General features: G+C 41.1%; 1 protein-coding gene and 1 non-coding gene across 2 annotated transcripts; both read left to right on the top strand.

Moving 5' to 3' along the window:
- Positions 1-11,968: 11,968 nt before the first annotated feature.
- Positions 11,969-12,132, top strand: LOC142441972 (U1 spliceosomal RNA). Its single transcript, XR_012783245.1, has one exon. It is a non-coding gene; the product is annotated as a U1 spliceosomal RNA (small nuclear RNA).
- Positions 12,133-66,916: 54,784 nt separating this feature from the next.
- Positions 66,917-135,192, top strand: RANBP3L (RAN binding protein 3 like). The gene is made up of 13 exons (XM_075543008.1): positions 66,917-67,421; positions 93,285-93,343; positions 96,013-96,052; positions 96,560-96,637; positions 99,901-100,055; positions 104,396-104,499; positions 110,148-110,232; positions 114,565-114,667; positions 126,424-126,554; positions 128,656-128,776; positions 130,503-130,645; positions 133,740-133,926; positions 134,542-135,192. The coding sequence occupies exons 1-13, from the start codon at positions 67,337-67,339 to the stop codon at positions 134,583-134,585; spliced, it is 1,335 nt and encodes a 444-aa protein (XP_075399123.1). The 5' UTR covers positions 66,917-67,336; the 3' UTR covers positions 134,586-135,192.
- The last annotated feature ends 8,987 nt before the right edge of the window (positions 135,193-144,179 follow it).

Genomic DNA, 144,179 nt, shown 5'->3' with positions numbered 1-144,179 from the left:
TGATACATTCGGAAGCTGAGAGCGCTGAGCCAACCATCATCCACGTGACAATGAAGAGATCTTTTGAAAAGGCTCAGAAGATGTTTTGTAATAATTTGTGTAATAATTGCAGAAAATCTTCCCCAAGAGTCAAGTAGGCATCTTTCCGCCTCTTTCTTTAGCCAAACTTCCACTCCACACTTCTGCCTCAATTGATCCTTGGATTAAACCCTAAACAGACTAGCCCCTTGAGACTCCATTGAGGCACTTTTTCATTCTTGGCCATGTCCACACTCCTGCCACTTGGTTGTGCTCTCCCCGGGTCTGCATGCACCTACAAGGACCTCTGCTGAGTCTTGTCGTACACACTTAGTTAGATATCTAAGTTCAGCAATATTAATTATATTGGTGTTGCTCCACAAACACAATTTAAACATGCCACATTGGCATTTCTGTCTCCCAACCTTCCTAGTGGGGATGAATCGTTCTGTTTCTTCATGTGGTTTGGGTTCTTCTTCTTCTTTTTATTTGGAGTTCACCAGAAGTTGTTGATTCTAAAGCCAGACTTCCTAGCGGTGCGAGTTTAGGCATGTTGCTTCTTTCTCTGTGCCTCACTTTCATCAACTGGAGTAGAAATAGAGTTGGTTCAAGTGCTATTGTAGGGCCCTTTCATGTGCAAGGGTTGGAACTATGATTCATCAGAAACTTTCAAAAGACCTGGATTGAAATGTCTTCTATTTATATGTCACAAAATATTATTACATTTTCCTAAATGGTAATACCTCAACCAGCATTACTAATAATATATTTGCAATGGGACTGTTAATAGGTCAGGTAGTGAAAATGAGGCCTTGTACAGCAGGAAAATGAAAGGGATAGGGTCCCCTGATAATTCCAGAGGACACTAGAAGACAAAGAAAACTGGGGAGAGACCAGAGCATGACACAGCACTCCAACGGGTTTATGAGGAGACAGCACACACATCCATCACAACTTGCCCAACACAGCTCTTCAATGTATAAGCCTTCCACAGCCAACAGAGCTAGAAGTGGAAATTTCCAGCACATCTGACGATTCATTTCCTGTTGCTGACTCTCTACTTCCTTAACATTTTCGTGACTTTGTGGTATTTGCCATCAACCGATATACTCTGCACGAGAAGTGGTAAACTTTCCAAGTCCCTTTGCGAGCTGACTGCTCTTTCTATTTGCTTCATGAAAACCTGCCCTTCCTGATATCAACACTTAGTTGTCTATCCGTGATTGAGGTGATAAGGAGATAATTAGGCAGATTTTGTAAAATGACTCTTTAAGAGCAGTGATGTACCAAATAGAAAAATGTAAAATGTGCCCTGTGGTTCTCAGAGTTGCTGTCAGTTTTGAACTAAGAATGTTTATTGTTAAACCAATAAACCGATTTGAACAAAACATTCGCCGTTATCAGTTAGCTGGCTTCCCCAGAGGGAAAGAAAAGCAGAGTGAGGTTCATTAATGACCCCCCACCCCCACTCTTTCCAAACAATTAGCAGGTTGGGGCTAAATGTGGTCTAAATCTTAGATCAAAACCCTCCTGGCTTTACCTGCTATAATTGTTAAAGCTTTCTGACCACATATGCATGAATTGACTGACACAAACAGTAACTATGACACAAAGTAATAAAGATCAGTATAAACCCTAAGGAATGTTTCAACCCAGCAAAGCCCAGGATGGAGAATAGCCAACAGTTTGGAGGTCTGTCTTTTGGTTTGCAGTTTGCTTTACTGGTCTCCATCCATCTTATCCCACCCTGTGGATGGCAACACATTTGCACAAGACACACTTCTCTGAGCCTCAGTTTCCATATTCATCAGAGGCCTTTCTTTCTAGTTTGTCTTGGTTTAGAAGCTCCACTGAAACCTGTTTTGGTAATTACATAATCTGGTGTCAATCGGGGACTTGAGAGGATTAAGAGTCAACTCTGTCAACTGGGTCATAGCCAAAGGGGACCTCTGTATGGGCATGACCTTCTCATGAGAATTCTGGGAATTCCTGTATGCCCTCTTTGGAAGCGGGAGACACTTCTCTCTCTCTCTGCTCACTCCCTGATCGATGCTTTACTGACAAGATACATGGTGCTATACTCTGGCAGCTGAAGAAGCCACATCGACCTACCCTGATGCAACCAGATCTCTGGAGCTAGAGGAGCCACATAGAGACCCCTGCCAGTGCTGAGATGCTTACATGCCACTGGACCCTCAAGACTTCCTAGTCAGGAGTCATTTTATGTGTTTTCTCTGTCTGAAGAGGACTTTATAGATTGGTATTGGACTTATGGGCTAATATCAGACTTGTGGACTTGATCTGGGTTTGGCTGGGATGTTTGCTCAATATTCAACTGCTCCTGTCTATAAAGCTCTTTCTTATACACATGAGTGTCTATGAATTTGCTTTCCATGGTCTACCCAGACTAACATACCTGTTCAACATCAGCACCACACAGCCTTCATGGACAGATAGGTAGTAGCTGCATAGAAGGGGCTTTGGCCAGGAATGAAACTTGGCTCTCCTGCATGGAAGGTGAGAATTCTACCAGTGAACCTTCAATGCCTCACTCTATTTCTTCTAGTGGCTCTAAATTCTAAAGCCCAATGCTACCCCAGAGCAATTAGCTCCATTTGCTGTGGAGCTGGCCCCTAGATGTGGTCAGGTCACGTGAAAAGGGAGAATAAAGAGGAACATCATCCACACACAACTCTCACATTCCTTCCAGGGAAAGAATCCCTGCACCTCCATGCTAAGGAAATCTTTTCCATTCAGCTCCAAATATCGCACATCTGACAGCAATAGGAGCCAGATGCAAGGCATTCCAGAATGGTGTTACCACGGAAAAGGAGATTCCCTCCCCTTCCCACCCAACTCCTTGAGTATGGAAACTGACTTTGCTGTTAGAATGGGCTCTGGATCAGATCCTAAAAAAATTTCAGCTATGCATTGAGCAATCACAAGTTGAAAAACATGCAGCCCAGTAGCCAGGAAACTGCAGATAAAGATGACACCATTGACTAAAATCCGATGCTAAGACCAGTCCTGGAGATCTAGATCATAGACAGAAGGTCCCACTAGGGGTAAGAGGGAAAAACAAAGGCGCAATAGTGAAGATTAGTAATAGGGAAGCCAGAGAGAGATTTCAAGGAGCTGGCCTCAATCTAAAGGAGGCCTGAGTTAGTCTGGGTAGACTAGAGAAACAAAATTCATAGACACTCATATTTTATAAGAGATAAAGGGTAAGTGTACATTAAGAACGCATCCCAACCCAGTGCTGTCCAAGCCCATAAGTCCAACATTAGCCCATAGTCCAACAAAGTCCTCCTCAATCTCACAAAACACACGCAATGATGCCAACTGCAGGAGAAAAGCCAGATTAATGAGCCTGTAACCATCTCAGTGCTGGCAGGGGTCTCCATGTGGCTGCTCCAGCACCCCAGGCTGCAACAGGGCAGGTCTTTGTGGCTTCTCAGGGATTTCTCACAGGAAGTGAGCCTTGCCTGCTGAGGCAGAGAACTCGCTAAGGCAAGCCGCACACTGCTCAGACCATCAGAGAACAAGAGACCAGAAAAGCAAGGCTTGCTGAGCCATTTATCTCTCTGCCCTTCAACTCAACTGCCCTTCAATGAATCCCACATGTGTTCATCGGCCTGGTTGGCACAATAAACCTTAACTATCACAAGGTCCTAAGCTAAAGTATCTATGTGATCTGTCCAGACCCAACCCACTAATGCAGTTCAGGGCTGGGCTCCATCCACAAAGGAAACTGGGGTCTGAGGGAAAGTAAGTGACAAAGAACAACAGAAGCCCAGTGCTATGGACTTGGGCACCCAGCGTCACCATCTCAACTCTAAAGTCAATGGATCCCCTGGGTACTAAATGTCATCACGCCGTGTCAAGACACAATTAATTGCTTGCCTCCTCTCTTCTTCCCTCTTCACACAGTTTTGACCTTCATCTCTAGCCTTGCTTGCCTGCCTGGAATTCAGATAGGACTCAGATAGACCAACAGTCACTGTGTAAGCATGAAACCCAAAGCCATAAGCTAAGGGTTGAGAAGTTCAATGCCGAAAGAAGGTCGAGGACCTGCTGCAGCTCCCTGTTACATGAGAAAAGTAAACCTGGATGTGGTTAATCTACTGTCCTCAGCTTCTGGAAGCTGACAAGCTAGCAGCACACAGACTCGTACCTACGACACCGACTTGTTGGTAGAGTAAGTGCGTTGAGAGACTCCGAGGGGTGGAGGTGGGCCCTGTGGGCATTGCTGACTACCCAGAATCTTTCCTTGGGGCCTCATCCTAATCTTAATCCCTCTGGAGGGTGATACTTAAGTCATCGATATGCTTCCTGTCTCCATCACCATTAGCTCAAGACTCAGTGGGGATAAAGGTAATCAACAGGAGGGATGTGTCAGTAAACCCATCTGCCTGGAAGCAGTTTGGAAAAACCAGGAGGAGCAAGGCAGAGGCTGAAATCATGATCTAAACAAAGTCTATCTTCACTTTCAGCAAATGTTTCTTTGTTTATGTTCTATCAGGGGTCATTCAGTGTCATTGTCTTGGCATTTAGAGAACACATTCAATATGTTCACTCACCAAACATGGCACGATTGCCAACAAGGTGCCAGGCAGTGTACCAGGTGCTGAAGGTAATAAGATGAATAAAATACAATTGTTGGCCTTAAACATCTTCTCCAGATCACAGATTATCTAGAAAACAGAGTCAAATTCATGGGCATGTTTGGGTTAAATATGAGAGAGAAAGAGAGAGAGAGAGACAGAGAGAGAGAGAGAGAGAGAGAGAGCAAAGGCTTTCCACACTGCAATGACTGTCATTTTGCATCATTTTATGGAAGCATCTAGAATAATATATATTGGATTTGGGAAGGTGGGAGCATAGTTCCAATGTAGCCTCAAATGGAAAATTACTGGTATGCTCAGAAGTCAGCTTACATAATTAGGGGTGGAGGTCAGACAAACTATAGAGAGTTTTTTTAATTTCTAGGATTTCCTTGGGCTACGAGTAAACCGACACTTGACCCACATAAATATGCTGTCTCCTAATGGAAAAATACTCAGATGGTGGAAATTTTCTGCTGCTTACCAATAGGAAGATGCCGGGTCTCCTGGAGTAGCCACTCTGCATACGACATTCGGACTGGCCAACTAAAAGGCTGCACTTGCCCACTATTTTTCAAACAGCAACTGCAGGCTGAAAGACAGGAAAGAGTGCTGTCTAAATCAGGTTTCAGAGCTCAGGTTCTGGGGCAAGACCACCTGGCTTTGAATCCCAACGCTGCTGCTCACCAATTTATGAGAAGACAGGCAAGTACTTTCCATGATGGAGTTACATGGTTTTCAACAATCAAGGGAATATAATCATTCCAATCACAAGAAATGTTTATGAGAATCTAAAATTATATACTAAACAAAGAATGTGCGATGCTTGTAGGAGTTCGAAGTCTGAGCTCAAAAAGTACTGCCTGCAGGAAAAATGAGGTGAGAAGAGTGAAAAGAGGGAATGGGAAATCTTTTTTCCGAGATTATCTGGTCTGGAATCAATTTAAATCAAACCAGATTTCCTGATCCCACCTCTCTCCAGCCAACATCACAACAACAAGCCCCCGAGTCAGTTGATGCTCCATTCCCCTTCATGCCACCCCAGCCTCCTTCACGCTCTCCAGTGACTGAACGTGAAGCTGCAGTTGTGATGCTGGACTCCCCCTGGCAGAGCACAGGTGTGTGGGCAGTTTGGGAGGATCTGCTAGATGGGCAGGTGCAGTGCCCTTTGCAAGACTGGTTCGTCAGGCTACTTGAGGGGTTTCACGTAAGGCCTCCCGATCGGAAGGTGTCAACGTTCAGAATGGTGGTGCCCCTAAAATAAAGCCAAGTAAGTATGTAATAAATTAACTATTTAATTTTGCCTTCTTTCAGCAGACCATCGTTTGGCACTTAACCTAGAGGACATGGGCACTTGAAAGAGCAATTGTCTCTAAAATAAATTGCTCTCTCTGCAGGTTGTCACATGTGGAGACTTCTGTCCCCAAAGCTCTCACATGAAAGTTCGCTGGGGAGCAATCAGATGTTGTCCTTTCTAGAGACTGCACCACGGTTTATTAAAGTTCCTTGCGTGGTGTAAGGCACCCTGATAGTGTCGCGGCTTACTGCAAGGTCAGCAGTTCAAACCCACCGGATGCACCAAGGGAGCAAGATGAGGTGGTTTGTTCTCGTAAAGATGTAAAGTCCCTACAGCTGGAACACATGATTGCCATCCCAGCATCATGGTCTCGGAAACAATTGGACTTTGGCGCAAGTCTCCTGATTTCGAGGTTGTCCAATAATTGACAATTTAAGACAAGCATAACTTTGCAATTTTCATATTTTCCTTGCTTTTTGAGACATGGCTTAGTTCTGCCAGCATCATTCTGGGATAGTGAGTGAGCATTGTGAAAAGGCTTGCCTTATTTCGAGCCTTCTTTGTTTGCTCAAGGCCTGTTCAGTCAATTGTGGAAGCTTTTAAAATTGTTTAGGTGAACGTTTCATGTATTTTAGGCTAGTAACCTTTCCTATATGTGCACGTTTTCCTTTCTCACTAGTATTTTAAGTTCTATGCCATTGCTTAGATTGACAATACTATTAGAAACAGCAAGTGTTCCCTGCAGGTTAGCTATTCTATTTCTCAAGAAGATGATAACGCTGCCAGTAAAGTGTATATATGTATGTATACATACGTATATATATCAGATATAAGAATGGATTTTAGTTTGCCCTTAATCTTAAACTCTAATTTTAAAAATTCATTCTTATGATTTGACCCTGCTCAATACATTGAAGATCGCTAAAAAAGTGTGGTGGGGGAAAAAAAGCAGATGGTGCCTTGCTATCAGAAAGAATAGGGAGAGAATGAGATGAGATGTTATATTGTGAGTATTGCAGTTAATGACATGTCGCAAATTAAAGGTTGTTTCTTCAAAGAAGCCCTCTGTGACCATCTTAATAATGGACGTCCTTTCTCTTTTTTGAGTCCTCTACATTTCCAGCATCTCAACTTCAAAAAAGAATAGCTGATATCATGGGCTCAAGTAGAAAGAAAACGTGTTGAAAATGATGATGGCAGCATATGTAAAAATGCGCTTGACACACTGATGTATGGATTGTTGTAAGAGCTGTAAGAACCCCCAATAAAAGGATTTTTTTTAAGTTCCATTAGACAGTGTAGAGTGTGTACATTATAAGCATTTGAACATAAAAACAACCTCACAGGTGCTAAAGGGTTATGTTAATACAAACACAGGTTTGAAAAGCGCAACTGGCCTGGCTTCGATGTCACCCAAATTCAATGGTCTTGATTCCTCACAGAGAAAAGACCCTGATATGCTTCAGTGGGAGGTCGCGAGGGGATATGTGCTCTTAAAATTCCATAACGGCAGGTGTTGATAACTTGAGTTTTCTATTTAAGATGTTTTGCAGAGCAACATGAAAAGATTAGGCAAAATCCCCACAGTACATCATTTTTGGAGGACACTCAAAGGACCATACCTTCCTCTGGGTAATCTTCAAAAACGATAAATTCTTCCTTTCTCTAATTTTTCCAAAACACCAAGAACCAAACTTACTGCCATCAAGTTGACACCAACTCATAGCAGCCCTATACAATTGTGTAGAACTGCCCCTGTGGGTTTCTAAGCTTGTCACTCTTTATGAGAGTAGAGTAGAAAGCCCCGTCTTATCTCCGAAGATGGTTGGTTCTTTCAAACTGCCACCCTGCAGCTAGCAGCTCAATGGGTAACCACTCTGGCACCAAGGCTCATAGGCTCATTTAAAAGTTTTGGGAGTCTGTTCTTGGAAGACTCAGGTGAGGGCGTAAAACATATATGGATTCTACAATTTCTACTTGTACCATTTGGTGGCATTAATTACATTCTTCAAGTTGTGCAACCATTCTCATCCCTGTCTTGTGAGTTATTCATCCTATTATTAACATAAACTCACTGTATTTCCTACCTAATCTTGCAAGTTGCAGCTGTCAGTTTGATTCCAATAGATAGACCTTGAAAGAAGACAATGCTCAAGACCGACAGTCTTTACTTGGTAAGCCCAACTATTCTTTGGGTTTAATGAGCTATCAGACGATATTTTGGTTTGGGGGTTTAACGATTACCCCAGGGCAATAGTTCCAGATGTACATTGAGTGACTTCCTTTTGGTAAGCTGTAGGAACACCAATGCTAAAGCAAATTTACTATGAATAAAGTTTCAGGAGGTCATTCTCAGCAACAGGGCCAACCCTCTTCTTAAAGGGCTAATTTTGACAGATACAAATTAAAATGTAGTGGGTGGATTTGCTCTGTAATTAGAAAAATTGTTCTGATATCAAAATGAATCCTGTTGTACACACTTTTAATGGTCTAACTAAGTGTCAGATTAACCAAGCCATCATGAGTAAGGGGGCATACATTAAGTGGAAGCATAAACATATACTAATTTGTAGATTTTTTTAACAAGTCTTAAGAGAACACCTATCACATGACCATCTGCTTGTCATACTATGGTGGTTTGAGTATTGTGTTTTCTGCTATGATGCTGAAAGGTATGTCAGCAATATTTCAAATAACACTAGGATCACATAAGGTGAACAGATTTCTATGGAGTTTCCAGAGTAAGAACTGGCTACGAAGAAAGCTGTCCACTTCTGAGGAATTAGTCAAAGAAAACTATAAATGGCAGTATAACACTGTCAGGTAAACTGAAACCCTTATGAATAGAAACTGAGTATTGTCAACTAGAGTGCCAGAAGATGTATCCATCCCTCTAGTTGGAAGAGAGGGATTCAAAACAGGACTGTAGAAGAGCTGCCTTCTCAAAGTAGAATAGACCATAATTATGTGGATAAAGAAATACCTTTGGCATTTTAATTTTCTGATGGAGCACAATTAAAATGTGAAAAATAACTGGCTGAAAATGTATTAACAATTAGGACCTGGAATGTATGAAATATGAATGTAGGAAAATGGGAAATTTTCCAAAATTAAATACATAAAGTTCTACACCCTACACATTAGTGAGTAGAAATGGACTGGTATAGACATTTTGAATTGGACCATTTTATGGTTTACTTTGCTAGCTATGGAATATTTCAGGGGAATGGTGTCACATTCATCATAACAAAGAATATTTCCAGATCTATCTGGAAGTACCATGTTACCTATGACAGATAATACCTGTATATGGAAATTCAGAAACAAGAGCTATCAATCAAATTCACCCATCAACCACTAAAGATAAATATGAAGAAATTGAGTAATTTTTCCAAGTATTTAATTCTGAAATTGATCAAACATGCCATCAAGCTGCTTTGATAATTCATCAACTAAATCCTTGTGGAAGAAGCACCCCAGCTTGTGTGATCCTTGGATTGTAAATGATGTAATCCAAATCTAAGCGAGGGAATGGTACAAGAGCTTAAGTTGTGAACACCTGGTTTGCAGAAGGCTATGGAGTGTGGAAGCCCAAAATTTATTTTCAGGGTCCCAAACATGGATGAAACCTCTAGTGAATCCCATCTGCTCATAGCTGAGGAGTGTGAATGGCCCTGCTATCAGAACGAAAGCATTACAAAGTCGATTGTGACTGACATAGTTAGGTCAAAATGTAATATCTTACCATTTGATCTCCTTTTTGACTCTTCTTAAAGCTGTTTCCATTAAAAAAAGTGCAGGAGAATACATATGGATCAATCCCCTGTTGAATCTCCTCTGACCAAGAACCAGGCATGTGAATGGCCTTGCTACCATGCAGAATGCATTAGAAAGTGGATTGTTGCAGACGCAGTTAGGTTAAAATTTAGCACATTAAAAAAATTTTTTCCAAACCATTTTAGTAGCAACTTATCCAGACATCATACTGTTCCATAATTCAATCAAATCAAGCAGTATTGTATAATTGCTAACAATCAGTTTCATAACATTTTCTTCCTTCTTGAACTCATTGATATCAGCTCCCCTCTACCACCCCCACCTCCCCAGCATCTCCCCAGGAACCTTTATTCTAATTGCTGTCTGAGTAGGTGTATCAAGTGTGGGTTTCATATAGCAAAAACCAGATAAACACAACAAAGATTCAGGAAGGCTACCCACAATGACAAAGTACACCAGAGATAAACTCCAAACTGAAGAAAAGCACGGAAAATATTAAAAACCTGATCAACCCCAAAGTGTATCAGAGGGGAGATCAAGTGACAAAGTTTTAACCATTCAAGTGAGCTTTGATGTTTTAATCTACTATAGTCATCTCTCCAACGCTCTCTGTTTGGCAATCCATCCCTCAGTTACGGTGAGAGGGAAATCACTGGAGGCTTATTTCTCGTGTGGATCCTGCAAATACATTTTGGGCTTCCACTGTCATCCGTAGCCTTCTGCAAACCAGAATCTCACATTTTAAACTCAAATAGTGTTCCCTCTTTTGGCTTTGGATCATAATTTACAATTCCTGGGTCATAGATGTTGGTCTCCGTCTTCCACGTAGACGTAGTTGGCATCTTACTTAGATGGCTACTTGTTTGGAAACAAGCCTTTAAGACCCCAGGCATTATTCTGTCTGATAGCTAGGCACCATCTAATATCTTCCCCACACTTTTATAATGCACCCATATCTTCTGTGTTTCCTTCAGGGCCATGTTGTAAGAACTAACTGGTTTTAGATTGGCCTTATGATCCATTTAAATTGGTCTAGTTTTAATATTTTCTGCTTTCTTTTTTATTAAGGTTTTATCTGTTTTTACTTTATTGTTGTTGTTAGTTTTTTATTGTTTATCTGTATATGATATCGATGATAAGTAAATCAATAGAGACAATAACTGGATTAATGGCTCTTTGAGGGCATGGCAGGAGAGGTTGGGGGAGAATATAAATATAAAATATATAGCATCTGGGGTCTTAAAGGTTTGAAGATAAACAAGTGGCCATCTTGCTGAGAAGCAACCAAGACCACACGGAAGATTCACACCAGCCTGTGCAATCACAATCACGAGGTGTTGAAGGGATCAGGTTTCAGGCATCAAAGAAGGAAAATCACATCATTGTATGCTCACCCTCCCAATACAATCACTGAGGACAAATGGTGGCATAAACAAGTGTGGTGAAGAAAGCTGATGTTGCCTGGCTATCAAAAGATATAGTGTCTGAGGTCTTAAAGGCTTGAGGGTAAACAAGTAGCCATCTAGGACAGAAGCATCAAAGCTCACATGGAAGAAGCACACCAGCCTGTGTGATCACGAGGGGTCAAAGGGATCAGGTATCAAGTATCAAGGAACAAAAATCACATAATTGTGAATGAGGTGTGCAGAGTGGACCCAATGAACATTTGTGGGCAACTGGACATCCCCTTACAGAAGGGTCTTGGGGAGGAGACCAGCCAGTCAGGGTGCAGTGTAGCAACAATGAAATATACAACTTTCCTCTAGTTCTTAAATGCTTCCTCCCCCCAACTATCATGATCCCAATTCTACCTTACAAATACAGCTGGACCAGTGGATGTACATTGGTACAGATTGTAACAGGAAACACAGGGAATACAGGACATATGAACCCTTCAGGTCCAGTGGTGAGAGGGGTGATACCAGGAGGGTGGAGGGAAGGTGGAGTAGAAAGGGGACCTGATTACAAAGATCTGCATATAGCCCCCTCTCTGGAGGTAAGTGGGTGAAGGAAGACTTTGGACAGTGTAAGATATGACAAAATAATAATGACTTGCAAATTATTAAGGGTTCATGAGGAAGGGGGAAAAGGGACGGAGGGGGGAAATGAGGAGCTGATGTCAGGGGCTCAAGTGGAAAGCAGATGTTTTGAGAATGATGATGGCAACAAATGTGCAAATGTGCTTGCTACAATGATGGATGTATAGATTGTGATAAGCATTGTACGAGCCCCCAATAAAATGATTTTTTTAAGTCCACAGAATATTAACTTGATACTTACCTGGCAGGGGAGATATCATGATCACGAAGGTGGTTTTCCCAGGGCGAGGCTTATCCATTGCACTCTGGATGTGCTGACCCCTGTGATTTCCCCAAATGTGGGGAACTCGACTGCATAATTTGTGATAGTGGGGGACTGCGTTCGCGCTCTCCCCTATAAAAAAAAAGAATATGAACTTGAGCATATCCCATCTGAATTTCAAGAACACATCAAGAATAGTTTTGGTTCACTGAACATTAATGAAAGAAGACCTGATGAGCTGTGGGATGACAGCAAGAACATCACACACATAAAGAACATAAAGTATCATTATATAGGCAGGACAGAAAGGGAAAAAATTAAAGTGGATGCCAGGACAGACTCAGAAACTTGCTTCTGTTTGCACGGAAGTGAAATCAAATGGAAGAAATGGTGTAATAAAGAGAAGAACAGAAAATTTCAAAGGGAAACTTGAGAAGACAAAATATAGTATGCAATGTGCAAAGACATACAGTTCAAAAATCCAAATGGAAGAATACACTCAACATACATCAAGCTCAGAGAACCATGGAAAAAAATCCTCAAGTTTCAACCTTGAAGATTCTATGGGAAGAATATTGAATGATATAGGAACCATCAAAAGAAAATGGATTGATATACACTGATTTCCAGAAGGAGCATATGATCAAGAACTGAATGAATGAATGAGTCTAAGCTGCACTGATGGAATTATCAAAAATGAACTCCAGAAATTGACACAATAACAATGGAGAAGTTTCAACAAGCTGATAAAGCATTGGAATCAATTATTGTCTATGCCAATAAATCTGTGTGTTAGTCTGGGTAGACTAGAGAAACAAATTCATAGACACTCATATGTACATAAGAAAGTATATATATATATATATATATATGCAATTGAATATTGAGAAAACATCCCAGCCCAGTCCAGATCAAGTCCATAAGTCCAATATTAGCCCATATTTCCAATACCAATCTATAAAGTCCTCTTTGGACTCATGAAATACATGTAATAATGCCAAATGCTGGAGGATTACAGGCCAGTGAGTTGGAAATCTTGTGGATCAAGTGGTATTGTAAGCATCTCAGCAGTGGCAGGGTCTCTACATGATTTCTCTGGTTCCAGAGGTCTGGTAGCATCAGGGTAGGTCCATGAGGCTTCTCCAGCTCCCAGGGCATAGCAACATCTCTCTGGGAGTGAGAAGAGAGAGAGGTGTCTCTTGCCTCCAAGGAAGAAATTCTGGACTTCCCAGAATCCTCTGGAGAAGGGCATGACCACACGGAGGCCTCATCAGCTATGACCTGATTGACAGACTAGACTCCACCCCTTCACTCTTAAACCTCTCAAATCCCAAAATTGACATCAGGTTATAAGGACCACAATCACGAAGCTTCTAACCTGGCTAACAGGCTGGAAGAGATCCATATCTATACCCATTCTAAAGAAAGGTGGCCCAACAAAATACAGAAATTATTGAACAATATCATTAAGATAACATTCAAATAAAGTTGCTGAAAATCATCTGACATAGATTACATCAGTACATCAACAGAGTTGCCAGAAATTCGAGCCTGATTCAGAAGAAGATGTGAACAAAGAATAATATTGCTGATTTCAGGTAGATCTTGGCTGAAAGCAGAGAATACTTAAAAGATGTTTAATTATGTTTTATTGACTATACAATGATATTTAACTATGTGGGTCATAAAAAGTTTGGATAGCATTGAGAAGAATAGAAATTCTAGAGGGGAGCAGGCCAAGATGGCGACCAGATAGGTAGCTCACACCCGGAGCTCCATGGATATCGGTGAGTGGGGAAAGCTGAGGGATGAATAGGGGTATTAAGGCTGTCGATCCATCCCTGATACAGCTTAGAGCATTTCTCTGAACCAGAAGCTGACAGCAACCCCCATCACCTGCACTCCCTGCGGACTCCCGTGGTCTCAGGCCTACCAGCTACCTCTTTTGCGGCACTCAGGGCGCCCGCTCTGCCTCCACCCAGCACCTCATGCCAGCCAGGCCTTATTACTAAAATCTACAATACTCTGCTAACTTACAACAAGAAAAAAACAATTGTCGACTGAGGAGGTGGGCAAAGGCCTGAACAGAAAGTTTCTCAAGGGTAGAAATCCCAATGGCCAATAAATATATGAGAAAATGTTCCAGATCCCTAGCCATAAGAGAAATGCAAATTAAAATAACTATGAGATACCACCTAACCCCCTCAAAGATAGCCCTATTCAAAAAATCAGAAAGCAACAATTGTTACTTATGCACCCATTTGTCTTCAGCGATCCTGTCAGGAAGGTGAGTATCTCCGTGTTTGCCTCTAGGACTGAAAATAAAGGTCTATTAATGCAGCAGAACATGAATGGCCCAAGGGAATCGGTGGATTGTGTTGTCAGAAAAGCCAACAAAATAAAGAATTTAGAAAAGAGATCCCTGCCTAAACGCAGCTCATTAGTGCAACCAGCTGAAAGGCCTGGCAACCAGCTGAAAGGCCTGGCAACCAGCTGAAAGGCCTGGCAACCAGCTGAAAGGCCTGGGTCGACAACCTTTGCCAGAAAGTGTAGGCAAAGTGATGAGAACATAACCGGATTTCAAGGGATTGAGGAGCAACGCGGTGGGGGGTGGGGGGGTGGTGAAGAAATGTGGGCAAGACCAATGATTGCTTTATCCAAAAACAAAACAAGACCTAAATTCACTGCTATCAAATAACTTCTAACACAAATCAACCCTGTAGGACAGAGTAGCATGGCCCTTTGGGGTTCTAAGACTTTACCCCATTATGGAAACAGATGGCTTCATCTTTTTTCTGCAGAACTGTTAGGCAGATAGGCAGGGATGGGATGTCCATTGACGCATGCCCAGGAGAGCCAGCATAGGACAAAGGCCTGGGTTGTCCCGCCGGTGGGCACGGATGGGCATTAAACCTGGATCAGCCCACCTGGGCCAGGTGATTGCAATTCAGCCAGTGGGACCGACTTGGGATCGTTCACCACGCCTCCCCTGGGAATCCTTGAAAAGGCAGGAGCCAGGGGGAGAGAGGCAGAGATAAACGAGAGGAACTGGGGAGAGAACTTGAGACGGGTCTTTTTCAGAGGAAAACTTGGGAGAGAGATTTTTGCGTGACCCCGAGCAGTCTCTGCCAGGCTGCATGGTCGAAAGGAATCCTATGGGTGCCGTGTAAAACCTGAAGCTTCTTTTAACTCTCATTAAATTCATTTGGATCATGAGCCAGGTTTCGGCGTGAATTCTTTCTCGTGCGGCGACAAGGACCGAGGTGTAACTCTAGTCCGGAGAGAGAGACCTTACAGAACCACTGGTGGGTTCAAACCACTGACCTTGTGGTTAATAGATCATTGCATACCCCATTACACTCCCAGGCTTCCTTCTGGGAGCCTAAAATGAAGGCTTATGTGGACCTTGTTAATAAGGTTTTATTCCTAAAGATAGCGCTTGTTGAAATTATCATCAGAACTGACTTACCTGGACAACAAACATGGGACATATGTTGATCTGAGAAGGTAAACAAATCACAAAGCATTCTAGCCTAGTAACCTTCTGATTACAGAAAGCACTGGCCTTACTGAGAAATTGTTTTTCAAGCTTTTCTCCCTAACTCATCTTGCCCCTTTCTGTGATCTAAAAGTTCCCTGCAAGGATTAGCTCTGCAGAATTCAAAGAAAATACGTGATATCTCTTCCTTTGAAAACAAGTCTGGAAACTCCGCAGACACTGAGCCTACGAAGCACCCACCAATCAGACAAGGAAAGGGTCTCTCGATCTGCCGTGCATGGAAAAGGAAACCAGTGAGCTGGAGGCCACGGCGTGGTCAGAGGAGGCTTTGAGCGCAGAGGTAAAACAGAGGGATTCAAAGGACAGCCTCTTCCTTTTATTAAACACTCACACACTCAGGCTTGTCCGTGTAAGCCAGCCATAGAAACGCCAAGACAAAGATGTCAATTATTTATCCTGTTTCACAAAGGCAAGAAGTGTAAGCTATCATAACACCCTAGTGCTTTTTGCACTTTTACCTTAGTTAGTTAGTACCAAATCTTTTCTGCAAACTCAATTTTTCACAACCCGCTCCCCTACGAACTTACATCAGATACAAACTGAAATGGGATGAGGTAGGGCCTAAGGTCCCTCCACAGACTGTCAGACGCGGCTTAGGAGCTTCCGCCCTAGAACAGTGGTTCACAAACTGGGCTGCACGTTAGAATCATCTAATGGCCACTTTCTAGGGATTCCGACTTATTTAGATGGAAAGGATCTGGAATGAGTTAAAAGAAAAAACACTCGAAGATTCCAAATGCAATGAGGATTAAGAAGTGCCGCCCTAGAAGATTCCATTTATCAATATCTTCATGTTAATAAAGAAGATTTCCTGCCCGCTGCTTCCATGAGCATTAATGGTGGATCCAAATAAAAGGAAATTCTGGACAATTTTAACCTTTTCTGTTTATTGCGATGCTATTTGCCCAGTTGTGAGGATTTCGGTTCTCTTCACATGAGTTGTAATTGTAATTCATACAGGAGGCTGCAGTCTCTGATTTTCAGCAGCAAAAGCTTCAAGGTCTTCTTACTTCCAATAAGCAAGATTGTGTCATCTGCATATTACAGTTTATTAAGAAGCATTCTTCCCATCCTGATACTGCATTCTTCTTCATAAAATCTGGCTTCTCTGATGATCTGCTCATCATACAGAATTAATAAATATGTTAAGAAGATACAACCCAGACACATACTTTTCCTGATTTTAAACCATGCAGTATGGCCTGGTTCTGTTCACACAACGGCTTGCTTATTCATGGACAAGTTGAACATGAGAACAATGAAGCGTTCTGGGATTCTCATTTTTTTCAAGAGTGTCCATAGTTTTTATAAGGATCCACTCAGTCGAACGCCTTGGCATAGTCAATAAAACACCAGTAAACACCTTTCTGGTATTCTCTGTTTTAAGCCAAGATCCATTCGACATCAGCAATGATATCCCTTGTTCCATGTCCTCTTCTGAATCCAGCCTGGACCGCTGGCAGTTCCCTGTCAATGTACTGCTGCGACTATTGTTGATGATCTTCAGAAAAGTTTTACTTGCATGTGATATCAATTACATTGTTCTATAGTATAAGCATTCTTTTGGGTCACCTTTCTTTGGAATGGGTACAAATACGAATCTCTTCCAGTCAGCTGGCCAAGTAGATGCCTTCTTCTATATTTGCAGACATAGATGAATGAGTGCTTTCGGTGCTTTGTCAGTTTATTAAAACATTCAAATTGGTATTCCATCAATTCCTAGAGCCTTGTGTTTGGCTAATAAATACCTTTAGTGCAGCTTGTACTTTGTCCTTTGGTATCATTGGTTCTTGTTTGCTTCTATGCTAACCTCGAACAGGTGAAGCATACACTGGTTCATTTTCGTACAGTAACTGTATTTTTCCAACTTCTTTTGATGCTTCCTGCATCATTCAGTGCTTTGCCCATAGACCCTTTCAATATTGCTGCTCATGGGACAGTTGAGATTATGTTAGGTCACATTGTGGTTGAGGCCTCCATGGCTAAACTTCTGAGAATCATGGCCTAGCCAAGTTGACCAACAACATTTAAAAACCGCAAAAAAAAGGATGTCTCATCACAATCGGGTAGATGTGAAAATAGAAAATTCTTATGTCATATCCCTGACACCAAGATTGGGTGGGGAGATTTGTTACTGCCCAATGGGGATGAAATGACTAACTCCCTAGTCAGCCTCTTCTGATACCACCCTGTGGTTTGCAGAGAGGCCCTCAGTATGGCCTGATGAGCGTGGGAATCTAAACTCTCCACTCAGTCATCTTCGTTGCCTCCAACTAATGCTCTCTACCATTACAGATTTTCAGCTACTCTGTAGCTATCTCTTGCCCCGTTGCTTCTGTCTAACTTTCTTTGTCTCACAGTTAATACTATTAGTTCCTTCTCTCTTTTTTTTCTAACCGTGCCAGGTACTCATTTTCTTGGCTTCTCTTGCAATAAGGGAAGGGATGGGTAACCCAATCTTGGAAAAGTTTCCTAGAGGACTTTCAAGAAGTTTATGCCTCATATTAATATATTTATTACATGAAAAAAACCCTTCTCTCTGGACCTAGTTGCACTAAGATTGTTCCAACATGTGGCGAACACAAGTGTGTGGGAGAGAGGGGTGGATTTGCACGGATGGCAAAGTGGAAAAATGGAAAACACTTGGGTCCGTAATGGCATCTTTAAGCCTCTGAAGTAATCCGGCTTTACTCAGCCTCTGTTGTTGTTGTTGTTGTTGTTAGACACCATGGAGCTGGTTCCAACTCATAAGGACCCTGTGTACACCAAAGTAAAACGCAGCCCAGTCCTGCACCATCCTCACAATTGTTCTTATGTTTGAGCCCATGGCTGTAGCCACTGTGTTCATCCATCTTACCAAGGGCCTTCCTGTTTTCACTGCCCTTCCACTTTACCAAGCATAATGTCCTTCTCCAGAGACTGGCCTCTCCTGATAACATGTCCAAAGTACATGAGACAAAGTCTTGCCATCCTTGTCTTGTCTCTAGGAAATATTCTGGCTGTACTTCTTCCAACACAGATCCATTTGTTTGTTTGTTTTTCTTTTTTTTTCTTTGAGCAGCCCATGGCATTTCAATATTCTTCACCAACAACATAGTTCAAATGCATCAATTTTTCTTCAGTCTTCCTTATTTAATGTCTAACTTTCATACGAGGCAATAGAAAATACCATGGCTTGGGTCAGGCATGTCCTCAAAGTGCCTCTGTATAGCTTGTTATAGGAAAGAATAAAGTCTTCATGGTTTAAGGCAGTTTTAGCTGATTATTCTTTCATTTGTAGTCAAAATATCCTAACAGATAGAGTTGGCTTCTCACAATCCAATGTAGAGTTATCTTGATAAGCCAGTCCATGAACAAATCATCTGTGGCCAAGATAGCAGGATCATCTATGAAAAAGCCTGGAGAACAAATGGTTAAGAACATCTATGGTTGCTTTATTGAAAGGAAGGAGCAAACATGACCACACTCAGAGCACTGTCGTCTGTTAATTTCAGAAGATTTCAATTCTATCAATAGATTCTTAGCCTTCATTGAGGCTTTTTATTCTATGGGAAAGATACTGCTTTGTTTTGTCATGTATGTTTGTGTTATTCTAAATGCATCAGGTAGGATTATGTAACAGTTGAATGTTTCCATAACATAGTTCATGCTTCTTTCATATCATGCAATGACATCTCAGTACAATTAAAATAGTAATAAAACTCAAAACACGTGTTGATTTTTAAAAGAATAAATCAATCAGAACTAGCTGACACATATCCCAAATGTCATTAGGAAAGCCAGTCAAGATGGCTTATACTAGTAACAAGATCAGATCATTGGTAATTTTTCCTGTTGCTCCAAAATTTTCCCCTAAGCAGTATCCTAGCAGTGGAAAATCCCCAGCATGAAAGATCTAGAGGAAGTGTGGTAAATATATGCCAGTCACTAGGTTTATCTTTCAGTGTTGTGTTTCCAATAATAAATGGCTCATGGAACAAGAAATAAGGTGTGTCTTAAATGGCTCAGCTTAGCAACACAGCTGTGTGAAGAACAAAGCATGCTTCAAAAGGAGTATTGTCACATTTCTGCTCATGTTTGTATTGGTGTTCATTTAAAATTACTTGGCATATTTTTAATGGGAAAATAAATCATCAGACTGAACGTTAAAATTTTAAACTCATTGTAGAGATGTACAGGCTCCATGAAGAAACAGAGACCCAGACTAATGCATGATTTGCCCAAAGTCACTTAGCCAGGTCCCAGCAGAGCCCAAGCTTATATGGCCCAGATCTGTCCCACCATTTAGTCAACACATATTTGTAGAATGAAAACAGTTATGTTGGAACTTCATCCAGATGCTAGGATACAAAGCAGACAAAAACACTTGAGCCTGGAATGGCAGAAAGAGGACCATAATAAACCATGAATGCATGAACAAGGTTAATTGCTTAAGCTGTTAGGTGATATAACAGTAAGTGCTATAGGTTTTGTTAAATAAAAATAAGGTGGAACCAAGTAAAAGGTGTTAGATGGGCTGTTAAAGTTGAGAAAAGGGTCCATTTCTGAACAGGTTGGTCTAGGAGGGGCACTAGGAAAAGACTTGAAGGAAATGAAGAAGTTCACTATGGAGGTGATTGTGTGGCGGAGAGCATTTCAGCAAGAACAAATGCAAAGATCTTAAGGCGAGAGGAGATCTAGAATGATGTTGGAGGGACATCTGAGAATCAGGAACATCTATTAAACTATTTATAACACATCCTTAAAAATCATGAAATTATAGATTTTTAGAGCTCAGAAAGCCTAAAAAAAATGTGCCGTTCAACATTCCATCCAAAGTAGGAATAGTTAGCCCAATGTTCCCCATCCACAATTCTCCAATGCCGTTCACTTTCCAGTGCCAGAAACTCACTGGCTCTCAAGGTAGTTCATCCTATGAGTTAGTCTGGGTACTTTAGAGAAACAAACCCACAGAAACTCATGTTGAGAGAGTTTTATATGTGAAGGCTAAGTGCACATCAAGGAAACATCCCAACCCAGTGCTGCCCAAGCCCACAAGTCCAACATTAACCCATATGTCCAACGCCAATCCACAAAGTCCTCCTCCATCTCACAGAACACTCACAATGACACCGACTTCAGGAGAAAAGCCAAATCCGTGAACGTGTAAACATCTCAGCACTGGCAGGGGTCTCCACACGGCTGCTCCAGCACCCAGTGCTGCATGGGGGTAGGTCCATGTGGCTTCTCCTTGGGGATGTCTTGCAGGAAGTGAGTCTTGCCAGCTGAAGCAGGCTAAGGCAGCTGCACCCTGGTCCCCCATCACAAAGCAAGAGACCCCAGAACTCAAAAGGCGAGTCTCACTGGGCCATTTATCCCTCTGCCCTGCAATTAACCCCACATGTGTTTATAGGCCAGGTTAGCACAATAAACTTTAACTGTCTCATCCTATATATTTTCCCACTTTCCATTGTTAGAAAGTCTCTTCTTACCTTGAACTGAAATCTACTTCCTTTTGGCTTCACCCACTGATTCTACTTCTATTCTTTGAAGCAATACAAAAGGCATCTCCACCACCTATGCCCTAAACTGTCTTCTTCTCTTCAACCATCTTCTGTTCCTAGACAGATTTGATATTCCACTTCCAACCACTGATGTCTAAACATCTTTTAACTCCCCTTCATCAGGAAAAATAAAAATTTCAAACTCGACTCCCAGTACCAAACCAAACTCACTGCCATTGAGTCAATAGTTACTTACAGAAACTCCTGGTGGGTTTTCAAGACTGTAACTGTTTATAGGAGTAACCTTTCCTGAGGGGCTGCTGGTGGCTTTGAATTGCCAACCAAGTAGATCACATAACCAAGTAGAATGCATAACAACTACACCAGCAAGGTTTCTTGCTACATGTATGTAGAAAGCTTTGTTTTTGTTAGGTGCCCTCACATCAGTTCCAGCTCATAGTTACCCCTATAGACAACATAATGAAACACTGCTTGGTCCTGCTCCGTCTTCACAATTGCTGTCATTGAGCCCTTTGCTTCAATCACTTCATCAATCCATCTCATTGAGGGTTGTGATAACTAAATTTATGTCAACTTGGCTAGGCCAGAATTCTCAATAGTTTGGCAGATTCCCCATAATGTGACTTAATGCATAATCAACTCCACGATGGAACCTGCTTTGAGCAGCCATGCAGTTGTGGGGAGACTGGGGTGAAGTACAACCCCTAACTCAGGTCACAGCCCCGGAGCAATTGGATGGAAGTTTCCTCGGGGTGTAGTCGGTTTCCTACAGAAATGGATGTTCTTGTTGGTCTGGATTCTTCATCTGGCTCCTCAACTTTCTAAAAATATTCTGGTGGTACCTTCTCTACAAATGATTTATTTGTTCTACTACTATTCCATGGTGCTTTCAATATCCTGCAACATCATTCAAATGCGTCTACTCTTCTGCAGTTTTCCTTATCCATTATCCAGCTTTCACATACCGATTTTCTTTGACCCTTTAAGATGTCTTGTGCAGAAGACTACCCAAAGAAATGTATCCTTTGATTTCCTGAATGCTACTTCCATATAAGCTCATTTCATTTTTTTAACCATGGAACGTTTACTTTCAGCAAAAGGAGTATTTGGAGAAAAGACATGAAATTCTACCTTTGCTTTATGCTTTATCTCTCCTTTCCCCCCCACCCCCCAACAAACCATGTTGTACAATCAATATCTCAGTCATTTTCAACACATTTTCTTCCTTCTTGTACTCCTTGATGTTGGCTCTCCGTTACCCCCTCCATCCCTACTGCACCCTGCAGGAACCCTTATTCTAGTTATTGACTCTATAGATTTACCCAACCTGAGTTTCATGTACTGAAAAACATAGAAAGATACATAACAGAGAGTCAAGAATGCTGCCAAAGTAACAGACTACAGCATACGTAAGTCCCAATCTGACCTGAATGGCTACAACTTTGTCATTTGATCTCCCTTTAGATACACTTCAAATTGGGTCTGGTTTTTAATATTTTATGGGGTTTTTGTTTGTTTCCATATAAGCTATTTTCACATAACTTTGCTTATTTGAAGAATAATGTGGCATCAGATGGAGGAAGACTTATTAACCTGTAATATACAGATGATACCTTGCTTGCTGAAAGTGAGGAGGAATTGAAGCACTTGCCAATGGAAATCAAGGATTGTAACCTTCAGTATGGATAAGATTCAATGTAAAGAAGGCCAAAATCCTCACAACTGGACCAATAGATAAATGATAAATGAAGAGAAAATTGAAACTATCAGGGATTTTGTCTAACTTGGATCCATAATCAATGCTCATGGAAGCAGCAGTCAAGATATCAAAAGACAAGTTGCATTAGGTAAATCTGCTGCACAAGACTTCTTTAGGATATTGAATAGAGGATGTGTTAGTCTGGGTAGGTGAGAGAAACAAATCCGAGGAGACTCATATGTGTATAAGAAAGACCTTTACCGTCTTGTTTTTGTGCATATTATTATCTCTGCAGGTCTACCTAGATAAAATAGGCCGGATAAGCAATCTGGAGGAGAAAATAACGGGATCAACAGTTTCTGGGAAACATGAGAGAGGGGAAGGTGGGGGGAAGGGAGCAGTGTTAACAAACCCAAAGACAAGGGAACAACAAGTGATCCAAAATTAGTGGCAAGGAGGGTATAAGAGGACTGGTGGGGATTGTTCAAGGGAAATGTAACTGAGAGGAATTACTGAAACCCAAATGAAGGCTGAGCATGAAAGTGGGACTAGAGGAAAGAACTAGGAGGCAAAGAGTATTTATAGAGGTCTAAATACAGGCATGTACATATGTAAGTATATTTATATATGATGATGGGGGAAAAGATTTATGTGCATATATTTATAGGTTTAGTATTAAGGTAGCAGATGGACACTGGGCCTTCACTCAAGTACTCCCTCAATGCAAGACCACTTTGCTCTATTAAATTGGCATTCCATGATGCTCACCTTCCTGACATGATTCCTGAAGATAAATGTGTGCATAAGCAAATGGGGTGAAGAAAGCTGATGGTGCGGCTATCAAAAGATATAGTGTCTGGGGTCTTAAAGACTTGACGATAAACAAGTAGTCATCTAGCTCAGAAGCAACAAAGCCCACATGGAAGAAATATACCAGCCTGTGTGATCACGAGGCGTCGAAGGGATCAGGTATCAGGCATCAAAGAACAATAAATCATATCATTGTTAATGAGGGGCAGTGAAGATTGGGGACCCAAAACCCATCTGTAGGCAACTGGGCATCCCCTTACAGAGGGTCACGGGCAGGAGATGAGCCAATCAGGGTACAGTGTAGCACCGATGAAACATACAACTTTCCTCTAGTTCTTAAATGCTTCCTCCCCCCTCCACTATCATGATCCCAATTCTACCTTACAAATCCGGCTAGACCAGAGGATGTACACTGGTACAGATAGGAACTGGAAACACAGGAAATCCAGGACAGATGATCTCTTCGGGACCAGTGGCGAGAATAGCAATACCGGTAGGGTGGAGGGAAGGTAAATGAGAGAGGGGGAACAGATTACAAGGATCTACATATAACCTCCTCCCAGGGGGACAGACAACAGAAAAGTGGGTGAAGGGAGACGTTATACAGTGTAAGACATAAAAAAATAATAATAATTTATAAATTATCCAGGGTTCATGATGGAGAGGGTGGTGGGGAGGGAGTGGGAAAAATGAGGAGCTGATACCAAGGGCTCAAGTAGAAAACAGATGTTTTGAGAATGATGATGGCAACAAATGTCCAAATGTGCTTGACCCAATGGATGTATGTATGGATTGTGGTAAGAGCTGTACAGCCCCCAATAAAATGATTTTTAAAGAACTTTATATATAAGAGCAACTGTACATTAAGAAAACTTCCCAGTCCATTTGAGATCAAGTCCAAAAATCCAATATTAGCCCAGATGTCCAATATCAATCTATATAGATTCATAACAGTTCAGATTCATGAAACACATGCAATGACACTGAATACAGGAAGATCACAGGCCAGTGGGTAGGAAGTCTGGTGGGTTCAGTGGTGTTGTAAGCATGTCAGTGCTGGCAGGGGTCTCCACGTGACTTCTTCAGCTTGAGAGGTCTGGCTCCATCAACTTCTCTCCTCTTCCCACAGGGATGTTGTCTCCCACCTCCAAGGATAAATACAGGAATTCCAGAATCCTCAAGAGAAGGTCATGCCCACAAAGAGGCATTATTGGCTCAAATAGAAAGAAAATGTTTTGAAAATGATGATGGAAACATATGTACAAATGTGTTTGACACCATGGATGTATGTACAGATTATGATAAGAGCTGTAAGAGTCCCCAATAAAATGATTTTTTAAAGAGGAAGATTCTCAAGGATATAGATTCACACAGTGGCTGCAAAAACTGGCTCAGGCATAGGACAATTGTCAGGATGGCACAAAACCGGGCAGTGTTTTGTTCTGTTGTGCATAAGGTCGGTATGCGTCAGAACGGGCTGGATGGAATCTATCAACAAGAAATTAGGGAAGGTAATAGGTTACCACAGCCTGAATCAATAGGCAGTAAGGATATATTATTGCTCCACAGCCAACACCTCTCCTCAGCAGCAGCCATGTCTCTCCAGTCCTCAGCCTTTCAGCCACGTCATTCCTTGGCCTTTTGCTATATAAGCCAGGAAGCCAGCCTGCTCTTCTGGCTCACAGTCTCACTGTTTCAGTGGCTCCTTTACTTGGTCGCACTGTGTCCTGGTCTCAGCCTCCAGGACCTCTGGTCCTGGCCTCTGCCACTTCTTCATCCAATGTTCTCGAAGTGCTCTTCTTCCAATGGTGCTGGGATTTCTCTCTGTATCTCAGATGGTTCTTACACACAGAGGGATGACTTTGCTGGAGATGTGATTTTCGTCTTTCAGTAGACCATACCCCAAGGAAACAAAAGATGTAGCAGGGCAAGACTCAATTCCACCTTCATCCTGCCCATTAGGATAGAAAGACCTCCCTCAAAAATGGCATGATAGCCAGAGTCTAGAAGTACAAGGCATCACAGGAGGAATTGTGGCTAGAAGGGCCATATTAATGGACTGCATCTCAATGCTTATTGGAAACATTTGTGACTACACATGTGTTTAACCAATGGCAGTTGCTAGTATACTTACTATCTGTAGGGCGAGTTATCTTCAAGTTATATGCCACTGCCACTGGTGCAAAGGTTATATGCCTGAATATATGCCTCGGTGAACAAAGCTCTTTAAAATTGTTTAACTTCCTGAATGTCCAGCTGGCCTATTAATACACTGGCAGACTGTGCAGGAAGAAACTCAAGTGACCCGCCGGAGGCAAGTCATCTTTAATGGGGTGTACGTAAAATCAGCCAGTAACTAGTCAGGACTAGTCACAGCAGAGTTCGAATGCGGAGTCAAAAGCCAGTGAAGTCAAACAGCATTCTGGAGTGAAAATGTCAGAGAATAAACCACAGACTTGAAGTGTCCTAAGAGAAGTAATACAGGCAGCACGGTGGACTCCCTCAAACACTGGCAGTTGGTCAGAAGCATGTGGTATGCTAGCCAGCTGCACCAAGAAGTGCTCTGCACTTTGGAAGGTCTGGGAGATCACCCCTACTGACCATCTGCTTCTAGAAATGTCTGTAGGAAACCCACTGAGCCACTTTCAGAGATGGACTCTCAGTAGTAGGAGACAATGAAAGACTGCAAACTACAAACTCCTCACTGCCATTGGGTCTACGCTGACTCATAGGACCCTATCAATAGGGCGGAATGGTGCCTGTGGGTTTCCCAGACTCTCGCTCTTCATTAAAGTAGAAGATAGCAGCTTCCTCTCACAGATTGGCTCACGGTTTCACACTGCGGGGCTTGCAGCTGGCAGCCCGACATGCAACCACTAGGCCACCAGGGCTCCTTACAAGGACATCTGCAAATAACTGAGGTAATTACTGGTCCTGGACACCCTCTGGATGCAGACACACGGCATACATAAGCATTGTCTCTCCTGGAAAAACAACAACATACATTGATCCCATTATTCCTTGCATTATCCCATTATTCCCATTATTCCCACAGCATTGATCCCATTATTCCTTGAGGACGTGCAACCAGCAGTGTGGAGAACGACTAATGACGGACCATTACATTCCCCCACTTTTTATGCCCAGACCTTCCCAATCAGCTCAGTTCTCCACACCATTGGGGGCCTTATCAAAGTTAGTAGAGAAAGGTAGGTTTAAATCAATCCATATAAAACCATTTGGTACAAACAGAATAGGAAAAATTTTCCATTTTAAATATTTTCTTGGAAAGATAATACTGGGTATCAAGGAATCATTCTAGAGCAGTGGTTCTCAACCTTCCTCATGCCATGACCCTTTAATACAGTTCCTCATGTTGTGGTGACCCCCACCCCAACCATAAAATGATTTTCATTGCTACTTTATCATCGTCATTTTGCTACTGTTATGAATCGGGAGACCCCTGTGAAAGGGTCACTCGACCCCCAAAGGGGTGGTGACCTACAAGTTGAGAACCACTGTTCTAGAATTTTCATTGCAACAGTTACTAATTAGAAAGTCATCAGGTTAAAAAAAAAAAGGACCGGCAGTGATGCACAAATATGAAACATTCTTTGTTTATATTTGTATCTATTCCTATCAATAGTCCTCATATCTGTTCGGCAATCGTCTGGCTCCATGGAGGACAATGTTGACATGTTAGGCCAACTCTAATTTTTAGTCCCATTTTACTGAAAACTCAGACTCGCTCCAGAATATATGCAATTACATCGGTCAGTTGTAGTAGCACCATTCTCATTTCCCTTCCATTTCAATATTCTCCTCAACCTTACGCTCACCCCATCCCTCCTCTCTAGCCCTTCTACTCCCCAAAGCGCTCCTTCTGATCGCTCCTGTCAGTCTCAGCCTCAGGAAGAGAGCGAGGCTTGACGTGTCTGGCTGTAAGTTCGTGCTGCTGCTAGAGGCCATCAGGTGCATGCCAATTCATATTGAGCCTATGTGCAATGGACCAAAACACTGCCCTCTCGTGCCAGCCTCAGTTGTTCCTATCTCTGAGCCTATGCTTACAGCCCCTGTGCCAATGCACTGCTCTGAGAGTCTTCCTCTTCTTCCCCACCCCTCTACTCTACCAAGCACGATGTCCTTCTCCAAAGTACGGAAGAAGAAGTCTCGCCATCCCTGCCTCCAAGGAGTCCTCTGCCCATGCTTCTTGTTGAGGGGTGACAGGAGACTTTTGCCTCCAGGCTGTGGGTGGTCCTTCTTGGTAGCTCCAGCCACTTGTGACTTTGTGCACCGTGAGCTCTAAGATGGGGCACACTTAATAGAGAGCCCTGGAGCAACTTTCGGGAATGGACACTCCTGCGGGACGTATAATGATTTCTTTCACTGCTTGTCTTGAGTGGTCCCAGGGTCTGGACAGAAAACATCGTTCTCTGCAAACTTCTGCTCAACCCTTCCTGCTGTTAGCCTTCGTGTTCCTCGAGTTGGCTTCCGTCATTCCTACCAACTTACTAGCTCACACTCAGGGCATAGAAAGCTAACCCCTCCATTTGGGGCCCACCAACTGTGGGGCTGCTTAGGCTCTTTTCATGCGTAGGCTCTCCTCTGTACTGGCTGACAGAGGTGCTTGTGGGAAACACTAGCTCTCCGGAAGACTCCAGGTGAGAAACGCATGCCATCTCTGTCTTGCCTGAAAAGGAATTCAGGAATAATTTGGTCCAACCCCTTAACTTGCAGATAAGGATATCAAAACTATTATGCATACAAATATGAAACCACATTTCCCTACAGCATGTCCTTCCGTGCCAGAACTTCTGCAGCACCTCAAGCAGAAAGAAATATGTGCTAGTTATTTTAGGACAACACATAAACAAAAACTGATTAGGTTTGCCAAATGAAATATTTTAAGCTGGGCTTAGAAATTGGTCACCATGAGTCAGAAAACTCGATGGTAGTGTGTTTGGTTTATAGTCTTTATAAATTGGTTATGCCCAAGTTCCTGAGAGGGAGCTGTAAAGCCAAAGAACTTTCTGGACTGCTACATTTCCTTTTGAGGAAAATTTTAATTTGGTTGACAAAAGTAGGGGGGGAAAAGTACTTGGAAAGTTATACAGCTCCTTAGACACCCCTATTTCTTCGTGATTTCAGTGGTCTGGTTTATTAATAAAGAACCACAGAAGCTCAATCAATGGTAGTCATTCATGCTGGGCCTGACAATGGTTCAAAGAAAAATGCAGCCCAGCCTGCCCCCTTCTCAAGGAGAGACTGTCCTCCCCCCCCCCCCCCCCCCCCCCCGCGAGCAAAGATGAGAATTACCGTATATACTCGTGTATAAGCCAAGTTTCTCAGAGCATTGTTTATGCTGAAAAAGCCCCCCTTGGCTTATACTCCAGTGAGGGTCCCACTTACCTGTTCTCCGGTGCAGTGCGGGTGTTCTCCGGTCTCTCACCGCTCATCCGGGGGCGCCTGTAGCCTCTGTGGGGGGGTCTGATGGCTGATGATATCACCGCCCTTCTATTCTCTTGCACGCCGCCGCAGCCTCTGTGTTGTCCGCGCTGTACTGGGCCAGAACCTGCCCGCTTTTGTGTGCTGGTACCTGGGGCGCACCGCATCCTTGTCAGATGAATGTCGGATGCGGCTGCTCTTCTTCTCCAGGGCTGTGACCAATGACATAGCCTTTACAGTCTTACCCGTCACGCCCCCTTGCTCTGTCCAAGCATTGCTGAATACAAATATCAGCATGGCTCTGGTCTTGGATATACAGTATGTTTACAGTACTTAATCTGCTATGTTTTATTTGTTATTTTCTTATTAACCCCTATCTGGACCCAGTATTGGTCATGCTTGCATAGAGCAGCCTATGTTAGGGCTCGTACTATACACGCCGCTTTGTGTACGCACTGCGTGACTGCATGTGTTGCATTATTAACACTTCCCATCATATGCGGTAATGCTGCACAGGCAGTAGCACAACACATGCAGTCACGCAGTGCGTACACAACACAGCGTGTGCAGTCTGAGCCCTGACACAGGCTGCTCTGTGCAAATAGTCATGTCAGCACACTCTGCAATATCATCAGCCTACGCTAGTCCTCAGACTATACAAGCTGTTATGAATACATGAGGTAAGGCAGCGTACACAGTGTGTATAATTATTGTTGATACCATGTTGTTTTTATTGACCCTCTTTTCCACTTACAGAGCTAGTTTACTGCTTTTCTTTTAAATAAATATTCAAAATCATTTAACCTACTGAGGCCACAATTATTGCAATTTTATTGGTATCTATTTTTATTTTGAAATTTACCAGCAGCTGCTACATTTCCCGCCCTAGGCTTATACTCAAGTCATTACGTTTTCCCAGTTTTGTAGTAAAAATAGGTGCCCCGGCTTATATTCAGGTCAGCTACTACTTGAGTATATATAGTTCTAAGACTGAGACTCACTACTCTGGCTAGAGTAATCTAGACAGTGCAGAATTCCCTGGAGGACCAGGACATCGGGGCTCACCTGCCTCTCTGTGCCAATGGGACCCGCAGGACAGCACAGGTCCTTTTACCCTGCCACCAAGTCACCAACTCCAAGAAGGAAAGAGTGGAAGTCATACTTACAGGCCTGGGTCCTCTGTTCAAGGCTGGTTTAGCCTCTCAGTCTTAAAATAAGCTAGCGCGCTGTAGTGGAGATCTTCCGTTCTCACCATATAAACAAGTATGAGCTGAATAGTCCCCAGAGCCCTCTCAGGAGCCCTGCTGGCATAGCGGCCATCTGCTGGCTGCAAGGTCAGCACTTTGAAAACACTCCATACAGTCTTAGAGTCTCTGAAACACACAGGGGCAGGTCTACACCATCCTACAGGTCACTATGAGTTAGCATCCACTCAATGGCAGTAAGTTGAAAGCAAAATAAAATGCTTTTGTGCTCATCCCATTGGTATATCTAGTTTTTGAGGTGCGATGTTTGAAATATTCTGGTACTTCATATTTTGCGCAAGTTGATTCATAGCTGGCTGGAACCCCCCGGGTCTTATAAAGAGGTTAAGAGGGTGAACTAAAGGGACTGGCATAAAGTTGCTCTTGGACTGTGGATGCCAACATCACTTTGTTCCATAGCTTACTCTAGTTATGCAGAAAACGTCTCAGAGATACAACGTGACTAGACAGCTCACAGCTGACATTCTCCTTCCTCTTCATTGGAGCCTATGGTTTTAGTAAGGAAAGATATAGGCCCCCCTTGTTCAAGCAGTGTGGGCATCTGATGTTGGTTTAGCAAGGACTGCTAGTAACAGAAGAGCTAACCTCAAGTGACTTAACCAGGGGTCCTGCACCCTACTGCACATCAGAGCCACCTGAAAACTTGAAAAGAAACACCGCAGCCCAGATCCCTGTCCAGAACAAATGGATCAGAATCTCTCAGGGCGGGGCTGGCATCAGAGGTATGATAACGCCAGGACCAGTGTTCCAGGATTCTTTTGACCTTTGTTCTAGGGTCACAGCCTATTTGGTTCTGTTCCATACACGAGATTCACATCCAAAACCAGAAAAGAAAGCAGAGTTACACCAGCCAGGAAATCAGTATTTTCCAGACACTCCAGCCAAAGGTCACTTACATCTCATTGATCAGCACTTGGACACCTGGACACCTGGCCACCTGGCCACCTGGCCACCCCCACTCCACAGCAGCAAGTGAGACCAGGAAAGTGTTGAGTTCATTCCGTCCTTTTATTAAAAGAAAGAAGAACGAGGACCTGATGCAAAGGGCTTAAGTGGAGAGCAAATGCTTTGAAAATGATTAGGGCAAAGAATGTACGGGTGTGCTTTATACAATTGATGTATGTACATGTATGGATTGTGATAAGCGTTGTATGAGCCCCTAATAAAATGTAAAAAATAAATAAATAAATAGATTTATTAATTAAAAAAAGAAGAACATTTGTGTGTGAGTGTATTTAATATGAATCTGAATCACACATATTTTAGGCAGACGGATACAATATTTTACAAAGCATGCAATTTTAAAAATAAACTGTAACTTTCTCTCCCCCAAATAAATATTGCTCAAAGGGCCACCATGCAGCACAGAGATTTCCAAATTGTAGGTTGTGCAATTCACTTAGTTGGAATACACCAAGATTGAAGAAGATGGGGAGGAGGGAGAAGAAGGGGTTTAGGGAAAGCAGTAAAGAAGTTGGGAGAAGCCGGCAGGGGTAGAGGGGGACGAAGAGGAAAAGAAACAGTAATGGCATAGAAAATATCTAGGCAGAACTCTTGTTTTTGGCTAGATATATTTTCCTCACTCTTGGTTTCCAACATTGGTTATGTTTCCTTTGTTAGCATATGCTGATTTAATTTTTGAGCAGGGTTTCTATTGCTTCCAATTTTTTAAAAGCAAGATGAGAAGTAGAAGTATTTATTTTTTCTTCTGTTTAGAGCAAACCTCTATGGATTAGAGATATTTTATTGGTCTTACTTATGGGGATGTTGAGTAGAGCATTTCAGAAAGCTGTAATTAACAGAAAACCACAGACCATGCCCATGGTTGGGCAGCTCACCAGCTGCAGAGGTCAAGGGGTTTGTGTTTTTGTTGGAAAACCACTCATGTACATAGTTCATTTCATTTGGGCGTGTATATTCCACCATGGCCCTAGGATATTATAATTTCCTAGTTATTTATGTGACTCCAATATACCCTTCTTTTAATTTGTAATTTCCATAAAGTCATTCCTTATCCTGTCCAGCGGAACATCAACAACGTGGACCTGAAAGAGGGACTGGGAATGAAAATGGGCAAGGGTGCGAGAAATGAAGGCAAGTCAGGAATCTGATCAAGCCTCATTTTATTGAGTTGAGGGCAGAGGTTTAAATAGCCAGCGAGGGGCTGGCACCATTACGTCACATGTAAAATAAGGTACAGCTGAGGTAGCCAGTAGTCGTGCATCTCCAAACAAGGAAGGAATGGCGGGCAACTGATCAAACAGGTAAGTATGCTAATGAAGCATTCCTGGTGAGCCTGGGGGGAGATGCCATCAGTCATGTATTGACCAATGAGCATAGCAGCCGCTAGTGAAAGATCACCAATCCTAGCAAGGGTCAAGGCAGCTGCCCTCTGGCGGGAAAGGAACAAAGGGCAGAAAAACCTCAGGGCAGTTTGTATGGCGAGAGTAAATTCATGGCTAAAATCCAGGGTAGAGAGACACGCAGTTCCCTACAATTCTTTATCCCAGCACGGTGCCTGGCCCCTAGAGGTCCAGTAATTGTTTATTAAATAGAGTAATGAATAATTGTCCAATAAAAAAAGGTAGCAAGGAAAGAACATTAACTAAATGGAGACAGTGTTACAAAGAATGAGCTACATTCATAATGTAAATGCAGGGCAGAGGGAATCACTAACAAAAGTTCATATAAACCATAAGTCTCACAATGCTAACATCCTTTAGATAATAAAGGTTTGTTTTCTTTTTCTTTGAGGTAGTTTATTGTGCGAACCTGACCGATAAACACATGTGGGGTTAATTGAAGGGTGGAGGGATAAATGGTTCAGTGAGCTTCGCCTTTCTAGTTCTTGGGTCTCTTGCTTTCTGATAGTTAGGCCAGGGTGCAGCTGCCTTAGCCAGTTCCCTGCTTTAGCTGGCAAGGCTCACTTCCTGCAAGACATCCCTGAGGAAAAGCCACATGGACCTACCCTGATGCAGCCCTGGGTGCTGGAGAAGCCATGTGGAGACCCCTGCCAGTGCTGAGATGCTTACACATTCACTGATTCGGCTTCCCTCCTGCAGTCGGCATCATTGCGGGTGTTTGGTGAGATGGAGGAGAACTTTGTGGATTGGTGTTGGACATCTGGGTTAATGGGTTAATGTTGGACTTGGGGCTTGGGCAGCACTGGGTTGGGATGTTTTCTTTATGCACACTTAACCTTTATATAAAACTCTCTCTCGTACATGAGTTGCTGTGGATTTGTTTATCTAAAGTACCCAGACTAACACATTCTTTTTCTTTTTGGTATAGGTTTCCTTCTATTCCAGCTCCTCAAGTTCCATGTACTCAGTGTATTAGTCCAAGTTGACTAGAGAAGCAAATCCATAGACATTCATAGGTGTATATGTATAAGAAGGAGCTTTATATCAAAGAGTAATTGTAAATTAAGAAAACATCCCAGCCCAGTCCAGATCAAGTTCATAAGTCCAATATTAGATGATATGTCCTATACCAATTCCTCTTTAGACTCATGCAGCACATGCAATGATGCCAAACAGAGGAAGATCATATGCCAGTGGGTGGAAACTCTTGTGGATCCATTGGCAGTGGAAGCATCTCAACACTGGTGTGGGTCTCCACATGTCTTCTCCAGCACTCTGAGTGGAGGAAACAGCAGGAAAGGGGAAAGCCAAGAGTGTGTACTACTTCCAGGGAGGAAGACAGGAGTTCCCAGAATCCTCAGAAGGCCATGCCCACACAGAGTATCATTGGCTATGACCTGATTGACAAGCTAGACTCCACCACTTTGCTCAGGTTGACAGGAGATTATGTAACTGCCACACTCAGAAAAACATAAACAGCAATTCTGAAGTCTCCATATGTAAACAGGTATGTATTTTTGACATGTGAGAATCGCAGAACCAGAGAGCGTTTTATTCTATTGTATATCATGCACTACCATAAAGTCGATTCTGACTGATAGCCACCTTAACTGTCTGTGTGGGTTTCTGAGACTGTAAACCCATACAGGAGTAAAATGTCTCACCACCCTGCTGAGTGCCTGGTAAGCTTCAAACTTTGGCCTTTAAGCTCAGCAGCCAACATATAACGCACTATATCACCAGGGCCCCTCCTGTTGTTCATAGGATCACTACAAATTGCAACGGACTCAACCAGAATTAACAACAACAGAGTCTCAAACTTGAACGAGTATCAGTGTATGAGTCTGGGTAGACTAGAGAAACAAATTCATAGGCACTCACATGTGTATAAGAAAGATCTTTATGTAAAGAGTAATTGTATAATATGAAAACATCCCAGCCCAGTCAAGATCAAGTCCATACGTCTGACATTAGCCCATATATCCTATGTCAGTCTATAAATTCCTCTTCAGACTCACACACACATGCAATGATGCTGAATGTAGGAAGATCACAGGCCAGTGGGTAGAAAGTTCCATGGATCCAGTGGTGGTGGAAGCATCTCAGCGCTGGCAGGGATCTCCACATGGCTCCTCCAGCTCCAGGGCTCTAGCTCCATCAGCATAGCTCTATATGGCTTGTCAGCAGAAAGACGAAGTAGAGAGTGTGGGTCTGGCCTCCAGTGAGCTATTTATCCCAGTATCACTCCCAAATGAGGTCATCAAGCTGTGACCTCATTGACAGGCTAAACTCCCTCACTTCACTCTTAATAGGCTTATATTGTCACCAGATTATGTAACTACCACATTCAGAAACTCAGGTGTTGTTTAGGTGCCATTGAGTCAGTTCCAGTCCATAGCAATTCTATGCACAATAGAACAAAGCACCACCCATTCCTGAGCCTTCCTCAGGATTGTTCCTATGCTTTATCACATTGTTGCAGCCAATTCTGGGTCAATTCATCTCATTAGGGGTCTTCCTCTTTCTCACGGCCCCTCTTTTTACCAAGCATAAGTGAGTGACTTCTTCCAGTGCTTCATCAGCTGGTTGAAACAATTCAGTTGGTCTTCTCACAATTTCTGGAACCTTGTTCTTGCTTAGTGCTTTCAGTGCAGCTTAGACCTCTTCCTTCAGCAACATTTGTTCTTGCACATATTCTACCTCGGTTGAATGTATATGCATTGTTTTTGGTTCAGTGACTCTGTGTATCTTCTCCATCTTCTTTCAATACTTCCTGAAACATTTACTATCTTGCCCATAGAATTTTTCAGTATTGCAATTTGAGGCTGAATTTTTTCCTGGGATATTCCAGTTTAAGATGAGATGAGCATGTCCTTCCTTTTGGGTTTTCTAACTCTTACGTTTTTGCACATTTCATGTTAAGATTTTACTTTTTCCTCTCAGGCCACCCTTTGAAATTTTCTATTCAGCTCTTTGACATCATCATTTCTTCCATTTGTTTAGCTACTCTACAATTAAGAACAAGTTTCAGACTCTCTTCTGACATTTATTTGTATTTTTTTTAATTTCCTGTCTTTTTAATGACGTTTTGCTTTCTTCGTGTCTGGTGTTCTTGAAGTCCTTCCACATCCCATCAAGTCTTCTGGGATGAGTGTTCAATGAGTCAAATCTGTTCTTGAGATGTTCTCAAATTCACGTGGGATGGACCCACGGTTGTATTTAGGCTCGGTGGACTTCTTTTCATTCTCCTCAGCTTCAACCTGAACTTGCATATGAGCAACTGATGGTCTGTCCCACACTCACCCTGAGGCCTCATTCTAGCAGCTCATAGAGAACATCTCCACCATCTCGTCCCACAAATGCAGTCTATTTGATTTCTGTGTTTTCCATCTAGAGGAGTCCACATGTAGAGTCATCAATTGTGTTGTTGAAAAAAAATCAATTCCTATGAAAAAGTTGTTGGTCCTGCAAAATTCTCTCATGGGACCTCCAACTTGGTTTCTACCACCATGACTGATAGAATGTCTTAAATCCTGTCCACCTATGGCTTGAATTAGTCATGTTCTTAGTGGGAGAGAGGCTAAGTTCACAAAGGGGGAGCTACAAAGAAGTAGAATTAATTAAAATAGGATGGAGAAGCAGATGAAATCTTCTTGAAGGAAAATTCTAATTGTCACCAGGCTTTTCAAAGAAATTACTTTTATAAGCAGAAAACAAATACCAAGATACAGACTGTGGAACGCAAAGCTGGTGATCTGAAAAACCCATATATGTTTACACTTTAATGCTGCCTGCAACATTTAGATGACCAGTTTTATTTACATAAGGCCAACTATAATCTGCATAGCATAACAGTTTCAGGGTTTGTCAAATTGTCAGCAAAATGCAGGGAATTGGAATAAAAATAATAAGAAAGATTTTAAGAAAAAAACTTAAATTGTATTCAGTTTAAAGTACCCACTGCCTTCTGCTTAAGATGAGGCTACACCTTCTTTCTTTACTACCATTCTCTGATTGACTAGGGAGGAAGTTAGTTACACAGATATCTTAGAATTTAAACTTTTCTTATTTGGTCAAATAAATTATTATTCTAGAAGAGATAACATCAACATGCTTATATTAGAAAAATAAAATAAAATTACCTTCCGAAGATGAAATGTTTGGTTGAATCATCACTTTCAGCCTTTTTTGTGTGTAGTGTACTTTTCAAAAAATATCACTTTGATGTTTATCTTGTGCAAGTTCAAACACATTTTAACAAAGCTCTTTTCCTATAGTTCTCTGCCCTTGATATATTTGTAACAACATTTGTCCCTTCGTATAACTTACCTATGAGAACAGGGAGTCTAGATTTCACTCAAATTAAATGTCTTTCATAAGAAATATGAAATATAAAACTTACCAGAGGGTCCTGATCTTTTAAATATTTTTCCAGCTGTCTCTTAGCAGTTACTGCCTGTTGCTTGAAACAACATCTTCCTTCCTGACTGCGGAATCCTAAGATGTTGGATTTGGTGTTCTTTTTTATATAATCTATTATTCCAAACACCAATAAATAGTTCTTGGGAGAATTTTAAAAACTGGGGACACAGCAATGAGCAGAACAAAGTCTTTTCTTTTGGAAGCTTAAATGATAAATAAATTATAAAACAAATGTACAAATAATGGTGTTGTAGGTTAGAAAATGGTCCTTGTGTGTGCATTTCCCATTATGGAAATGCTTATAAAGCAGAAGAATCCAGTTCTCTCAGGAGGCTGCACATTCCTGATGGGCTGAACTATGGCTGGTGTGCCACTTGTGAGTACCTCATGGCACAGGGACAGCTCGTGGACAACCTGGGCGCTTTTAAAGGAACGCTGACAGTCTCTCCTTTCATGTTGTTTCAGCTTCCTTTGGCGTCTACCAGCCCTTGCTCATTATTGGAGAAGACTTGCTTTCTCATTCTTTATGTCGCTTCACTAAGCCTACTGAAGAATTTTCAACATATTCTGAGTAATATGAATAAACCATTGTATGAAGCCCAAATAAAACTGTATTTTAAATAAAATGAACAATAATTAATAAACATGAACAGCAACTTAAAATGTTCTTGTTGTGAATATGGTAAAGCTTACATAGCAGACCAGTTCTCTGTTCATTAATTCATCTACATTCAGCTTGTTCTTTTTATTGCAACTTAGGTGGATATTTTTACATAAGCCTCTGTCCAAACTTCTTTGTCAGGTAGTCCAGATTCTTTGATGATTTGTTCAATATAAAGAGTGCATGAGTATGATGGAGGACATAACCCTGACACAAAATGTTTTATTTTAAGCCATGCTGTAATTCCCTTGTTTAGTGTGCACAACTACCTCTGGATCCATGTACAGATTTCACATGAGCACAATTAAGTGTCTGCAATACCCATTCTTCTCAAGACCATCTGTGTTAGTCTGGGTAGACTAGAGAAACAGATCCACAAAAACTGATATGTATAAGAGAGAGTTTTATATAAAGGGTAAGTGTGCCATTAATAAAGCACCCCAACCCAGCCCAGTCCAAGCCCCATAAGTCCAACATTAACCCATATGTCTAACACCAATCTACAAAGTCCTCCTCCATCTCACAAAACACACGCAATGACACCGACTGCAGGAAGAAAGCCGAGTCAGTGACTGTGTAAACATCTCAGCGCTGGCAGGGGTCTCCATGCAGCTGTTCCAGCACCCAAGGCTGCATCAGAGCAGGTCCATGTGGCTTCTCCTCAGGGATGTCTCGCAGGAAGTGAGCCTTGCAAGCTGAAGCAGGGAACTGGTTAAGGCAGCTGCACCCTGGTTCGACCATCAGAAAGCAAGAAACCCAAGAAGTAGAAAGGCGAGGCTTACGGAGCCATTTATCTCTCCACCCTTCAATTAACCCCACATGTGTTTATCAGCCAGGTTGGCACAATAAACCTTAACTATCTCACTATGCATAGTTTGTTATTATCAGCATGGTTGAATGTATTTGCGTAGTCAATGAAACATAAGTAAACATCTCTCCAATATTCTCTGCTTTCAGCCATGATCCATCTCACATCAGAAATTATATCCCTTGTTCCATGTTCTTTTCTGAAGCCCGCCTGCATTTCTGACAGCTCCCTGTGAATGTTTGACTGCCACATTGTTGAATGTTCTTCAGCTAAACTTTTTTTGTGGTATTAATATGTGATATTAATGATATTATTCTATAATTTGTGCATTCTGTTGGGTCAACTTTCTTTAGAATGGGCACAAAAGTGGATCTCTTCCAGTCAGTTGACTAGGTAGCTGCCTTCCAAATTTCCTGGCATAGATGAGTGAGTGGTTTTAGTTCTTCATTAGCTGTTGAAACATTTTGGTTGGTGTTCTGCCAATTACGGGGGCCTTGTTTTGTCTAATACCTTCAGTGCAGCTTGCTCTTCAGTACTACTAGTTCTTGCTCATCTGTTACCTCTTGAAACGGTTGAATGGTTCTTTTGTCTACAGTGACTCTGTGTATTCTTTCCACCTTCTGTTGATGCTTTCTGCATCATTCAATATTTTGTCCACAGAATCTCTCAGTATTGCAACTGGAAGTTTGTCATTCTTCTATAGTTCTTTAAGTTTAAAATGTGCTGAGCTTGTTTTTTTTTCATTTTCTAACTCTAGGTCTTTGCATATTTCATGCTATTTGTCTCCTCAAGTTACCTTTGAAATTTTCTGTTCTGCTCTTTGACTTCATCATGTCTTGCATTTGCCTTAGCTCCCCTGAGATTAAAAGCAGGCTTCAGAGTCTCTTGTGACATCCACTTTGGTCTTTGATTACTTTCCTGTCTTTTTAATGACTTTTTGCTTCATTCATGTATGGTGTTATTGACGTCATCATACAGCACATCGGATCTTCTGGAATTAGTGTTCAATAAGCCGGATCTGTTCATGAGAAGTTCTCAAAATTTAGGTGGGATAGACTCAAGGTGGTATTTTGGCTCCCATTGACTAGTTTATTTTCTTCAGCTTCAACCTGAATGTATATATGAGCAATTGGTGTGTTCCACGGTCACCCAAGGGCCTCATTTGAGCTGCTTGTCCGCTTCTCCATCATCTCTTCTCATAACTGTAGTCAATTTGATTTCTGTATATTTGATCAGAAGTTCACATGAATAGTTCTTGTTTATGTTGTTGAAAAAAGGAAATTTCAATGAAGTCATTGGTCTTGCAAATTTCTATCATGCAATCTCCAGCTTTGTTTCTACCACCAAGACTGTGTTTTCCAACTAAACTGTGAATATGGAAAACCAAAGGCAAATACATGCCTCTGAATTGTGGTGTTGTCAAGATTCTGTGTAAATACTCCTTATGGGGATCAACGAAGGAACTGGATGTTCAACGGGTGATGGTCATGATGAGTGTGCAACCCTTAATGTGACTGAGTTACTGAATTGTATGGTACATTAATTATAGCTCAATACAATGAATTAAAATAATGATATTGACAACAAGAATTGTCAAAATTGACCAAAAAACTCAACACGAAAAGGTTTCCAATTATAATATCCTAAGATATCTGCAAGAAGACAGCTCAGTCTTCCTCCCACATCACTTTGTAGGCCATCCACTAACAGATGGAGAAAACAAATCTCTTCTGATTAGCTCTGATGTTTCTGGCTTACCCTTGGCCTGGCCCTCAGTGGTCCAGAAAAGGGTTTGAGGCAAAGAGTGTTCGATATCTCAAGTTCTTGTCACAATGAATAGCTCACCAGCTTCTCTTGTGCATAGCTTTCATGAGAAGATGGGGTAAACATCAATATGTCTGGCTTTCTAATATTGCTTAGAAATCACTAAGCAGTGAAAACACTATGTAGTGAAATCGCTAAAGCTGGCTGGATAACTGGTCTGAATTAAAAAGTGATATCCCTGCTCTTATAAAATAAGCTCCTCCCCCTTCCACAAAACCTCTGTAAAAAAGCTTTAAGGTGTGGTGATTCATCACCTCTATGAAAAACGAAAACAAAATGTACTGCCATGGAGTCAATTATGATGCACAGCGACTCTATAGACAGGGACAGGGACCCTATGGACCCTATGGACAGGGGATAACTGCCCCTTTGGGCTTCCGAGGTTTCTTTATGGAAGTAGATAATGTCACCTTTCTCTTGTTCAGTTGAAAGGGTCACTTAAAAAAGTACTGGGGAAAAATCTGTTTCCTATTTTTTCAGATGTCCCTCTGGAGTAGCTTCCCTAGACTAACCACAAGCGGACACATGCAGACACTAAAAAGATCACACGGGAAGCTGTCATATGAAACCATTCCTTACTGAAGTAGAAATTCTGCTTAAGAAAGGCAGCCATGGAGAATCTGTGCTTTTCCCAGGTCTCTACTTAGCAAGACTGAGAATAAAAATAACTGTAGTTTTTTTTGTTTGTTTTTGTTATTTTTAAAAAACATTTTATTAGGGGCTCATACAACTCTTATCACAATCCATACATATACATACATCAATTGTATAAAGCACATCCGCACATTCCCTGCCCCAATCATTCTCAAAGCATTTGCTCTCCACTTAAGCCCTTTGCATCAGGTCCTCGTTTTTTTTTCCCTCCCTCCCCGCTCCCCCCTCCCTCATGTGCCCTTGGTAATTTATGCATTGTTATTTTGTCATATCTTGCCCTATCCGGCGTCTCCTTTCCCCCCCTTCTCTGCCGTCCCTCTCCCAGGGAGGAGGTCACATGTGGATCCTTTTAATCAGTTCCCTCTTTCCAACCCACTCACCCTCCTCTCTCCCAGCATCGCCCCTCACACCCTTGGTCCTGAAGGTATCATCCACCCTGGATTCCCTGTGCCTCCAGCCCCCATATGCACCAGTGTACAACCTCTGCCCTATCCAGTTCTGCAAGGCAGAATTCGGATCATGGTAGTTGGGGGCAGGAAGCATCCAGGATCTGGGGGAAAGCTGTAGTTTTTAATTGTAACGTGAAGTTAGAGTCTGTTTAAAATAGAAGATTGGGTACAAAGATTTTGCTTAGGAGAAGACAAAGTTTTGGAAATAGGGATGATGGTTACATACCGCTGTGAATGTCACTAAATTGTACACTTGAAAGGGTTAACATGGCACATTTTATTTATATTTATTTTTTTCATACATTATTCATTTAAACAGTAACCTGTGGTTCAATCTTTGCAGGGACATCAAAATGATAGAATTGCTATTCAGCCCTAACTTTATCCTTTAATGTCTGTTTTGATGTCAGGGGTTATCTGATCAAAGCCAAACCTCAAGGATCATTTTTTGATTGCTCTCCCCTCTCTTAAACTACTCAGTCACTCAGAAGAAATCAGTCATTCACGTCCCAAGTCTGGAACGATGTTTAAGCAAATGGCAGAGAGAACAAGGACACAGTAGTGAACTCGGTGTCAGATATTTTATGACTTAGAAACATTCCACATGTTTGAGTCAGACGTCACTAGAAGGCAGTGAGAGGGTTTGTTTTTTTTTTTAATGATTCAAAGCATCTCCAGACATCTTGTCTGGATGATGCAGAATTCAATGCCTCAATCCCTCCCTATAATATTCCTGTGTGTATTTCTATACAACCCGTACGTCTTTCTTTCATATGCATGTGACTAGTAAATATAACCATGTTTCCTTGGAATTCTGAGATTACAACTCTGATAGGTTGATTTTGAACAATGCCCCCACCACCACCACCACCACCCAACGGCAATTCAGCTCAGAGTTTTGTGGCTTCTCTTAGACAGTAGCTCCAAGCCAGACTATGGGAACGATTAGATTCAAAGCGGAGAGACTCAAATTTCAGGCCAAGGTGGGGTCCGTTTGGTTGCATGATCAGGCCTCTGGGGATATTCTTCCTCGTCTTCTTTCTGTTTAATGGAGCAAATCGACCACTGTCATCTCAGCCTTGGATCCAGCAACTTGTGTAGGCCCTATTCCAAAGCTTCTTTGTTGGTGAGATCAAACATGTTCCTAAGCCTGTGATCACCCAACATCCAACCCCAAACTCTTCCTTTAGGTTTTCGGTTGTTTTCCTGTTTCTTTCATTCTTTCAAGAGCCCTGGTAGCACAGAGGGTTCAATACTGTGCTGCTAACTGAAAAGCCGGTGATTCAAACCCCTCGGGTTCGCCTCAGTGAAAGGGTCCACACAGGGATTAAGCCAATGCGAATCTGCATGGACCATCGTTGAGGGGTGGGAATAGCTTTGTTATCAGACAGAGAACATTGTAAAATTAATTATGGCAGACATCGTTGTTAAAATGTAATATTTTGTCATTTGATCTCCCTTTTGACCCATTTTAAAGTTGTTTCAGTTAAGAAGAAAAAAAGTAGAGGAGAAATCCATATGGGTTAAGCCCCTGGTGAATGCCCTCTGACCATAGGCCAGGGCTGGGACTGGCCCTGCCAGCACGCAGAATGAGTTGGAAAGTGGATTAGGGCAGACAGAGTTAGGTTAAAATATAACACTTTCTCATCCTTCTCCCTTTTGACCCATTTGAAATTTGTTCGCGTTTTTACATTTTCTGCTTTCCTTCTCTCTCTCTTTTTAGGAGTAAAACAAAAGGAGTTTTATTGAGGAATAATACGGATCACTGGGCAGCAATAACTAGAAATACAACACTGCTGTGCACGAAAAGGAGAGGTAAGGGGTTAACGACTGGCTATAGATAAGACCAGCTTCAACTGGAAAGCCTTAAAAAATATAGAGGCCTGCCACTTGCCCCTGAGGGGGCAGTTACCACCTGAGTGAATGGTATCAGCTGTATATATTATACTGTACATGATTCCAGTCATGAACCCATTTTTCCTGGAAACAAATTGTATGTCTTCTGACACATTCTTCCTGTGAGCAAATGGTTTAAATCCTAACCTCTTGGTCCTGGTAACACCTCTTGCCCTACCATTCTCATATCTGACCTGAGTGCATCCAGTTGGAAATTGTAACACCAATTTCTCATTAAGGCTTAATTATTTTATCAATGCCAATGAAAATTTTTCTTCTATTCCACAACTTCTTAATTCCTGCATGAGTGTGTATGTGTTTCTGCTCTTTGTCTTATTTATTCTTCAGCTACTGCTTTTCCAACATGTCACCTGTGGATTCATTTTTAGTGAGTACTAATTGTATAATTCAAAATGATAAAAATGAATGTATTTTAGATAATTGCTAGTGAATGATCAACAAAATTTAATCTTAATATTTTACTCATGGTTTCTCCTTTCAACTTCATATAAGACTTCGTTGCTTAGTTTGGTTACTCCTTATTTTCCTCATATAGAACTTCAGCTCATCAGTTTAAAGATATTTTCTCAATATTATTTTCTCTAAATGACCATTGAGTTTATTTAAAAGTCTCCCATATATATTTTTTCCTTTTGTTTTTTCAAATAATTTTATTGGGTGCTCTTACAACTCTTGCTACAATCCATATATCAATTGTATCCGACACATTTTTACAAATATTGCCATCGTTCTTTTCTAGACATTTACTTTCCATTGAGCCTTTGAGTTCTGCTTTCTTTTCTATTGAGTTTTTTTCTGTTTTACTGTTTATTGTTGTTAGCTTCTTGTTGTTTTTTATTAAATGTTTTCCTGTATGTGAAATCCAGGATAGGTAAATCTATAGAGACGGTAACTGGATTAACTGGATCTTTGGAGGTATGGGGAAATTGGGGGTTAATGAGGAGCTAATAGCAATTAGCACAAGAACAAAAAAGTGTTCTGAAATTGATTTTGATGAAGACTGTACAACTCTTCTTAATATGATTGAACTCTGAATTGTATAGTTCATGAAGTATATGCCAATAAAACTGTTAAAGAAAAAACCAAACCTATAAAACAGTCCTATAGTGTCCCTATGAACCAGAATCGTCTAGTTGGCAGTGGATTTGGGTTTGGTCCATTCCCCCAGCCCATTGTTAACATTTCATTTTGCCTGAATCAGATTTCCAATCAGCTTTAACCAAGCTTCCATCTCTATGTTTATAATTCATGAACTTTTGACATCATAGATACTTTTGACATTTTACAGTATTGTTCAATAGAAACATAATGTGGCTCAAAAAGAAATACAATGTGAGCCACAAAGTGAAACACATGTCATCTTAATTTTCATGAAACTACATTTGAAAAGCAAAAATGAAGATAAAATTAATTTAAATGATGCATTTCATTTCCTCTAATATTTCCATATCATTTCAGCATTTAATCATTTTCAGTTATTAATAAGGATAGACTTCCCAAGAAAGGTTAATCAGGTAAGTAGTCTTTTGGTTTTCCAAAAAGTCATTATTTCTCCTTCTCCGTTCTTAAAAAAAAACTAGCTCTTAAAATGCTTACTTAGTTCTTAAAAGATGAAAATAACTTTTTTAGAAGACAGAGGAGGGAAAAGAGCTCTTTCAATTTCGTCTGTCATTTATATGTTTGTTTGCTTGCTTGCTTGTTTTGTTTTGTTTGTTTGTTTTGGCCATTTTTAGGCACTTGGAATCATTCTCATGACACACTTGCAGCATTTCAGGCAGAAATTTCAGGCTAAATAAAACTGTTCCATAAAAAATGTGGTCAATTATTTTTAACAGATTTCTGAAGTCAAGAGGATTTTTAGAGCCAACTATGTTAAAAAATCCTCTTCGATTTTCCCCCTCAAGAAGGAAGGTAGTTAATATAGTAAGGTTTTCAATAGGAAAAAGCCTTACAATTTCATCACTTACATTGAATCTGAATATGTATGAATTGATATCTGTAAAACTATGATGTGCTCTGTAAACCTTCACCTAATTCACAATAAAGACTTGTGTAGCAGTTACATAATATCATGTCAACTTGATAAATAAGCATAGGGGTGGAGTCTAGCCTGTCAATCAGGTCACAGGCTGGTGATGCCTCCTTCTGGGCGTGGCCTTCTCATGAGGACTCTGGGAACTTCCTCTTTCTCCCTGAAAGGCAGGCCACTCTCCCTCTCTCTGCTTCACCTTCCTGTTGAAGAGCCACACTCAGAGAGCTGGAGGAGACACGCAGAGATTGGCGCCAGTGGCAAGATGCTTCCACTGCCACTGGATCCACAAGACGTTTCACCCACTGGCCTGTGATCTTCCTGCATTCGACATCATTGCATGTGCTGCATGAGTCTAAAGAGGAATTTATAGACTAGTGTCAGACATATGGGGTAATATCAGACATGTGGACTTGATCTAGACTGGGATGTTTTAATATATAATCACTCTTTGATATATAAAGCTCTCTCTTACACACATATGAGTGTCTCTGGATTTGTCTCTGTAATCAACCTGGCCTAACACAACTTGTTTTAAAAAAAGAAACTTAAGAATGAATATTCCACAGGCAGAGCCACCCCTAAAGAATTTAAAACCCAGACAAATAATGTTTGCATGGTCTTTATCCATATAAATCACTTGAGTCACCCCAAATTAGCTTGCCAGCTTCGTTCTGGTAACACAATATCACATAATCTTACAAAAGGAATAAATGTTGGCATGTGGGAGCAGGGCAGTCCCCAGCCACTCTCCCAGGGACTTAGGATGACCCTGTAGGCCTGAGCCACAGAGTTCTTACAGACATCTTGTGGAGTCTATATGTAGTGTAGAGAATCAGCGAGATAGATACAGAGATTCCACCTGCTAGTGTGAGCCAAGCACTAGAGCAGACAGAACAGTTGAGGAAGAAAGAGCTAAGAGCAGTGCCTCGCATACCCAGGTTTAACTAGTTTTGAACCACCACCGGAGAAAGATGAGGTCTTCTCTACTCCCCTAAAAGTTTGCAGTCTCGGACACCCGCAGGGGCCACTCTACTCTGCGCTGTGGGGCCACTATGAGTGGAATGGACACAGTGACAGTAAAGACCGAGGCTGTGCTACCTGGCATGGGACCGGGTCCAACAAGTGCCGACACATGTGCGGCCCGTTGGATGGCCACACGAGGACAGGGGGGAAGAACTGCCAGAAGCACTGCTGATCTTCATTTAGAAGATCACCCTTTGCTTTTATTATTCTTCATTCATCCCAACGTGCAACACAATGGGAAGAGCAGCGGTGAGTAAAATGGGCCCCCGGGATTAGAGTTCTTCGTAATGCTTCTCAATCTTATCGATTCAGTAGACTCGTCCGGGGTCCTATTTGTTCCCTGGGGCTGCCATAACAAAGTACTACAAACAGAGCAGCTTGAAACGGAAGGATGTATTCAGAGTCACAATCGAGAAGTATGAAATCAGGTGATAGGAAGGCTGTGCTCTCTGCAGACTGTGGAGAAGAGTCTGTCCCATGACCTCCTCTTAGCTTCTGGTGTTGCCAGGAATCCTTAGCTTGCAAATTCAAGTGTCTATCTCTGCCATGACATGATATTCTCTTGTTGGGTCTCTGTGTCTGTTTCTAAAATTCCCTCTCCTTCATATTCTTTATTTGATTGAGGACCCATTCTAATCCAGTAAGAAGGATGAGACTTTCTGCTCTCCTGAAGAGCGACAGCTTCAGACACCCACAGGGGCAGTGCTACCCCATCCTACAGAGTCCCTATGAGTCAGAATTGACTTGAAGGCAATGAGTTTCCCTAACTGTGTGACCTCATCATTACTAATTCCATCTGCAGATCCCCCTTCCAAGCAAGGTAGCACTTGTGGGTACTGAGGGTTGAGACTTGAACGTGCACAATTCAATTCACAATAAAGAACTTAAAAAAAATTGCTGCCAAGCTCTACTCCAAACCAACTTGTTTAAATCATCGGGGACTGGGGCCCCAGTTTCCAGTTCAGTAATTCGAACCTGCCTGCAGCTTTCGAACTGCCTTCAGGTCTAGTGGATGAGAATCATAGTGATGAAGGATGACAAGCGTATGTCAAGGCTGGGGTCTCTGTCCTTCATGCCCGCAGCACTAACACAGCCCAGCCTGAGCGCCTTTAGTAATGTGGGTTTTCTTTTACAAGGTTATTGTCTTGATGAGTGCCTTCTGCCACCCAAGGTGTCCATGGCTGTTATGTGTCGTTAATACAATTATTCAAGAACTGTTCACAGGCTACTTGTAAAGGTCTGGGCCTCACATAAAATTAGAGGCTGGAAGACCTCACTTCTTTCATGAGTTCTTTGAATGTAGCAGAGCCTTAGTTACTCATTGAGGTTCCAACTGCAACATCTGCTGGAGAAAGACTGGGCTTTCTCCTCCCATGAAGAGCTAGGGTCTGGGAAACTCACAGGGGCATTTCTACCCTGCCCTGTAGAGTTGCTGAGTAAGAGTAGACTCAATGGCAGTGAGTTTTGGTTTGGGGCCCCAGAACATGACACCACACCGATTCCAAACTCCATGAGGCAGCTTTGCAAACTACTACATAGACCATCACAGAATATAATAGCTCACTTAACTGTTGATGGGTGCTAACCTGGGTGAAATTGGAAACAGTAGTGCACGAGAGGGAGAAGAGCAATCAAAGGGTGCGTAGAGAGTAAACTATTAGGCGGCCTGGTTCATAGTTGCAACAATTGAGTACAAAGTTGTTCATCAAAAATGTAGACCCTCCCCTAATTTACAGTAGAAAGAAGAAGCTAAAAGATGAAGGCACACATTGTAATAGCTCACATGAAATAATATCAAACTAAATTTCTGCTATGTCCTACTCACTGACAGCCATCACGTCAATTCCAAATTATAGTAACCTTTTAAGACAGGGTGCAACGGCCCTTGTGGGGCTTTGAGACTGCAACTCTTCATAGGACTAGAACACCTCCTCCCTCCCCATGAGTGGCTGGTGGTTCGGAAGTGCTAAGCTGCCTAAGACATAACCACTAACAACCAGGGTTCCTCGTGTTCTGCTAGACAATTTAAAATATCAGTGGCTATTGAGTCCACTTTGATTCATAAAGACCTCCGGTGGGTCAGAGTAGAACTGTGTTGCATCGGACTTGCAATAGCTGATGTTTCAAACACAGCCTGTCTTTCAAGTCACCCTGCATGGACGTGAACCTCCGACCTTTCCATAAGCGTTAGCTGTTGGTACAATTCACAGACCGCTTGACAATGAGGTCAGTGTCTTAATTGTCTGCCAGCCTTTTGGAATCTGAATGAATAATCCTCTTTAAAATGCAAAATGCTTGCCTAATTTGAAACTCATAAATGAAGCTTATAAAAAGTTGTTTTTCTAGTTTCGTGGGGAAAGAAATCAACTTGTTTTACTTAACAAATTTTAGACAGTATCCGCTTAAGTAATTATTTCATCATCCTAAATCCTTTAAATATAAACATTATTTCTCATGCCAAGCCTGCCTGGGTTTCTAAAATGCATTACAGAAAAATCTGCTTGTTATCTGCTAGGTGTTTAATTTGCTGACGTCGCCAAGTACTGACTAAACAACTCTTGGTGCCAGACCCCAAGGGGGTGTCTTCTCCTCATTTCCCATCGACTGGGCAGCAACGTGCATCTTACCGCTGGATCCGCTTAACATCCTCTGTGCCATGGGAGATTGTAAATAACATTTCACTTTGAACTTTATAAATCACCAAAATACATAATTTTTAAACAAGCAGTTTAGAGCTCATAAAAATAAAGCCAGGACGGGAGAAAGCCAAAAGAAAAGGGCTCGTCTGGGAGAAGTCATGATGGCTCGTCTTCTTCCCTTCCTCGGTCTCTCTCTCTCTCTGGACAGGAAGGGTGAGGTGGTTTCTAATGAAACTCTGTCACACACTTGGAAAATTCCCACGGCTACAAAGTTGGCTGTGTCTTAGTCACAGAGCTGAAAAGGTTCCCTTGGGTTGAGAGAAAGAGGAATGAGAGGAAAGTCAGAAGAATGGAGCCCTACCCTTTCCTGTTCGTCATTTAAGCCACGTTGCAAAGACGTCATCAGAGAAAAGTCCTACCAGGAGTCCTGGCTTTTTGTGATGGAAATGTTGGCAGTGGCTCAGATAGGACCGTTAGTGTTATTTCATACATTCCACCTACGATGTGTCCATCTCTCTGCTGCACACTGGGTCAAAGGGTGAACTTGACCCCGGCCCCGCCCTCAGAGTCTGTGTCCATTGACAGAAACCCACACAAGATAAATCTCAGAAATTCAATTTGACCCACTTACTCAGGATTGTTCACTCTAGAGACTTAACTCACCCTAACCAGTTCACAAGACACTGACAAGTGCAAGACAATGTGTCTAAACTGACACAATACCCGTAGCAATTCCTTTCCCAGTCACTGCCCAAAACATGTCTTTTGAGTTCGGTCTCATAGCTGCACTTCCGTCATCAGAGGGTCTCCTTACCATCTTCGAAGGAATGTCTCTCTAGACTATCTACCTCATTGTGTTTCAAACTCCCTGGATATGAGATTCCTCTTGACTTCATGCTCTGCAGGGTGTGAACTGGACTACCAGGAGTCTGACGCAGACCCCAGAAACCAGTTCAACTCAGTATACACTTGGTGGGACGAGAAAACAGAAAAATTGCAAGTGGGTGAATTTCCAGAAAGATTTATGAGGGTAATGAATGTGCAAATGTGCTTTATACAATTGATGTATGTATGAATTGTGATAAGAGTTGTATGAGCTGCCACCAAAATGATTTAACAAAACAAGATTTATAGTTATCAGTCAGAATGGAATCTAGCTGGCCAGCACATGCTCCATACACTAAGAGAAGTTGAGTCTACTGGGTAAACCAGCATGATGAGGACATTTGGTAAGTAGAGAGGCCAGAGGCACAGAGGGAGGGAGGATGTAACTCAGCTGTGAATGCCAGGCCCAGTGAGCAGGAACCCTATCAGTTGGTTGATGTGCCGTCTGGATAATGCTGAGGAACCAGTCACCTTGGGATTTAAAAAAAAATACTTTTCATCATTCAGCAAACACATCTGCTCTTATAATCCTACTTTTGATCTCCTGAGGAGCATCTCATACTCCCAGGTTATCTCAGGACCATTTCCAAATCAAACTTGAAGAGAGTTGATTCTGGAAAGATTCAGCTGACAGCTTTTCTCAGGCACCTGCTGCCATTGGTCAAATCCTCTGAAATGCAGCTTCTCAAGCTTACACAGCAGTGCAGCGTGAGGAGGCTTCAAAAAATTCACAGAAAAAATTTTTAAATCTTTTCGTTCCACTTTCCATGAATTTTTAGACGCCTCCTCGTATTTTGAAATGTCATTATGATGCTCCGGGCGCACCGTAGTAAACCAAGGCTAAACTTGATTCAGAATGCCAATTGTGGCGACCAGGAAGAGCACCCGAGTTCAGCAATCCCACCTTAGAGCTACCTACCTAAGTAAACAGCTGCAGCTCTAGTGATGAAGCACGACTTCTACACAAAAACACGTACTAAACAATAGCCTCCCAGTTCTAAAGGGGGCTCTGAATGTACTTTGAGCTACGTTAGCAGTACAACGGAAGGAAATCATGAAGTGACTCGTTTGACAGGCAGTATCCCTTGGATACCACACAGACAGAGACATAACTACAGATAAATATTCTAATCCGTACTTGCTATGTCTGGAATGATGATAACATCTAAAGGACACATGCCTGCATAAGGGTATGGTTATTTCATGCCATATATACTGCATAGTAACCTTTAAAATAGCTATTACTTTATCCATTTACAAGATGCAGAAACAGAGGCTTAAAGACAGTATGTTGTCCAAGGTCACATAGCTAAGAAAGCCCTAAAGGCTTCTCTGATATCGGAGCCCTTCAAAATCTAGTCTCTTGATCTCATTCTTCGTAGTAAAGCTAATTTTTTACTATTAAGCAAATAGTACATCATTCTGTTTATTAAATATGTAAACCATTTACCAATACTTAAGGTCATTTAATCTACCTGAATGACAGTCAGAATGCTCCTTAGAAGCAAGGCTGTAAGACTTCATCTCCTGTGCTTTGGTCATGCTATGAGGAGGGACCAGGCCCTGGCGTATAACATCATATTTGGCAAAGTAAAGGGTCGCCAAAAATGAGGGATACCATCAACAAAATAGGTTGGCACAGTGACTATAATAGCCTCAAACATAAAGACTGTGGGGCTGGCACAGGACTGGGCAGTGATTCTCTCTGCTGTAAATAGGAGTGCCATGAGTCAGTCAGCTCAATGACACTTACTAATCATAACAACAATCTACCCGAGTTTAGAGAGCATCTCTACATTGAACACTAGTGACCAGTCAAAATGTGAGATGACATAAAAGTCATTATACGTGAAGAAAACAAAGGCTATTGAAAACGTAAAGAGAATGGACCAAAATGACTTTTAGACGAGGCTCTAAAACTTGCTCTTGGGTGTAGAATATCAAAAAAGAAAGGAAGAAATGATGGAGTGAAAGAGCTGAACAGAAGATTGCAAAGGGAAGCTCAAGAAGAAAAATAAAGTATTAGAATGAAAGGTTAGAACACCGAAAGGAAAGCACACATTCAACACTTCTCAACCTGAGAATGAAAGAAAAAGAAATGCAATACTGAGGGATTCTGGTCGTGTTGTCACGTAAGTTGTGAACTATGAACCACAGGTCTGCAGCCATTCATCCAAATAAAGATGAGCCTGTCTGCTCCTGTGAAGATTTACAAAGTCTCAGGAACCTGACACAGAGTCAGAATTGACTCGATGGCATCGAACAACAACAACCTTTAGGGTTGCTATGAGTCAGAATCTACTCAATGGCCACGGGTTTGACTTTTATGGGGAAAATATTGAATGATGCAGGAAGCATCGAAGTAAGATAAAAGGAATACGCAGGCTCACTATACCCAAGAGAACTGGTAGACACTCACTCATTTCAGGAGGCAGCATATGATCAGAAGTCAATGATTTTGAATGAAGAAATCCAAGTTGCACTGAAGGTATTTGTGGAAAAATGAGGCTCCAGGAATAGATGGAATATCCCTGAAATATTTCAACAAACAGTATAGCCTGGGAGGCAATGATTCATCTATTCCCATAAATTTGGAAGAAAAGTACCTGGAAAACCAACTGGAAGAGATTCATATCTGTGGCCATTTCTAAGAAAATTATCATTCAGTATTGCTTGTATCACAAGCAAGTACATTCTGCTTAATATCATTCAAAAAAGAGTTACAGCAATATACCGACAGGGAACTGCCAGAAATCTAAGCCAGATACAAAAGAGGGCGTAGGACATGGGGGTAACCTTGGTAACGCAGATGGATCTTGGTTGAAAATGGAGAATACCTAGGGTTAGGGTTACGGTGGAAAACAATTAATAAAAGAAAATGAAGAATACCGTTTCCCTGAGTTTCATGGACTATGCATTTGACTGTGTGGAACATAACAAATGGTGACGAACACTGAGAAGAATGGAATTCCAGACCATTTCACTGTGCTATCTGGAAGCTGTACATGGACTAATAAGCAGAACAAAAGCATACTGTGTGCTTTAAAATGAAGACAGATATATGTCGGGATTGTATCCTCTCACCATACTTACTCGTATTCAATCTGGATGCTGAGCACATAACCCAAGAAACTGGATTATATGTAGAAGAATGTGGAATCAAGACTGAAGGAAGGCTTATGAATAACCTGTGGTTGATAGGCACATGACACAATCTTGCTCGCTGGAAATGAGAAAGCATGCTTGGAGCACTTACTGGCCAATATCAAAGACTACAGCCTTCAAAATGGACTACACGTCTAATACAAAGATAGCACAAATCTTCACCACTGGGCCAATAGGTAACCTCATGATAAACTGAGAAAACACTGAAGTTGTCAAGTTGTGTGTTCGTGTGTTTACGTAAATTCTATGGAAGCAGCAGTCAGGCAATCAAATGATATATTACATTGGGAAAATCTGCTACAAAAGACCTTGTGGTAGTTACAGAATTTCAAGTCAATTTGATAAATAGGTTATAGGGGTGGAGTCGAGCCTGTCAATCAGGACACAGCCTGATTGATGCCTCCTGGTGGGCATGGCCTTCTCATGAGAATTCTGGGAGTTTTTCTCTCTTCCTTCCTGGAGGTGGGACACATTATCTCTGTCTGTTTGACCTTCCTATTAACAAGCCACATGGAGCTATGTTGATAGCTGTCGGAGTCCTGGAGATGGAAGAGTCACATGGAGACACATGTCAACACTGAGATGCTTCCACCACCACTGGATCCACAAGACTTTCTACCCACTGGCCTGCCGTCTTCCTTCGTTCTGCATCATTTGTATGTGTTGTATGAATCTGAAGAGGACTTTATAGATTGGTATCAGACACATGGACTGTTTCAGGTTTATGGACTTGATATGGACTCGACTGGGATGTTTTCTCAATTTACAATTGCTCTTTGATATAATGCTCTCTCTTACACACATATGGATGTTTCTGAATTTGTTTCTCTAGTCAACCAGGACCAATACAGACCTCTTTAAAGTGTGCAAGGGTGGGGAGGGAAGATATCACTTTAAAGTGTAAAGAAGAAATTACGTCATCAAGTGTTTAAAAAGGAAGACTACAGTGTGCCTTATCTAAGTTATTGTATTCCCAATTGTATCATGTGCATGGGAAAGCTGGACAATGAATAAGAAAGACCAAAGAACGCATATTTGAATTATGGCATTGGGAAGAATATTAAATATACTACAGATCGACAGAAAAACATATCTTGGTGCAAGTACAGCCAGAATGATCCTTAGAAGCAAGGGTAGTGACACTTCATCTCACATATTTTGTCCAGGAACCAAACTCATGGCCGTTGAGTCAATTGAGACTCACAGTGACCCTATAAGACAGAGTAAAACTGCCTTGGTGGGTTACTGAGATGGCAACTCTTCACTGAAATAGAAAGTCACATCCTGCCATTAACCCTGTGGTTAGCAGCCCAACACATCACCAGTCTGCCACCAGGCAAGCTTTCGTGGTACTATTAGGTGCAACCCTATGCACAACAGAACAAAACATGTCATGGTCCTGCACCATCCATATGATTGTTCTTATGCCTGAGTGCCTCATTGCAGTCACTGTGTCAATCCATCTTGTTGAGGGCCTTCCTGGTTTTTACTGACCCTCCACTTGTTTGTCATTTTGTCATATACTGTGGTGTTGCTGTGACGCTGGAAGATATGTCACTGATATTTCAAATGCCAGCAAGGTCACCCAAAGTGAACAGGTTTCAATGGCGCTTCCAGATTAAGAACAGACAATAAAAAAGGGCTCAGCTCCCCACTTCGAAGGAAAGGACCACTGATAACCTTATGCATAGTATGGCAGTTACATAATCTCCTGTCAACTTGCGAAGGGGTGGAGTCTAGCCTGTCAATCAGGCCATAGCCAATGAGGTCTTTGTGTGGGCATAGCCTTCTCCTGAGGATTCTTGGAACTCCGGTATTCCCCCAGGAGACTGGAGAAACTCTCTCCTTGCTTTGTCTTCCTGCTGACAAGCCACGTGGAGCTACACTGATGCAGCCAGACCCCGAAACTGAAGGAGCCGTATGGAGACCCGTGCCAGTGCTAAGATGCTTCCATCATGACTGGATCCACAAGACTTTCCATCTACTAGCCTGTGATCTTCCTGTGTTCAGCATCATTGCATGGCTGTGTGAGTCTAAAGAGGAATTTATGGACTAGTATTGACATATGGGGTAATATCAGACTTATGGACTTGATCTGGACTAGGCCGGGATGTTTTCTTAATGTACAATTGCTCTTTGATATAAAGTTCTCTCTTACACATATGAGTGTCTCTGGATTTGTTTCTCTAGTTAACCCAGACGAACACGCATAGTTTCGAAACACTGTCAGCTACTAAAGGCCAAATAAATGGGCTTCCTGTCTAAGGACCAAAAACCCCAAAATCCAATTCACTGACACTAAATCAATGCCAACTTATAGCTACCCTAGGGTTCTGACCATGGCAAAGGGCACCAGGCTTACAGCAAAAAAAAAAAAAAAAAAAGAGGACGTTCGGCTCAAAATAGCAATGTCTTTTTTTTTTTTTAAGCTTTTGGTGACTAATTGAGTGATGATTTACAGAACAGATCCATTTCTCATTTAATGGGTCGCTTGTATTTTGTTTCATGCCACTTAATGTAATATTTCTTTCACCTGGGTGAAAAATAGATAAAACAATTTTAAGGAAAATGCCAAAATGAATGAGTTATGCGTGTGTATTATTGTTGTTATAGTGAGTTACTTTACTCCTTTTTCCCTAGAATTATTTCATTCTTACTGATATTCTTCACCCCTCTCAATAGTTGACCTACAGACTCAAGCTAGTATTTTTATTGAGTTCAAACTTTTTTTTTTTAATTTTTTTGAGTTCAAACTTTTTTCCAAAGATGTTCTTGCTTGTGTTTTTGCCTTCCATAGAGGATAATCCAAATAGTTATCAATTATCATCTCTGGGGAATGAAGTGAGAGAGGGAAAATGTTCTATTTTACCTAACACCCTTCTATATTATTTCATTTTAGTTACACTAAACCTCAACTTCTTTTATTATTTTTAAAAATGAGGAAGAAACATGTTCTCCCAATTGTGCTTTACAAATAACTGGTGACCATGAGTCATTGATTCAAAGAAATGTAAACAACCTTTTATTTGTGTGTTTCTTGCTATCTATTTGTTTAAATTTAAGAGATTCAAATTTGCCTTAATTCACTCAATACATGCGTGCTTGAGAAAAGGAAAGAATTTGTTTTCTGATGACAGTAGTAAATTTTTATCCAAAAATTATAAATTAAAATATTATTGTTGGAACAACATAATAGAAATAAGCCAGGTTCATTTTCCTGGGTGACTTCTTAAATATAGCAACACACCCACTCTGACTCCCTTGCTCATCTCTGAACTCATTCTCAGAGGAACACATTTGTACGTTGTCTAAGCCACGGTGTTTTAGAGTCTCTTTATTATAACAGCTTATTTTAATTATCATAGTCGTCTTTTGAATATGGAGATCAAATTTTCTAATTTTGTCACAATCTAGAATTTTAAACAATCTAGAATTTTAAACAAAATTTACAGGGTTTTTAAATGTTGGCATGAATTCCATATAATTTAAATTCCCATTAGGCTCAGCACAGTGTGTTGGTGGATTACCATTGCCCCTTTGGCATTGCCTTTTGTCAACACCATTTCTTTGTTGCGTGATTGGATGCTTCTATATTGGCCTGCTGTTACCCCTGTCACAGGCACAGAGGTATCTGATGGAGGAGGAGAGAGAATTTGTGTTCAACATTTGAAAAGTGACCCTCTCTGTGCCACTTATTTGGAACTTGATGGTGAGACTGATGGATAAACAGAGTATGGCAGAGAATTGGCACCTAAAATCCAGGGAATAATAGATCGTGACCAGATGAAAACATAGCATACGGATAAAGAGCTGTTGGAATTTGGATGAGCAGTCAGAGGTTCACAAGAATGAAGTGAACATTAAATTCTTAATAAAAAGCAATGTCAAGGAAAAGTGGAAACATGGAAAGCCCATCTAGAAGTTCCATATGTTACTCCTCTGCATACTAGCTGTGGCCTAGGGCAAGCTGCATGTGTGTTTCCTATTTGCCGAGCACTGTTCTGTGGGCAAACACACATTAACTCGTTGATGCAGTCAGCTGTTATGGTCAGAATTCTGATGGGCAATTCAGGGTTCACAGCAATGAAGTCAATGTTGAATCAAGAAAAAGGCAATATCAAGGAAACAATGGGAAAGCTCTAGAGCCCGTGGGATTTATTTGTTTATTTTTTTAAAACTCACGGACATGTTTCAAGTACCAAGTAAGCTACATGGAGAGTGCACATCTTACCCTGCCATCAAATCCATTCCAACTCATAGATTTTTGAGGCTTTAAGTCTCCACAGGACCAAAAAGCAGCATCTTTCTCCATTGGAATGACTGGTGGATTCAAATTGCTAATCTTGTGGTTAATAACCCAATGTAAAAACAAAGCTATTATTTCAATGAGTTTGATGCATCTAACCCAAGCCATGATCTTTTCAGTAGCCTCATCTGCATGCAAAAGCTGGACAGTAAAAATGAAAGACAGAAGAACAGATGCATTCCAGTTGTCGTGTGAGTAAATAACATTGGATAAATAGTGTCCTGCCAGAATGAATGAATAAATACTTCTTAGAAGAATTATAACCAGAATTCTCCTTGTATGGAATGATGGAAAGACTTCAGCTTGCTTATTTTGGATAGCTCATCAGGAAAGACCAACATTCATGTTTAAGCAAGCTGAAGGTCAGTAAAAATGAGGTAAAAAAAGGTACTATAATAACCATAACAATAGACTCAAACATACCAACAATCATGAATATGGTAGAGGATCAGTCAATGTGACATCCTGTTTGACATTAAGCCAAACCAACTCTATGAGCTAAAACAAACTCAGTGGTAACTGTCAACATCAACATGATTTAAATCACCTATTGGAGAAATTCAAAACATATATAAAGGCTTGCATGGAACTATAATAAATCCCATGTACCCCTCACTCAGATTTAATAATTAAAAATTTATCACCAAAATGATTTAATCCATATCCCATATGTGTCAGGCCATGTTGACTAGCGAAACAAATCTAAGGACATTCATATGTATAAGAAAGAGCTTTATGCCAAAGTCTAATTGTATATTAAGAAAATATCCCAACACAGTCCAGATCAAGTCCAATATTAGCCCATAAGCTTGATACTAGTCCAAAAATCCCTCTTCCGACTCACACAGATACATGTAATGGTGTAGAATGCAGGACCACCGCCAACTGGTATGTGCAAAGTCTTATGGATCCAGGGGTCGTGGAAGCATCACAGAGCTATTGCAGGTCTCAGCTTAAAAAGTGAGCAGCTCACTCAGGCAACGTGCTAATCTAACCACCTGGGAGGAAACAGGAAGAGGCCAGCCTCAGAGAACCATTTATCTCAGTCACTTTCCGCCAGCCTCAGAGAACCATTTATCTCAGTCACTTTCCAATCAAGGTGCAACCTGATTGACAGATTAAACTCTGCCATGTTGGCACATAAAAAACCGCACTATTACACTGTGTCTTTTCCTTTCCCATATTACCTTGAAGTATATACCAGATCTAGAATTTTAATATATTGCAATTACATTATACCCGAGCTAATCGAAATAAATGGAAGAAGAACCAAAAGAAGAGAGAAGAAATGAAGAGAGACGAGAAAGAAAATAAAGGAGGGAAACAGGAGTATAGATTTTGGTTATTATTTTATTCTTTTAAGTATAAATACAAATGAACTGGATTAATCTAGTGCAGGTAAATTTACTTTATTTTGGAAAGGTTCCCATTTCGTGTAATATTTGCCTTCAAAGAGTTCAGTTCTGCAGCACATCCATTGATCCCCATGCCTGTGTAGTTAAAACATGTTTAGATGGAATTTAGACTCTATGAGACCACTGGATCCTACCCAGATGGTGAACAGTTGGGACCAGTAACTACTTTGCTCTTAAAACACAAACAAACTGATTTTACTTTACTTTGCACTCTGGCTAAAAGTCTCCAATGGTTTTTTTAAGGTAAAGCTACTGAGATTAAATGCCCAAACACACACACACGAAATATCCAATTTTACCCGTAGGAAAGTTATCAGAGACCTTTCCTATAACCTCTGATAAAGATGATCATCTCATCTCACAAATGTACATTCCCTATTTTTGTGGGTAATGGATGGTCCTGTCCTGTGCCAGAGCCAAGGTTACCTGACTGACCTGGGACACTGCTGACCTCCAGAGGGAGCCCTGCACAGCCAAATGTGAGGCCCATCAAAGAGCCAAAAATTATTTGAACTGCCAAGGCAATGTTTATAGAGTGAGGCAATATTTATAATAATCAGAACCCAAATATTAGTGTTCCATGGATTGAAGGTCAATGGTAGTAATTTCAAGATAGTGAGCACCTTTGATAAGTGAGCAATTTGGTGCTGCGCCAGTGTAGCCTCCTACACCTGTGAACAAGAGCCAGCATTTGAGCAAAACAAATTCTAATGTAGTATGTCTCCTATAGTGTTACAAGTGTGAAAAGGCATCGAACTTGGGAAACTCTTGGACCTAAAAACATACAGTAGTTTAGAGTAACACAACTCTAGACTACCACAAAGGCACACCTTTGGTTTGGGTCAAGCACACCTTAGTCTTCAAAATGGCACCTTTGCTTTTAAACACTTTAAAGTAGTCTTTTGCAGAGGATTTGCACAATGCAATACACCATTTGATTTCCTAAGTGCTACTTCCATAGGCGTGGATTTTGGATCCAAGTAAAATTACATCCTTGGCAGCTTTGGTCTTTTCTTCGTTTATCATGATATTGCTTATTGGCCAAGTTATGAAGACTTTTGTATTTTGTTTTGTTTTGTGGTTTTACATTAAGCTGTCAATCATACAGAGATCTCTGTTCATCATCAGTAAGTCCGTCCAGTCCTCTTCACTTTCAGCAGGCATGGCTGTTCTCCTGTTTATCATAAGTTGTTTGCGAGTCTTCCTCCACTCTTGATAGTGCATTCTGCTTCATACAGTCCTGCTACTTAGATGATTTGCTCAGCACACAGATGGAATAGATATGGTAAAAGGATATAATCCAAAAGCACGTCTTGGCTTATTTAAACCATGTGATATTCATATGTTCTGTTCAAACAGTACCTTTTTGGTCTATGTACAGGTTCCACATGAGCACAATGAAGTATTCCAAAGCCCGATTCCTCTAAACTTTGTAGATAGTTTGTTAAGACCCACACCATCAAGTCCTTTTGACTAGTCAATAAAACACAGGTAAATATCTTCTTGGTGTTCTCTGCTTTTAGCCAATATCCATCTGACATCAGCAATGATGAACCTTCTTTGGCATCCTCTTCTGAAGATGGCTTGGATTTCTGGCAAATCTCTGTTCATGTTATTGCTTGACCAAGTTTTTAATTACCTTCAGCAAAATTTTACTTGAATGTGATATTGTTTGATAATTCTTACAATCTGCTGGGTCACCTCTCTTTGGAGTGGGCACAGACAGGAAGTCTCTTCAACTGTCTGCCAGGGAGCTTGCAAAATTCCTCCGGATTTCTTGGCATAGATGAGTGAGTAACTCCGGGGCTCTGTCTGTTTGTCTCTCAGTTGGTAGTTCATCAATTCCTGGAGCTTTGTTTTTCACTTGTGCTTCCAGGACAGCTTCAGCTTCTTCTGTCAATGCCGTTCATGCTGTACCTACTTCCTAACGCGGTTGAACATCAGCCAATTGTTTTCAGCACAATGACTGCGTATTCCTTCCATCTTCTTTGGATACTTTGTGCATCATTCAACATTTTGCCCATAGAATATTTTGTGACTCGAGGCTTGAGCTCTTCTTCAGTTCTTTCAGCCTGTGGACAATGCATGTGTTCCTGCATTTTAAATATGTTTCAATTCACCCTGCAAACCAAAGAAACCTCTACTAACTTTAAAAATGCTTAGATAACTCAACCAAATGTTATGGTTTTTGAGCTAATTCTTATCATAAAATACACCCCCCCCTCAGTATTTAACCCTAAACTGTTTGCTGATGGGACCAACCACATATCTCTGACATATCATTCTACTCTACTTTTCTAAAGCTCAAAGAAAGACACTCAGAGAGTAGAAATAACTTATACAAATAAAGCCAATGGCATATTTTTGTCACCGGTTGAATTTTATAGAATTCTAATTAACTTTGGGGGGTCCTAGTTATTTCAAACTCTTACCTCTATTGGCTGCTAACTGAAAATTCAAGTCCATGAGAGGCACCTCAGAAGAAAGGCCTGACATGCTACTTCCTAAAAAAACAACAAAAAAGAAAATTCAGCCCACAACAACCCAGTGAAGCATATTTCTACCTCATCTGAGACACAAGTCAGATTCAACTCAACTTCATTGGTTATATTTCCATTCATTTTTAATCAAATTGCGAGTGAAAATGTCAAGTATGATTTACCTGATCCTTAGCTTAACAAACCTTTAGCTTTTGTATTCTATGGCTTCTTGCTTTCCTTCACAATCACGTATGTGACATACCCATTGTGAACTACTACTAAGTTGGTGCTTCTGAAAAATAAGGGGGGAAACAAGCAAAGTACTCAGCAAACTGTGGCTAATGGGTTTTGTGTGATTTTGCATACTTCTGTTGATGAGAATGTGTTAAAACTACCATTACATACCACCTATGAACTTAAGTGACTCCATTTTGAGAGAGACTAAAAGCCCAGTAAAAGGAATTGCACCCTATCTGATCCTACCACACGGTGGCAAAACACTAAGGGGGTGCAACAGAGCAGCAAGGGAACGGAGCGTCGAGGTCCCCAGGGAATGCTGAAGGTGGACTTTGGGGTCAAGGCGTGGTACCCCAGCAGACTGGCCTGGAAAACACTCCTAAAGGCCAACAAACAATCCTTGAACTAACTATAAGCTTTTCATTCTTGTTGTGTTTTGTTTTGTCATTGGTTTGTTGTTGTATATTTTTGCTTGGTTTTGCTCTGTTTTGTTTTTGTGCATGCTATTATCTCCGCAGGTCTGTCTAAATAAGATAGGCTGGATGAACAATCTGGAGGAGCAAACAACGGGACCGAAAGTTCCGGGGGGATATGGGGAGAGGGGGAGGTAGGGAAAGGAAGTGATGTTAACAAACCCAGGGACAAGGGAACAACAAGTGATGCAAATCGGTGGTGAGGAAGGTATGGGGAGCCTGGTAGGGCATGATCAAGGGTAATGTAACCAAGATGAATTGCTGAAACCAAGGTGGGGACTGAGCCTTTAAGACCCCAGACACTATATCTTTTGATAGCTGAGCACTATCTGCTTTCTTCACCATGTTTGCTTATGTACACATTTGTCTTCAGCAATCATGTCAGGGAGGTGAGCACACAATGATATGACTTTTTGTTCTTTGGTGCCTGCTAACTGATCCCTACAGCACCTCGTGAGCATGCAAGCTGGTGTGCTTCTTCCATGTGGGCTTTGTTGCTTCTGAGCTAGATGGCCGCTTGTTTACCTTCAAGCCTTTCAGACCCCAGATGCTATATCTTTTGATAGCCAGGCACCATCAGCTTTTTCACCACATTTGCTTATGCACCCACTTTATCTTCAGCGATTGTTTCAAGAAGGAGTGTCATAGAATTCCAGGTCATTAGAACAAAGTGTTCTTCCATGAGGGAGTACTTGAGTAGAGGCCCAATGTCTGCCTGATACCTTGATACTTAAATATATGTACATAGATCTATTTCCCTATCTATATATATAAATATATTTACATATGTATATGCCTGTATTTAGACCTCTATAAATGCCCTTTGCCTTCTAGTTCCTTTTACTTTCCTCTTGTCCCACTATCATGTTCAGCCTCCATTCGGGTTTCAGTAACTTGGTCACAATGCCCTGGATCAAACCTACCAGGCATCCTACGCCCTCCTAGCCATCAATTTTAGATCACTTGTTCTCTTGTCCCCACTTCCTTTCCTGGCCTCCCCTCTCCCATGTCTCCCTTGAACCATTGGTCCTGTTGTTTTCTCCTACGGATTGTTATTCCTACCTATCTTATCTAGATGGACATGCAGAGACAATAATAAGCACAAAAACAAGGCAGGACAAGTTTGTTTCTCTCGTCAACCCAGACTAGCACAGGTGCCATCAAGTTGGTTCTAACTCGTAGAACCCCGTGTACAACAGAGCAAAATGCTGCCCATCCTGTGCCATCCTCACACTTGTCATTTTGTTTGAGCCCATCATTGCAGTCACTGTGTCAGTGTCTCTATCCTATAGAGTCACTCTGGATGAAATCAACTCCAAGGCAACAGGATGGCTTTGTTTATTAGGTCTCACCATTTCCTGGAAAGATGTACAAAATGAAATGGTGGAAATCTGACTAAGCCCGGTGTGCTTGTTCACCTGCATCAGGAGACTTTAAAAAGAGTATGATTTCCAGATCCCACCCCCGGTCTCAGACTTTGCAGTTAGGCTGCAAATGGGGCTGCTAAGTGTGAGGCGGCGGTTATAAGCAAGCCACCATCCATTTGGTCCAAGTGAAAAAGATGAGGCTGCCTGCTCTAGAAAAGAGTTACCATCTCAGAACCAACAGGGCAGCTCTGCCCTGTCCTCTAGAGTCACTAAGAGTTGGAGTCCCCTCAGCGACAGTGAATTTGGCATGGCTTGGTTTGGTTTGGTTTTTTGATGGCACACTAAGAGCCCTGGGAGCATAGTGGGTTGCATTGAGCTGCTAAGTGCAAGATCAGCAGTTCAAAACCACTTACCACCTCTTGGGAGAAAGATGAAGATTTTTATTCCTGTAAAGATGTACAGTCTCAGGAACGCACAGGGGCAGTTCTGCTCTGTCCTATAGGGTCATTGTGAGTTGGAATGGCAGTGAGTTTAGTTATCCTCTTTTTCCAGGATTTTTTTTTTCATTTTAGAAACACATGAAAAAATTTACGAGTAATTTGATATCTGAGATGCAAGTTAAGGGATAGTGGCTGTGAGAATCATTTAGGTTTGAAACAAAGATTATCGTCTATGAGCTGATAATTATTAAGTCTAGGTAATGAGTGCACAGGATTTATTATATCAAACTCAATACTTACACATATTTTGTAATCTTTCATTATAAAAATTTTGTTTAATAAAAGATCATTTAATCAGGGGCTCTTACAGCTCTTAGAATGAACCCATCCAGGGGGAGAGTATTGTTTATGTTTCCACAGAATTGGGAGTGTTCATGCAAACCCCACCACAGCGCACCAAATATTGAGAGTAACGTAACCACAGGGAGAAATGCATGGAAAGATTGGGCTACAGGGCCAAACCCAATCAGAGCCAAACTGACCCTCTCCCTACAAGTATGTATGAGAGAGAACAACACTGAACCTACAGATTGGGGAGAAGGGGCAGCATACCACGCCCATAAGGAAGCAAACCAAGGAGAAAGAGAACGGGACAGTTGGTCTAGACTCCATATTGGCACACCAAGCCTGGAGGGCGATGTCCCTGCACAGAGGTGCTAAGCCACAGAGAGGACTGTAGGGCTGACAGCAGCTCATGACATGTTGTCTCCTTACTGGAGTAAACTGACACAGAGGACAATACTGGGCACATACATCGGGGATTAGTCTGGTCTGAAACACAAACACACACCCTGAAGCAAGTCAAACCAAGAAGGGAAAATAACAGATCAACAACAGGAGCAAGGCAAAGCCACAAAGCCCCCAAAGAGCCCAAAACAGACCGGGCTAGGAGGGGCAGCTCCCAGAATTCCACCAGGATAAGTAGGGAGATAAAGGTCAGAGCACAGACCTGGAATTATGTGTTTTTTCTTTTTTTCAATCCCTTGTTTTCTTTTTGTTTGGTCTATGTTATTATTGGTTTGCCAACTTATGTAAGATAGGCATGGGAAGCAAGCTCAAGGGAAAAGCAACAGGACTGAGGGTACCGGAGGGACTTGGGGGTAGAAGAAGGCAAGGGAAGGAAACAGTGAGCAAACAACGCATAGACAGGGGAACAACTTGGGAATTAAAATCAATAATAGGGAGGATGTAGAGCTCCCGCAGGTGTTGGAGCAACAGCAATCAAGCTGAGAGGAATTACTAAGAGGCAGAAGAAGGGCAAGCGTGATGGTGGGGCAGGAGGAAGGTCAAAGGAAACAGGAACAATCTAGAAAGCAAAGCGATGGATAGAGGCATAAGCATAAGTGTGTACATGTGTTCATTAATTCATAAAATATATTTTTAACATTTTATTAGAGGCTCATACAACTCTTATCACAATCCATACATATACATACATCAATTGTATAAAGCACATTTGTACATTCTTTGCCCTAATCATTTTCTTTTCTTTTTTTACATTTCATTAGGGGCTCATACAACTCTTATCACAATCCACACATATACATACATCAATTGTATAAAGCACATACGTACATTCTTTGCCCTAATCACTCTCAAAGCATTTGCTCTCCACTTAAGCCCTCCGCATCAGGTCCTCTTTTTTTTTTTTTTAATATTTTTAAAGAACTTTCTCTCAAAGGCTAGCTTACAGTTTTCATACGATTATCGATGAGGCCCACAACTTGATAGGATGTGGTTACTTTATACCACTCAGGAATAGAATTCCTCAGCTTTCACTCCCTTTGTTGTGATGGATAACATAAATTTAAAACAAAAACCTGCGCTGCTGTGGAAAGAACTCAACTGACACCACTCCCCCAGGACTGATAGAACTGCTCTGCAGAATCTCCCGGCCGGAAACCATTGAGGAAATAGCTCCACACCAAGGCCGAGGGGTTCAGTTCAGCCCAACCCCTCACCCACTGTGTCACCAGGGCTCCGCGTGAGGTAAATACGAGCCATTTCGGGAAGACACTGGGTTTGCCTAAAGTCAGGAGTCATTTTCTAAACAGCTAAACGTTTTGAGAATCTGCCACATATGGTCAAGGGATACCTGCAACTAGAAGAGGCAAGGCGGCTTAACAGCTGTGGAATTGTAACAAAGGACAACCCCACATCGCACCGGAGTTCTCCTACATCCAAATTTGCTTCAGGAATTGTTAACTGCCTCAAAGGAAAATGAGGACATTCACCCACTAGCTCTGTCTCGGGGGAACCTTCTGGTTAGGGTGCCAAGTTTAGCCCCCTTTTCCAAAAGGAGTTAGGAAACCGGAGAGGGCAGCCTTTGAAACTGAGCATCTTTGCTCTTTGCCTGGCCCACCAGCCTCTTTCCAAACTGCCGAGAGCCCTGAATCTTAAAGGGCAGGATCAACCAGCACTCCCTGAAACTGCAGTTGTAGCTGGCTCCCAAATGAAGCTAAAAGTGCTCGGAGTTAGAAGCAGTGGTAAAATAGCAAGCAGAAGGAAACGTGGTGGAGAGTCCAGGCGAGGGGCAGCAATACTTAGAGAATCAGTGCAGGGGAAACAAAGGTAGGTCTATGGAGAAAGAATGGTTTCTGTGTTTATTTTTCTTCAAGAACTCCAAATAGTTGCCTTGGCTGGCAGCCTGGCCCCCTCGGAAGACTCGGCGTTGCGTGCAGAACTGAAAGCTCCAGTACATTTCCATGAGCTCATCAACTTGCACTTGCACTTGCACCTTTCAGATCTCACAAGTAAGAACCAAGAGCCAAGCAATGGAAACGCCCCTTTTGAGCTTTTAGTTGCACGCACAGTAGCAGTCGGAGCGCTTTGAGGACATAACGACAGGGCATCTTTGGAGTCCCTGCTTTGGTCCCTATTATTGGAAGCAACTCCAATGTCATTTCTTTCATTTTTTGCCTGCCTCTTTATGCTAATAGCCTCGCCACTTTGCCCCGCCCACTTCCAGCCGCCCTTAAGAACTGGACACTTTTCCGCAGCCCCGGGGAGAAACTCAGACCCAGCTTAGATCAAACTTGATTTAACTCCGCAGTGCTTTAGCTTTGGGTTGTTGGTTTTTTTCCCTCGGGGTATTTATTTTTCTAGCGGTCCCCTCTAAATGCTTGGAATCATGCCAGCAGCAAGACTCAAAAACTGCCCAAATTGTAACCTTTCCATTTGCTAGTTTCCATTGAAACGCCAGTGTAGTGGTGTTTTTAGCCCAAATGAATTGGCATCTTTCCATGAAGGAGAAGTAATATTGGTAAACGATTATTTCAAGAATCATGACAAAGAGAAGCTAGTCGGTTCGTCAGGGAAGTCACTATTTTGCATGCAAGGACAGGATCCTGGTGTATTTACGTAGCTCTGGGTGTCTGATGGGGGCCATTTAGGGGAAGGAAATGGCCCAGTGATCCTCAAGTCAGGCGACTAGCATCATGTCTACTCTGCAAAGACGAGGCAACCGCCACTTGTGCAGCAGTCTGCACTTGAAACTGCAGCTTCCGGATCAGCAGCAGCAAGGTGAGTCCGTCAGCTGTGCTAATGTGTGGTGCTAATGTGCTCTGTGACCTGAGGTCACTTTGCATTCCCAGGGAAGCTGCCGAGTAAGGCACCTGAGGAAGTTCCTGGTGTGTGAATGACTGAAACTTTGCATTTGTAAACCCATAATCAGCAAGACAGTCCGAGTCCTCAGAAGGGGTCACCTGGAGCTCTCTCTGTGACGATCAAAGGATGGGAAAGCCTAGCTTAGAATTGTCATTCCGAAGTCTTTACTTCCACAGGAGGGTGTGTAAATTTCAACACCCATCACTGCAAGGCTGATTCGGCTGATGGGAAATTCGGCTTAGCCTGGAACTGCGTTCCCGGTCCTACCGCCAGGGGCAACCTTTGGAGTGTGAAAGTTTAAGTATGATTTTGTCCCGATTTCTGGATCATTAAATTGTGACAAAAGCTCAGATATTCTCAGTTATTTCTCTTTTATGACCCAGGAACAGCTGGGGACAAGCAGGGCGAAGTGTCACATTTCACACAACAGGCACCCATTCAGACTAAACTATGCACCTCCTAGCAGTTTTCACCACCAGCCTTTTATTTCATAACTCATCCTGCTGCATCAGTGGCAGGTGCTGGTCATGAATAGAGAGCTGATTTCTCCAACCCACTCTGTCAGGGACAGCAGGAGATGCTTAGAGGAAAGACTGGGTGTTATCCTGGATAACATCAACAACCCCCAGCAATTAAGGACTCCCCCTCCCCCTGATATTTCTGGCTTCTCCTACCAGGGGTGACTCTATGACTGTAGGCTATGAGTCTTTCTGGATGCAGGTAAAGATGCAGTTCAGTTGGGAAGGGTTGGTTAAAGGACTGAACCCTTAGGTTTTCAAGATGAGACATCAGGGTGAGGTGTAGGCACTGCACGCTATCAGGTTGGAAACTACACAACGTGACACCATGCTGTGAAAGTTTTAGCACGGCGTGAGTAGCAAATACTTCACATTATGTACATTCTGGGCTATCATCTAAGACCATCCTTTGCCACCCGGGCTCACATAAATTATTTGGAACCAACTGTCTTAGAATGTAAACTCCTGAAAGGTGTTGGGATTTCATCGTGGTGGCATGAAAGGTTCTTTCTCTTCTACTAGTAGATAATGCTAATTCACCTGGGGTTCTGTTAGCTATGCCTTTGCAAGGGTGGGGGGATGGGGGTGGGGATAGATTTAAGGTGGCTTCCCCCCTCAGTTGCTGATCTAATATTTATTGTAGAAAAGTTGATAGGAGAGCACAGAGGAGATGATGAAAATCACCTTTAACCCTGCAATTCAAAGATAGCTTCTTAGAAATGTTCTACTGTCGATGGGTGAAGGTTTACAGAGCATCTCAGTATTCCACTCAACAAGCCTCACTCATTTTGTTTTAAAGTAGCCTTTGGTCCTATGCACATATGTGGTTTATTCTGCTTGATATTTACTTATGTGTGTGCATAATGGTCTATAAATTGCTCTTTTTGCGATGCAGGATAAATGGTTTTCCAGTCATTCTATATTCTAATATATATTTTATATTCTTCTATAAACTTATTTTTAAGGGTTGCTTCATCTGAATCAACCTCATATTTTACCTGAGGTAAAATCCTCAGGCATTTCTCCATTGGTAGACTTTTATCTTCTTTCTAATTTTTCACTGTTATGAGTAATATTGTGTTGACCATAAGCCACTGGAACAATCTTTGCCCAAACATAGAATTATTTTTCCTAGGATCTGTTATTACTGGTGGGACTGGAAAAGTCAAAAGATATTCACCATTTTAAGCTCTTAAAAAAAATAAATGGCCCTGTGAACAGTACTCAGAGTGGCAGGTAGGGACATGGACTCAGTAACAGGGAATACAGCTGTTTAAATTCTTTGCCAGTTTTGTAAATGGAAAATGGCATCCTCCTGTTATGTTCATTTAAAGCAGTCTGTCATGGTGTTCTCATAACCAGAGCAGCCTGGAAATATCATTATGATGACATGCTTCCCCAAATACTAACAAGACTGAAAGTCTTGTCTCCCTTCTCAAACTGGAGACTTTGTCTAGCATTTTTTTAAAAATAAATCATATCCTTTCTCAGTGAGGTCTCAAAACATCTGCCCACATAAACCACAGAGTGCTGAAGCACACCAATGCAGGGCAGCCTGGCCATTGGACACGGGAGGAAACGGCATCTACAGATGTGCCCTGACCGCTGTGCTGCTCACCTGCATTCCAGCAGTGGTCCTGGAGAATGAAAGTCTGCCTCCAGTGTGGCTGCTGTTTCTGATTACCCTGATGTTGACTCCAAATCCTTAAGACTCTGTGGGTGGGGATTGCTAGAGCTGCTGTCAGGGTTACAGGCCTGTGGTCTGAGGCACTTCTGAGTGGGTGTGAAAAGCTAACTTTCCGGCTCGTAAACCCCAAAACTCGCTGCTATTGAGTCTATTCCAATGTATTGCAACCCTAAGAGTCAAGTACTTAAGCTTTGTACCATCCAATGACTTCTTCTTGCAGTGGCCCTGAGTTTCCCTCCAAGCTATAGCGGCACCTTACAATTATGTAACGTGCAGCAAAGACACAAGGAAGCAACGCCATTAGTTTTAGAGAGTGAGGTCTGAGTACGGATTTAGTCACCAATGCATTCCGGGTTGAAGGTTTTGGCGCACCACAACTGTGGCTAAGGTTCTACTGGGTGCCATCAAGTCAGCTCTGACCCACCGTGACCCGACGTACAAGAGAAGGAAACACTGCATAGCCCTGCACCGTCCTCACAAAGGTCCCTATGCCTGAGCCCACTGATGCAGCCACTGAGTCCATCCAGCTCCATGAGGACCTTCCTATTTTTCAGGGCCCCTCCACTTTGCCAAGCATGAAGTCATTTTCCAGGGACTAGTCTCTTCTGACAATGCTCAAAGTATGTATGATGATGTCTTGCCATTCTTGCCTCTAAGAAGGACTCTGATCAAATTTTCTATTACTGATTGGTTTGTCCTTTTAGTAGTCCATGGTCATTTTCAATATTCTTCTCCACAATTCAAGGTTCTGAGAGCAGGGGCTAGAATGCTAAGATTCTAGCTCCCTTATTTAGTATAAAGTCTGATTTGATGGCTGAGAGCATGGCCAGATTCAATGAGTGACAGTTCTTCTAACTCTCCATACGATATACTACAGTGTTTTGTTGTTCTTGGTATTGTTTGGGGGGCTTTAAACAAACCAGTGTTTGGGGTGTTTTTAAGTAGGAATTTTTTGTATTAGTAGGATTTAGTACATATATCATATCATTCCATATTTCAGTCACATCAAGTAGAGTTATACAAATGGTACCACAATCAGTTTCCAAACAATTTTTTTCTACATGGACTCTGAACATCATCTTCCTTTTACCCCACCACAATCAATTTCAGAACTCACCATGAGATATCACTTCACATCCACTAGAATGAGTAAAATTAAAAATACTGGCAGCATCATGCACAGGGAGGATATAAAACAGCAAAAAGTCCCATTCAGTTGCTGTAATGTGGTGCCACTACCTCGGAAAATGGGTTGCTAGTTTCTCGTGCATTTAAACAAGTGTCCTTACTGCTGGAAGGGGCCATGCAGTCAGTAATGACCCATAGGGACCAGAGGCACAGCAGCAGGAAACAGTGCCCAGGCCTGCCCCATCCTCACATTGTTTTCCATGCTTGAGCCCAGTGCTCCAGCCACTGTGTCCATCCATCTCCTTGAGGACCTTCCTCCTTTTCAATGTCCCCTCTACTTGAAGAAGCACGAAGGCTTTCTCCAGCGACTGGTCTCTCTTGAAAAGATGTCCTAAGTGTGCAGCCTGTGTGATCACGAGGTGCCGAAGGGATCAGTTATCAGGCATCAAAGAACAAAAACTCATATCATTGTGTGCTCACCTCCATGATACGATCGCTGAAGACAAGAGGGTGCATAAATAAACGTGGCGAAGAAAACTGATCTTGCCCAGCGATCAAAAGATACAGCGGCTGGGGTCTTAAAGGCTTGAAGGTAAACAAGCGGCCATCTAGCTCAGAAGCAACAAAGCCCACATGGAAGAAGCACACCAGCCTGTGTGATCATAAGGTGTCAAAGGGATCAGGTATCAGGCATCTCAGAACAAAAAATCTTATAGTGAATGGAGGGTGGGGGGAGTGTGGAATGGAGAACTCAAAACCCATTTGTAGGCCACTGGACATCCCCTAACAGAAGGGTCTTGGAGATGAGATGAGCAGTCAGGGTGCGATGTAGCAACGATGAAACATACAACTCTCCTCTAGTTCCTAAATGCTTCCTCTTCTCAACTATCATGACCTCAATTCTACCTTGTTAAGTCTGGCTAGACCAGAGGATGTACACTGGTACAGATAGGAACTGGAAACACAGGGAATCCAGGGTAGATGATCCCTTTAGGACCAGTGGTGTGAATGGTGGTACTGGGAAGGTAGAGGGAGGGTGGGTTGGAAAAGGGGAACCGATTACAGGCATCTACATGTGACCTCCTCCCTGGAGTTAAGACAACAGAAAAGTGGGTTAAGGGAGATGTTGGACAGGGCAAGATATGACAAAATAATAATTTATAAATTATCAAGGGTTCATGAGGGAGGAGGGAAGCAGGGAGGGAGAGGAAAAATGAGAAGCTGATGTCAGGGGATTCGGTTGAGAGCAAATGTTTTGAGAATGATGAGGGCAATGAATGTACATGCTCTGGTCTAGCTGGATTTGTAAGGTAGAATTTGGGTCATGATAGTGTGTGTGTTGAGGGGAGAAAGCAATAAAGAACTAAAGAAAAGTTGTATGCTTAGTTGTCGCTCTCCTTCAATCTGACTGGCTTGTCTCTTCCTTATGACCTTTCTGTGTGGGGATGTCCAATTGTCTACAGATGGGCTTTGGGTCTCCACTCCGCCCTCCCCCCTCATTCACATTGATATAATTTTTTTGTTCTGAGTCTTTGATGCCTGATACCTGATCCCATCAACACCTGGTGATCACACTGGTTGCTGTGTTTCTTCCATGTGGTCTTTATTGCTTCTCAGTTAGATGGCAGCTTACTTACCTTCAAGCCTTTAAGACCCCAGATGCTATATATTTTGATAGCTGGACACCATCAGCTTTCTTCACCACATTTGCTTATGCACCCATTTTGTCTTCAGCAATCATGTCAGGAAATTGAGCATCACAGAATGGCAGGCTATTAGAACAAAGTGTTCTTGCATTGAGGAAGTACTTGAGTGCAGACCCAATGTCCATCTGCTACCTTCATACTTAACATATAAATATAGGTACATAGATCTATTTCTCTATCATTGTATATAAATACATTAGCATATGTACCTGCCTGTATTTTGATCTCTATAAATATCCTTTGCCTCCTAGTTCTTGCCCCTATTTCCTTTTACTTTCCTCTTGTCCCACCATTGTTTGGCCTTCATTCGGGTTTCAGTAATTCCTCTGGCCTACATTGCCCTTGATCAAGCCCCACAAGGCATCCTACACCCTCCTTGCCATTGATTTTGGATCACTTGCTGTTCCTTTGTCCCTGGGTTTGTTGATACCCTCTTCCTTTCCCCTGCCTACCCCTCTCCCATAGCCCCCCCACAAAAAAAAAGTTGGTTTCATTGTTTTCTCCTCCAGATTGTTTATCCACATATCTTATCTAGATACAAATATAGAGACAATACTAAACAGAATAACAAGACAAAGCAAAAACAACAACAGAAAACAAAAAACAAGCCAAAAAAAAGTCTGTGAATAGTTTCAGGTCTGTTTGTTGACCTTTATGAGTGCTTTCCAGTCGAGTGTGATGGAGTGCCGTGCCATGGTCCCAAAGTCTCTATTTTTGGTATTCCTCTGGAACTTCATTGATTTGCTCCCCTTGCTGCTCTTAGAGCACACAGGAGCACATGAAAAGGGAAGGAGAGCGAGTGGAACACAGCCTGGTCTGAGGACAGTATTCCTATTCAGAGCAGCCAATGCAGACCATAGGGCCGGCCCCACCAAGAGACATGCTGATGTCCCTCACTGATCCATAGCTCTACAGTGGACAACACTGGAGACACAGTGAGGGAACGGTGTCCAATCTGACCCCACCACACCGGGTCAAAACACCAAAGCCATTCTTCTTCTAAGACAGACTTCTCTGGTTCATAGCTCAGCATATAGATCAGATAAGCATGATGAGAGTGTACAACCTTGATTCACACCTTTCCTGACATTTCAGTGTCAATAATCTAACTATTTCTAAACCAAATTCATGGCCGTGGAGTTGATACTTTACTCTTAGAGACCTGACAGGACAAGGTAGCACTGCCGCTGAGATAGGGTTTCTGAAACTATAACTCTTTACAGGAGTAAAAAACCTAGTCTTTCTTCCACAGACTGGCTGGTGGTTTTGAACTGCTAACCTGTTAGCCCAGCTTGTAGACAACCAAGCTTGTAGCTCAGCTTGTAAAACAAAACCGACTGCCTTTGAGTTGATTCTGACTCATAGTGACCCTGCATAGGGCTTCTGAGGCTGTAAATCATTATGAAAACATACAGCTTCATTTTTCATTCATGGCGAAGTTGATGGGTTTGAACTGAAGGCCTAGACTAACCCATAGGACCAACCAGTAACCAGGAATTCTTCTGCCCAGTGATAGGTCGAGGACCTTTTGCTATCAAGCATCTATCATTGCACCTGGAGGTGTCCAGTATATACAAGATTAAGACGTGTCCCTCAGATATATTGGGTAATTACAGTCTTGAATGCCACTAATTTCACCAGTAAAAATTCATATCTGACATTACTTATGCTAATTAACACAACCTCTGATATTGACTGTGCTAGAAAGCTGAAGAGTTTGTAATGAGAAACCTCTGAGGTGTGGTTTTCTGGGGTGCAAGAGCATTTCTGAAGAGGTGTAGTCTACTCTAGCGTTCAAATGCACATGTTGCTGGTTTTGCTGGCGTCTTCTGAAGCCAATTATAGCTATCATAACAAGAAGCTATCATAACAAGAAGCAGTGCTTCTTCGCACTTTTTACAAGACATACACAAAAAATGATTGTACAAATGAATGCAGTACATTGGGGCAAAGACAGGCGGCTGGTCTTGTAGGATGAAGCACCAAGATCTTGGTACACATGCAGCCTGTACTCACTGTACACGGGACAGCATACACTGGCGAGAGCATGCACTGAACCCTGACTGAGGTGCTATGTTATAAAAAAAACATCTATTGAAAATACTCTGAACGCCTTACATGGGAAGGTCACCAAGGGGCCAAGGAGATCCCTTTAAAATGATGATTCCTTTTGTCCAGAGAATTTCATTCATTCATGTTGATGTCTCCTGGACTCTGACTAGATCTTTGAGGACAGAAAATTGTTACCGCTGGGCCACCCCACAGTGCTCACATATCACTTCCAAACAAATCACATTTGTGGAGTGTTTGTCATATGCCGAACATTATTTGAACTACATTTTTATTTATTAGCCCATTTCTTTCAAAATTCTCCTGAGCTAGGAATCACCAAGTCCTCCAGGCTGGAGAGAGAGGCCAAGATTTGAACTCAGGATCTGTGTCACTTGAGCCTAAGGGCTGTGACTCTTGAGGCTGCACTTTAATCTTGCCCATTGCCTCTTAAGCTAGCATGAAAATGAATGTTCCGCTTGTACCTGCGAACAAGCTGAGTGGTAGCTAGCCCTTGAACTCAAGTTTCGGTTCAAGTGTTTAAAATGCAGCGGTGTTGTTGAAGGTTCAGGTTAATTCCTCTGTGAACTAGTTAAGCCACCTCCAACTGACTCCTGAAAGGGTGTATTTGAATCTGAACTGGACAGATGAGGAAATGCTGTCAGTGCACCCATCTGCCCAGGGCCAGTGTGTTTACCTTAGTCTATAAATAAACAGCCGAGCCCTTACCCCATAAACAGCAGGAAGTGGGAGAGACAGCAATGCGCCATTTCTGGAACTGGCCTAATAGGGTCTTGGAAAGGTGGTTTGGGTATTTGGCAGAGCAAACAAACAGCATCCAAAAGTCCAAAGGAAAAGGGGCTAAATAATATTACTATCATTCACGTTGTTATTTAGACGGGCCACTCCATTTAAAGTATTGGCTCAACTATTATATTAAATCATTAACTTGACTTGACATTTTAATCAACATTTAGGCCGGCTAAGTTTCACACTGGAGTTGTGTGTGTGTGTTTTCTGAAGTCAGTTTGCAAGTCTAGCACATTATCATTGGAAAATCAGGATTGAAAATGCAGGACATGTCTCTGCTCAGCCCAGTGATCACATAGCTCACCCGCTGTGCGTGCAGTACACGAGGGGGAAGGCAGGACTTCTAAGCAGGGTTGGCAATCGGAAGAGAACTTTTACCGTCCCATCCAAAGAACATACAGCACGCATCTGTGAGTGGAGCCGGTGGAGGAGAGGGGTTGTAACAGGTACGGAGGAGAAGGAACCGACCTGCATGAGACGCCCAAACGCGAGCGCTACAGAAGCACTTGTAGGGGTGGCCCGTATCACACACAGCAGGATGGGCTGAGAGAACCCAGAGTCACAGGGACAAAAATTCCTTTCCCTCAGCAGTTTCAGGGAAACGTCAAACCTCCAGCCACTCGGCTGGCTCAGTAACTTAATCTGAACATCCATCTAAAAGGAAAACCAAGCAAACAAACGAACTCCAGGCCTGTGAAATGATCACATAACGTACTTGACCTCAAGTCCTTTCTTGTGCCAATGAAAGGAGATAATTCACCAGAAGGAGAAATATTCGAGTCTGGCAAGACCAGAGCACAATGAGTAGAAGGGCTCTGTGAAGGTTGCTGATGGAACACTTTGGTCTAGAGTTGCCTGGGTGACACTTTTGTTACTCCAAGAGAAGTGAATTTGCAGATAAAACAATTTGTGTGTTAATCCCTCTGTAGCCCAGCATGAGCAAAACGAATAACAGTGCTACAGATTATGAGGTCCAATTTGCTTAACAAGGGAGCCCTGGTACTTTGGTTACTTATTGGGCTGGGATCCACATGGTTGGCAGTTCAAAGCCATCAGCAGCTCCTAAGGAGAAAGATTAGGCTTTCTTCTCCCATAAAGTTACAGTCTCAAAAACCCACAGGGGGCTTCTATGAGTTAGCATTGAATCAATGGCAGTGAATTTGTTTAACAACACCAACTTGGTTATAAGAAACTTTGTTCTCATGATAATGGGATAAGAGGAAAGTAAAAGGAAATAGAGGAAAGAACTAGGAGGCAAAGGATATTTATAAAGATCAAAATACAGGCAGGTACATATGTAAATATATTTATATATAATGATAGGGAAATAGATCTATGTACATATATTTATATGTTAAGTATTAAGGTAGAAGATGGACATTGGGTCTCTGCTCAAGTACTCCCTCAATGCAAGAACACTTTGTTCTAATAACCAAGCATTCTGTCATGCTCACCCTCCTGATATGATCACTGAAGACAAAATGGGTGCATAAGCAAATGTGGTGAAGAAAGCTGATGGTGCCCAGCTATCAAAAGATATAGTATCTGGGGTCTTAAAGGCTTGAAGGCAAATAAGCGACTATCTAACTGAGAAGCAACAAAGCCCACATGGAAGAAGCACACCAGCCTGTGTGATCATGAGGTATCCATGGGATCATGTATCAGGCAACAAAGACACAGAACAAAAAATCATATCAATGTGAATGAGGGGGAATGCATGTGGAGACCCAAAGCTCATCTGTGGACAATTGGGCATTCCCCTACATAAGTGTCACAAGGAAGAGACAAGCCAGTCAGCAGTAGAGCACCAATGAAACATACAACTTTTCTCTAGTTCTTTAATGCTTCCTCCACACCAATATCATGACCTCAATTCTACCTTACAAATTTGACTAGACCAGAACATGTACATTGGTACAGATAAGAGCTGGAAACAGAGGGAATCCAGAATAGAAAAACCCCTCAGGACCAATAATGTGAGTAGTGATACCAGGTGGGTAAGGGAAAAGTGTGGGGGAAAAGTAGAAACAATCACAATGATCTACATATAACCCACTCCCTGAGGGACAGGCAATAAATAAGTGGGTGAAAGGAGACATCGGTCAGTGTAAGACATGAAAAAATAATAACAATTTATAAATTATCAAAGGTTCATGAGAAAGGAAGGGTGGGAGAGGGAGGGGGAAATAAGGAGCTGATACCAAGGGCTCAATTAGAAAGAAAATGTTTTGAAAATGATGATGACAACAAATGTACAAATGTGCTTGACACAATGGATGGATGCCTGGATTATGTTAAGAGCTGTACGAGCCCTAATAAAGTGATTAAAAGAAAGAAAGAAACTTTGTTCTCAAATATGAATTAAAGTTTTGGTACTTGCCACCATTTTTTTCCTTTTTGAAAACGTACTAAGTTAAAAAATAACCCATGGAAATGCTTGTTTTGATAGTTGGAAGAAATAATAGAAAGTTTGGAGGGACTTATACAAAACAACCCTACAAATTTAAATTTAGGAGGAAAAAGATATAGAACACATATTTCCAAAACACACCCTAGTAAATCTGCCAAACTTCTATCTGTGTAAGCACTTCTATTGAAGCCTTACACCCACAATTGTCATGCTGTCTAATAATTTGCTCTTAAGCAGGCAATCAAAGTTTATGAAATGATTCCATATTTATTTACCTGAACACTTTCCTCAACTGATCAATATCCACACACCTTACAGAGTTAGAGCTTCAAAGACCACTTAGGCCAACTGAGTTTACATATTAGAAACCTGAAACGAGAGGACAGAAGCAACCTCCAAGTTCATGGCTAAAGCAAAGAGCTGGGCTGACCCATCCATGTACATCATTATCCTTCTTCTAAGAGCCACACATAAACCCCACCGTCATTTGTAAGTGTCTGAAAGAGGCAGAAAACGTAAGACATAAACTTGAGTTCACCAAGTTTAAAGTTGAGTCGATCTCATTTTTTGAAATACTCATAAAGTGCGCAGGGGGTGGGAGAGGGCAGCAGGAATGGGGCCAGAGAAGTATGTAAGAGCAGAAAGTAGAAACGGGGAGAGCAGAGCGAGCACTTACATGTGGAACGCAAGGGAGATGGATGCTAGAGAAAGACTGGGAGCCCCGCGGGAGCAAAGAAAGGAGGAGGGAGCAAATGAGGAAACGTTGATACATATTTGATGAACGACTTAACATATTTATCATAGCTCCTCTAATCTTGGAATATAAGATTAGAATAAAGCAGATGGGCAACCCAAACAAGGAAAGCCCTCAGCATGATGGAATGACACAAGAATAATGGCAAGGATGGTGCACAACCTGGCAGGGTTTTCTCCTGAGTCTAGTTGGAATCAGCTTAATGGCACCTAGCAACCAACTTGGGACCTCAATTTGTCCAAAAAGTTCAATGATCATGAAATTCTGAAGTAAAGAAATATGCATAAATTTGGAGAAATGTTTTCCATTTTCCTGACAATTTTCTAAGTTATATAAGCTTTAGCAGTGAATCTTTTTTCTCTTGTCATTTTCTTTTCCGCAATGAGTAAATGTTCCCGGTTATGTTTGCAAACTGCTACCTGGTCTTCCCTTCTCCCAAGGCAGTTCCAGAGTAATGGATGCAGTGAGACATCTCTGTAGAACCACCTGTGACAATGGTTCCTACTCCATGTCTGTTCCCTGAGGGGGAGCAGGGCAGTTTGGTCCTCTGGTGCAAGCTTACGATGGACGAAAGCCCTTCTGGGTATCTGCATGCTCCCAAGAGAAGAAGGAGGCCCAGGCCCCTTAGTCTTGGCACTTCCTTGGTGGGCAGCATGGCTTATTTCCTCCTGGGTAGGCCTCCAAGGACTTGTGCTCGGTGGAATAATATCCATTAATTCCTGGCTTTGTTTGTTTTCTCCCCTGCTTACTCTGAGACTTAAGACAAAAAGTTTAAGGCAAAGTGTTTGGGAACTGTAAGAAGTTACCACCACGCTTCTCTACCTGGCCTTGCGTCCTGGGAATTATTTGAATGACATGCATCATTATTGATGAGGAAGAATGTAAATGTATCTGAATCCCATAGATAAAGCTATATGATAACTATTTTGACTGATTATCATTGTGAATAATTATTTAACTCATATAATGTAATATTTCCATAGGTAGCACATTTCCCTCTTTAATTTTAGCAGTAGTGAAAACACTGCTGGAGAATTACTTAACGTGAACTTGAAGAAGACCCCATGTGAAATGAGTGTCTGTTTGTTCAATGTGCATCTTCATCACGCCAGGAAAACCAGGCGCTCTTTCTAGTCCCCCCCCCCCCCCCTCAGCAAAATGAAGAGACCCATTCCGAACATAAGGAAGCATTTTCACACTTGAGCTATTCTGAGGGGAAACCATGTGATTTTAAATCCTGTCAAATGAAATATGTATCCCTAAACGAGACCAGGTTGACTAAGCAGACGGGAGGAGACAGTCTGCAGCTTTATTACCCCAGGGTCATCAATGAGGGGACAGGGCAGAGAAAGGAGCCAGATGCTTTTGCTGACAGTATCAATCCAGATTTTCCACATTGTGACTCATAAATTTAATCACGTAATCAAAGATGGCAAGCAACCTCATAACCAAAACACGCTATGGCTTTTTATACGGGCAAAAATGGGCAAAATAACACTTTCCGATTAAGAAGAGATGGGGATACTCTGGCAAAAGTAACATATTCTTCTAACTTGAGTTTGCCAGTGGCTGAAAATAAATATTGACATGGAGATTGTAAATCGCTGGAACCCCATGACATTCGCCTGCAGACATTCCAGAACAAGCCTCTTTAGAGTCCGAAAATAAACAGATACGGACAGAATCCCAGCACCTCGTGGATGGCAAAGATCAAGGTGCAGGAAGACCCTGCAGTAGGGCATCACATCTCGACCAGGTTTATGCAGGAGCAGGAGAGAGCCATCCTTGTCCAGGGACAGACTGTCAAGTCAAGACGTTGACAAGTCCTCGGGAAACTCACAAGTAAAGCCTAGAGGCAGTCTTGTTCGCAGCAAAGAGTATCAGATGCCTAGATCGACAAAGAACTAGCTGCGTGACCTTGGGGGCATGCTGTAATTTTAGAGCCTTGGTTCTCACCTGGGAAAAAGGGTTTAATAACTCGCCTCTTGAGGAGCGTATAATTTCCTAAGAGCTGCAGCATAAGCATTACTTACATGTCAGTTATTATGCTAATTGTAGGTAATCCTTGTGGCAACTCTACAAGGTAGACCAGCTACTTCTCCTTTATAGATAAGAAGTCCAGGCCTCTGGGAGGTCAAATGACCTGCCTTGAGTCATATAGTTAGCAAACTGAAGAGATGAGCTTTGAATCCCGGTCTGGTTTTCTTCATATTTTAGATGTGTAAAATCATATATTCTGGCTTCTGCTGGTCATCCATTGAGTCACTCAGTATTAGTATCTTAAGGTAACTCAAAAACTATTGCTAAAAAATCATAGAAACCTTTCCTAAACAAAAATTCCAAAATGGGAAGCTATTGTTTCTCGACATAGCCCCCATCTCGATCTAGCCATTGCGGAGGCGGTGTTTTCGTCTCTCTAAGCCTCCCCAGATGAATTCTGCACAATGAGTTACACCACGTGACACAGCAGCACAGGCATCCTCGGGGCCTCAGGTTGTGTCCCCTTTGAATTGTTCTTTGAGTTTGGGGGAGCAAAGAGGAACCTAAAGGGGAAAGATCAGGGAAGGTTTTCCAACAAAATTCCCTAAGGCAGTCCTTGCTGCGCTCAAAAATCAGCAGGTGTATTCAATCTTCATGAAAGACATTTCCTCAGTTCAACTTTCTGCCCTTTTTTCTTACAATGCAGATTTCAAGTTTTCTTAAAATGTCCTAATAAGCCCAGATGATGATCTTATGTCTTTGAGAAAATCTCCTAACCCTTTGGTGTTCTGAAAATAGACACTAACCTTCGGAGCTTTAACTCTGTCTTACATGTTACTGGGTCCAGAAGATCCCCTGGGAAACCACCGTTTTGATCGGACCTTTGTGAAGACAACTTAAGGAAACGAAAACAAACGTCTGGCTGAAAAACTTGTCTGCAACCATCCACTGATCAGAGAGACACGTTTAAACACATTTCGTTGGAAATAAACCCAGGAATCTATGAACTGGAACCCTGGTAGCAATGCTTTTGGACTTGCACTTGTGTTTAAATATGGAAATACAAGTGAAATAGGGAAATACAATGAAAATTAAGTTTACATGCCATGCCAGTGCACAAAAAACGGATCAGGTGAGATCAGTGAGGCCTGATTTTGCAAGTATTACTTCGTTAGTATATGTTAAGTTAAATGTTTCAAAAGGAAAAATGGCAAAGCTTAGCTTAGTTGTGATATACTTTCATAACATAAAAGAAATAAACACACAGTATGACATATTTCAATAACTAAAAATATAATTTTAAGTGAATGCCTTGACCATAAAAGACATCCAGAGTTTAATGAGAGGATGTTTATAATAAAAAGTCTATAGGAAAACAGAGATGTCATCACGAAACTGTCTTGGTCCATGATCGTCCCCGCATATAAAGTACATTGCACATAATAAACATATGTATGGAATCAGTTACAGAACACCCTCAAAAATAAAATTAGTGTCTTCCCTGTATTTGATTGAAAGGATGATTTTGCATGTCCTGTACTAAAAGAAGTACTTAAAATTAATAATTTTACTTAAATCGGTGTACTCTTCTTATGTAAATATTAGTCAAGTAAATGACTTAAGACATAAGAGGAACATTTCCTTAATTAAATGACTGATGCTGCTAAACTCAAGGCTCAAAAAAATATAATTAAATCAATGGCGACAGTCCATTACCACATATGCGTGTGCTTAAACTAAGCATCACAGTTTGGCGTTCAGGTTACACAGTCAATGCTGGAAATGAAGTCTCCCATTCTGGTTCTATTTCCAGAAGGGTCACTAACTCACTCCTTGTCATCAAGTAGATGCTCATAGTTACCATACAGGACAGGGGAGAACTTCCACTCTGGGTTTCTGAGGCTGAAACTGTTACTGGATCTCCTGGTGGTTTTGAACTACTGACCTTGAAGATCACAGCCCAACATACAACCACTCTGCCACAACAGTGCCTTCCAGAAGAGCAGCAAACTCTAATCATGTTTGCTACAACTGCTGATTCGTCTTGCCTCTGGCTCTTCTTAGGTACTTTTCATTTCTCAATTTTGGTTTTTCAAAATGAGTTTGTATCCAGATCTAGACCAGTGCAAACCAGGGGCAAGCAATGCCTAGAGTCACTCTGTCACTTGAAGTGATGATTATATTCAATGGGATTGAGAAATCATTTTCAGATTTTCATTTTCCTAATCTGAAATGATATTAGTTCTGAATATGAGTGTTCTCTTTTATTAACTTGGTATTAATGAAAATAAATAACTTTCCTTGTTTGGTTCTAATTTGGATTCTTTTCTCAAGTGCTTGCTTCCTATAAATTATTTAAACTAAGAAAGACTGGATTTTAAAAAATCTAAATAGGTACATAATTTATGTTTTTTTCACTCATCAACATGTCAGAGACATGTACATCCCAATGAATATAAATATCATCATCTTTTGTAACAGCTACATAGTATTACATTGAAAAGCAATTCAATAATCAAGATCCTATTAGTTGTAATTAGGTTGCTTCTGGATTTTTCAACATTACAAACAACATTAGGTTAAGCATCTTTATATGATAACCTTTGGGGATTTGTCAGTGATATTTTTATAATAAACTTCTGAACTCATAAGAATGATTTCACCAGTTCGGAGCACATTTATGGCCACCTGTATAAATTTTTCAAATGAATTATGTTAAGATCCAATAAGTCTTTGTTATAAGATAATCTCTATTTTGTCTATGGTGAGGGCTCCCATGCATCACATCACTGATTGCAGCCCTCCCAATGTGATTCCACTGATCCCACAAATCCTCCTTGTGTTTTCTGGGTCCATTTCTCTTTTCTTCATGCTTCTGAATGTTGCCCTTGGGTAAATACTGCCCTTTACCTAAAATGGTTTATTATTCTCATATGTCTGCCTCTCCAATGTTATTGTTCCCATTATAGACTTACCTATAATTTGACTTAAAATTGAGCCAAGGGAGCATGTTCTACTTCAGACCTGGAAGGAAACTAAGGACCAGAGCCTTGTACCTTCTACAGACTCTATCTGACCAGTAAACCTTTTGCATGCCCCCCCCCCGCAGTTTTATTGGCATATAATTCACATATCAAATTCAATAGTTAAATCACAACAATAAGAGTTGTACAATAAATTTTAGAACATTTTCTTCATTTTTGTACTTTTTATTAACTCCCTTCCCCCCAAAGCCTCCCTTGCCATACTCCCAAGAAACCAATAATCCAGTCACTGTCTCTTTAGATTCACCCATCCTGGATTTCATATGCAGAAAAACATTAAAAACAAACAAACAACCCAAACTAACAAGAACAACAAGTTAAAACAAGAAAAACCTCAAAAGAAAAGAAAGCAGAATTTATTAAAAACTAGAACAAATTTAAATGGATCATAAGAGAGCTCAAGTTGGCAGGGTGCTAAATCTTACCTGACCGCATCTGCAGCGGTCTACTTTCCAGTACATTGTGCATGTTAGCAAGATTATTCACACCCTTGGTCCATCCATGGTCAGAGGGAATTCAACAGAGGCTTAATCCACGTGTATTTCCCATTCTTTTTTTTTAAACTGAAACAGGTTTAGCATGGATCAAATGGAGGAATCGAATCATAAGACAGTATTACATTTTGACCTAACTATGTCTGCCAGAATAGACTTTGCAGGGCTTTCTGTCTGAGCACAGGGCTCAGCGATGATTAGAGGGAATTCACCAGAGGCTCAATCTATGTGTGTCTTTTTTAAAAAATCATTTTATTGGGGGCTTGTACAATTCTTATCACTATCCATACATACATCCATTGTGTCAAGCACATACGTACATTTGTTGCCATCATCATTCTCCAAAACATTTGCCTTCCACTTGAGCCCTTAATAGCAGCTGCTCATGTGTGTCTTATAGTCAGACATCAGCAAGTTTCTTCACCACACTTGGCTTTAACACTGTCTTCAGTGACCTTTTCACGAGTGTGAACATCTAGCAAGGCCATATCATCAGAACTAATATGCTTAGATTGGGGTTAGAATTAAGTGCACACCCAAAATCATTTCATGCATCTATGGATTTATATATGTCTCTGTTTCACCTTGGAGACATCCTTGTCATTTTATGTTACAGAGCATCATCAATCATCCCCTGAGGCTTCACTTCCGCTGCCATTAAGTCTAGGCTTTCTTCCCATTCTGGAATTCCCATCACAAGTATGTATTCTTCCCAACTGTGTCCCACATAACTCTTAGGCTTTCTGATTTTTCTTATTCCTCTAGTATGTTAGTATTTGAGAGGTTTGTCTTCAATTTCAGTAATTTGCCCTTCCAAATACTAACATACTAGAGGAATTAAAAAAATCAGAGAAAGAATCAGTTTCAGGAACTCACAGAGTCAGCTGTACCCTGTCCTATAGAGTTGCTATGAGCCAGCATCTAGTCAATGGCAGTGAGTTTGGTTCTTGGAGAGTTTAGGTGTCGTTGTTGCAAGTACAGGGGTAGCTGTGTCATGTGGAGTATTGTTTCCAGTCATGTGGGCAAGTCCTTGCTGCCCTCGAAGAATGAGCAGGTGCATTATCTTAGTGGAAAAATTGTTCTCATCACAACTATCTACTTTTTATCACCAATGTAGTTTTCAACTTTCTTAAAATTTCTTCATGAAAAAGCCCAGATGTTTCATCGGTGCTATACACTGAAACATACAACTTTCCTCTAGTTCTTTAGCGCTCCCTCCCCCGCCCCACTATAATGATCCCAACTCTACCTTACAAATCTGGCTAGACCAGAGGATGCACACTGGTACAGATCAGAGCTGGAAACACAGAGAATCCAGCACAGATAAACCCCTCAGAGACCCATATTGAGAGTAGCAATGCCTGGAGGGTAAGGGGAAGGTGGGGAGAAAGGAGGAACTGATCGCAATGATCTGCATATAACCCCCTCCCTGTGAGAAGGACAACAAAAAAGTGGGTGAAGGGACATTGGACAGTGTAAATCATGAAAAAATAATAATAATTTATAAATTATCAAGGGTTCATGAGGGAGGGAAGGCAGGTAGGGGAAGAATGAGGAGCTGATACCGAGGGCTCAGGTAGAAAGAAAATATTTTGAGAATGATGATGGCAACAAATGTACAAATGTGCTTGACATAATGGATGGATATATGGATTGTGATCAGAGCTGTACGAGCCACAATAAAATGATTGGGAAGAGAAGCCCAGATAATTATCCTATGTCCTTTGAGAAAATCTATGAAGACACCCCATTGGAATTCCCCCAAACAGGCACCATAACCTTCTGAGAACAAAACAAAATGAGTAACAGGAAAAAATTATTAAAAATAAAAGAGAAAAAGTGAGGGGAAACAAACGAACAAGCAAGAAACAAGAACTGAATAATAAGGAAAACAAAAACAAGAAATGAAAAAGAAAAAACAGTCATCGAAATTAGGGTGTGGAGGGGGTAAGAAAGAGACTAATAGAAAATAACTCAGAGGAAAAGAAAGAATTAAAAAAGGGAAGGAAGGGGAAACAGAAAAAAGAAAAAGTGGACATGAAGAAAGAAAGGGAAGGGGGGAAATGCCACCCCCACCAAGCCCCCCAACAAAAGCCAAAAACGAAGAAAAAACACAGGGAGTAGAGCCAAGAAAACAGAGAACTGTGAAGGGCAGGCACCTGGCATGCGTCAGCACCATCCACCGTGCAGGATGTCACTGGGGGAGTCGGGCAGGACAACTAGCCCACACGTTCTTGCCAGTCTAAAAGGAAGGAGGTCCTCAGGGCTCAGAAAGCAGCTGGGGTCAGCAGTTGGCTAGGGAAGGGGTGCTTGGCTACCAAGAGGTGGCCAGGGACAGGCTGCCCATCCCGCACTGTGTGTTCTCCTGGTCTGATGAAGCAGAATGTATGCAGCCTCAGCCAAGGGGGTATCATGCACCTGACATAAACCCATGAGTCCTGATCTCAGCTGGAACAGGGACCTCACCAGAAAGATTTGGGGAACAAAGAAAGGATTGTACCTTGCCGGTAGTCAGCCCCTGGTGTTTCATTTATGCTGGGCAAGGAACCTAGAGCATTCTCAGTTTATTGTCCTGATTGACCACTGCCTGTAAAAATTAAAAACGGCTGTTATGTCGGCCCAGCTGTGATTTCGCCTGTTCCACCTGTCTCATTATTAGCTGCTTTTGTTCAGCTTCTTCTCTTATTAGCCTTCAATCTATTTCTTTATCTTTTCCTTTGAAGTTTGGGGGTCCAGGATTATCATCCATAACTGTTTGATTTGGTCTCTCATGTCCTTGTTGCCCAAAGTCTCATAGCATGTTTGCCTGGTCCCCCATCTTTCTAGAAGTCTCCTTATTTCCTCAAGTTGGACGTTCATAATTTTGGTTCCAATAAAAATCTAAACCAGTTAAAAAAAAACTCCCAGAATTAGATTCAACGGAGTATGGGATTTCCCACCTTTACTTTCTATAACACTGCATTTCTTAAAACTAACCTTCCATCTGGGAGACCAGCTGGTATTTTTTAGTACACAGCATTGGTTCTAAGTTCGGCAGGGTTCACCAAGGGCTGAAATTGTTCCAACAGTGTCCATTCATCATGTCTCAAATTGAACGAGGGCTTTGTGAGTCCTCTGGGAAGTGGTCTGTGTAAACGCCCAGTAATGTCTCTGTTTACTTCTGAGGTCCTGGGCCTTCACGCTGGTACAAAGGACGCATAAAGCAGAACTGAGAACACACCATGTCTGTTAATAATGGCACTCTGGTTCCAACTTCCTTCGGTAGAGATATACTCTATTCATATTTTGATGAGAAATCTGTGTGTGTTTCATTACTTTGGAATATTTGCAGAGTTCCTCTATTTATGGTTAGCAATAAACACAGGATGTCTCATATTTGTGGTTCCTCCATCACTTGGGGCAGATTCTTTTCCTTTGGGGGTACAACTTGTCAATTCTTAAGACTGTTAGAAAGTTTTCGTATAGTTGTGTGGGTTTTTTGTGGTTTGATTGCTTGCTTTTTTCTTTCTTTTTTATAAAAAATCAAGATTATGATTCAGACCTAAAAACTGAGGATGCCTGCTACAATATGTCTATGTATTCTACAGAGGGTTTTTTTTCACAGTTGAGGATTTAGGTGTTTTCAATTCTAGTTGGAGAACCTTAGAACTGTGTCGAGTGACTTTTTTAATATATTTTATGTATTCAGGATAAATTTTTGCTTAGCAGAAATGACTGTTTTAATTAACATTTAGTTATCTCAAGCAGTAACATTTTGACAGAATATTTTTTGGGAAAAACCAGGTCAAATTTCAGGCAGATTATTGAAACTGAAAACAAATTTCTGCTTGTAGGGGAACTCGTCGATGCATCAAGCATAACTGGATGACTAGTTTCAGTATCAATAGAGATATTTCCATATCTTACTACTACAGTTTTATTCTTGTGTTTTAAGTTTTTGGAGTGCCTTGACTTCACTTTACCTAAAGTCATAATAATCATGATATGTGGTATCATAGCAATTTAGTTTTTCATTAATTACCAGGTGATGCAGAACCTCCCTCTGGGACAGTTATAAACCCGAGACAATTTTATTTCAATTTACAGAAACTTAGAGGTGTCCTTCTCAAACAATAGTGTTCTCAAACCTTAGTGCGCAACCAACCAATCTCCGCGACCTTGTTCGATGCACGTTCTGATCCAGTGAGCCTGGCTTGGTTACACCACTATTTACTGTTGACATCATTGTGGCAGCTGAGCTCTTGACAACTTAACCATGTGCTGGGACTAGGATTGCTTTTTCTTTCTTATTTAATGTTTGCTTTCTTTAGAATTAATAAGTCTGTAACTGTGTGTTTTAGTTCATTATGTGCTTAACACCAGTTGTCTAAATGTCCTGTCGAAATAGGCAGCTACTTCAGATATTCAACCAGTCTGTTTCCACCGTCCTTGTAACTTCCTCAGGAACTACCCCCACCCCCCCCCACCCCTTTCTGGACTAATTGTTTGCCTTGGGAGAATCTGCTGTAAAATCCCAATTTAAAAAAATTCTTGGCATATAATTCACATATCAAGCAATTATAGTTCCATCATATTAAGAAGATTTGTACAATTATCACCACAATCAATTTTAGAATACTTTCTTCTTTCTGGCACTCGTTATTAGTAGCTCTCCATTTCTCCCAACCTCCCTTGCCAACTTATCTCACCCCCAAAACCATTGATCCAGTTACTGTCTCTGTGATTTACCTATCCGTAATTTCATAGAAAAACAGCCTCATTAATTAATAGCAATAACAAAGCTAAGCAGAGAAAAGCCTCAATGCAACAGAAAGCAGAAAATATTAAAAACCAGAAGAAATTTAAAGTGACTCAAAAGGGAGGCCAACTGATAAGGTGTGACATTTTCCTCTCGATGCATCTACCACAACGCACTCTCCAGTGCATTCTGTAAGCTTTTCACATGCCTTGCTTGTGGTCAGAAGGGGTTCACCAGAAGCTTAATCCATGTATCGTTCCCTCTCCCCCCCTCTTTTTTTAACTGAAACTACTTTAAAATATGTCAAATGGGAGATCGGATGATAAGATATTACATTTAAACTAGCTGCATCTGCCATAATTGACTTTACAATGTTCTGTCTGATAACAAGGCTATGTACATCCCTTGACTATGGTCAGAAGACATTCATGGGAGGCTTAAACCGTGTGTGAAACTTAAAAATGGATTTTGGGCTTCCACTGTCACCCATAGCCTTCTGTAAACCAGGCGTTCACAATTTAAGCTCTGATAAACATTCATCTCATGCAAATTTGGATTTTATTATTGACCATCCTTGGACCACATAAGCGGGCCCTTGGTGGTGAAATGGTAACCCGTTGGGCTGCGATCCACCTGATCAGCAGTTCAAAACCACCAGCAGCTTGGCAGGATGAAAGACTGGGCTTTCTACTCATAAACAGTCACAATCTTGGAATCTCCCAGGGGATTGCTTTGAGTCAGCATTGACTCCATGGCAGTGAGTTGGTCAGTTGGTTTGCCTGTGGTATTCAAGTCATACTAACAAACTGATATATAAATATTTCACTTTAGTGTCTGGTTGGCTTCATCACTTTGAATGATGAAGGTTATTTATAATTAAGCCACAGGAAGTCCCTGTGATTCAGCATTGACTTGATGGCAGTGAGTTTGGTTGTTTTGGATCACACAGGCTTCTTCCATGTAGACTTAGTTGACTCCTCACTTAGATGACGGTTTTAAGACAAGCCTTTAAGATGCCAGATGCTATTTTAAAAACCTCTTTCTGGTGTTAAAAAGCAAAGACTAAGATGTGTCTTACCCAAGTCAAGGCATTTTCAATGACCTAGTGTGCATGCAAAAGCTGAACAATGAATAAGGAAACCAAGGAAGAAACCGTTCCTTTGAATTATGGTTGGTTGAAGAATATTGACTATATCATAAACTGAGAATGAACAAAATACTTTAGAACAAGAACGGTGAGACTTCATCTTTGCTCCTGTGAGAGACCATTTCCTGGAGACGGAAACCATATTGAGTCAAGTAGAATACCACGGAAACAGAAGAGCCTCAGTGAGATGGGCTCAAACTTAGCAATGATTGTGAAGATGGTTTAGAGCCGGTAGCATTTCATTCTGCTGTACACAGAATTACTAGGAGTTGGAACGGGATGACCAGCACCTAACAGCACTCACCACCATCGAGTCAATACTGATTCACAGTGATGACGGCCCCTGTGGGTTTCTGAGATGGTAACTCTTCACAGGAGTAGAAAGCCCAGTCTTTCTCCTGTGGAACTGCTGGTGGTTTTGAACTGCCGACCATGCAGATTGCAGCCCAATGTGTAACCACTATCCTATGATTGAATTTAAATAGTTATGTAATTGAAGGTTTGGTTATTTCTACTCTTCTACGACAATAGGGACTAACTCTGCTGTGTTTACTATTTAACTGCAAAATAGCTGTAAAATGCCTTGTGTGTACTCACACAGTTGTTGAATAAATCGACTCATATATTAGAAAAGAGAAAGTTTGAGGTTTTCATATATAAAGAACTCTTCCCCTGACAAATTTCCTCCTTGATTAAGAAAGAAATCTGCTGTAACTCATGGTTAAAAAAATGCTTCCTACTGACTTTGTCTTTGGAACCAAGAGCATGTGTTGTGTAAGGAGAAGAGACCTGGGTGTAAGAGAAGGCCAAAGACTGCTTGCACTCAACTAAGGTGCTGGAGAGATTGCGGCACTGACACTAACATACCTTCAATCGGACAATGTAGTCCCAGCTCCTAGATGAGCGGCTGCCACAAAATAGACACTCAACCCCTGTTTGCTGACTAAGCGGCCTTCCAAGGGTCCTAAGTGCCCTCCAAGTTCCAAGGACCCTTTCTGAGTTCCTGCCTAATGCTTCCACTGGACACGATACCTTGAACTTCATTTTAACAGCATATCTGCCAAGGCTTGGGCCATGTAGTAGAGGTGCCTGTACAAAGCCAAGCTCAGAAGCGCCCCACTTATTATCATATCTCATAATTACTATAAATGTGCATAGATACGATACATGTGCAATATTCCACTGTACAGTTACAAAGGCTATTTACTCTCTAACTCATTTCTTAAATCTGATTTAATTTGTAGAAAATGAGTGTGTTCTGAGGGGGGGGAAAATTGAGCTGTACTTTAATATGAATGGGAATGTTGATGCGATATTGAACTGTTTCCCCTGTGGCTCACTTTGTACCAGGAACAGACAGTGCTGTAAACACTTGCATTAGAAAGTTTATTTATCTCCCAGGACTGAAAGACAGCACCCAAGTTTACATGGTCCCAGGAGCATGGCAAAGGGCAGTTTACAGCATTCTTTTATGAGATAGGATTGTAGAGCGCTGAGGATCCCCTCAATTTTGTATAAAATATGTAATGATCTAGTAGCTACTTGAAATTCCTCAAGTAGATCTTTACATATTTAGCACCAAACCAATAAAACCAAGTTAATTCTGACTCACAGCAACCCTGTAAACAGAGTAGAACTGCCCCCGTGGGTTCCCGTGGCTGTAAATTTTTACATGAGCAGAATGCTTCATCTTTCTGTACTGGGCCACTGGTGGGTTTGAACTGCTGGCCCTGCAATTAGCACCCCAACCAGTTACCCACTAGCCACCAGGGCTCAGGGATGGAAAATTATCTCAGCTAGAATGCTAGAGTAATCATTGGCAATTACTGGAAATCCATAATAATAAAAGTTCCGAGGTTATATTTGGATTAAAGTAAGTGTTGTAATCGGTTAGCAATGTGAGTTATGAGTTTTGGAATGAGGATTGATGGTATGTCACATGGCTAAGATCTAAGTAATTATATTCAAAATATTATATGTCCTTCACATAAGTTCTGGGAAGAAAGAACCATTAAAACAATTTTTCAGTGAAGGAAGTCAAAATACAGACAAATTAAGTAGCCAACTATTGGTAGAATCTATATTTTAACACGTCTGTCTAACTGCAAAGCCCAAGCTTATAACTATCATATTATTTCCTAAAAATTTTGAAGTGCTGATATTAGAACTGTTCATTCATTTGTAGCTTAGAGTGAATACGATTTTCTCTACTGTCCTAATAAGGGAAGAAAACATGAGGATCAAGAAGGCTGGCAGGACTAACATAAGCTATGAACATAAGAGCATCATTTAATACTAATTTTTAATTTAAATATTAAAAGCATGACTTAGTATATGACTATTATACTTCCATGTGAATATCTTTCTGTAATTAACAGTTGAAATGGTATGATTGATTGTGTCCAGGTAAAATAGTAAGAAGCCCTGCTCACATAAGTTCAGAAGTTCAAGCCCACCAGCCACTCCATGGGAGAAAGATAAGGTTTTCTGGTCCTGTGAAGATTTACAGTCCAGAAACCCACAGGGGCAGTTCTGCTCTGTCCTATAGGATACCATGAGTCAGAATAAACTCAGTGGCTGTGAGTTTTTATAGAAAATAATTTGGATTTTACCCAAAGGCAGAGAAAAACACAAAATAAAAATATACTCAAGTATTTTCGGTCAACCAAGTATGAATTATCCCAGGACTGTTTCAAGGATGGAACGCAAAACACCTAGATCATCAATACCTTAACATCCAAGCTGAGTAAAGGTATTCTTCTCAGGTGAGGTGTTTCGGTGTGTGTGTTTGTTTGTTTTTACCATTTGAAGCTTTTTATTTCAAAAATAATTAAAACAAACAAAAAAAAAGTGTCACCAAGTGTCTCTGACTCACCAAGTCATCTGAGCCATAACAACCCAATAGGACTGGGTAGCACTGTCCTTGTGGGTTTCCAAGACTGGACCACTTCCCAGGAGTACAATCCCCTCATTTTCATTCATGGAGCAGCTGCAATTTCAAAATGTGAGCCTTGTCATCAGCAGCCCAAGGCAGAGCCACTATGCCATCCGGCTCCTTTCTCAAAGTAGATGCTAATTACTGTGTCCTGAGGTGATCCTAAAGGTAAATAACTATATTTTGTTTCTCTTAAACACTGAATAGATGTTCTTTTAAGGAGATAGTCACTATGCTTCTGTCCACATACTATTATCACCTTCTACACCTCACGGCTCAGATGCTGTCGTTTCTAGTGTTTGTGTAAAAGAGATGGCCTTTTAGTTGGTGTGAGAAATGTTAGTGCATGCTTTGATTTCCTGTCCTTTTTCTTCTACAGGAAAACCTGTCATTGCTCAGCCAACATTTGTGTTTGACAAGAGAGAACAGGTTTTTAAGGTAAGAGCCCCATGACATTCCCCCATTTGTATGCTTTTGCTTCAACAAAGAAAAGAGTATTTGAAGAATTTGACAAGATAACCTCTCCTGCCTATGTTTAGCTTCTGTTAGCCACTTAGGAGCCTGGTGCTCCAGAATATTTATATAGTACAGATCCAGAACCATTGGCCTGAACTGGGAAGTCAGAGCCTTGTCTGGAAGCTATAGAGAGTATATCATTTTTCACTAAAGGTATATCTTTACTTGGGGTGACTTGGAAAGAGGAGAAGCCCTGATAGTGCAGTAGTTGAGCATTGGGTTGGTAACTGATAGTCCGTTGGTGTGAACTCACCAGATGCTCCAAGGGGCGGGGAGAAAATCTTTCCAAGCACACGGAGCAGTCCACGAGAGTCACCATGAGTTGGCGTGGACTACATGGCAATGGTCTCATTTGGACTTAGTTTGGGATGGGAAAGCCTGAGAGAGACCTATATTAAATCCTGCCTGCAGCATCAGCCTAACGGGGTGTAAAGTAAGCGTTCCCAATTGAACTGCTTATTGATTTTAAAGGGATCTTAAGGATTTTGAAAGACACAGTAAGATGAATAGCATTCTCACTTTATCTTAACTATTATCTTCTTGTTAAGCATTCTTACCTATACAAGTCATTCACTCTAAACATCAAATCAAATCCATGTCCTTGAATAGATTCTGACTCAAGACAACCTTAGAATTTTGTGCCTATAAATCTTTGTGGGATCAGGGAGTCTCATGTTTCTCCCTCAGAGTGAGAAGTGTGTTCGAACCACCAGCCTTGTGGTTAGCAGCCAAACGCCGCCCCATGACACCACTAGGGTTCCCATAAAGCAGACCCATTCATAAAACAAAAATTCAACTTTCAAACATTAGGTTTGAGTTGCAACCAGAAAACCAAACCTACTACCATCTAGTTGATCCTGACTCATAGCAACCCTTTCAACTTCTCTTTGTGTGTGTGTGTGGGGGGGTGTTGAGCTATCAATCTTTATAGTGTTAAGGAGAGGGGGCTCAAAGTGTTCAGCTTCTCCACTCCCCGGTTCTTGTCCCACTTGCCAGAAAGATTTCAGGCAAGGGACAAACTTCAGACCAGAATCAAAGAGAAGGCTCGAACAGAGAGAGTAAGTTCGTTGAAGGAGCTGCTTTGGAAAAGAAGTCCAAAGGGTCCTTAGCTAATCTAAAAGGCCTGGCAAAAAGGAAAACCAGACCTTCTAGTCAGCTAATGGTGGACCTGCCACCATGGGCTGGCTTTCTGGAGGCTCTTCTGCTATTGGCTGGTCCTCTGTAGAGTACCTCCTCTTCCAGGAATGTGCCTCCCAGCTCCCCAAACTTCACGTGGTGCCCTAGTCTCAGACCCCAAATCCAAGTCTATTCAGTCATTGTGGGGGATAGGGCCTCTTCTGCTGATAAAGAAATGTGTCTTATCGGCCCTTCACCTTCCTTGGTGCTGGAGAAGTATGTGGGGGACAGGGGGAGGAGACGCGTCTCCCTTCCTTTGTGTTACCATTTCTGTCCTGTCACCTCCTCTTCTCCCCTTGCCATCCTCTGTCTACCTAATAGGAACAGAAGGTCTTACCTTTCCCCCTTAGAATAGCTGGTAGTAGGTTCAAACTGCTAACCTTGTGGTGAACAGTTCCGTGTATAACCAACTATGCCACCGGGACTTCTTTTTAATCTCCAAACCAAAGCAAAATTCACTGACATCCAGGCAATGACGACTTAAACGCCACTCAATAGGACAGGGTAGAACTGCCCTTGTGGGGTTCTGAGACAGTCGCTCGTTAACTGGAGTAGAAAGCCCCTACTCTCTCCTACCCGAGTGGCTGGTGATCTGGGACTGCCAACCATGCTGATCTCAGGCAAACAGGAACGCCACTACATTACCAGAGCCCCTTGCTGCACCCCACCCAGAACCCCCCACTTCAGCAGCCTGAAAGCCCTTCCCTCACATTCTGCATCTGAAACAAGCTCTCAGGAGTGAGTCATTCTCTAATCTCAGAAATCTAATACTGCTTTCCACTCCCATCGGGAAACCCACACAGGCAGTTCTACCCCTGTTCTACAGTCACTGTGAGTCCGATTCAACTCGAAGGCAATGAGCATTATTTTGGTTTGGGAGTAGTCCTGGTGGTGTTGTGGGCTACAAGTTGTGCTACCAACCACAAAGTCAGTAGTTTGGATCCACCAGCAGCTCTGAGAGAGAAAGATGAGGCTCTTTGCTTCTCTACAGATAAAGTTTCAGAAACCCAGAGGAGCCATTCCACTCCATCTTTCGAATCACTGTCAATCAGAATCCACTCAATTTCATAGGTTAGTGTACTTAAGGGGTGCTGGTGGTGCTGTGGTCAGGCACTCAACTGCTAACTGCTAAGTTGGTGATTCAAACCCACCAGCTGCTCCGCGGGAGAATGATGAGGCTGCCTGCTTTCATAAAGAGTTGTAGTCTAAGGAGAGATATATCTGAGAATATATGAGTTGCAATTAGCCTTCGCTTTTTCTTGAATCACCTGCCTACTTGAATAGAGAAAGATGAACTGCTTTGTTTTGCTGGGCTGAAGAAACCTGGCTGCTGAGAATTCTGTTACAAAGCAACAAGAAGGCATTGGATGTAAAAACAGCTGTCAGTTCTGACCTTTAGTCTTATTTCCTTTCAGAGACCCGCAGAAGACACGCTGTGTGGGGCCGCAGGACATGGTAATACCTTACATCCTGTATTTCAAAATCATTCTTCATACAAAGAAAATAAGCAAGCATAAGCATGTTGGTATGTGCATATGGAATCTGTAAAAGCAACATTAACGGCTTCCCTTTTCATTAAATATGCAAGTAAGTCCACTTTCATTTTGGAAGCTGCAATGCAGATACCAGAGAAGACTGACTGATGCTGGCAACTAGAATTTCTTGCAGCCATCACTGCCTGTCCCTCACTGAAAATCTTCTCCTTAGAACCTCAGAATTAAGATCCAATTTCTTGCTGAAGCCCCGCGCTTTTTAATTGTTTCATGATAGTAGGCTATGCCTATTGGTTAAGAAACACTGTTATTAATTCCAATGCTTAAAATTATGCATTAGTAGTTGATATGTGCTCCAATTATATCGGCAAGCTGTAGACCAAAGAAAATGCTCTATATCCTCCCGCGTCATAGGAGGAAGATAGTGTTATTGCGGGAAATTTCACTCTTTGTGTTGAATTTCTTGCAGAATGTGATGGTTTTTCAAGCAAGCGCATACGATCTTCATCTCTTACTAGCCCTGCGACAGATTCTCAGCTCCAAGCAGGTAGGTGTTGCCTGCGGACTATCCACCATTAATGTTTACTCGGCATGTGGAATTACTAAGAATATTTCAAAAGGGAAGTATCTAAAGACTACCCACGCAATTTATTTATTACGTACAAGGATAAGTCAAAAAGTATGCCTGTGAGAGCATGGGAACTTTGATTAAACCGGAAATATAAAAAAGTGAAGCTATGAATTCTCCACACATCTTCTATACACGTCTGAAGCTGGTGTTTCTCTCGAATCCTCCCCTGATGAATTCTTTGATCTTCAGTTGACACCCCATCAAAACTGTAGTTTGGGCATTCTTCAGGGACTCACACTGGGGTCCTTTTAAGTGTTCTTTGAGTCTGGGGGACAGAAGTTTCCCAACAAAATTCTCAGCAGACAGACAGCCCTGGCCATCCTCCAAGAACGGGCAGCCAGATCGTCCCGTCCCGATGGAGCGGGAAGAAGTAAATGTCCTCCGTGCAACTGTCTGTGGTCGTTTCTCACCAGAGCCATTTTCACGTCTGAAAACCTCTTCTTGTAGTCATTCTGTGTCCTCCGAGAAAATCTGTCAGGGTTACCCTCCTGGTAGCCCCCCAAAGCAGGCACCATAGCTTCTGAGCTCACCTCTCTGCCTTGAATTTAACCCCAGCACTTCCCCTCCCAAACCACCCTTGTGATCAGACCTGTTTGAAGGCAGTCGGATGAGACTAAGGTAAGCGCATTCCTGAGCCATCGTATACCACAGTGTGCCTGCGTCATCCACTGGCCACAGGCCTTTCAAATGTACTTGGGGGTTGAGTGGGGAGCTGAAGCTGTGCATGCTTGAACTGGAGCTCTGGTAGGAAGACTTTCTTTACTTGCTCTAGTATTAAGGTTATAGTTACAGAAGACTATAAAATGGGCTGTACAGTGAGTGACTTTAAGATTTCAATCTGTCAGTTTTCGGCGGAAAAAAACACTAGCAGGGCATAGATCAAACTCTTAACAGTGCTATTTAGGTAATGAATGTACAGGTCATTTGGGGTCCTCCCCTCCCCTCACATTTTGCTGTTTCCAGAGTTTCTGCACTGAGCATGTGTTAACTTTGTAACTCAACCTCCCTGCTTTGAGCTATTCCGACTCATGGCAACACCGTGAGACAGAGTAGGACTGGCCATGTGGTTTCCGAGCCTGTGAAATCTTTATGGGAGGAGCTGGCCTCTTCTTCCTTCTTGGGAGCACGGGTAGGTTTGAACTGCTCGGCTTGGTTAGCAGCCCAACATGGAACCCGCTGTAGCCTGAGGGTTTATTTTCCTCCAGTTCTATTAGCATTTCATCCACGTGCCATACAAGTCAATAGTTCATTCATATCAAGAAGAGTTGTGCAAACAAAGCCACATTCAAGTCTAGAACAATGTCTTCTTCCTTGTATTCACTGTTATTCATGCAATTATTATTTATTTGAATCGTGGCAAAACTACGCATGAGAAATCATTCTCCAATTCCACAACTTCTACATGAATAATTCAGTGATTAGATTTTTTAACTAAGGGAGGAATTATATATTTAAAGTAAACTTCTATTTAAATAAATGAATGTTTGGATTGAATTTGTCCACCCAAAATAGGTGTTGTAAACAACTTCCATGCCTATAGTTATAATCCCAAATAGTAATGTAATTTCTTTGCTGTCTTCATGAGACAGGATAAGGTAGAGTGTGTCTGAAATCAACCTCTGTGAGATCTAAGAGAGATTAAGTAACCAATAAAAAGAAGCAGAGAGGAGATGCAACAGATGCCAAGCTACAGGAGATCTCTTTAGGAACCAAGAAGTGAAAACTGAAAAGAACCGTTCCGCAGAATCAGCGGTGATAGAGATCACCTCCCTCTAGAGCTGAATTTTCCTAAACTCTAGCTTCCTAAACTGAGAAAAAAAAGTCTTTCTTTTTGATAAAGCCATCCACTTTGTGTACTTTTGTTCTAGCAGCACTACAGAACACAAGTTGCAGACAGAGGAACAGAGGTGCTAATCCAGACACAAAGGTGTTCTGTCATATTGCACCTGTAGATAAAGCAAGCGGGTAACTGGATAACTGCTTCAGTTTTTTTTTTAGTTTTAAAGATGTAGACCAAAAAATGAAAGAGAAGAACAGATAGGGGGCTCTGATATCAGTAAACGCTATTCCAGTGAATATTGTGCAGAATATTGGTGGTAGTGTTAAGTAGAAAAATATTACAGCTTGAGAAGATAAAGCCCACTTGCTACAGAAGTACTTTTGCCTCCCCATTTATAAGTATACTATACGTGAAAGAAGGGAGCCCTGTTGACATAGTGGTTGCATATTGGGCTGCAATCCACAGGTCAGCAGTTCAAAACCACCATCTGCCCTACAGGAGCAAGAGCTTTCTACTCCGGTCAAGAGTTAACAGACTCGGAAATGCACAGAGGCAGTTCTACCCTGTCCTGTAGGGTCACCATGAGGCAGCATCGACTTGACGGCTGTGAGGGTTTGGGACTTTGTTTTTAATACTTGGGAGAAGCCATTCTTAGTCTTTTCACAGCTGGATGTCAGCGAGTTTGATTTGGGAGTTCATTTGAAACGGGGCTCAGTATCAATTCGGATTTATAATCTGTAGAATTTCTTTCAGTCCGTTATCACTATTCTAAAGCAGACTGACTTTTCTGCCAGTGACCTAATTTTACTACTATTTCGGAGAGTAAACAGACCTGGGTAGCAAAACTCACGGTCAATCAGCCTTGTGCCTTGTTGGCAGAGCCCTGGCTCTAGGGCGCACGCTTAGTTCCAACAGCGACACCTATTGCCGAGTTCGGAGCACGCAGAGTTCATGTTAAACCGCAGAGCCTGTGCTGAAAGTTTAAACGCGTTTTCTCACGGTGGCAAAAGGTGGTGTGCTTATATCATCCACGCTCGTGCAAAGGAAAATTGATATGAACAGGACGGAGCAAGCTATGTATCTTCTTTCTAGCAGGGCAACTTAAAGCTTTTCCTGCTTCACTATCCATAGTTGTACCTGTGTGGTGAGGGTGTGGGGGGCAGGCAGTGACAAATATTGCCATTCATCCTGGTGCCCTGGTCAAAATGAGTAGGTAGTGGGTAACAGCTAGGTAGGGGTGAGGGGTGGGCACTTCATGGACGATTTCAGCTTTGATTTTTTATATCACCCCCACATTCAATCATGCCTTCAAAAAAAAACAGCATGACGTGAGACAAAAGCGGAGAGGAAGAGGTATTTCACTGAAAGTGTAATGTCCCTCTTACGCTGCTTTTTTGAGGTCCTGTGAAGCATTCCGAACATCTCCTGAGACCTGCCATTTTGCCGCCACCTCAAGTGCAGAGGCGCGAGAGAGTCAGAACACCGGGCTACGAGGCCGTGGACTCCTGCACGACTTACAAAACAGCAGACCATAAGGAAGGACAACCCTCTCTGGTAGGAAGGACTCGAATCCCACCACCGCCTTTTCCTGCATTGCGAGGCTCACATCCTAGCATTCTCCTATGGGAGGAGAGGCGAGCCCAGCCGCGGGCGGAAACAGGGAGCCAATGACGGGAAAGGCATCCCCAGCTGGTCAAGTGCACACCTGGCGTAGCTTTGCCAGCTTGGGTCACACCGGATGCACTCCGTATCCATCCCGCCTCATGGATAGTGGGTCAGGTGACTTCACTTGGGAAGATGAACTATCGATGGGGGTCTTTCTAAGGAGACTTACACTTTACTTAGTTTACTTCGTTACTCACCAATAACAATACCCACTGCCGTCAAGTGGATTCTGATTCCAAACCACCCCATATAGGGTTTCAGAGGCTATAAATCATTGTGGGAGTGTCCACGTTCTCCCATAGAATGGCTTGTGGGTCTGATGACCTTGCTAACCCGGCAACACCACCAGGGACACTGTACAGTCTTAGGTGCGGTTTCCAGCACAGATATTTGAAGAAGTGGAACAAAGAGAAGTGGGTTTGAAGTCGAGAGTAATTACGCCATCAGTCATTTGCTTCCAGCTAAACTATTTAGAGTTGCTCGCATAGCTCTGCTGGGTTTTCTCCTAATACATGTCAGGACAAAGGCACATGAAAGCATAAGAAATTCAAGCCAGTGGGAAAAAAACCCAGATTAGTATTAATCATACTTTTAACACTACCCATGTCTGTGTCCTTGGACAAGACACTCGCTCTCTCTTTTTTGCTGTGAAGGAATGGAGCGCTAGGTCAGCATCTGTCCATGTTTTTATATTCCCAAATCTCTGGAGGATATTTCCTGAAAACCACGATTAAGTTTAAAAACCTTTCTATATGATACATGTTTCAAAACTAAGCAGAAGATTTTCACAGCTACTCCTTGGAGGTGGACGGAGCTCTTACACAGTTTGTACATGCCGCCACAAGAGACCCGTCCCTGGAGAAAGACACGATGCTTGGTAAAGTACAGGGGCAGCGAAAAAGAGGAAAGCCCTCAACGAGATGAACTGCCGCAGTGGCGGAAACAATAGGAACAATATTGAGGATGGTGCAGGCCAAGGCAGTGTTTTGTTACATTGTACCTAGCTTCACTATGGATCCGAACTGACTGGTTGGCACCTAACAACATAACACATAATAAGTGGCTTTAAAGAAAGCATGTTTTAACTTCAAATAAGTATATTATTAAAGGTTTACATTTAAATATAATCCAATAATCACCTCATATTATATAAAATAAATTATTATATTTATTCATTTAAGAAGTTATGATTTGTTGTTTAATTTATTTTAATATGATGTGTTGACTAGTTTCTAAAATGCTATAAGGTTGCACTTGATTTTGGAATCTCATGCACTATAAAATGTTGATTAAAATTTAACTACATGTTATGACATCAAACGTAGATCACTATTTATTCATTGGTCTTATATTTGCCAATCTTGCATTGCATATATTCAAAATCAAATGCATTAACTATGTCTTGCATTTTATTCCTAAGAGAGAAATTTTCAAGCTATTATTTGTAAGCCTTTTGTCTTGAATGGCTTATTAAGGGTGTGAATCGTCCTGATGCTCAATTAATGAAATGTCTGTCATTGGATTTTCTCTATTTAATGATGACTTTTCGAGATCCAGATGCATACTATGTGTAAGATGCTATGACAGAATTGAGGAGTCCTCCCGCCTGGTACAATGGCTATGTGTGGGGTTGTCGTTTTGAACTACCCACTCTGAAGAGAAAAGATGGGGCTTTCTACTACTGTACGGATTTACAGTCTCGGAAACTCACAGGGGCAGTTCTACTTTGGCCTGGGGTCGCTATGAGTCAGAATCCACTCACTGGCACTGAGTTTGAGTTTGAGGGTTTCTTGTTTGTTTTTTAAACAGCTCTATTGACATATACTTCACATACCATATAATTCAGTGGTTTGAATATATGAAAAAGAGTGTGCAATCATCACCGCAATCAATTTTGGAAAGTTTTCTACATTTTGGACCCATTATCATTAGCTCCTCTTTTCCCCCTAACCTTTTGAGTTTTAATTTTTGATGCCAGAATTTTGACAAAATAAGTGCAATTTATATGTCTGTCAAAAATTATTCCTAGAAAGATTTTGTCAAATCATTTAAAAAATTTTAGTGTTCTTATTAACTCCTTATCAAAAATAGGTTAAATTTGATTCATCTTATCATTAATCAATGGTCAGTTACAGTGTATAACTTAAAAACAAATGCTCAGTAAAAATTTTGAGCCATTTAAGAGAAAGAACTTCCATCCTATCTTAGGACTGGAGTCATGAAAATGTACTTTGATGTACGCTAACCATGGCAAATGTTCTCTTGATTGGTATGTTTCTAAATATGCAATTTAGTCACATTAATTGCATTCATCATGTTATCCTACTATCAATACTATCCATTTCTAAAAGCCTCGCAACACACCAAGCAACAATTCAATACCCTTCAGCAATAACTTCCATTCCCCCCACCCCCCCTATTCATTAGTATCTACTAATGTCTTGTCTGAGTGGATTTACCAATTCTAGGTACCTCATATAGGGGGCATCAGACAATCTCTGTCTCTGGGTGGCTTCCTCATCTCAAGAGGTATAGTGTTTTCAAGGCTCATCCATGAGATGGCATGGGTGATATCAGAACTCCATCTCTCTTTATGTCTGAACAGTAGCCCATTTTGTGTGTAGGTCTTATTTTGTTTACCCACTCACTTATTGATTGGCCTTTTGGCTACTGTCAAAAAATGCTACAATGAACACTGGTGTACAATCCCTCATTACTTATTTGGCATCTCTCAAAACACTGTGACAAGGGGAAAATATTCAAAGTGTATTGTATTGATGGATATAAAAGTAGAAGCGGAAACTGACTCCATCTGCCTTCAAAGACGGGAACCCTCCAGGAGCACCTTTGCAGATCCCCACCGGGAGAACGCGGGTGTTTGATGAATATTGGAAACATGAAACCACATAGTCGACAGGGTCCATCCTGTTCTAAAATGCCTTACTCTTACGTTTATACATTGCAGCTAATTACACACCGGGAAAATAATTACCGAGTTAAGTGTCTGAGCAAAAGTTTTAAGAAAAAGAGCTGAGTGTGTGTGATGGTGAACCATCCAGGGTTATAATTCTGAAAGTTAACATTATTAATGCAAAAAGAAGAATAGCTTTGGGTTATTAAATACAAGATCAGTGCTTCAAACTCAAGAGAAAGATGAAACTGTCCGGTCCCATGAACATTTGCAGTCTCAGATACACTGAGGAGCAGTCTACTTGAAAGCAGTAGGGGTGGGGGGAGGCGTAGCTAAACAGTTAAAAATAGCAGTAGGTAGTGAGACTTTTTAATATTATTATTAAGTACAGCTTGTATCAGACAGACCTGGGCTCACATGTCAGCTCCATTCCTATGTATATGTGATTTAGGCATGTTAGCTAAGTTCTTTGAGTCAGTGTTCCTATCTACAATATACCAAATAGAAGTTATTGTGAGGAATAGATATATGAGACATAAAATACTCAGGGCTGTACTTGAATAGAGTAAGTTGCCATGCATTAACAGCCGATTCTCATACAACATAACCGAGAGGAATTGCTACAGTCTATCAACTCACTGTTAACAATGAAATAGCTTCATAGTGACACTGAACCATTGCTTCTAGAGGAGATAAAAGTTTAAGTTCATGTACCTTTTTATCCTGTATTTATTTTCTTTATTAGGCGGGTGGGGTGGGGAGGTGGGATAGGGGTAACTTTGTTTTCTGTATGTTCCTGTTTAAAGATATTTTATTTTATATCTACTGTTGATTATTATAACTTATGGCTCAAGAAAGCTTATGAGATATATGTATTTTCTCTATAAGGCACATTACAACTTTATTGGGCTTAGGAACATCAAACAGCATCTCATTTCTACACATGGGGCAATTTAATCAGCAAAATGACCAACAGAAAGCACAAAAATGGGAAAAACCATAATATTTAACACACCTCAAAAATGACACATTTACAAAACAGTCTGAAATCTAAGCCAAGAAAGCAAAGTATCACCTCTTGTGACCTCTACTGGAGATGCAGGTGACTCAATCCCCACCCCCCCACTCCCTTGTTCTGGGTATATCCACAGATGTGCTGTGAGTGTTAATTTGGAGGTTACAAATAAATTTTAGCAAGCAGGTATATTCATATATAGAGAATCTGCAAATGATAAAAATAAACTATAACTGTCATCGTTTGATATTCATATGGTATGACAACTGACTTTAACTTTTTGATGGATCTCTTTTCTTTCAGATTTTTGAAGGGCATCCCTGCTTGCCCAATGAAAATTTACCAAGTGCCCAAATCTCAGTCCAGTTGCCTCCTCACCAGCATTTTTTAGGTGCTGCATCTGTAGGGTACGTTAATAATGACCAAACTTCAGTGTCATCTTTTCATCCTTGCTTTCTTTTATCCTTAAAATGAAGCAGGGAGAATAATCTTCTGATTCTATATACCAGTATAGCTACCGTTCATCTGTCAGTTTGTCAGTCCGTGAAGTTTGTATTGCAGTGATGTTGCAAGCTGGGCCATTGGTCTTGCCACTACCGGCAAGGTCACCCATGGTGAACAGCTTTCAGTGGGGTCTCCAGACTAAGAAGGGGTTCGTGATCTACTTCTAAAAGGACGGGCAGTGAAAACCTTATGAGCAGCAAGGGACAGAGTGCCAGAACATAAGCCCCTCTAGTTGAGAGGCACTCTAAATATTGACTGGGAAAGAGCTTAACGTAGAGTTACTTTAATGACATGGCTGGAGAGCAGCTTTCAGAATCTGCATTTCTGGGTGTGCCATGGCTCAAAACAGCTGCAAACATCCATTACTAATCAGAACATGGAATGTATGAAGCATGAACCTACAAAAATTGGAAGTCATCAACAACAAAATGAAACCAGTAGAGATCAATATCCCAGGTACTAGGGAGGAGAGATGGTCTAGAAGCAACCATTTTTAATAAGACAGTCATAGCATGCCATAGAATTTAAAGAGGAATGGTGTCACATTCATTGTTAAAAGGAACAGTTCAAGATCTCCTGATACGTTTCAACACATCTTATTGAAGTAAATCACAATCAGTAATAGATACGCCTACAGAGAAGACCAATGAATAAGACTACTAGTTTACACACCAATCACTCATGCCAAAATTAAAGAAAATGAAGATATTTATCCACTCTGCTTGATGAACCATGCAATCATGAGATGCACCGATAATTAGCCGGTGATTGGAAGGCAAACATCAGAAACTAAAAAGAAGGATAAATAGTTGGAGAAGATGGTCTTGGTGATAAAAATTCTAATAGAGAGCACAGGATAGAATTTTGGAAGACCAATAACCATCAAGACTACTGTTTTTCAACAATATAAATGGCAACTCTACACATGGACTTTGCCAGATGGACTACAAATCAAATGAGTACATCTTGAAAGAAGGAAGCTGCTCATCAATCAAAATAAGGCCCAGGCCTATCTGCAAGGCTGATTTATCACCAATTTCTCATATACAAGTTCAAGTTGAAGCAGAAGAAAAGTAATACAAGTCCATGAGAGCCAAAATACAACCTGGAATATGCCCCACCTGAATTTAGAGACCATCTACAAAACAGATCTGACCTATGGAACCCTAATGATGAATAACCAATTGAATTATGGAATTATGGAACTATACTATAGCAAAAAAAAGTCATTTGAAAGAAAGAAAGTAAAGACAAAAATGAATGTCAGGAGAGACTGTGAAATGTGCTCTTGGATGTAGAGGAGCTAAAGTGAGTGGGAGAGATAGATGAAGCAAAGAGAAACAGAAGGTTCCAAAGGAGGTTCACGAGGGCAAAGTATTATACTGAAAAATACAAAGACCTTAAGTTACAAAATCAGAAGAGCATACTTGACATCACTTAAACGGAAAGAACAGGGCTGAAATTTTAACTCGAGTTCCAATGTTGAAGGATTCTTTTGGCAAAATATTGAATGAACACCTTGCTGTGTTGTTATTGTTGCTGTTGTTGATGTTGGGTGCCATCAAGTTGGTTCCAACTCATGGTGACCCCATGCACAACAAAACACTGCTGGGTCCTGTGCCCTTCTCCCAACTGTTTCTGATCTGAGCTCATTGGTGCAGCCACTGTGTCAACCCATCTTGTTGAGGGCCTTCCCCTCCTGCACTGCCCTTGCGCTTTACCAAATAAGATGTCCTTCTGCAGGGACTCATCTCTCCTGACAACATCTCTCAAGGATGTAAGATCAAGTCTTGCCATCCTTGCCTCTAAGGAGCATTCTGGACCTACTTCTTCTAAGACAGATTTCTTTGTCCTTTTAGCAGTCCGTGGTACTTTGAATATTCTTCACCAGCACCACAAATTCAAATGCATTGATTCTTCTCCAGTCTTCTTTATTCGATGTCCAACTTTCACATACGTATGAGACAATTGAAAATACCACACTGAAGGCTGAAATCCTTGATCTTCATCAATAAGTGCTTCAAGTTCTCTTCACTTTCTGCAAGCAAGTTTGTGTCATCTGCATACTTCAAGTTGGTAATAAGCCTTCCTCCAATCCTAATGTAGCTTTCTTCTTCATATAATCTAGTTTCTCTGATGATTTTCTCAGTTTACAGATTGAATGAGTAAGATGAGAGGATACAACCCTGATACACACCTTTCTTTAAACTATGCAGCATTTGCTTGTTCTGTTCACACAACTGCCTCTTGATCCACGTTCAAGTTCCGCATGAACTACAAGGAGGAGTTCTGTAATTTCCATTCTTCTCAAGGTTATTCATAGCTTATTGTGATCCACAGAGTCCAATGCCTTAGCATAGTTAATGAAACTTAAGTAAGCATCTTTCTGACATCAGCAATGATAGCCTTTGCTTCATGCCCTCTTCTGAACCCAGCTTAAACTTCTGGCAGCTCCCTGTAAATGTACTGCTGCAGTCATTGTTGGATGATTGTCAGCAATATTTACTTGCATGTAATATCAATGATATTCTTTAATTTGACCATTCTGCTGGGTCACCTTTTTTGGAATTGGTATAATTATGAATCTCTTCCAGTCAGTTGGCCAAGTAGCTATCTTCCACATTTCCTGGCATCAATGAGTGTTTTCAGTGTACTTAGGGTGCATTAAAAGAAGATGGAATACCAGTTAATATGAATAATATTTTTGTACTAATCACTAATGCCAAAGATAAGATTACCTTGTACCAAGTACATCACTATAACAAAAAGAGTTGGTCAATGTTCAATCATTTCAGAAGGTAGCATATGATCTTGAGCCAATGGTACTGAAGGAAGAAATCTAAGCTGCACTGTAACTTAAAAAAAAAGAAAGAAAAAAACCCTGCCATTGAGTCCATACTGACTCCTAGTGACCTCCTGTGGGTTTCCAAGGCTGTAACTCTACAGGAGGAGAAAGCCAAGTCTTTCTCCCTCAGCATTGCTGGTGGCTTGGAACTGCCCTCCATGTGGATCACAGCCAACTCATCACCACTGCATCACCAGGTTCCATAGCTGCGCTCTAAGTATTGGTGAAAAGCAATGCTCCAGGGATTGACAGAATACCCATTGGGATGTTTCACCAAACAGATGCAACGTTGGAAATGCTCGCTTGTATATATCAAGAGAGTTGGAAGACAGCTGCCTGGCCAACTGACTGGAAGAGATACAAATTCAACCTATTACAGAGAAAGGTGATCCAACAGAATGGGGAAATTGTCAAAGAATACCATTAATATAATTTTGATGTGGATTTCATTTTACTTTTTTTCCCCCTAACACTAACCCTAAGATTGCATTTTACCTTTATCCACATTCAATGCCTATGGAAACAACAGTCAAGAAACCAAATGAGAGCCTACAGGGAAAGAAACTATAACAGGGGTTGGGGGTAAGGGGGATATAGAAGGATGGGTTAGATAAGAGGAAGACGATGTCAAGAAATCCAGGAAGGAAAAGTATGTTTCAGAAACATGTATGATTATGGAAGACAATCGCACACATGTTTGAAATGATTGGATTATGGAAGGATATGGCATATGTATTGGCTTCCAAGTTACAGGAAATTGAAGGGGAAAAAAGGCATATATCCAGGGATGGGTTTTGGACTCACACCAAATCCTAGCTCCAACTTAAGAACAATCAATTCTTACATCATGGCTCGGCTCAATATTCACCTTCATGAAATGATCCCTGAAAATAAGGATGCTAAAGCAAAGTGTGGTGAAGAAAGCGGATGGTGCCTGGCTATGCATCACAATAGTGTCTGGACTCTTAAAGGCTTGTATTCAAACAAGCAACCATCTAAGTGAGGAGTCAATTAAGTCCACATGGAAGAAGCACACCAGCCTGTCTGATCCACAAATGACAATTACAAAATGGTGAGGAGTAAAGTATCCGAGCAAAAATTATAAACACCCAATATGTGGAGGTCTATGGGGGATGGGGAGCGTAAAACCCATCTGCAGAGTAACTGGTCACACTGAGCTACTGGCAGATCCTCTCTAGCCACATGCAAGAGACACAATCAACTTCACTTTCAGACACAGACCATTGCAGTCTTGATTATACTGAATCACTCAACATTTGGCTATTTACCACCCTATTGACGTGACGTGAATCTGTTTTGGGTGTGAGTATCTTACTAGTTCCAAGAGAGAAATTTCTTCCCTGGTTTTTGGATTATTGTTGTGGTCTTTTCCTTCTTACACCTTATTAATATTTTTTCTCTAAACTATTATGTATTACCACTTTAGCGCAACTTTGTTTTCTGTTGGGTCTCCCAGCTGTGAAGCACAGGAGGAGTGGAGGCATAATGACAATAATGAATACTAAAGGGATATAGGGAATACAGGGGTGGGGGTGGAGAGACAGGGAGGGAAAGGAGATTTCAGAAGTATCTAATGAAGATGGGAGCGGGGAGGGACCACTAGAATGGATTACATGAATCATCTTAAAGGTGATTGGTGGGGGGATGTTCTAAAATTGATGTGGGGTGATTGTACAATTCTCTGTGATATGATTGAATTATTCAATTATATGACATGTAAATTACTTGCAAATAAAACTGCTGGGGGTGGGGGAAAGAAATCAAATGGCTCACTGGGAAAATTTGCTGCACAAGACTTCTTTAAAGTGCGAAAGAGCAAAGATGTCACTTTGAGGTCAAGTGCACCTGACCAAAACCATGGTCTTTTCAATCGTTTCATATACGTCTGAAAGTTGGGCAATAAATAAGGAAGACTGTAGAAGAATTGGTGCATTTGAATTATGGTACATATGCACTTGAAACTGAACAATGACTAAAGAATATCACAGATTAACTGAGGTCTTTGAGCTATGGTGATGGTGAGCACCAGTGAACCTCCCATGAACTTGTGGAATAAGGAACAAATCTGTCTTGGAGGAAGCACAGCCAGAATGCTCCCTTGAATGGAGGATGGACAAACCATTTTCAATATTCATTTGGACATATAGTCAGGGGGATAGTCCCTGGAGAAGGACATAATCTTCCTCATGAATGGAAGTTATGGCAAAATATAGGGTCAGCAAATAAAAAAGGAAGACTCTCAAGGAGACAAATGGACACTGTAGTGGCAACAATTGACTCCCACTGGCTTCCAGGATGATTGGGATTGTACACAATTGGGCAGTTGTATGAGTTGGCAGGGTGAGTAGGAACTGACTCCAGGATACCTAACAACATACTGGAAAAGCAATAAGGTACGTGCTAGACAGTGTAGTACCAGGCAGACCAGTGACTGGAACAAAAATTTTTGGACTGGTCTCCACCAGTGTTGTAACAGTTGCTAAATATTTAGACTATCACCCTGGAAGCACATGAATCAATTTTCCTTTCATTGCGTATTAATAACAAATACAGAAAAGTTAGCAGGCAACAATCTCTATATTTTATATAAATCTAATGTAATTCATCTGTTTAATCTCCATTAATCACTTCAAATGGCTTTATCTATATTCTTTTATGTAACAAATGCTTATTTCTTTTCTGCAGATGTCAAGCAAAGGAAGATAAATGTTCTTTTAAAAGCTGCAATTCTGATTTCATTTTTGGAGAAAATATGGTAGAAAGAGTTTTGGTAAGATTTGAGTCACTAATTCTATTATACAGAGGGTTGCCATTCAAATTCCTGAAACAAATTAATTAAAATACTGTTAAATTGAAGTATTATTTTTAACTTCTGGGTTAAAAGATATATTTTGTTGTTTTAATCAGTAAAATTCCCTTGGGAAGCATGTTCTGTTAGAGTAATAGACACAAATGCACAAAAGAAAGAAACTATAATTATAACATCACTACTAATATGAAATATGAAATAAAAGTTTCACTTACATTAATTTAAAAATACCTAGGGAAATCTAAGAATTATCTGCAATAGTTAAACTCAACTGTTTAAACTCAACTGATGTTTTCATATGGATTTTCCATGAACAAATACTTTAAAATCAATTTATTCTCATTAATTGACCACCTCTCCAAAAGGAGCCCTGGTGGCACTGTCAGAAAAATATTGGACTGCTGACCTCAGGTCAGCAGTTCAAATCCAACAGTCACTCCTCAGGAAAAATATGAGGCTGTCTGATCCTGTATAGTTTTATCGCTTCACTGCCATGAGTCAGAATCCATTCCTTAGCAGTGGTGTCTTTTCTTCCCTTTGAGATCTTATATGTGAAAAGCTAATTCTAGGAAAGAAATAATAGTTATTTACTTGCCTAGAAGAATATACTTGCTGAGTAGAAACCCCTAACTATGGTTATATATTATCCTTATAAAGGGGTCCTAATGGCCCACTGGGTTAAGTGTTGGACTGCTGCCTAAAGGGGTTGGCAGTTCAAACCCAGCAGCCATTCCACAAGAGAAAGATGGGGCTGTGTGCTCCTGTGAAGATTTACACTCTCAACAACCTCCTGAGCAGTTCTACTCTGTCCTACAGAGTCGCTATGAGTCAAAATACACTCAGCAACAGTTGACTGAGTGTTTTTACTTTCTTAGTGCAGACTGAGCACTGTCCTTCATGAGGCAGTCACTGTTCTGCCCTCCACAGAGCTTTGATTACTGAAGGAGAACATAGTCTACAAGGGGGACTTATACAGAAAAGTGAGAGCCGAGGAGCCTCTGACTTCATCTGGCCCATCACTTTTTGATACCCACTCCACCTTTCCTGTCATCTTGGGAGCAGGATCTTGACTGAGATAGACCCACAGTGATAAAGGCCTTCAGTTCCAGGAAGAAGCCTAAAGAGGCTACCAAGATAACCTTTGTAAGGACTCAGATTAACCAACGAAACAACTCATGAAGCCAGTGGATTTCAAGATGTTTAGGGCTTTTGCAGTCAGAACCTTTTAAGACCTAGTTTAGTATAAACTGGATCCCAATTCCAAGATGAGAAAAATGGCATGGGGGTCACATCTGATGTCCTTTGGCTACAGAAGAGAGAAAGAAAATCCATCGTCCCACCAGCCCAAGGCTCATTGCCACAAGCAGAAGTCAGCTATGCTTCCATCTGCCATCTTTCTTTACCCTCTTCCACACCAACTATTCCTCCTACGATACTTTTGTTAGGTTCAATAATCCATTGAAAAGAACTCATAGAATTCACAGAAAACTCATAATTATGGGAGGTTATTAGGGAAGTTAGCAGATTACCATAAATCAAGATAAAAACATCATTAAGGATGCCATCATAGGCTCACAGCAACACCTCTCCTTAGTTAGCAGCCAAGTTTCCCTCTCTGGTCCTTAACCTCTCAGCCACCAGCGTACCTCAGAGGCATGGATAAAGAGCCATGTTAAGCACTCTCCCTTTACCATACAAGGATACTATTAGCCTTTTTTTTAACTTTTGGTCATTCACAGTATTAGATTAACTCCAGCCATCCTAGATATGCTGACACATACCTTTGGATCTGAATCAGATTAGACCAACCCCAAATTAGAGTTCCAGGCAACATATTTAGGCATAACTCTTTCATATTGTTTCTTATTTGGGCACTGGATTTAGCTAAAGCTTCTGTAAAATATCTAGCACAAATAAGATCCTTTCCACACCTCATGCTGTTGTTGTTAAGAGCTGTCAAGTCAGATCCAACTCATAGTGAAAATATGGTAGCCCAGAACTATGCCATCCTCACAATTATTCTTATATTTGCGCCTAGTGTTGCAGCCACTGTGTCAATCCATCTTGTTGGGGGCTTTCCTCTTTCTTCACAGAGCTCATAAATTTAACTAAAAACTGAATTCAACTTGCCCAATATGTATTAAGTTATTATAGTATAAAAATCATTGGCCTCAAGTTTGGATGAGCCTTTAAAGATTTTCATATGCATGGGTCTCACCACAGATCCATTAGATTAGAATCTATCTAATCTAAGCTGGGTTGACATCAAGTGATTCTAATGGGTAGGCTTAACAATCATCAGAGTGGGTAGTTACAAAACACTAAAGCAAACACTGTGTCCTGGAGGAGCTTATTACCTAATAAGGGAAGACAGAGAAATGCCTTCACCAATGAAATATACTTGGGACTGCCTACGTGTTTAGGAAGCCCTGGTGACAAAGTGGGTATGCACTTGGAAGTTAACCTAAAGGTCAGAAGTTTGAGCCCAACAAATGCTATGTGGAAGAACTAGGGGGTAGTCTGCTTCCATAAAGAATATCATCTTGGAAATTCTATGGGGAAATTCTACTCCATCTTAAAGGATCATTGAGTTGGAACTACCGTATATACTTGAGTATAAACTGGCCTGAAATTTTCAAAGTAAAAATTTCGGGTTGACTTATACTCGAGTATATAGAGTAACTCCATGGCAATAGGTTATACATGTTTTTTTGGCAGGACAGTTGTACGCATTTTAATTTGGCTTATGAAAGACTGAGCTTCCTATCCCTTTAAGTTGGTAACATTCTAAGGACAATAGGGTTCTTCAGAGGAACAGGACCAGTAAGATAAGTAGAGACTGCTTCATTAAAGATTGGCTCACTTAATGGGGGGACCTGCCAAGTTCAAAATATTTACGACAGGTGACAACTGGAAATCCCATCAGTCTTAAGTCCCAAAGGATCCCTGGTGGCATAGTAGGTCATGCATTAGCTACTAATCACAGGTCAACAGTTCAAAATCACTATCCCCTCTGAGGGAGAAAGTTGAGGTTTTCTGTGCTTATAAAGATTTGCAACATCAGAAAGCCAACGGAGCAGTTCTACTCTGTCCTAAAGGGTCATTATGAGTAGAACTCAACTCAGTGGCAGTGGATGCTTTGGTTTTGTGTCCCAAGATCAGTAGACCAGATGACGGGGACAGGGATTCTTGCAGGATGTCTATTGTCTTGAGGCAAAATATTTCTCCTTCAGAAAACATCAAGGTGTTGTTTTTTAAGACCTGAAATTGGGGGATGTGGTCTACCCCCATGCTGGTGGGTAATCTGCTTTACTTAAAAATTAACTGATTTAAGTACTAATCATATGAAAATATCTTCAAAGCAACAACTAGGTTAGTATTTGTCCAAACAATGGAAACCCTAACCATGCCAAACTGACCCAAAATTAGCCATTACATAGGTCTTGGAAGAGCTATGGAGTTGACTTATTTCTTCCAATCCTGTACTCTTGCAACCTTGTGTCTTTCGGGTGACTGACCATGTGCTATTAGAGGGAGTGACAGGGCTTCCTGTTTCTTAGTTTTCATTTCCTTTCTCATAATTACGCTGATCTCGGCCCATTTTAATGGGATAGGTGGGTGTCCAGTTAGACAATGAGAAAGGCTTTTGAGCTCATAAAGGAAGAGTTATAAACATATGTAAATGCGTATTATTATTCACAATTCACCTTGTTCTGTGGGGGATATACATTATCTTAAACAGCAAACCAATTACTCATTCTTTTTTAATACAGATTTGTATTGCAACACAGGTACAGATTTCCAAATACACAGTCTTCAAAGCAATTGCTGGCAAAATTGTACTGAAGGAAAAGTTACGATTATATCTATAAAGGTGTTTTCTGTAACAGATACTGGGTTCTCTTTATAACTTTTCATTTTATTCATTGAAGTGGAGCGCAAAGGTGAATTAGTGGTAATACAGTTACCCCTCCATGTTGGCATCAGGTTAGTCTAGTGAGAGCGCGGAAGAGAAGCTCCTTCTTTCAGGCCACTAGCATTCCTCCCTTTGTTCCTGAGATTAGCTCACACCTGAGTATGCTGGTGGGAACTAGATTATGTTTCCTAAAGATTCAAACCAAAGGTTCTATAATAAGGAGAAAGACTTCCTTGTTCAGTAAAGAGGGAACCGATAACAAAAGCATGGCTGCTGGGTTTGTTTTAATGCTGAAATAGAAGAAGCAACGTGTCCTTTGGCTTATTTCACATATATACGGGTGGAATTAAACACTTCGTCTTTTCCTCCCACCTTAGGGTACTCAAAAGCTCACACAGCCACAACTGGAAAATGATTTATATACAAAGGAAAAGCCATCTGAATCCACTCTGAAATTTACTATCAACTCTCCAAATTCAAGTAAGAACTACTCATTTGTGAAAACATCCAATTCAACTACTTTCTTCCTGATTTTTCATGTCATTTTTAAAATGTATAAAGTTAAAGAAGGGATAATCTAATGTTTAAATTGGGGGGGGGGTAAGGTTAAACAGTATACAAATGGTTAAATGATATGTTTTCATGTTTTTTTTTCTTTTTTCTTATTTCATGTTTTTTAAACTTTATGATGTAGTGAATCAATATGGAGATTTAACCTAAACTAAACAAGAAGAATCAGTTGATGGAAAATGTGGCCCTAGTGATAGAAATGAAGCTGGAGATTATATGCTAGCATTTTGCAAAACTAATAACTTCTCCATTGCAAAAAGATTTCAAGAATATAAATGGTGATTACAGTAGGGACTTGGCCAAACCAAACACACAAGCATGACTATATCTGTGGGGAGAAACAATGAAGATGCCCAAAATCATCAGCCAAAACCAGAGTAGTGCCAGCCATGGAAATGACCACTACTTGCTCATATGCAAGTTCAGCCTGAAAGAGGACAAAATTGAATATAAGTCCACAAGAACCAAAATAAGACTTTTGAGTACATCCTCTCTGAATTTAGAGACCATCTCAAGAATAAATGTGATACATTGAACACTGATGACTGAAGATCAGAGGAGTCATGTGATGACAAAAATAACATCATACAAAGAGAAATGATTAATCCCTAATCTGTTAGCGAATGCTTCAAGCCCTCCTCACTTCCAGCAAGCACAGTTGTATCATAGGCATATCACAGATTGTTAATAAACCTTCCTCCAATCCTGATGCTGCTTTCTTTTTCATACGATCCAGCTGCTCTGATGATTTGCTCAACTTGCAGACTGCATGAGTATGTTGAGAGGAGACAACCCTGACACACACCTTCCTTGATGTTTAACTATGCACGTGCCCTTGTTCTGTTCACACACTGCCTCTTGTTCCATGTATAAGTTCCACGTGAGCAAGTCGAGGGTTCTGGAATTTCCATTCTTCTCAAGACTATAGTTTGTTATGATCTGCAGAGTCAAGTGCCATAGCAGAGTTAATAAAGCACAAGTAAACATCTCTCTGGTATTCTCTGTGTGCCTTCCGACCTGAACAGTCCATCCTCCAGCACTATCTCCGACAAGGCTCTGCTTCTGTTCATTGGGCCTTCAGTGTCTGACAAGGTTTTGAAGTCTTTGTAAGGTTTTGAGTGACTCCTTCCTCCGAAGTGGGCAGTCAAGTCCTTCTTCATAATCTGTTCTTAATCTGGAAGGTGCGCTGAAGCCTGTTCACTTTGAATGACCTGGCTGACATTTTAAAAAATTATTTTATTGGGGGCTCATATAGCTCTTCTCACAATCCATCCATCCATCCATTGTGTCAAGGAGATTTGTACATAGGTTGCCATCATCATTTTCAAAACACTTTCTTTCTACTTGAGCCCATGATATCAGCTCATTTTTCTCCCTCCCCCACCCTCCCTTCCTCATGAACACTTGATCATTTATTTTTTTAAAATTCATGTCTTACACAGACCACTGCCTCCCTTTACCCACTTTTCTGTTGTCCATCCACCTGGATAGGGGTTATATGTATATCATCCTGATCAGTTCCCCCGTTCTTCCCCCACCATCCCCTTACCCTCCTGGCATTGCTATTTCCATTATTGTTCCTGAAGTGTTTATCTGTCATGAATTCCCTGCACTGAGAGCTCTTATCTGTATCAGTGTACATGCTCTGGTCTAGCCAGATTAGTAAAGGTGGAATTGAGGTCATGATAGTGGATGGGAGGAAGCATTAGAGAGGAAAGTTGTATGTTTCATCGGTGCTATTTGCACCCGACTGGTTCATCTCTTCCTTGTGACCCTTCTGTAAGGGGATGTCCAATTGTCTACAGATAGGCTTTGGATCTCCACTCTGCACATCCCCTCTTTCACATTGATATGATTTTTGTTCTGGGTCTTTGATGCCTGATACCTGATCCCATTGACACCTTGTGATCACACAGGCTGGTGTGCTTCTTCCATGTGGGCTTTGTTGCTTCTCAGCTAGATGGCCTTGTGTTTATCTTCAAGCCTTTAAGACTCCAGACGCTATATCTTTTGATATCTTTCTTCACATTTGCTTATGAACCCATTTTATCTTCAGTGAGTGATTATGTCGGGAAGGTGAGCATCACAGAATGCCAGGTTATTAGAACAAAGTATTCTTGCATTGAGGGAGTATTTGAGTAAAGACCCAATGTCCATCTGCTACCTTAATACTTAACATATAAATATAAGTAAATCTATTTCCCTATTATAAATTTACATATGTGCGTGTCTGTGTTTAGACCTCTATAAATGCCCTTTGCTTCCTAGCTCTTTCCTCTATTTCCTTTTACTTTCCACTTGTCCCACTACCATGTTCAGCCTTCATTCAGTTTTCAGTAATTCCTTTCGGTTACATTGCCGTTGATCAAGCCCCACCAGGTATATTATACCCTCCTCGCCATCAATTTTAGATCACTTGCTGTTCCCTTGTCTGTGAGTTGGTGAACACCCCTCTTCCTTTCCCCCACCTCCCCTTCTCCAGTGTCCACCCCACCCCACGACCGAACCGTTGGTCCCATTGTTTTCTCCTCTGGGTTGTTGATTCCATCTATCTTATCTAGAAAGACATGCAGAGACAATAATAAGCACAAAAACAAGACGGAGCAAAACAAAGCAGCAAAAGAAAATAAAAACCAAACAACAAAAAGGGCCAAAAAAAGAAAAGCCTATCAAGAGTTCCAGGTCTGTTTGCTGACCTTTAGGAGCGTTTTCTGGTCCAGTCTGATGGGGTGCCACACCCTGGCCCCAAAGTCTATTTTTGGTATTCCCTGGGGACTTCATTGCTTTGCCCCCTTGCTGCTCTGTTGCATGCCCTTAGTGTTCCCGGTGTGGTGTGGTCAGATTGGGCACAATTCCCAAATTGTGTCTCCAGTGTTGTCCCCCGTAGCGCTATGGGTCAGTGAGGGAGGTCGTGTCATGTGGTGGGGCTGGCCCTGTGGTCCTCTCTGTGCATTGGCTGCTCTGAGCAAGAATATCGTCCTCGGGGCTTGGTGGGCCACGATGTGTTCCACTCTCTCTCCTTCCCTGTTTGCTCGCTCCTGTAGCTTCAGTGCTGTCATCTGAAGTGCATTTTTCTGGGGATAAGAGGGAGGGTGTCCACTAGTTGGGATTAGGGACAGTCCCTCAGACCTCTCTGTGGGTTCTCTACTTCATGCTGGCATGTTGCAGTCACATCTTGGTGCACTGGGTTGAAGTCTGGTCTCTCTCTCCCTCGCCTGTGGAGATATAAAACAACACCCTGCCCCTTGGGTGTGTTAGGACTCTGTTCCTCCTCTACACCCCTTTTTTTCTTTCTTTCCTCCTTTTTAGTTGGCTGTCATATATATCCCTGGATTGGGTCTGGCCCCTGCCATAGTACCTGAACCTCACCCCAGGAATGTATGTATAGAGTAGCTTATCCCCTCTGACACTTTTGCATTTTTAAGCTTACCTCAGCAGACTCATGTTGTACTTGTCCTTTTGTGCTTGGCTTACTTCGCTTAGCATAATTTCCTCCAGTTCTTCCCATGCGGCGATGTGCTTCATGCGTTCATCACTGCTTTTAGGGATGCGTAGTACTCCATTGTATGCATGTATCACAGTTTTTATTTTTTTAATCATTTTATTGGGGGTTCGTACAACTCTTATCACAATCTATACATGCATCCATTGTGTCAAGCACATTTGTACATTTGTTGCCATCATCATTCTCAAAACGTTTGCTTTCTACTTGAGCCCTTGGTCTCAGCACCTCAGTTTTTCCCCTCCCTCCCTGCCCCCTCTCCCTCATGAACCCTTGATAATTTATAAATTATTTTTTCATATCTTACACTGTCCGAAATCTCCCTTCCCCACTTTTCTGTTGTCCATCCCCCAGGGATGAGGTTATATGTAGATCCTTGTAATCAGTTCCCCCTTTCCACCTCACCTTCACTCCACCCTCCCGGTCTCACCACTCTCACCACTGGTGCTGAGGGGTACATCTGTCCTGGATTCCCTGTGTTTCCAGTTTCTGTCTGTACTAGTGTACATCCTCTGGTCTAGCCAGACTTGTAAGGTAGAATTGGGATCATGATAGTGGGGGGGAGGGGAGAAAGCTTTTAAGAACTAGAGGAAAGTTGTTTGTTTCATCATTGCTATACTGCACCCAGACTGGCTCGTCATGTTCTCCCAGTGACCCTTCTGTAAAGAGATGTCCTGTTGCCTACAGATGGGCTTTGGATCCCCAATCTGAACTCCCCCTCATTCACAATGTGTTTTTGTTCTTTGATGTCTAGTACTTGATCCCATGGACACCTTGTGATCACGCAGGCTGGTGTGCTTCTTCCATGTGGGCTTTGTTGCTTCTCAGCTAGATGGAAGCTTATTATCTTCAAGTCTCTAAGACCCCAGACACTATATCTTTTGATAGACGGGCACCATCAGCTTTCTTCACCACATTTACTTATGCACCCCCTTTGTCCTCAGGGATTCTGTCAGGAAGGTGAGCATCACAGAATGCCAGGTTATTAGAACAAAGTGTTCTTGCATTGAGGGAGTACTTGAGTGGAAGCCCAATGTCCTTCTGCTACCTTAATACTAAACCTATAAATATATGCACGTAGATCTATTTCCCCATCATCATATATATTTTATATGTACATGCCTGTTTTTAGACCTCTATAAATGCCCTTTGCTTCCTAGTTCTTTCCTCTATTCCCTTTTGTCCCACTATCATGTTCAGCCTTCATTTGGGCTTCAGTAATTCCTCTTGGTTACATTGCCTTTGATCACGCCCTACCAGGCCTCCTACACCCTCCCTGCCACCAATTTTGGATCACTTGTTGTTCCTATGTCCCTGGGTTTGTTAACACTACTTCCTTTCCCCCACCTCCCCCTCGCCCATGTTGCGATGGAACCATTAATTCCATTGTTTTCCCCTCCAGATGGTTTATCCTGCCTATCTTATCTAGATAGACCTCCAGAGATAATAATATGCACAAAAACAAGACAGAGCAAAACAAAACAACAAAAGAAAAGAAAACAACAACAACAAAACCAATGACAAAAAAAGAGAAAAGCCTATAAATAGTTCAAGGTCCGTTTGTTGACCTTTAGGAGTGTTTTTATGGTGGAATCTGATGGGGTGCCACACCTTGTCCCCAAAGTCTATTTTTGGTATTCCCTGGAGACTTTCTTGCTCTGCTCCCCTTGCTACTCTGTTGCACTCCCTTAGTGTTTTGCCTCAGGGTGGTGAGGTCAGATTGGGTGCAATTCCCACACTGTGTCTCCAGTGTGGGGCTATGGGTCAGTGAGAGATGTCATGTCTCATAGTGGGGCTGGCCATCTGGTCCTCTCTGTGCACTGGCTGCTCTGAGCAGGGATATTGTCCTCAAAGCTTGTTGGGCCACTTTTTGTGTTCCACTCTCTCTTCCTCCCCCTTCATTTGCTCCCGTGTGTTCTGATCAGACGTGTCCCTCTCCCTGAGCTGTAGCTTCTGGAGTAAATTCTGTCTGCTGAAGTAAATTCTCCTTTGGGGGTGGTGGCGGAGGGCAGCTGTTGTCATAGTTGGAATTGGAGTTGGCCCCTCAGACCTCTCTACTGGTTCCCTGCTTCATGCTGTGTACCCCAGTTGTTAAATCCATTCACCCATTGATGGAAATGTTGGTTGTTTCCAACTCCTTGCAATTGTGAACTGCACCATGATGAACATTGGCCATAGATGTCTGGCTGTGGTTTGTTTCCTGCCTCTTCTGGATATATACCCAATAGGGAGATAGCTGGGTCATATAGTAGCTCAATTTCCATCTGTTTTACATATTGCCAAATGGATTGCCATAATGGCTGTACATACCTACACGTCCACCAGCAGTGGATGAGATTTCCTATCTCACCACAGCTCCTCCAACACTTGTTACCTTCTGATATTTTGAACTGGGCTATTTTTGAGGATGTTAGGTGGTATCTCATAGTTGTTTTAATTTGCATTTCTCTTATGGCTAATGATTAGGAACATTTTTTCATATGTTCATTAGCCATTCAGATTTCTGCCCTTGTGAAATTTCTGTTCAGGTTCTTTGCCCACCTCCTCAGTGGGAAATTAGTTTCCTTATTGTAAGCTAGCAGAGTGCTGTAGATTTTAGTAATAAGGCCTTTGTCTGATATGTCATTGCTAAAGATGTTTTCTGAGTCTGTGGGCTCTCTTTATTACTCTTTTGGTGAATTATTTAGATGTATATAGGAGTTTTATCTTCAGTATATCCCACTTGTCAATTTGTGCCTCCTCTATATTTGTGTCCTTCCCTATTTCTGATAGCCTGTGTATTCCCTGCCCCAAAGTTGACCCTGCTGGCATTTGAGATACCAGTTACATAACTACCAGCATCACAGTAACACAAGCCACCTGAGTACGACAAACTGACAGACAAGTGGTGGGAAAGAGTTGACTAGAAAATGTAAAAAGTCGTCTTGAGAAGACAAAATAAAGAATCATAATGAAATGTCCAAAAACCTGGAGTGAGAAAGCAAAAAGAGAACATACTCAGCACACTTCAAGCTGAAAGGATTGAAGAAAAATTTAAGCCTCTTGTTTCCAAACAAGCAGCCATCTTAGATGTCAATTAAGTCCACATGGAAGAAGCACACCATCTTGACTGTATATCCTATCGTCTGATCATCATGACTGTATAGCCTATCGTCCGAAGTTGAAGGAGGGAACAGTATCAGAGCGTACATTGTGAGAATCCAGTTTGCAGAAGGCTATGGATGACAGTGGGAGCCCAAGATATATTTGTAGGCTCTACATAGCAAATAAGCCTCCAGTGATTTCCTTTCATTCATAACAGAGGGATGGGGGAAAGTGGTTACTGAATAGAGAGCATTGGCAAGATGACTACAGGAGATCAAAATGATAAACCTGACTTGAAGGGCTAAAACCTTATCAGTTGTTTCTCCCCTCTGATGCATGTTCGGTCTGATCTGGTTTTCAACCTTTTCTGTAATTTTTGTTTGTTCATATTGGGGTTTATCTTGGATGTGTTATGTCATTAGAGGTCATGCTCTTGAATTTTTGTCATATATTTGTCCTGTTTTCCAGTACATGAAACCCAGGACTGATGAACCTATAGGGACAGCAAGTAGAATAAGGGTTTCTGGGTGTGGGGTACAGTAACCCAGGACTGATGAACCTATAGGGACAGCAAGTAGAATAAGGGTTTCTGGGTGTGGGGTACAGTGGTGGCCATAGTGATGGTGGTAAAAGGGAGCTGATGTCAAGGAGTCCAGGAAGAAAAAGAATGTTGTGAAACTGATTGTGGGAGCGATTGTACCATGCTGCTGCCTGATGTGACTGAACTATGGGATGATCTGTATCTGTGGTAACTCCCAGTAAAATGGTTGTGGAGGAAAAACGCATAATGACAAAGAAAATAATATTTTAAACCTCAGCTTACAATGTTGAATGAATATAAGGAGCCCTGGCTGTGTAGAGGGTTATCAGTTAGACAACTAACTGCAAGATCAGCTGTTCCAAACCTCCAGTCATCCCTCAGGAGAACAATGAGGATTTCTACTCCTTTAAAGATCTGCAGCCTTTGAAACTTTAAGGAGCGGCTCTCCTCTGTCCTATAGGATTCTCTATGAGTTGGAATTGACTAGCTAGCAGGGAGTTTGCTTTGGGCTATCAGCAAAATATAAAATGGTAGAAGACACAGCAAAAGAAGATGAAAGAAATGCACAATGGCACTGTACCAAGAAGATTTGGTCAACATTCATCCTTTTTAATAGAAAACATTTGACTAAGAACCAATGGTATTACAATAGAAGTCTAAGCTGCGCTGAAGGAAGTAGTGGAAAATAAGGCTCCATAAATGGACAGAACTGACATACTAAACAAACTGAAACAATGTTAGGAGTGCTCTCTAGTCTGTGCCAAGAAACTTAGAAGACAGTTAGTTGGCCAACTGACCGGAAGAGATGCATATTTGGGCACACTCCAATGAAAGGTCATCCAACAGAATGTGGAAATTATCAAGCAAGATCACTAATATCAGAGGCAAGGAAAATTTGCTGAAGAAGGTTTAAAAATGGTAGCAGCAGTACACTGACATCGGCCAGAAATAAAAACCAGATTCAGAACAGCATGTAGCACAAGGAATATCATTGCTGAAGTCAGATGGACGTTGGCTGGAAGCTGAGACTACCAGAAACATTTTTCCTTGTATTGTATTCACTGTGCAAAAGCCTCTTACTGTGTGGATAATAACAAACTAGGAACTGGGGATAACAATGGGATTTCCAGAATGCTTCATTGTGCTCATCGGGAAACAATGCATGGGCCAAGAGGCAGTCATTCAAACACTGCATGGTTTAAAATCAGGAAAGATTGTTTTGGGTTTTTTGGTAATCATTTCATTGGGGGCTCATACAGCTCTTATACAACCCATACATACATCCGTTGTATCAAGCACATTTGTACATTTGTTGCCATCATCATTCTCAAAACATTTTCTTTCTCCTTGAGGCCTTGGTATCAGCTCCTTATTTTCTCCCCTCCCTCCCCCACCCTCCCTCATTCATGAACCCTTGATAATTTATAAATTATTATTTTTTCATGTATTATACTGACTGATGTCTTCCTTTACCCACTTTTATGTTGTCTGTCCCCCAGGGAAGGGGTTATATGTTGATCATTGTGATCGGTTTCCCGTTTCTCCCCCCCCCCCCACCTTCCCCGTCCGCTCCTGGTATCACTACTGTCATTGTCGGTCCTGAGGGGTTTTTCTGCCCTGGATTCCCTATGTTTCCAGATCTTATATGTACCAATGTACATGCTCTGGTCTAGCCGGATTTGTAAGGTAAAATTATGATCATGATAGTGGGTGGGGGAGGAAGCATTAAAGAACTAAAGGAAAGTTGTATGTTTCATCGGTGCTATCCTGCACCCTGGCTGGCTCATCTCTTCCTTGTGACCCTTCTGTAAGGGGATGTCCAATTGTCTACATATGGACTTTGGGTCTCCAATCTGCACTCCCCCTCAATCACATTGATATGATTTTTTTGTTCTGGGTCTTTAATGTCTGATACCTGATCCCATAGACACCTCATGATCACACAGGCTGGTGTGTTTCTTCCATATGGAGTTTGTTGCTTCTCAGCTTGATGGCTGCTTGTTTGTCTTCAAGCCTTTCAGACCCCAGATGCTATATCTTTTGATAGCCAGGCACCATCATCTTTCTTCACATTTGCCATGCACCCATTTTGTCTTCAACGATTGTGTTAGAAAGGTGAGCATCACGGAATGACAGGTTATTAGAACAAAATTCTTGCATTGATGGAGTACTTGAGTAGAGACCCAATGTCTGTCTGCTACCTTGATACTAAACATATAAATATATGTACATAGATCTATTTCTCTATCATTATATATAAATATACTTACATATGTATATGCCTATATTTAGACCTCTATAAATGCCCTTTGCCTCCTAACTCTTTTCTCTATTTCCTTTTACTTTCCTCTTGTCCCACTATCATGTTCAGCCTTCATTCAGGTTTCAGTTAATTCCTCTTGGTTACATTGCCCTTGATCAAGGCCTACAAGGCATCCTATGCCCTCCTCGCCATTGCTTTTAGATCACTTGTTGTTTCCTTGTCCTGGGGTTTGTTAACATCCATTTCCTTTCCCACCTCCCCTCTCCCATGTTCCCTCAGAACCATTGGTCTGTGTTTTTCACACCCGGATTGCTTATCCTGCCTATCTTATCTAGATAGACATGCAGAGACAATAATAAGCACAAAAACAAGGCAGAGAGAAACAAAACAACAAAAGAAAACAAGAACAACAAAAAATGACCCAAACCTATAAATAGTTCCAGGTCTGTTTGTTGACCTTTGGGAGTGCTTTTCGGTCATGTCTAATGGGGTGCCATGCCCTGGCCCCGAAGTCTATTTTTGGTATTCCCCGGGGACTGCATTCCTTTGCTTCCAGCACAATTCCCTCACTGTGCCTTCAGTTTTATCCCTTGTAGAACTATGGGGTCAGTGAGGGACATCTTGACTCATGGTTGGACCAGCCCTATGGTCCTCTCTGTGCACTGGCTGCTCTGAGCAGGAATATCATCCTCGATTGGGGCTTGGTAAGCCAGGATGTGTTCCACTCTCTCCTTCCCTCTTCATTTGCTCCTGTGGGCACTGATGAGATGTGCCCCTCTCCATCAAGAAAGTTTTGTGTCAGGCTTGTATCCTTTAACATGTTTATTGAATCTGTATGCTGATCATATAATCCAAGAAACTATTTTACATGAAAAAGAATATGGAATCAAGTTTGGAAGAAGGCTTATTAACAGTTTGCCATACCCAGATGACAATACTTTGTTTGCTGACAGGGAAGAGGACTTGAAGGACTTATTGATGAAGATCAAATATTTTAGCCTTCAGTATGGATGACAATTTACTGAAACGCACTCACTGCCATTGTGTTGATTCTGACTCACAGCAGTCCTATAGGACTGAGTAGAACCACCCTTTTAGATTTCTGAGACTGTAAGTCTTTATGGGAGTAGAAAACCTTGTCTTTCTGCAGTGGAGCAGAGCACCTGGTAGTATTGAACTGGTGGTCTTGTGGTCAACACTCCAAGGTATAATCCACTACACCACCAATTTAACATAAAGAAAACAAAATGGCTCATAAGTAGTCCAACAAACAACATCTTGATAAAGTGGGGGGAAATTAATTTGTCAAGGATTTCCTTTTGCTTAGGTACACAATCATCACCCATGGAATTATTAGTCAAGAAATCAGTTACTATATTAGATTGTACAAATCAGCCACACAAGATTTCTTAAAAGTGCTACAAAGCCTGTTGTCTGTTACTCTGAGGATTAAAATGTGCCTCAATCAAGGCATGGTATTTTCAATCACTTTATATGCATGTAAAAATTGGAAACTGAAAACTGAAGACTGAAGAATTGATGTCTTTGAATTGTGGTGTTGATGGAGAATATTGAAAGTACAATAAACTTCTCAAAAAAACAGGTCTATCTTGAGGAAATTCTGTTTGAATGCTCCTTAGAAACAAGGATTTCAAGGCTTCATCTCATGAACTTTGTAGATGTTATCAGAAGAGCCTGGCTCTTGGAAAAGAACGTCTGACTTGATAAACAACAGAGAGTCATCAACAAAGAGGAAGCTCATCAATGAGCTGGATTGACACAGTGGTTGAAACAATGGGCTTAAATATAACAATTGTGAGGAGGGCATAGGACCAGGCAGTGTTTCCTTCTGTCGTACATGGAGTCGCTATGAGTCGGAACCAACTCAAGCAGTTGTATTTATTTGAAGTCATTTGTGGTAAAATGACTAAGGAACATGTATGGTAACAGGCAAACCCAAATCAAACTCACTGCCATCGAGTAAATGCCAACTTGTAGCAACCCTGTTAAGAAAAACAGGGTCAAACTGCTGATGGGGGTTTCTAAGACTGTAATTCTTTACAGGAGTAGAAAGCTTCATCTTTTCCCTGAGAAACAGCTGGTGGTTTGGAACTGCTAACTTTGTAGTTAGCAGCCCAAGGCATAAGCACTTCACCAGGAGAGTTCCCTTATGGTAATAGGGGTTACCATTATGGTAACAGGGGCTACAAAAAAACTTTCTCAGTAGAAAAAATGGGAACATTTATGGGTTTTTTTTCTCTTCCATTTTCTCTTAGAAACAGATTCTACTAAAAATATATCTCTAATTGAGTCAGCTGCTGCTTTTTCTTCCAAGCCAACACCAAAATGCTTGCTGGAGAAAATCGATGTTATTACAGGGGAGGAGGCAGAGCATAATGTGTTAAAGGTCTGTAAGTCATGAATCTCTCTTACTAGTAGCGTTTACAACCTAGATTAAAGTTAGCATCTCAACAGCTTTAAAAATGAAGAAGGAAATACCGTTCTCATGAAGACTAAGCTGCTTAAATATAAATGTTGGAGATTACGAATATTAAACCTACAGTTTGTGGTGTTCTTATGTATGAGTATGTAATTAACAGAGTTTCTGCTTACGATATGCATCAGCACATTAGGAAGAAAGCCAGGGACCCTGTCTTAAACTAACTTCAGGGCTATGTCTTATACTTGCCAGAGCTGCTCTTAGAATAAATGCTGTTCTCGCTTGGCTTAAAAATTCTGATTATGTGGAAATGTCTCAATATGGATCATACGACTTGGTTTCAGCTTCAGTTCATTAAAGTCATTTGCGTCTACAAAATTATTTTAAATGTTTGACGTTTTATATCATCACAAACCTCTGATACAGTATCAGACATGGATTTTTCAATGTGGAGGGGTCTATCAATCAGGCTAGGCAGATGCAATGTACATTGCAGGCTGGGAGAACCAGGCCTCTTTGGGAGAGCCAGAACAGGACTGTCCTGTTTTCCTGGGACTTGTTTCTGCCTTTGACAGGGTGCATTGGCCACTTTTCTGTGCCATTTAGTGGGAAATATTTGAGTTTTCCTTCTCTGACAGTTTTCTGCTCTACATCGATTTCAGCTTGCATGGGTTTTACCATAATTACAACTTTTTGTAGTTACTACAACATTTCCCCACAAGGCATGAATTTTACTTGGCCTTTATCCACCGGTTTTCCCCCAAAAGTCTCTTCATTATTCTTCCCTTTTGTATATCCTATTATGACCCTCAGTTCAGATAACCCCCAGCCTGACTGGGGTAAGTGGTTGGTGAGGATCTGGGAGCTATCGTGCTGGTTTTCCTAGATAATAACACTTGAGAAATACTGGACAACATTGAGTTACAGCAGGGTACTCTGTGACATCCCATCTTAATTCTCATGTTATATTCTTTGAAATGTGAAATTAGTCCCATGAATAAATCTTAAAGTAAATAAACCTTATTTACTCTAAATAAGATTATGTAACTCAAAGAACACCAAGTTTGATTGAATTGCTGGTAGTTAGAGACGTATTTGTTAAGTGAAAACAAAAAGAAAGATTCAGAGAGTGTATAAGAAATCCTACTCGCTGTAGGGAAAATAGGCAGATACACATATATGTAGTTCTGCTCTGCCTGCATGGGAATGCCATGTGTTGGAACTGACTCAATGGTAACTGCCAACAACTATACGTACGAGCATCACATTAATAATAGTGGTCATCTACTTTCATTAGTCGGGGGCAGACACCAGCGGATGGGTGGTGGGAGCAAAGTGGTAATTTTTCATTCTGTATACCTTTTTACTTACTGTTTTTTAGTGAAATAAATTTGAAAGTTGAGGTGCAGTATAGCACCAATGAAACATACAACTTTCCTCTAGTTCTTTAATGCTCCCTCCCCACACCCCCCGCCACTATCATAACCTCAGTTCTACCTTACAAATCTGAAAAGACATAAACATGTTCACTGTTACAGATAAGAGTCTGCAACACAGGAAATCCAGGACAGATAAACCCCTCAGGACCAATAATGAGAATAGAGACACCAGGAGGGGAAGCAGAAGGTGGGAAGAAAAAGGGGAAATCAGTCACATGGATCTATATATAAACCCCTCCCAGGGGAACAAACAACAGAAAAGTTGATGGAGGGAGACAGAGGATGATGTAAGATATGAAAATAATAATAATCTATAATTTATTAAGGGTTCATGAGGGTGAGAGGGTGGAAAAAATGAGGAGCTGATATAAAGGGCTCAAGTAGAAAGAAAATGTCTTGAAAATGATGGCAACATGTGTACAAGTGTGCTTGACACAATGGATGAATGCATGGATTGTGATAACAGCTGTAAGACCCCAATAAAATGACTTCATTAAAAAATTTGAAAGTTGGTTCATATATCATTTTAAAAGGTTATTCTGGTTGCAAATATTAAATTTTCATATCATAAGAAAGAACCCACTTGGAAAATTTCCTATGTATGTGACATTTAAAATTTTGTCATCTAGATCAACTGCAAGCTTTTTATATTCAACAACACCACACAGTCCTGGACTGAAAGGGGCAGAGGAGCTTTGAGATTGAACGACACAGCGCGCAGTAATTGTGGGACATTACACTCAAGACTAAGTAAGGCATCCAGCTCATTTGGTCAAGCAAGTTTCCGTTTCACAGCGTAACATTTCCAATGTGAAGATGCGTCGTTTTCTGGAGATATGTCATAAAACACTTTAACAAATCACACTGCTGAAAGCAGTCTTGCTTCTAATGAGCTAGAGAAATTCTCTGTTAAAAGTTATCTCTGACTACTTGGGTTCCAGATCTGGCTCTACCACTAGCTGTACCTTAGACAAGTGACTTAATCTCTGTCCCTGTCCTACCTGTACGGGTCTAAAATGTCAACCTCAGGAGTCCATGGTTCATTGAATGAATGTAAGATTCCATATGCCAAAGCAGCTATGACAGAGCCTAACACACACCTAAATTACTCTCTCATTTTTACTTAAGAGAATGTGATGCAAGTCATCTTGTAAAGTAAAAATAGCCTTTGTAAAAGAGAAGCGGTATGCCATAATGTATCTTTGGCATTCCAAATGTAGTATCAGGTTTGGAACAAAGAGCTTCTATGAGAAAAGGGGGACATTTGCATGGTTATTGGATTCTGCAGGCTTCTTAGGGATAGTCAGAATCAGAAATCAGTTAAGCTGAAAAACCAAGAAGTTTGCCATCCAAAAAGACACACTAGGACATTGTTCAGAGGCCACAATGAAAATGAGCACATGCAGAGATCTGGGTTGGGTATATGGGGTTTGGGAGTCAATATTGGAAGGTCAAAGCTTTGCAGAAGACCACAGGTAAAAGCTGAATCCAGAAATATGGGTATTTGGTGAGTTTTAAGTATCAAGCTCAAGAAACAGGTACGGGATAGACTTTGGACTCGGAGAATAGGAACAGTAGCCTCAGTTCTGGAACTGGCAAATGTTTCTAACTAGTTTAGCCAGGTATTATTCCCAAGGCAGGCTCTATTTGTTCTCTACTCTGGTTTAATTTCACTCCCTCTTGCTGCCAAAACACAAGACAAAACAAAAACACCCAAACTATTTTATTATACAGGTAGGCAATATAAATAAGTTCAATGTAGGAAATAAAAACTATGGATAAGCAGAAAGAATAAAAAGGGGAAATCACTCACATGCATACCTTCCAGAAATGGGCAATGTTAACAATATATTCTTTTGGGACATTGTTCTCTGTATACAAAAATGTATACATGTAATTGTGTTATAAAGTTTGTGATTTGTGCTCATCATATTGCTTTAATAACCTGGTTTTTCTTTCCTATATAGATGTATAACCTGATTTTTAAAGTATAGTGTTACCATGAATATCTTTCTACATTCATAAATATCACTCTTCAATATTTTAATGGCTCCATAATATTCTCTTCATTACTTATACTGTACTTTATTTAAATAATTTCATATTTTGGACACTCAAGGGGTTTTATTTCAGTTTTATCCATTGTTTTCAATTACTCTTAGATAAACATTTCTCAAAGCACTACACTTTTAAAAAGACTTCTAAAATTTCATTCATTTAAAATATTATAGTAAAAATAATAATTCTGGCATTTAAGTGAAAAAAGCCCTTCAACATAATAAACCCCAAATAGAATTTTAAAAGCACATGCACATACAAAAGGAGCTATAATCTAATTAGAATTGAATTACAATCATGGAAATACAGCCTGAAAAAATAGCTACAAGATGTTCTGTGCTTTCAACTATGCCAAATTCCTTGGAAAATTAAGGACTCAACTCTCCAGTAGCCTAATCTATTCATCTTCCTATTTTAGTTATGCGCAATCAAGGCAGCCTGAGGCTGATTCTTAATAGCAAACTCTGGGCTCAAATGGACATACAAAGAGCAAACCATAAAAACTTACAAATAACAGCTACTGATTTAGAAGATTACAGCATCAAAATCTTTTTAATTCAGGTAAGTAAAAAATATCAGTTGTAGACGATCCTACTCTATCTATTAACCCACTGCCTTCATGTCGATTCCCACGCTTAAGACACTAGAGGATAGAGTAGCCCCCGGGGGTTTCCAAGGCTCCAAAGCTTTAAGAGAGCAGATTGCCTCCTCTTTCTCCTGCGGGGCAGCTGGTGGCCGCCAAGCACTTTACCATAGTGCCGCCAAACCTCCCACGATATTTAGAGATCTCTGTAATTTACTCATTTGGTCCCCCCCCCCATGTCTTACATAACTTGTGCCATTGGCAAAATATCAGCCATTCATTATGGGGTCCAATCTAAGACCCCAATTTATATGGAATTCAAAAAGTAACATCAAAAATCACAGTAAAAAAAATTGGTACCAATTCCAAGACATCTGTATGATATATATTGTCGAGCCGCTACCCTTTTCTTCACTAATGAAATCATGTCAACACTTTCGCTAAGTTAATGAAGTGACTATTGTCAAGCATGGCTCCCATGAGGGGGGCGGCAGAATCCACCGCCTGATGCTTGTACTGCCTGCTGAGACAGAGAAGGCTTTGAGAGACCTGGAAAACAACCAGTGAGAAATGGAAAAACACAGGGCTAGCAAGTTAAAACCACCAGTCCAAGGGACACGAGCACATTTCAATTCTGGGCATGAATCAGTCGCCAAGGTAACCGGATGGGAGCACAGCTTTTGCTGTTCTCAGCAGCAGGGATGCTTGACCTGAAATGCAAGATCCAGACGCGACAGAACCGGCAGGAATGAGGCCAAAAGGAAACAGAACAGGCTCCAGAAGACTGGAGAAGACTGTGTCCCCAAGTGTCCCAGACAGAAGTGACAATACAAGGAAATTGGCTCCCATCTAGAATTGGTACTGGTGAGCAATGGCTATTGATGGGAAAACAAAGGTTTGATTAACTACCAGTAAGTATGCTGTTAGGTGGAAGTCATGTTGGGCATTTAGATGTTAGTTGTAAGATGACCCCCAAGTTCTGTTTGGTATTTAGGGAGATACTTGATATTCTGCCAGGTGAGGTTCTCCCTGATTTTAACTGGAGAAAGAAGCCTGCCAGACACTGAGGCTATGATTATACTACTTTGTCATTGAATATCTGACTCACGGCGATTTTTTAAAGGGATATATATCTCTATTTATAAAATAGATAAGCAAACCATATATAATAAACCATTCAAAATCATACCCCCAGGGATGACCAATATTAACATTTTGGTCTTATACAATATTTCTTTTTTTTAAAATTTCTTTTACAATTACCTTGGAGGAAACCAGGCTCAATTCCTGACCAATGCCCCTAATGTGCAGATAGCACCCATCTGTCAAGAGAAACTTGTGTGTTATGAGACTGAACAGGTTTCAATGGAGCTTCCAGACTAAGATCAACTAAGATGAAATGTCAGGCAATCTGTTTTCTAAAATCAGCCCATGAAAATGTCTGATTCAAGACCAGTCATGAGGGTGGCACAGGACCGGGCAGTGTGTTCTGTTATGTATGAGGCATCAGAAGTTAGGTGTTGACTCACCAGCAGCTAATACACCTATTTGTGTGTATGTATGTGGGTGTATATATACTTACACATACACCTACCATACTGTACTTATGGTACAGCTTTCAGGCAAGTTACTTAAACTTCGTTACCCTCCTTTTACTCACTCATCTACAAAATCAAGGTAGTAACAATTATGCAGTAAAAGGCTGTAGAAAAGATTAAATAGGCAATTTTTTATTATGAAATACACATGTAATTTTTTTCATTTGTCAATGTTAATAAGATTTTTCATGCCGCTGAAGTTTTTGTTCTTCAAAAATTACCTTAGTACCTGAAAAGAAATATGTTCTATTATTTATATTTGATTACATCTATCTCACTTTATTAAATGCATAAGCAATTCGTTCCGTTTCACTCTTGCAAAGAAGCTGCAAGAAATTCTCCGTGGGCATCCATGTTAAATTTGGGCAAGTCATTAGTTTCTCAATTGTAAACAGAGGAGGAAAGTGATTCTATATTGAATACTGGTTCTTAGTGTTTAAGGTGATATAAATAAGTAGGATGAATAATTAAAGCACAGTTTTATTGTAAGGACTGGGAAAAAAGATTACGATAACAATAATTATTATTCCAATATCAGTTCTAGTTAGTGTCATTTTTTATATTGCTAGCAACCATAAACATAGCAAAGTAGTGGGGAAAGGACTTCTAGCATGTCAGTGGTGTAAGATCACAGACTGTTCTTACAAGTTCTGCTTCTTCACAGAACACCCTTGCCTGGAGGGTTTGCCTAAGCAATGTGATATAAACAAACTGGAAGTCCTTTTATCTCCCAATCCTATACCTTTCTGCAGTGTAAATCGGTGGAGTGAGGCCAGTCCTATTGCATTTACTAGTTAACAAATTTCAGCCTAAATCCTGCTGAAGCCAAGCTATAAAATTATGAAGCAAATCCCTTCAGAAGGAGATGACATGAACTATGATTTTAGTCAATTAAGACTTTTTTGCCAATGCAAAGTAGATTTATCACATCCCTGAATCTCGATTCCTTAAGAGCCTGCTTCCTAAAAAATCACTGAGCACATTCTTTAAATTTTGTTTTCCTTGTTGACTTTTTAAATTTCTTTGCTCTGGGGTTTTATTCTTCAAGATTTATCATGGGAATTGAAAAGGAGTATGAGTGTTATGTATATATTTGTGCAATCCTTAATTTATGGATAACGAAGTGCCAGCAACAAAAATTTAGATTCAAATAAAATTAAAGTGTTTAAATAACGTAATTTTATTTTCTTGATTTAAAATGTAAACATTGAAACCTCTTATGAAATTATTTCTTGGAATACAAATTGGTTACTTCTTAATTTGTAAGGTTGTTAGCACTTACTTACATTCTAGACTTAAACAAGAAGACTTGGTATAGTGGTTACATGTTGGGCCATGATCCTCATGGTCAGCAGTTCACAACCACCAACAGCTCTAATTTTTCTTATGAATAATGAAAAACTAAAATGTTGTAAAACATGGCTAAAATTATGAAGTGATTTATATTCTCAATCTATTAATTTTCATTATGCAGGCCAGTGCCAAAGACATAGGATATCTGTACACAGCAATGCATCATCGGCTTGTTGCACTTCAGAGCTTCTCTAAACAGAGGGATGTACATCAAGGTGAACATCAGTCAGAACCAGTCCTCCAACAAGTAAACTGCGATAGCTGCGATGAGGAGGAGGATTTCATCCAGTCTCCTCAAAATGGATCAGGTAACTCTTCCTTTGTTAGGGTGGAGATTTAAATCAGAAATTGTATGCAAAGCCCTAAAACTGGAAGACCAAGGGCGCCCTGGTGATGTAGTGGGTCTGCCTTGTGCTGCTACCTGCAAAGTCGGCAAGCAGTTGGAAACCACCAGCCACACCGCAGGAGAAAGACAAGATTTTGTATTCCCTTAAAGAATTATACTCTCGGAAACCCTCAAGGACAGTTCTATCTTGTCCTATAGGTGCACTATGAGTCAGAATCAACGTTATGGCAGTGAGATTTTTTTAATACTTGATATGCAACTACCATAATGAATAGTGGAAATAATGCAAAGTAAATGTTAACCATATGATGCCTGTTCCCTCTTGGCGCCTTTTCCTGGAGAGATTGCATATGATCATATGGAAGCAATAATAATTTTAATTTTTTGGACTTTACTGTCCATAAGTTAAGGAAGAATATAATTATCTGAAAATGTCAGATTTCAAATTATTAGCAACATTTCCAAATATGTAGATTCCACATATCCCATTTCCTCATTCATGAATGTTCAGCTATATTTAACATTAAATTGAATCTAAATATATTGTCTAATAAAATATTTTCAATCCGAATCACAGATGCTTCTAAGTGGACCCACAGACGATCGGTAGCCTGCTCATAAGTGCCCTCTCCTCTAAACATGACAACAGCTACAAAAAAGACTGGCTGCCTTGGTGAAAATGCTAGCCTGTCCTAACAAACCCTTTTCATTCCTGAAGTTTTTATGGAGAAGTTTAAGAAACATATTAAGTTTCAATTAAATGGTTTCTTTTGTGTAGTCTAGTCACTATGCGATTTTACATTTTTATTACTTTGGAGAAAATGACAGATTTAAAAGAAATACAATGGTTTCAGAAGTTTGAAATTCCAGAAATTTATGTAGGACTTGATAATAGTTGAGATCACTCATCACATTGATGGGTACAATAGTTAAAATGATAAATTACTGAATTTGATAAATATCTATTTATTTTTTCACTAATTATCTTGTCTGGCTATAAAACAAATATTTTACAAAACTTCCTAAATCAATTTTTGAAAAAGGCTAGAACGACACAACAGCATTTCATTAAATCATGTTTATCTCCTGGTACATGTGTATTTTCATCTAACCTTTGATTTTCCTATATGCTTATATATTCATGGTATAATTTCCTTAGAGAGAACATCCTTTCTTGGACTTGTATCCGTTGCACTGTGAAGACTCCTGACACATGGTTGATATCCAAGTATTGTATGAATTAATAAAGGTCATCGATGTATCAAAAGAGCAAATATAAAAACAGTCAAACATGCTAATTTGTTTCTGTTTATTTATGTAAAGAAATTATCTTTAGTAGTCTATTAGGAGCCCTGGTGGTGTAGTGGTTATGAGTTGGGCTATGATCCACATGGTTGGCAGTTGGAAATCACCAGCAGCTCCCAGGAGAAAGACTGGGCTTTTTACTCCTGTAAACACTTACAGTTTCAGAAACCCACCAGAAGTCACAGAGAGTCACAGCACTGGCTGGATGGCAAACTCTGAACGTTGGGCAGAGGTCAGCCAAATGCAGGTGTAGAACCAGAAGCTTAAAAATGCCCAAACGATACACGGGTCTCCTTGTTTCTCCCAGAGCTCAGTCAGGAAGTAGAGTCTGGCTTTCCCAGTGAGGTGATGTGTGTGAGAACTGAATGGTTATATATTATGTAGCCAAAGGGAAACAAAAGATTGTGTCTTTATACTTTTGTGTCGGTAAAAGATGCCTCCATCAAACAAAGGGTGTGGCTTGGGTCACAACCTGTCCTATAGTCAAGACTGTGCAGTGTTTGCTTCTGTTGTACAGAGAGCCAACGTGATGACATCTAACAACAACTAAGGTCAGGTCGTAATCACACTCTATCCCTGTACATTAAGAGCTAATGGGAACTATAGCCACAGGCATATAAAGTCCAGAATGACAACCCATAATATGGCTAAAAGAGCCATATTAAAGGACTAACTCACCCAATATGCATTTTCTCATCTGTCCTGCTTCTTCTTGCTTTCTGAACTTCTGTTTGAGGACAAATACTGTCTTTTCACCTTGCATGATTGATTACTCTATGGAGCATAGCCCTCACAGGTGTTATGTCCACTTAATAAGCCTGTCTGGGTTTTTTGTTAATTTTTTTACATATAATTCACATGTCACGTAATACAGTACTTCAATAATATTAAAAATAGTTGTGCAATCATTATCAGAATCAGTTTGAACACATTTCCTTCTTTCTTTTTTTCGGATTTTATTAGGAGATAATCCAGAAATCAGACCATTCAATAGTTTAGTCATATCGAGCAGTATTGTAAACTCACTACCACAATGGTTTTCAAAATATTTTCTTCCTTGTACTCCTGGATATCAGCTCCCCACTACACCACCACCCCTGTGGCCCCAGGGGATGTCTAGTTATTGTAACCCTTATTCTAGTTATTATCTCTATAGATTCATCCAACCTGGGCTTCATACACCAAAAAACATAGAAAGATATATAACAGCGAGTCAAGGATGCTACCAACAGTAACAAAACACAGCAGAGATACTCCCCAATCTGAAAACCAAACAAATAGAAAAAGAAAATATTAAAACCAGATCAAGTCCAAAGTGTATCAAAAGGGATATCAAGTGACAATGGTTTTAACCGTTCAAGTCAGATTTATCATTTTGATCTACTATAATCATCTCTCCAGTACTCTCTGATAATCAAGTTATTCCCATCCCTCACACATGGTCAGAGGGGAGTCACTGGAGGATTATTCCATGTGTAGATTCTATTAATGTATTTTCGACTTCCACTGCCATCCATAACCAGAATTTCACAATTTAAGCTCTGATACTATTCTCTCTGGATTTAGATTATATCGTTTCCAATCCTTGAATCACTGTTGTGTGCTTCTTCCATGTGGATTCAGTTGACATCTCACTTAGATGGGTGTCTATTTGAAAACAAGCCTTTAAGAGCTGGGCACAATCCAATTTCTTCACTACACTTTGCTATAGCACCCGTATTTTCTATGTTATCAGGAGGGTACATATCGAGTAGGGCCATGTTGTAAGTTGTAAGAACTAATTGTTCTTCGATTGGAGCTAGGATTAAGTGCTAGCCCCAAATCCATTCCACCTGTCTGTTGCTTTGTGGAAACATAATCGACAGTAGTGGGTCCAGTTCCAAGTTTGAAGGATGTCCGAGGGCCATAGTCTTGGAGGTTCCACAAGTCTCAATCAGACCAGTAAGTCCAGTCCTTTTCAGGACTTTCTTCTACATGCCATGTCCCACCCCTCCCCCAGCCCTCTGGGGCCAGGAATTTCTATAGTGATCATAATCGGAGATATCTGTAGTGGTAGCTAGCTTCTTCTGGGCTTAGGTTAGTGAAGGCCATGGTTTCTGTGGTATATTACTCCTTTGGATCAATTAAGTCTTTTACTTTCTTCACTCTTCTTTGTTCCATAAGGGGAGAGACCAATAGTTGTATTTTAGATGACTACTCTTAAGTTTTTAAGACCCCTTGCTACTTATCAGAATAAGATGCTGGGCATTTTCTTTATGAACTAGATTATGTTAATTGATCTAGATGCCCCCTGAGACCATGGTATGAGCTAAGGAGCTTGCATAATATTTAGTTTATTTATGGCTAAGGAGGTTGCATAATAGTTCCCCTGGCAAGTTCTACTATATACTATAATATATATGAAGCATATTATATACACTTTATGTATACTATATATATGGACATATTTGTAGCCCATACAAAATATGTAGAAATAAATGTACAGAGAACTTTTAAAACAGTGAAATGGGTCTTTACTTACCATTAATGTTGACTACCAATATTTCAACAATTATATAAGAGTTTTGTATTTTAAGATTTCAGAGACATTTCTTAAGACATGCAAAAATTTACTGTATGCTGAGCAAATAATCAGAGAAGCAGGACTATATGAAGAAGAATATACATTAGGCAAAGGAAGTCTCATTAATAATATGCAATATAAAGATGACTTGCTGAAAATGAGAAAGATTTGAAGTACTTGTTGATAAAGATCAAGGATTGTAGCCTTCATTGTTGATTACAACTCATTGTAAAGAAAATAAGAATCCTCACAACTGGACCAATTATTGACATCATAATAAACAGAGAAATGATAGATGCTGTTAAGAATTGAGCTTGGATCTACAATCAATGCTCATGGAAGCAGTAGTTGAGATCAAACGATGCACTTTCATGTGTTGAAAAACAAGCAGGTTACTTTGAGGACTAAGATACACCTGACTGAAGCCATGATACTTTCAATTGCCTCATATATCTGTGAAAGTTGGAGACTGAATTAAGGAAGGCTGAAGAATCATCAGTGCATTTGACTCTGGTGCTGGCAAAGAATATTGAAGGTACCACGGACTGCCACAAGAACAACAAATCCATTTTGGAAAGAGGTACAGAGTGCTCTCTTTTGTTGTAGGACCTTAACTGATACAGAAAACATTTGCACTAAGGTGTTAAAGTGAAACAGAGAACAGAGATCTTCTTTATATTGCTGACTTGTTCATGCTTGTTCCCACATTAAGAAAGAGATGGAGCAATACGTTCTCAACATTCCAAAATGTTATATAAATCAAATTCGTTTTTTCCTCCTTTGATTTTCCTTGACTTCCTCTGCATTTATTAAAGGGAAAAATTAGCTATTTTCTTGCCTGTATGATGTATCAGTGCAACAGAACCAAAAAGAGAGTTAGATTTTTTCCCACAAGGTAGTGAGATAAAGATTGAAAATTTCTGGGGTTATGTCCTGGTAGCAATATCATTAACAAAATGTTTAGTTCAAGACCCTTCTAATCCATTTCCTGCCCATGCAATTATCCTTTTTAAATAATCCTTCTGTAAATAGTTAATCATATATTTGGGGGTAAAATAGTAATAGAATATTTCTTTTATTATGGCTTTCTAAGTAGGTTTTCCATTGTTTTAGTCATGTAGCTTTCTCTTTTTTCTATGTCCTTCTCACTCCTAAAGTGAAGAGCTCAATGGCCCAATAATACTCAGTTTCATAAATTATTTGTTAGGTGACCTCAGAGCGTGCACCTTCTTCAATTTCCATAGAAGCTGTTTCTGTTCACATTTACTTATTTCCTAATATTTTAATATATCTTATATTAAGATAATCAAAACAAACATTCTTCTCTTTGAATAGGACTTCACCTAATTACTCAACTTAAATTTAAACTCAATGCTATCAAAGCTGACTAATAGACACCTTTTAGCATAGAGTAGATCTGCCCCTGTGGGTTTCTGAGATTCTTCACAGGGGAAAGCCTTGTCTTTCTCCCTTCGACTAACTGGTAGTTTTGAACTGCTAACTTTGTCATTAAAAGTCCAACATATAACCCACTATGCTACCAGGGCTCCTCTCATTTTAAGTATGAACCATCAAATTTTTATTTCTAAAAATAGTATTTTACATCTATTACTGCCAAAATACGAAATCTTCGCCCTCCTACAGTATCCAAATATCATAAGAAAGGATGGAGGGGGTATAAATATCTGTCATGAAGCCAGAATGCTCATGAAGTACACTAGAAGGATTTCTATGAATAGTAGACCCTTGACTTTGGGTTGAATATGTTTTAAGATGTTTGTACATCCTTAAAATTGAAACATCACAGTGATGTATATCATCCTGCACCCACAAAAAATATCTTGAAAACAATTGGGTTTGTTTGAGATATGGCTGCCAGATGGTTGGATAGATGTTTTCACTGATAAAGCACACTGGCCTCGCTACTGCTTGGGGTCCAGGTGTGAAAACTGATTACAAATGATTACCTTAGGAGGTTATGTTTCACATTGATCCATTTATGTACAGAGTACTGATTGCTTTTTAACACCATGACTTGAGTTGACAAGGAACCCTGGTGATGTAGTCAAAAGCACCAGCTGTCCCATGGGGAAAGATGAGGCTTCCAGAGCCTGTAAAACTTTATAGCCTCAGAAACCCAAAAAGGCTGTTCTGCTCTGTCCTGTAGGGTTGTTCTGAGTAAGTACCAACTTGGTGGCAATGAGTTTTGGGTTGATGAACTGGAATACATGAATGCATTTGAGTGACCACAATAATATTTGGAGATGGTATTGGAGAAAACATTGAAATAAATGATGTTTAGCCTAATGGAGACTTTACATACAGAGTTTCCCCCCAGATGTCTTACTTTGTTAAGCAGATGAGTATTAGTAGAAAGGCCTAGCAATTGACTGTAGAAAATTAGTCAATGAGAACTTTATGGATCAAAATGTCCCATAGGATATTATCTGATACAGTGCTGGAAGATCAGCACAGTCCTGGATTGGAAGACCCTCTACAGGAACTGCATAAGGGATTGTCCAACATACCAACAAACATGAACACGGGGTGCGGGACGGAGCAACGTCTCCTTCTGTAATACATGTTAGCCGTGAGTCTCAGCTGACAACAGAAACAAGTGGGTGTCTAACAGCATTGCACTGCAACTTTAATGTGCATTCTTTTATTCCTGATGAGGTTCAATATCTTTTCAGGTATTTACCGCTATGTTTCTTCCAATAAAAATTCCTGTGTATAATTTTTATAAAGCTAATCAGATCATTTTCTCCTTATACCATTCAGTGGCACTTCCCATGGCCTTTCTGCTCTCTCGCTGTACTCCCCTCCTCGTCTGTTGTACCATCCTCCAAGTTCTCTGTACTTTCTGAACTACTTCTTGAAGTATGTTGTTTCTCTTGGGAAAGTCCTGTCTCATTGTTGCTGATTCTGGCTAATATCTAATTATTCATGACATTTTCAGAAATCCTTCCCTACCTTCTTGAGTTAAGACTTGTTCCTATTAATTTGTATATCACTGGGTAGATAAATATTATCATCACATTGACATTAAGCTTTTCAAAGGTGGTTGTTGCTGTTAGGTAAGCCATAGCAACCCTATGGTATAGTAGTTGTGTTGGGCTACAATCGGAAAGGTCAACGGTTCGAAATCACAAAGGTCCCTGAGAGAGAAAGATGGGGCTTTCTTGGAAACCCACAAAGGGGGTGATGGTGTGGTTTTATCCTGTCCTATGAGTCAACAGTGACTCAATGGCAGTGAGTTTGGTTTGTTTTAGCACAACAGAAAGAAACACTGCCCAGTCCTGTGTCATCCTCACAATTGCAATTGCTCTTATGTTTGAGCCCATTGTTGTAGCCATGGTACAATATAGCTTGTCATTTTTGCTGCCCCTCTTCTTTACAAAGTGTCATGTCCTCCTCCAGGGACTACTCTCACCTGACAATGTGTCTCACCACCCTTGTCTTCCTTCAAAGGCTGGGACTTCTTTTTTATCTCTGGCATCTAGCAGGGTGCTTGACCCAAAGCTGGCACTCTATAATTTGAACTCCACTGAAGATATATGTATAAAACTAAACAGGCTTATCTAAAAGAGAGCTAGAAATAATGAATTGAAGCTCAGGAGAAAGACTAAAGATGTTAATAGTCACTGAAGTCATAAAAGGAAAATAGTTAATATTTGGCATGTGTCTACTTGTGATGGGAACACAGCTAAGAGTTTCTACATATATTTACAACTTCATACGGTAGTTATTTTATTTTGTAAGTGAAGAAATGGGTTTAAAAAGATTAAGCAACCAGTCCAAGGTTCGCAGAACTGATAAGTGGTAATACTGGAATTTAAACGAAAGTCTTTGTAGTTTCAAAGCCCAAGCTCTTTCCATTACACAATACCAGATGAAATCACCTAGGAGAAAGTACAAAAAGAGAACAGAGTCAAGAACAGAGCCTAGAAGAGTCAGTAAGAACTCAAAAAGGGAAGAGGCAGAGAGACAGGAGGAAAATTATTAGATACTCGTATATCGGGAGGCGAAATACCATGTCAAAACGGAGGAGATCAAGTCATTTAAAGGGCTGCAAAATGTCTTCTGAATATCTAACTAGATCTTTGGTAACCTTGGCAATAGTAATTAGTGAAGTGGTAGGGAAAAATTAGATTGCAAAGGGTTGAAGTAGGGATCTGGGCATGATTACAATAAAGGATAATGGGGAGCCCATATCTGACCCCCTCCAGCTTCCTTATTGCCAGGACAAGCTGTTCCTCCCATACTATTCTACCTCTCTGCTGGGTTCGATAATTCATTCCAATGGCCACACAGAACTCAAAGAAAATACTCACCATTAACGGGGTTTATTAGGAATTACCCCAACAGGTTATCACAGGTCAGAGTCAGCAGACAGTAAGGATACAGTCATTGATCTTCTCAGCCAACGGCCAAGTCTGCTTGCAGTTCTCAGCCACCTGGTCCGTTAGCCTTTGCTTCCATGAGCCAGGAAGCCAGTCCACCTGCCCCATAGTTCCACAGTCTAGGGCCAGATAAGGAAAAGGTACCCTGTGGCAATTACATAATCTAGTGTCAACTTGAGACTATTAAGAGTGAATGGGGTAGAATTTAGCCTGTCAATCGTGTTGTAGCTTGATGACCTCATTTGGAGGCTCTACAGAGATCAATAGCTCACTAGATGCCAAAAACACTCTCTCTGCTACACATTTCTATTCACAAGCCACATGGAGACACACTGATGGAGCCGGGCCCTGAAGCTGGAGGAACCACGTGGAAACCCACGCCAGTACCGAGATGCTTCCAACACCACTGGATCCATAAGACTTTCTGCCCACTGGCCTGTGATCTTCCTGTATTCAGCTTCATTGTATGTCTGCATGAATCTAAAGAGGAATTTATGGACTCGTATCAATATGTGGGATAATATCGTACTTATGGACCTGGACTGGGCTGGGATGTTTTCTTAATGTACAATTGTTCTTTGATATAAAGTTCTCTCTTACACACGAGTGTCCCTGGATTTGTTTCTCTAGTCTACCCTGGCTAACACATATCTCATAGTCTTAGGTGCTGCTCCTCTGAATCTCCGTACCCCAGTCTATGAGGCATCAGGTTTCAGTGACCTCCACCAGTACAGAGATTTTGAACACACTCTTCCAAAGTCCGCGGGGTTTTTTCCCTCTCTTCCTTCTTCTATTAGTGTTATACTTTCTCTGATTGCATAGTCTCACCGATTATTTGGTGGGAGTCACAGAGACTCAGGAAGAACCACACTAAGACATTTCACTCCACCATAATGATGAGCTGACCACTCTTTTAAGCATCTTAGCTATAAAGGAAAGATAGCATGGTTAAAAAAAACTATACATGGCGTCACTTGTTTTCATTTCTCTAAGATGTCATAGACATGAGCATGTCTAAATACAGAACAGGAAAGTCTAACAGAGGGAGAAGACATGAAAGATAAATTGATGGAAGCAGGAGATGGGATCCAAAAGAGACACTCAGAAAGGGTAATCCCAGATGAGATGTCAATATAGATGTTTGTGGCTGGAAATGGGGGTTTTTTAATCTATGAAGTGGGAAGAAAAAGCTCAGAAATTTCATATGCACCACAAATCTGACACTTTCATCTCAAATAGCTTCTCTTAAATCTCCTCCACTCCAACTGCTTAAATGGAACCATGAACATTTTCTTATTCTTCCTAATAGCTAATAAATTATGAAGTGGCAGAAGACTAGTGGAGACCTTGAAGAGGTTCAATTTCTACCATAGGTTCCTAACCTTATTTGACCTACTTCCCCTTCAGAAAAATCAATTATTCAGTGTCTCCCTAGCAATGAAAAACTTTTAAACTATAGTGAATAATTCAGGATAAAGGGTGAGTATCTGCTTTTCCAGCCATCCTGGATCATTCCACTTTGGGAAAAATTGCTTTAAATTTTTCTTGTGTGTTCACCCATTGTCAGCCACTGTATCAATCCATCGTTTGCACGGTCTTCCTCTTTTCCTCTGCCCATCCACTTTACCATGCCTGATGTCTTTCTCCAGGGACTGATCTCTCCTGATCATCTCCAAAGGATGATATGAAGTCGTGCCATCCTCATTTCCAAGGAGCATTCTGCCTGTACGTCTAAGAAGGCGGATTTGCTTGTTCTTTGGTCAATCCATGGTATTTTCAGTGTTCTTCACCATCACCATAATTTGAATGCACTGGTTCATCTTTGGTGTTCCTTATTCAATGTCCAACTTTCATATCTCACAGAAACGGAATTGTGTTTACAGTCTCTGTTTAGCAGTTACTGCATCACTGAGTCAGGATGGATGGCAGTGAGTTTGGTGCTTT

Source organism: Tenrec ecaudatus, chromosome 2, assembly GCF_050624435.1.
Source record: "Tenrec ecaudatus isolate mTenEca1 chromosome 2, mTenEca1.hap1, whole genome shotgun sequence".
Classification (NCBI taxonomy): domain Eukaryota; kingdom Metazoa; phylum Chordata; class Mammalia; order Afrosoricida; family Tenrecidae; genus Tenrec; species Tenrec ecaudatus.
The sequence above is the reverse complement of the archived record's forward strand: the minus strand, read 5'-3'. Positions and strand labels throughout refer to the sequence as shown.

What these genes read in the sequence shown, in the direction of transcription:
- RANBP3L (XM_075543008.1), top strand. Translation starts at nt 67,337, where the DNA reads ATGTCTACTCTGCAAAGACGAGGCAACCGCCACTTGTGCAGCAGTCTG. An exon ending in AGATTCTCAGCTCCAAGCAG is followed by an intron (nt 96,638 to 99,900) that starts GTAGGTGTTGCC and finishes TGCTTTTTTGAG; the next exon opens with GTCCTGTGAAGCATTCCGAA. An exon ending in ATATGGTAGAAAGAGTTTTG is followed by an intron (nt 110,233 to 114,564) that starts GTAAGATTTGAG and finishes CTCCCACCTTAG; the next exon opens with GGTACTCAAAAGCTCACACA.